The sequence below is a fragment of the Echiichthys vipera genome (genome assembly GCF_963691815.1).
Source record: "Echiichthys vipera genome assembly, chromosome: 13".
Taxonomy (NCBI): Eukaryota; Metazoa; Chordata; class Actinopteri; order Perciformes; family Trachinidae; genus Echiichthys; species Echiichthys vipera.
Window position 1 is genome coordinate 19751237 of NC_139838.1, and position 139291 is coordinate 19890527.

General features: G+C 40.3%; 11 protein-coding genes and 1 long non-coding RNA gene across 13 annotated transcripts in view; 8 read left to right on the forward strand and 4 right to left on the reverse strand.

Annotated features, from left to right (window-relative positions):
- Positions 1 to 12603, forward strand: part of akap9 (A kinase (PRKA) anchor protein 9) — a 66640-nt gene extending 54037 nt beyond the window's left edge. Inside the window, exons 31-55 of the mRNA XM_083925454.1 lie at positions 202 to 288; positions 728 to 1756; positions 1938 to 2078; positions 2163 to 2207; positions 2291 to 2431; positions 3174 to 3218; positions 3367 to 4206; positions 4581 to 4638; positions 5215 to 5336; positions 5603 to 5791; positions 5880 to 6047; positions 6792 to 6897; positions 7031 to 7226; positions 7344 to 7494; positions 7718 to 8041; positions 8181 to 8480; positions 8608 to 8819; positions 9057 to 9162; positions 9410 to 9607; positions 9813 to 10016; positions 10138 to 10370; positions 10501 to 10589; positions 10675 to 10816; positions 11336 to 11466; positions 12093 to 12603. Coding sequence (XP_083781580.1) covers positions 202 to 288; positions 728 to 1756; positions 1938 to 2078; positions 2163 to 2207; positions 2291 to 2431; positions 3174 to 3218; positions 3367 to 4206; positions 4581 to 4638; positions 5215 to 5336; positions 5603 to 5791; positions 5880 to 6047; positions 6792 to 6897; positions 7031 to 7226; positions 7344 to 7494; positions 7718 to 8041; positions 8181 to 8480; positions 8608 to 8819; positions 9057 to 9162; positions 9410 to 9607; positions 9813 to 10016; positions 10138 to 10370; positions 10501 to 10589; positions 10675 to 10816; positions 11336 to 11466; positions 12093 to 12136 — 5301 coding nt within the window. The 3' untranslated portion in view covers positions 12137 to 12603. The remainder of the gene's footprint in view (positions 1 to 201; positions 289 to 727; positions 1757 to 1937; positions 2079 to 2162; positions 2208 to 2290; positions 2432 to 3173; positions 3219 to 3366; positions 4207 to 4580; positions 4639 to 5214; positions 5337 to 5602; positions 5792 to 5879; positions 6048 to 6791; positions 6898 to 7030; positions 7227 to 7343; positions 7495 to 7717; positions 8042 to 8180; positions 8481 to 8607; positions 8820 to 9056; positions 9163 to 9409; positions 9608 to 9812; positions 10017 to 10137; positions 10371 to 10500; positions 10590 to 10674; positions 10817 to 11335; positions 11467 to 12092) is intronic.
- A 1091-nt stretch (positions 12604 to 13694) lies between these two features.
- On the reverse strand, positions 13695 to 18692 carry cyp51 (cytochrome P450, family 51). The gene is made up of 10 exons (XM_083925843.1): positions 18530 to 18692; positions 18341 to 18439; positions 17432 to 17608; positions 16899 to 17025; positions 16423 to 16597; positions 16087 to 16206; positions 15418 to 15613; positions 14575 to 14670; positions 14301 to 14469; positions 13695 to 14097 (listed from the first exon to the last, which is right to left on the reverse strand). Exons 1-10 carry the CDS (start codon positions 18689 to 18691, stop codon positions 13919 to 13921), a joined length of 1500 nt encoding a protein of 499 aa, XP_083781969.1. The 5' UTR covers position 18692; the 3' UTR covers positions 13695 to 13918.
- A 1274-nt stretch (positions 18693 to 19966) lies between these two features.
- Positions 19967 to 27015, reverse strand: krit1 (KRIT1 ankyrin repeat containing). Its single transcript, XM_083925036.1, has 17 exons — positions 26849 to 27015; positions 25170 to 25339; positions 24754 to 24910; positions 24486 to 24578; positions 24278 to 24407; positions 23948 to 24191; positions 23643 to 23758; positions 23332 to 23475; positions 23081 to 23237; positions 22547 to 22654; positions 22211 to 22367; positions 21827 to 21978; positions 21567 to 21733; positions 21369 to 21456; positions 21053 to 21259; positions 20324 to 20440; positions 19967 to 20186 (listed from the first exon to the last, which is right to left on the reverse strand). The coding sequence occupies exons 2-17, from the start codon at positions 25269 to 25271 to the stop codon at positions 20097 to 20099; spliced, it is 2229 nt and encodes a 742-aa protein (XP_083781162.1). The 5' UTR covers positions 25272 to 25339; positions 26849 to 27015; the 3' UTR covers positions 19967 to 20096.
- Positions 27016 to 28228: 1213 nt separating this feature from the next.
- On the reverse strand, positions 28229 to 30819 carry rpz2 (rapunzel 2). The gene is made up of 2 exons (XM_083925554.1): positions 30751 to 30819; positions 28229 to 29488 (listed from the first exon to the last, which is right to left on the reverse strand). Exon 2 carries the CDS (start codon positions 29440 to 29442, stop codon positions 28756 to 28758), a length of 687 nt encoding a protein of 228 aa, XP_083781680.1. The 5' UTR covers positions 29443 to 29488; positions 30751 to 30819; the 3' UTR covers positions 28229 to 28755.
- Positions 30403 to 31379, forward strand: LOC310955621. Its single transcript, XR_014593449.1, has 3 exons — positions 30403 to 30466; positions 31005 to 31082; positions 31265 to 31379. It is a non-coding gene; the product is annotated as an uncharacterized lncRNA (long non-coding RNA).
- Positions 31380 to 34124: 2745 nt separating this feature from the next.
- Positions 34125 to 36774, forward strand: LOC310956007 (1-phosphatidylinositol phosphodiesterase). Its single transcript, XM_083926091.1, has 4 exons — positions 34125 to 34217; positions 34639 to 34744; positions 35431 to 36001; positions 36309 to 36774. Exons 2-4 carry the CDS (start codon positions 34674 to 34676, stop codon positions 36672 to 36674), a joined length of 1008 nt encoding a protein of 335 aa, XP_083782217.1. The 5' UTR covers positions 34125 to 34217; positions 34639 to 34673; the 3' UTR covers positions 36675 to 36774.
- Positions 36775 to 38554: 1780 nt separating this feature from the next.
- Positions 38555 to 40924, forward strand: LOC310955557 (transmembrane protein 272-like). The gene is made up of 5 exons (XM_083925453.1): positions 38555 to 38675; positions 38764 to 38826; positions 38927 to 38977; positions 39113 to 39304; positions 40255 to 40924. Exons 2-5 carry the CDS (start codon positions 38766 to 38768, stop codon positions 40515 to 40517), a joined length of 567 nt encoding a protein of 188 aa, XP_083781579.1. The 5' UTR covers positions 38555 to 38675; positions 38764 to 38765; the 3' UTR covers positions 40518 to 40924.
- A 732-nt stretch (positions 40925 to 41656) lies between these two features.
- mrpl9 (mitochondrial ribosomal protein L9) lies at positions 41657 to 45299 on the forward strand. The gene is made up of 7 exons (XM_083925103.1): positions 41657 to 41848; positions 42937 to 43096; positions 43206 to 43330; positions 43415 to 43468; positions 43616 to 43717; positions 43834 to 43917; positions 44501 to 45299. The coding sequence occupies exons 1-7, from the start codon at positions 41771 to 41773 to the stop codon at positions 45224 to 45226; spliced, it is 1329 nt and encodes a 442-aa protein (XP_083781229.1). The 5' UTR covers positions 41657 to 41770; the 3' UTR covers positions 45227 to 45299.
- A 223-nt stretch (positions 45300 to 45522) lies between these two features.
- prcc (proline rich mitotic checkpoint control factor) lies at positions 45523 to 51346 on the reverse strand. The gene is made up of 7 exons (XM_083925312.1): positions 50616 to 51346; positions 50472 to 50531; positions 49474 to 50010; positions 49010 to 49102; positions 48743 to 48889; positions 48176 to 48241; positions 45523 to 47318 (listed from the first exon to the last, which is right to left on the reverse strand). Exons 1-7 carry the CDS (start codon positions 50928 to 50930, stop codon positions 47232 to 47234), a joined length of 1305 nt encoding a protein of 434 aa, XP_083781438.1. The 5' UTR covers positions 50931 to 51346; the 3' UTR covers positions 45523 to 47231.
- A 2630-nt stretch (positions 51347 to 53976) lies between these two features.
- LOC310955251 (hepatoma-derived growth factor-like) lies at positions 53977 to 61155 on the forward strand. The gene is made up of 6 exons (XM_083925050.1): positions 53977 to 54403; positions 56613 to 56689; positions 57328 to 57466; positions 58282 to 58440; positions 58542 to 58724; positions 59418 to 61155. The coding sequence occupies exons 1-6, from the start codon at positions 54317 to 54319 to the stop codon at positions 59436 to 59438; spliced, it is 666 nt and encodes a 221-aa protein (XP_083781176.1). The 5' UTR covers positions 53977 to 54316; the 3' UTR covers positions 59439 to 61155.
- Positions 61156 to 62008: 853 nt separating this feature from the next.
- mrpl24 (mitochondrial ribosomal protein L24) lies at positions 62009 to 67234 on the forward strand. Of its 2 annotated transcripts, none has more exons than XM_083925151.1 (6): positions 62009 to 62057; positions 62277 to 62463; positions 65025 to 65120; positions 65470 to 65573; positions 66077 to 66207; positions 66565 to 67234. In XM_083925151.1, exons 2-6 carry the CDS (start codon positions 62281 to 62283, stop codon positions 66699 to 66701), a joined length of 651 nt encoding a protein of 216 aa, XP_083781277.1. In that variant the 5' UTR covers positions 62009 to 62057; positions 62277 to 62280; the 3' UTR covers positions 66702 to 67234. The 2 variants fall into 2 exon arrangements, with proteins under 2 accessions (XP_083781277.1, XP_083781278.1); XM_083925152.1 differs by having other exon boundaries at positions 62051 to 62070.
- Positions 67235 to 75194: 7960 nt separating this feature from the next.
- On the forward strand, positions 75195 to 97659 carry LOC310955719 (brevican core protein-like). Its single transcript, XM_083925707.1, has 14 exons — positions 75195 to 75373; positions 83154 to 83233; positions 83348 to 83707; positions 84376 to 84550; positions 84706 to 84833; positions 84998 to 85291; positions 85422 to 86273; positions 87184 to 89106; positions 93000 to 93107; positions 93278 to 93436; positions 94919 to 95001; positions 95266 to 95410; positions 95520 to 95702; positions 96902 to 97659. The coding sequence occupies exons 1-14, from the start codon at positions 75354 to 75356 to the stop codon at positions 97021 to 97023; spliced, it is 4632 nt and encodes a 1543-aa protein (XP_083781833.1). The 5' UTR covers positions 75195 to 75353; the 3' UTR covers positions 97024 to 97659.
- Positions 97660 to 139291: the final 41632 nt, after the last annotated feature.

Consider the following 139291-nt stretch of genomic DNA (forward strand, 5'->3'; position numbering starts at 1 on the left):
AAGAAATTTGCTCTAAGTTGTTGATCTTAGTTTGCACATTTTCTCTTATTTTTGCCCGTTATTCTGCCATGTAAAACTCACTGCCGGCACATTTCCTTTTCACTTAATCATTGTACTTTCCACCATGAGGCTGACTCTGAGTGGACTTTCACATGACGTGTTTATTAAAAGCCATCACGTTATAATCTCTGACTTTTAAAGGTGATGGAGGAGAAGGACAGGGAAATAGCACTTCTTAATGAAAAGATCACTAAGCTCCAACACACGGAAACAGCCTCTGATAACAAGGTAACGCATGATGCGTATATGAAATAGAATAAAAGTCTATTTCGAATACGCATAGCTCCGTGTAAGTGCATCGGTGTGTGTTTTCTGCATTCGTGTACGCTTTTTTTTTTGTTTGCTCCATTTATTTGTTTTTTGCTGGGTTGTTTTTGCTTGTTTTGTCTCGGTAAGTAGTCCCACAACATCATTGTCTATTGTGAGGTGATCATTTGCTCATATGAGGTGGCTTTACTAAACCTCTGAGTCTCTAAAGAGTTTTTAAAATCTGATCAGTTTCAGAAATTTCAAATACAACTTCTAAAAAAAACAATATTATATTGGGCCCAAAGAAGCTCTCAAAGCACAACAAAGACTCAGAGGTTTATCCAAATAGCGGGATGACTATGGACCCCTCAAATCTGACACTTTCATGAATTAATAATATCTACATGTTTCTCTTTAGGAAATTGATGGGCGGGATGAGCTGATTAAAGACCTGGAGTCCCAGGTGGAGTGCCTGCGGAGCGAACAAGAGCGCTTGAAGAAGAATAGCGAAGAGGAGCTCGACCAACTGAATGCAGTCATAGACAGACTTCAGCAGGAGCTGGCCAATATCGAGCCGAAGCAGCCTACAGAGGAAGATGAGGACATCAAGGCTGAGCCACAGAGCGCCGTATGTGGGCCAAGTAAAGAGGAATATGATGAGATGAAGCAGAGAATGGACATGGCCACCAAAGAGGTCAACACACTCAAAACAGAGCACAGTAAGCTGTTGGAGATATACCTGCGCTTGAAAGAGAGCTCAGAAGCTTTAGCTGAGACAGAGAAACTGGGGAGCTCAGAGGGTGACCTTGAAGATGCTCTCAGAGAGAAAACTGCAGGCTTTGTAGTCATGCAGGCTGAAGTACAAGCTTTAGAGCAGAGCGCAACATCCAGAGTCGAAGAGCTGGACCTCCGTATCCAGGAGCTCGAGGTTGTAGTTGGTGAAAAGGACTCTGAATTAAGCCGCTGTCGCCTTCTTGTGGAGCAAGCACAAAGCTATGCAGATGGTCTCCAACAGAGGGTCTCTAATCTGGAGGAGAATCTGAGGGAGAAACTGGCTGCAGCGCTCGTCAGCCAGGCCACGCTGGAGGCCTTCCAGCAACAGCAGTCACAGGGATCCGAGGAACACCAGGACAAGCAGAGACATGCTGAGCCCCATGTGAAGCCATATGTCTACGATTTTGGTGACTTTGGTATTCCCAAAATGGATTTCAGTGGAATTGGTCAAGCGAGACAAGCTCCCACAGGGAAGGTGGTCCATCTGACCCAGAGGCTTCGGGAGCTCGAGGTGGGACTAAGTGGGATGCAGAAAGACCAGGAGCTCCAGAAGCAGCTGCTCTCCAGCTCTGAAGAGGAGGTGCTGGAGTACGAGAGGAGGCTGTCTGTGCTCATGGATCTGCTCAGCCAGATGAAGACCAGGACACACAAGAGGACATCACCGGCTGTGGGGGTAAGAGTTGCCAACAAGTCAATACCACATCTCTGTGCCGAAAAAAATCTCTCACTGAGCATGTTTTTGAATTATCTCTGTACCCTTATTAATGGACAGCCAGTCATTGTAAACAACTCTCAGGCTGTGTAATGTTGTCCCCTGTCGAACAGCTCTGATAAGTTTGTCTCCTCTTCATCAGACGTCCTCTGCTGATGAGCAGCCGGCTGCTGTGTCAGAGCTTCTTCGGGAGTTGCAGGAGGTCAGAGACGAGGCCTCGGCCGCCAAAGAGCAGCTCAGCAGCTACAAAGAGAGCTCCAGCGCACTTCAAGAGGAGCTCCAAGTATATTACCGCCTATTAGTGTTCGTACATCTTGAGTATTTCAAATGTTTTATGTGACTGACAAACATTTTCTTTTCTCTCTAGGCCAAAACTGTTACAATAGAGAGACTACAACAACAACTTCAAAAGGTAGGCAGAACATTTTGATCCTATGCAGTTTACATTTTTTCTGAACTCTTTTCTTGCCTAATATTGAAACTTTGTCACATTAGGTATCATCTGGAGGCCGTGAAGAGATCAAGGTGTCAGAGCTTCAACAGGAGTTAACGGAGGCTCAAAATGAGGCAGCATCCACCAAAGAGGAGCTGAACAGCTGCAGGGAGAGTTTGGAGAAACTACAGGAACTGCTGCAGGTACAGAGCCGAGCATTTAAAATCTTTACATTTTCATCTGTAGAAACCTCAGTACTGCAAAACAGGTTGTTTTTCCTTTTTTTCTATCAATGTTTTTTGTTTTACACTCAATTTGAAATTGCCATGCTTGTACTACTCCACTGCTCGTTTGTTGTAAAACCTCACCTATACGGAAGTTTATGCAGAAGTTACCGTTACCAAGGTCACAATTCTTTGCAATGGCAACAAACAGTACACATAAAAATGGCCTCCTGACCATCTGCTGTGTTGATTTGAATGGGAATGTCTGTTCACTCTCTTTGCATTTCTATAAATACTACCTGGGTATCTGAATGATAAATGTGTAGCTGAAGCCAGTGGCCCGCTAGCTTAGCAAGAAAACAGGGAAACCAGACAAATGTACACCTTTATTTGCGGATATAACATGTTAATAAATGAGCTTACTGGTGTCTGGATTTTGTTACCTTCAGACAGAGACAAGTTAGCTGTTGCCAAACTTTGTGCTAAGCGTGTTGGCTAGCTTTATATTTAACAGACAGGTATGAGAATGGTTTCGGTCTTCTAGTCTACTTTGCCGCCAGAAAACGGATAACTGTGTTTTCCAAAATGTTGAACCATTCCTTTAATTGTGTCAACTCTTGTTTCATCTTAACTGAAGTCAAATATTAGTTCACTTATCATATAAATATGTGTACATTTTTATTCATACACATTTTAATTGCACACAATTGTGTTTTCAAAGGAGCGGGAAATGACCATTGCTCACCTTAAAGGAGAACTTTTTAAAGTAAGTCAGAATTGTTTTAATTTTTCTGCATTGAAACATGATGTACAGTATGATCAGTAGATTCACATTTCTTTTAAATGGCGTTTTATTCATTTGTGATACTTGGCTGTATGTGTATTATTTGACCTCCTGCCCTATCCTCCTCAAGGTACAAGCTGAAGAAGACCGAGCCAACGTTACTGAGCTTGTCCAGGAGCTCAAAAGCGATGCAGCTTCCACCAAAGAAGAGCTCAACAGCTGCAGGCAGCATAATGAGAAACTTCAGGAGGACCTCCAAGTCCGTGATGTTTCCATTTCTAAACTCAAAGAGGAGCTCCAGGGGATGAGAAAGAATGTGGATACCACCAAAGAGGAGGTCAACAGCTACAGGCAGCACAATGAGAAACTACAAAACGAACTCCACGTCCGTGAAGTTTCCATTTCTAAGCTCAAAGAGGAGCTCCAGGAAGTACGAACAGCCTTGATGAAGACAGCTGATTCTGGCCCTCCATCTCCTTCGCCCTCTCCGTCCCCCTCTCCATCTCCTCAGCCTCTCTCCTCTGCTTCGTCCTCCTCCACCACCCAGCCTAAAAGAAAAGGAGTAAAACAGCCAGCTGGTAGAGGAAGCAGTGCCAAAGATAAACCGTCACTCTCCAGGAAAAACTCTGCCACCTCCAGCCAGGCCTCCAACAGATCTCACAGCGCTCGGCTAAACAGCAGCCCAGAGGAGCAACATGTGGCGGTCGCACACTCGTTCACGCAGACCGAACCACTCCAAATGTCCGACCTCATCCCGGAAAGCGAGTCTGCGACCAAAGATGAGGTGGAAGAGGTGATCGGAGAGTTCCAGGAGAAGATTGTACAGATGCAGGAGCTCCACGCCGCAGAGATCCTGGACATGGAGGCTCGCCACATTTCAGAGAGTGAGAGCCTTCGGAGGGAAACGCAGAAGCTGGAGGACGAGTGTAAGGCCCTCAAGGCGGTCGTTGACAAGCTGCGCTCCACAGAGGTGAGGGCAGCTTTACCTACTAATTATACACTATGTAATAATCAACCGTTTAAACAGTTGGTAACAAAAACATCAAAATATATCTAATTTCTTACAACAGGAAATGATGCACTACATGTGATGCTGGATGTCAATTTAACTGCAACTTTGGACAGATTTTGCTAATTAAAGAAGCTGAAACCAAGAAGTTTTTTGTCATTTGATTAAAGGCTTAAAGATTAAGCAATCATAAAAAATAGTTGGTTATTAATTTTCTGTCAAACAACTACATTTATGAATTGTTTCAGCTCTGTTTGCATTTGCATGAAATGTTCCGTAGTTGAGTGTTTTGAAGGCGTAAAATGAGGATCTGAATCATGTTTAATCTTTTCTAGGCTCCTTCATCCAGACAAGACCGTCCTGCATCACAGTTTAAAGATGGCTACACGAGTGGTAAGAAACAACACATTGATGCAGCACAATCTCCCCTAAAGGACGACTCCTCTGTTTACATTAGTGCTTAAGTGTTTTAAGTCTGTTTTGTTAGTATCATAATCACCCCATATTTCCACCAACACCGCGAAACACAAAGATATTCAATGTATATTGATTTGCCATAGATAAGACCTAAAGAAAAATTGACAGTGATTAAAGTTTCTTCATGTTTTCAGGTTTTGCTTCAATAAACAATTTACAGACAAAAACAACAGTCCTGAGAGGATCGTCTGCTCAGCTATTCTTATTCCTGCCTCACTCTGTTTCTTCCCAAAGCTTAAAATAGTTTCATGGCAGCTAGTTTTCATTTCACACATTTGCATTAGCATTGGTAATAATTCCAATGCTTTGCTTCATTTAATTGTCAAATTCCCTACATAGCGACAATTACAGCAAATTTTACTTATTTTTCGTAGAAAGTTACTGAGTTCAGCTTTAAGACTGACTTTGAAAAGAGCATGATCTATCCCTTAAGTACATATGAATGTTGTTGTTCCCCATTTTTGTTTCAAGCAAATGTTTGTCCTCTTGCAGACAGCAGCTCAGACTACAGCCAGCGGACTGGGTTTGACTTCCCGAGCTTGCAGCAGGAGTTTAGGACGACTCCGGAGGGCGCCAGGAGAGAGACTGATGATCCACTGCCTGACCGGATCAAGGTACCACCTTCACTATTTAGTGTTTTAAGTGTTGTCCTAGAGTTCAACAATATATGATCACAATTTAATTATTGTTGTGATTAAAATGTCTTAAATGCTGAATTACAATGATTTGAGACACAGTGTGTTTAAGTTGTTGGTTGTTCCAGTTGTGTGAGGTGCAAGGAGACCATATTGTCTGTGACCTTAAGAGAAATTATGTACTTGTTGCTGTACGTTTAAGCATTTCTTCCAGCAACATTTCTTTGTGGTGTTTGTGTATGTAGACGTTGCTCCGTGAGGTGCACCAAGAGGGCATGCAGGTGCTCTCTCTGTCAGAGCTCCCTCTCACTGAAGGCGAGCCGGGCAGCCAGCTCAACATTCCTGGCTGGGTGAAGGAAAGAGATGCTTTACTGGGGACTGTGGAGTCCCTCAAAGGCCTCATCACCCAGTTGCAGACACACAGAGAAACACAGGTAGAGGAAACCTGCCCAAGAGTCTTCACACAACACTGTTGTATGTGTGTGTTTGTGTCTTTATCTATGTGTCTCTGACTTGCTGCAGACGCCAGGCGGTGTGGACTGGCGCGGGGAGCTGCTGGATGCAGTGCGGCAGGTGTTTATGAGGGAGCGCAGCGTGTTGAAGAGCGCCCTCTACAGCCAGTTGGACCTGCTGGACACCAGCGATGCCATCATCCACCTCAATCAGCTGGAGCGCAGACTCGCTGAACAGGTCAGAAATATGAAATTAATCTCTAATGTAGCACTGAATACACTCCCAATTAATATTAGTCATGTGGTGTTCAGTAGTTGAGGGTTAAGACCATTTTAAATGCACAGTAGCTGGAAAAAAAATACATTTTCGTGCAGTAGGATCAAAGGATCATTTATCATTTATTTATGATTGTTTTAAACCCACACAGCACAGACCATAAAGCATTTATAATAATGATGTCAAAACAGTCAGTTTCCTCTTCTATTAACCCTAAAAGCAATTAATTAAAGGTTTATTTATATGACACTTTTCAAAACAAAAGTAACAAAATGCTTCATAATAAAGGCATTAAATATCAAAGAAGCAGTAGTAGTATTAAAATACTAATTTCAATTTAATTGGATAATTGCATCGTAAGTAAGTAAACTATTTTAGGGGCAAAGACAGCAAACACTCGGCCTCCGTTCACTCTGAGTCAAGCACTGATAACTTTTTGTTTTATTTTTTTCTTTTATTGTAATTAATTATTGAAGCCGGTTAATTGTATTTTCTGCACACAGCCATTTTCACCACACAAAAGTAGTTTGATTTTATTATTAAGTCCAGTCTTTGCTTTTGAACCCTTCTCAATGATTGATTCAACATTATTTAAATCTCAGAAGACAAAGATCTGCACATTATTGGACAGAAACAACCCTCTCTTTGATTGTCTTTGTGCCCGTCTGTAACCAAATACACGTTGTATTTGTGATTCTGCTCCAGGACGCCCAGCACAGAGAGGCCATGGGTTCACTCCACACTGCGGACAGGTCCAGTCTTATCTCTGAGATTCATCAGCTCCGTGGTCAACTACAGCAGCTTCATCAAGGTGAACCAGTTTAAACGTGTAACTCTGGAGATGTTCTTCAAACACTTTCAGATTTCTCATTAGTGCAATGTGTTCATATGCTTTAAGTGGAAAGACGTCCTGCTATTGATGTTTTCTCATTGTTGTCCCTCAGGTGCCCAAACTGCTGTCACACAGGGTGTTGAACGTAGCGTGAATGAGCAGAGGGAAGTAGGAAGAGCTGATGGAGCAGCAGAGGCCGACAGGCTGCTGGTGGAGGAGCTGAAGGGTGAACTGTCCCAGACTAAACTGGAGCTGGAGACGACGCTCAAGGCTCAGCACAAACACCTCAAAGAGCTGGACACACTCAGGTTAGTCATGGTGTTTGTGTGACGTGTGTCCCATGAGAACAGACACTTTAACCTTTGCATCAGCTTGCTGTTTAATTTAATTAATTTAATTGATTGATTGATTATCTCTGTCAACAGGGCAGAGATATCACAGAAGGCTGTTGAGGTGGACGCACTGAACGACCAGCTGACAGAGGAGCGAAAGAGAAGCAGAGATCTTCAGTGGGCCACGGAGAAGGAGAAGTGTCGAACTGGGAGAAACGAGGAGAGTAAACAAGAAGAACTGGAGGTAAGAGCCTTTAGGCAGGTGCCTTTTGTACGTTGGAGGTTTTGTAGCCTGACTTTAAAAGCCCAATCAGGGAATGTAACAATATAATTTAGCCCCCCCGAAAAAAAGCACTACAATTTTCACTTTTTCCCTTCTGCTAGTGATATTTTACAACCTCAACTTTCCCTTTCTTATGTTATACTGTATAAGTCATTCTAAAAGTCTATTTCCATTTTCCTCTAAGGACCTGACCCTCACTCTGGAGGAGCAGAAGAGCCGTGTCGCCCAGCTGACCCTGACCCTGGAACAGGAGCGGCAGGCCTCCTCTCAGCTCTCCCAGCAGGCCGAACAGGAGCGTCTCAGCCTCCACAGACGCCTCCAGGAGCTCCAAGTCCAGCTGGAGACACAGCGAGCAAAGGCCCTGGAGATGAGCACTGCGCTGGGCAGAGAGCGGGAGCTGCGCACAGGCGTGTCCTCAGACGGCGGTGCTTCCAGTGAGCAGCGGGTCGGGGAGGAAGGGAGTCTGCTGGAAAGACTGCAGAGGGAGCTGGATGACAAACATGCACAGGTGTGATGTTTTCGAATGAATTTGCTCCAACTGGGGGACCAGAAGTATAAATGTTGATTGCATTGTTTACAGTGTTCATTCTAAAATATTTGTAAAAAACATCTTAAGTCTGTATTTGTCCTCATTATTTCTCCTCCAGGTGGTGCTTCTTCTCAGTCAGGTGGAGGCCCAGAAGCTGGAGGTGGTACGAAAAGAGGAGGAGCTGACTTTGGGGAGTCAGAGGTCGAGACGGGATCAGGAGGCGCTGCTGGAGGCTCGGGCGCAACTGGAGAGGCTGGAAGAACGAATGTCTGGGGCCCAAGATCAGCTGGAGAGAGAGATGGAGAGGAGGAAGAGTCTAGAAGAAGAGAAGGAGAGACTTGAGGAGAGGCTGAACCAGTTAGGAGAGCAGAGAGGAGGGAGGGAGGGGAGCAGACCTCTGCAGGCTGAAGGCCACAGTGTGAGTATTAACACACTGTGGCCTTCACACACTCTTGATAAATCCTGACTGTTTAGTATTTTTTTAATGGTGCTTTTTTTTAAGTTTCATGTAAAATATTAAAGCTGCGTTGTTGTTTTCTCAACAGCAGGCTATGTGGCAAAGCGAGCCCACCGACCGCACCAAAGATTGGGTGTTCCAGCAGAAAAGTGGAAATACGTCCCCCCACCTGCAGGCCTCTCCAACAGGTCCCACCAGCGGACCACACCACGGCCCGTGGCGCACAGTCGACAAGATCCTGGGCAAACTGCACCTCATTTCCTCCAAGATCCGGGGCATGGCAAACAAGACTACTGGCAGGTAATTAAAACTCGCTGAAATCAATGTTTTTATATAAACGACCGTTCAAGTTTGCCATTTAAGAAGATAAAATTTACAGCTTGTTCTGCTGCCCCCAAGTGGCCAAAACATTTGTTATTGCAGGTTTAACTTCTGTAAGCTGTAACCATTTATCCATGAATGCACCAGGATATGCAGGACTTGTCTAAAATAGCCGAATGGAAATCAACTCATTATCATTTGTACTTGTGTGCGCAGGCTGACTGCAGAGGTCGACAGTGAAGAGTTATCCTGGGTGCAGTCCAATGTTGATGAGGTCATCACTATGCTGCAGCAATCCCCCGGTCTACCCTCCGTCCCCGAGGTCAGGAACTGTTGGGTTTTTTTGTGATGGTTTCACTTGATGGATTTTATGCTTGAGTTAAGTTTTAATAGATTATATACAGATGAAAAAAAACATAATTGAGAAACTGTTTAATTCATCTACTCTTGGTCGAATGTTGGTCAAAAGAAGAATGCTCATTTCACTGATGAGCTCAGATCAAGTTTCTGTAATCTGTTGAGCTCCTTAGATGACCATACATGGTTGTGACTGCTTGTTGTGTTTCCAGCAGAGTGTTTCCCTGCTGGCAGGAGGCTCCTCCAGCTCCTCCAACTCCCTGACGGAGCGTCTGCTGAGGCAGAACGCTGAGCTGACGGGTTTCGTCAGCCGTCTAACCGAAGAGAAGAACGATCTGAGGAACCACACGCTTCGCTTGGAAGAAGAGCTCCGACGCTACCGGCAGTCTGGACTGGGATCAGGCGACAGTGTGAGTGCACGACAGGAAACGCCACTGAAAGAGAGGAAACTGAAATCAATGTTATTTTGCACCAGAGATGTGAAAGCCAAAACTTAGAGATTATAAGATGCTTGAAGCGCCTCACATGTGAAAAGCTGTTTTCAGCTTTTCGTGTCTTGTCATATCATGCAGAAGACTCTAAGACTAAATTCCATTGTTTCATTTCGTTCTGCAGCTCAGCAGCAGGAGAGGGGTGTCAAAGGCAGACTCTGCAGGATTGATACTTTCCCAGGAGCGAGAGGCTTGGACGAGAGAAAAGATCCGCCTGGAGAAAGCTTTACTTCTGGCCCAGACCCAGGTGGCCCGACTCCGGGGGGAGATCAGGACCGACGCCCTGCGAGAGATAACTGGACCGGAGGCTGACAATGCTGCACTGAAGGTCAGCCCAAAACAGCTAATAAGCCACTGTAATTTAAGGAGTTTGTTGTCAGTGTAAAGCAAATCCAAGCACGGACGCTCTGTGCAGTTTTGTCACTTTTCTGCTTTCCTTCCTCCTCCAGAGGATGTACGGGAAGTACTTGAGGTCAGAAAGCTTCCGCAAAGCACTGATCTACCAGAAAAAGTATCTGCTGTTACTGCTGGGCGGCTTCCAGGAGTGTGAGGAAGCCACGCTGTCGCTGCTATCCAGGATGGGTGGGAGGCCGTCCCTCCCCAGCCTGGAGTCATTCAGCCAGCGCCGCCGGGGGCTGATGCGCTTCCGCTCTGCCGTCCGAGTCTCTATCGCCCTCTCCAGGTAAGCAGTCGGAGCTGTGTGTCGAAGGGTTATTTTGACCATCCAAAACTACGCCCAACAGATGTATGTGAAGTTATAGAGAATACAACTTTGATTTCATGAAAACATAACGTACACATTTTCTTCTCAGAATGCGTTTCCTCGTGAAGCGATGGCACAAGGCGACGGGGATGAACTCCTCTTGCAGCATCAACAAGAACGGAGCAGGACAGATATTAGGTAACGAGGACACATCAGGTTGTGTGGCTTCTACATGTTAGACAGTATATTTTAGAAGTGACTTTTTTTTATTCCTCCCTCTCAGGTACAGAGCCGAGAGACTCATCGTATCTTCACCCGGGCAGCGTGGAGATGTACAGAGGAAGTGGAGCAGGAGGAGTCACCGGGGGCAGGGGGCGAAGTGGACGGGAATCCCCCAGATCGGCCATCTCCTCCTCACAGCACAGGTGCAACATCAAAGGGGCTACAGCTAATAATTACTGTTATTATTATCAGTTAACCTAACTACTGCCTGTGGATCTGAAACTCACAGAATCAGCGACATCTTTTAAATCAAAACTGATCTTTTAAAAGTCTTCATTTTATTTTTTATATGTTTTTAATGTTCTTAACATAACTTAACTTTGGGGTGTTTTGTTGTCATTTTAATTAATATTGTTGTGAATGTCTGATTTTATGTCTTTGTAGCCCTGAAAAGGTTTTAACCATGTAAAGCACTTAGTGACTTCATCTTGTTTGAAAGTGCTGAAATTAAGTTTATTATTATTATTACTATCTAGATTATTAGGTCTATGGAAGTCCAAAGAAATAATGATCATAACAAAATAGCCGCCCACGTGTCTTAACATCTAAATATTAAGTTCATATTCATTTTTATTTTTTCTTATTTTTTAGTCTTTTTAAGTCTTAGTCAAAAGGTTACTTACCAAAAGGTTTATATCTGCTGATGTCTGTTGTTTGTGCAGGTTGCACTCGTCTGGAGACCACGGCGCCCTCACCTGTTCCCACCTGCAGAGCTACGACCCCGACAGAGCGCTCACTGACTACATCTCCAGACTGGAGGCACTGCAGAGGAGGCTGGGGAGTGTGACATCAGGTGCACCTTTATTACACTTCATTAAGAAATGAACCGTAAAAATAAAGTTTTTACTAATAGCAACGCCACCGCCAATTGAATGAAAAAGAAAGCAAACATGTTTTTATTCAAATATTATTACATTTTTTATTAGATATTATTTATTTTTTGTTTTTCTCCGGGAAGAACACATGTGTAGACTATTCTGTTCCTAAATTACTGTGCAGGGGACTGGTTTGCATAAAATGTAACTTTTATCATTCTTTCTAGTTGTTGTGGTTTGTAAACTCCATAATATGGAAATCCATTTCTGCCAGTGAGAGAAAAAATAAGATGAAAAGTCATTATTATAAGACATAAAGTAGAAATTATAAGTTAAAAAGTAATAATTAGGAGACAAAAAGTAGAAATTGAGTAAAAAATACATAATTCTGAGACAAAAAGTAGAAATAATGAGTTAAAAAGTCATAATTATGAGACAAAGAGTTGAAATCATAAGAAGAAAGTGAAAAAAATCCAAATCATCTATGACTTCAGTTTTTATTCTGATTAGTATTTATTATTTTAATTATTTGTTTTTTGTTGTAAATGGACTTCCATATGATGAAGTCATTTTAAAACGGACTTCCCTCTGATTTCCTCCTCAGGTGCTTCGTCATACGCTCAGTTGCACTTCGGCTTGAGGAGGTAGACGCTGTCAAGTGACTTTGGCTCGAAGAAACTCAGTTGCCTTTCCTCGTGCTGAGCGCTCTGCTGTTTTCTATCTTGCTGGTGTGGACTGTATCTCTTCATGTGGACCAAAACACATTTTTTTATTCGTGTACGACATGTCGTATTCCGGCTTCTTGTCGCCAGCACTTGAAAAACAGCTACGTTTGTAAATGAATCTGCCTCTGTGTTGTGGATGAACTACAATCATGTATATTTGTCTGATGCTAATTTAAGACCTTGTGATTAATTTATATGTTTGTGTCGTACGGGTGGAGCGTTGTGTAGAGAATGTTTGGGTTCATCGTTTAAGGAGGCTGCTGCTGGATATTCTACACTACACTGTGTTTTGTTTAGGCCAGACGGACTACAGAGGACATTTGTAGAGAACGTATTTTTGTAAAGCGTAGGAGCTTTGAATTTTCTGGGTATTTTGTCAAAAACTGAAATAAAGAGGACTACAATATTTGAAAGAATTGTGTTTTTCATTCCCGTTGACGAAGAAGGTGACGAGCATTGCTGTAGCAAAGCGTAGTTCTTTAATAGATTACAGGTGTTGACAGTGTGTGGGACATGATTTTGGAAAGTTTCTTTATTGAAAGAAGGAATTATTACGTTTTTTTGTTCTTGGACAGAATCAAAAAACACCAAAAAAGGACTAAATCAACCAAAACATGTCATGATAAGCACAATATTTCTGCAATGAGAAGACACTTTACAGTGTGAACACAGCCGGTGTACTGAAACATTCCTCTTTTCATTTCTCAGTTTGTGCATCCTCAATTCCTTTCCTCGCCTCCTCTCCTCACGTCTTAGTCGAGCAGAGGAGGCGAGGAAGAGACACAAACGTGCATTGAACAAAATGAGACATCTGTTCTCTGTGGCCGTCATTGTGGTACAACTGCCATGTTTTGTATATTCCAGCTATCTTTTATACATCACAGGTGCCGAAAAGACACTTTCCAGCGGGCCCCCTGGCTCCTCTGGACAGAGGTGAGAGGAGGCGAGGGGGCACAAAATAGAGCCCATTGTATCTTGCTTTTCACTCAACGGTAGTCGGTGCTTGTTAACTCAAAGAGGAAAGTTTCGAATTATCTAAAGTACAGGTTAAAAAAACACTTTATTCAAAGTTTAGTTGACAGCAATAAATGCTCTTATCCTCAAACATGGGATGATGTGGATTGCATTGATCTGCCGACCTCACTTTCTTTTGTTTGAAAGATTATTCTTTCTTTGGGGGTAAAATGATCTGTGACAGTGGCAACGTCCCAACGGCTGTTTCATAATTCAGACTGTGCACAAAGGAGCTCCCAGCTATTTACAGTGGGTACTTTAAAGGTGTTTAATGCAACAAAGGTCATAATTTCACTGGATAGACGCTGAGAAAACCCTCCACCCATCCAAGTCTGGACTTGAGACTAAAGTAAGACCCTCTGCTTGGTTTTAAGAGTTATTCACTGGAATAAATGTTTCTAGTGTTCATCAGATGTTCCCCCTCCATCAAGGCACCGTGTTTAAGAATTCACATTGTGAATATTAGCATCTGTGTTCAAGTCAGAGTCATACAGTCGGTGTAACTACCTCTGGAAACACAAGTTTAAAACAAACAAACATGTATTGCTGCTGACATTAAGGGGAATAGAACGGCTGAAAGGAAAGAGCAGAGCGCGTTCATCTAAATGTTCCCAAAGTCCCAGAAAGTCCGAGCTTCACTTCACACACTCCGGATGTTCGACTGTTTCCTCCGTTGTGTTCTTTCCGCCTCTCACTGGTTTCTCTTCTTGTATCTGATGACGGGGTTGTGCGGCGTGTGAATCATTGTGGTGTAGTTGATTGTGGGGAAATATCCGTCCACCAGGTCAAAGTCGTACATGCGCAGTAAAGTGGACCAGATGGTTTTGATCTGGACGTAGGCGAAGTTCTCCCCGATGCAGCGATGGCGACCTATAGAGCGGACAACAGAGGTACAGTTCTGATTTGTTTTTTTTAAAATCTACAGCTTAGTTTTAAGTAAGTTGAAATATGTTCATTTTAGCAGACTTTTTGTTGATTTCGATACATTATTGGCCTGTTTGTTATGTCAATTATTAACAAATAAAACTTCTTTAAAGAGAGGCTATATATTTACAAAATGTAAATGTGCTTACCGGCTCCGAACGGCACATAGGCGAACTTCTCCCCTGCAGCAGGGTTGTCGTTGAGGTAGCGGTCAGGGTTGAACTCCATCCTCTCCGCCCAGGTGTCCTGCAGACGGTGGTTCACAGTCGGGGAGACGCAGACCTGGTGGCCCACAGGGATGGTGTATCCTGCTGCAGTCTGAGAGGAGACAGGAGGAAAAAACTGTTTTCACGCTGCCCTGCGAAATTCAGCATTAAAATAAAAAGAGGAAGCTGATGTCGAACACTAGCCAGGGGTTCCTACCTGAGGAGAGCGAGCCATCCGCATCATGGTCATGATGGGCGGGCGGAGGCGCAGGGTCTCCTTCAAACAGCGCTCCAACAAGTTCAGATCTTTCAGCTGAAGAAGACAGTAGGAAAATATTAGGATTATTAATATTGGGATTAACCCCAGGGGAACCATCACTGACTCCAACAGGAGAAAATATCTGAAGAAAAGCTGTAATTTTAAGTAGTAAAAAATAACTGATGCAAAAAATTATCTTAATCAAAACTGTGATCTATATTCCGAGCTGCAGTGTTACAGACTACAGTTAAGGGAACGGCAGTCGTCTGTAAACTGTATCTTAAACCGAGTAAATCACAAATTTAAATGTTTGTTATAGCTCACCACAGACATATGTCTGTGTAAATGTTTAACCAGATGAAAACTTTTTTTACAGAACACATAATGCAGAAAACGAAGCTTGGGTTGATTTAGAAATGGTGTCATTACGCAGTTTGACCAGCGGAGCGTGGTCAGTAATTAACATACAGTACTGAGGTTAATCTACATTTTCTGAGTTCATTTCTATCATTTTTTGACAATATAATACATTGTTTTGTATAATGCATCATCATTTTAAATATACTTTCATGAAAGTGATTTACTTTAGAACAGCAGCCTTCAGTCTCTTTTCTCTCCAGCTCACCATATCGGCAACTGGAGGAGGAGGAGCACCTCCTAGTGTTTTGTCGTAATTGTGACTTATCTTATTCATTTATTAATTCATTGCAAATGTCAGGATACGTTACTGTAAAAATGTTAATAGCTTTGGTTGTTGTGATAATTACGGCCGATAGAGTCACACTGTGGGACGAGCCTCACCTGATCGAAGTCGAGCGGAGGCAGGTCTTCTCCGCACGCGGCCTTCTGCTCGGCGTAGCAGCGCTCCTGCAGAGCTTTGTCTCTGGCCATGAAGAAACCCATCCAGGCGCTGGTGGTGGAGGACGTGTGCTGCCCCGCCAGGAGGAGACCAATCAGCATCCCCGCAATCTCGTTGTCATTCAGGGGTTGTCCGTTTCTGAAGGGGAAACAGAGTCATTTAGAGCTGAAGAAGAAGAGTTTTCTACAGACACCTGTTCAGACTTATTGGTGATTTTTATTTCATGACACGTAACATTTGGATATCACAACATAAACTGTGTCCTTCACACCTGATCACATTATAATGTGGTTATGATGTGAGGTGTATTGACTTTTACTGTTTTCTAATGAGAACCATGGGGTTCAGAGGGTTTTTGGTTCATTTAAGGATCCCAAGCTCCTCTTAAATCTTAGAAAATTCTACTAACATGCATCTTGCAAAGGAGTCATAGTGGACAAGATAGACGATTAAAATGTTTTATTTCATCTTAAGAAAGTCTTTGGAGATACATAATAAGATGCCTGGAAGTATCTCATGATCCATTTAAATGTGATCCAGCAGCACGAGCTGTGAACTGAAACCATGCCGTCATCTGTTTTTTTTGTCCTTGCACGTCGACGCTCTCTTACTTGTATGTGGCATCGATGAGCGTCTGCAGGATGTCGTCCACTTTCTCTCCAGACTGTCTGCGCTTCTGAATCACCTTGTAGAAGATGTTCTTAATCTCTGTGTGAGCTCTGTCTCTTTTCCTAAGAAAAAAAAAAGGTAAAGTTATATTTGTGTTATTATTTTTACGAGTACAGTTTATACATTATCATCTGAGGTATCCGTTTTATGTATGGTTGTCTTCTTTGAATTAGTTTCCCAGTATTTTTTAGGTCTTTTCTTCTATCGTCATAATGCTAGCGCTCGAGTTTCTTTCTTTCCACAGATGTGTGTGTCCTGAGCTGCTCCGGCAGTCCCACCTGAAGCTGGGCAGAGGCAGCCAGCCGGGAAGGAGCCAGGCGGCGTGGCTGAATCCTCCGTCCAGGTCGGCGTAGAGCTGGGCCACCCGCTCATTCAGCATGCTGCGGATCTCCTTCCCGTGAAGGCAGCTGCTGGCCGTCAGGATGATGAGTTCAGACAGAGCCTCAAACAGGTCTGAAAGAGACAAAAAGGTCATTCAGTGAGAACAAGAAACAGCAACAATCCAAAGAAATGAGACAATTTTCCACCAAAAACTAGTGATTTCTTATCATGCAATCATTTTTAATGGGTAATGCATTAAGGTTGTACTGTTATGGACTCAATATCAGGCTGCACGACACATTGTAACTGTTCAGTGACGAACTTTACAAACTCCACAAACTGGAAGACGGATTCAGAGTAAATTATGTCACTAGTTAGTTTTCTAATATTATATATATCACGTGTTAATCGGGTGATTTGTGAAGGATCTTACTACTCTCGCCGCTGTCTCCCCATCTCTGAAAATACTCGATGGTCTCTGCCTCGATGATTTTCACGTGTTCCTTGAAATGAGCGATGTTCAGTCCGGTTTTCAACATCTTCTTCTGTTCCAGAAAGATCTGCAACATATAAAAAGAAAGCATGCATTAGAGATGTGATACAGTGGGTCATTCACAGCATTTATCAACGTCTTTCACTGATTTGACTTCTTTCTTCCTGATAAATTCCTAATTATATTTTGTCTTTTATGTCCTTAATATTGTACATTTTCTATTTATTTCCTGTTTATCCCGCATATTGCACATTATGTCCCTTACATTGCATATTTTCAATCTTTTGTTTTCTACTTGTTTTGCACTTTTTAGAATTGATTTATTGTATATATTACTTTTTTACTTTCTTATTGCACCTTGGGTCCGAGAGAAACGTAATTTCGATTCCTCTGTGTGTCTGGCACATTTTGCAGGAATGGACAATAAAGATGACGTTGACTTTAACTGTGATTCACAGTTAAGGTGGACTCACAGGGTTCGGCACATCGTAGGCTACTCCTTTGCCAAACACCGGAGTGGTGAGTCTGGAGTAGACGTCCTCTGCATTCAGGTCCTCATTCTTGCTGTTGAACATCAGTGTGGCTGCGTCGCTGCCCAGCAGGTAGGTGAACGTACTCCCGACCATGGTGAAACTGAACACAGGGCCGTACTGTGGGGGGAATATTGCAAGACAATTAATGTACAATTCATGTTTAATTTCATCTTTTCAGGCATCTAAGACTTATTCAAATTCCTTTTTTATTTGATTTTATTAGTAAACTATGCAGCCTACATACGACTGGTGTCACAACGGTCCTTTTTTAGGAATCAAACCATGTAAAAGTTGAACCACGGTGAAAAGGTCATGTGCGTACGTGGGTGAATTACTGTGTGAGAGGTGAAATAAGACGGAGACAAGGATTTGTTTCTTTGGATAAGTGCAAACTGTAACACAGGGCTGCAACTAAACAATATTTGAATTACCAATTTACCTGCCTAGGTGTTTATTTCATTAGTTTATGCATTTTGGGGTTTGTATATTGTTTAAAGCATAGCATTTCTAAATCTCATTTTGACATATTCACATTTTGTCTGACAAACCGTCCAGAAGCTAAAGATATTTAGTTCAATATCACATAAAGATATTCCTTTGTTAGTCCCACGAAGGGGAAGTTTCCATAGCAGCAGCAAAGTAGAAAGCAAACATAAAAGAAGCATCAATAAGAAACAATAAATTCTAGATAAATATAGAAAAATATGGACATTATAAACAAGGGGAAGTATAAAATATAAGAATAACAGGATCAATGTTTCTACAAACCTAGGCACAGAGAAAAACCCTGCCAATAGTCTCATTTTTTAAAAACTGCAACAGTATTTTTGTTTTTCTAATTGTACTTACCTTTTCATAAGCCTTTTCAAGGAATTCAATCGGGCTTTTCCCAAAGGCGATGGCATGACCCAGGAAGGGGACGCTGGAGGGGATGTATGGAGGGTGTTTCTGCAGAAGACAGAACATAATGAAAGTTACAGCTGAATGCAAACTGACAAAATAGATACAATGCAATTTCTTTCTAGTCTTTTAACTCACCAGATCACCGTCAGAGGACTGTTTGAGCAGCAGCTTGGAAAAGTACCCCACCGTGAGCGTGATGAAAGAAGCAGCCAGCACCACGGAGGTCAGGTTGTCGCTCATTTTCCCCACCGTGTCCCCGAGCAGCTTACTGCTCATTTCATAAAAATGGACAGACATTTTTAACCTCCTTTCCCCTCAAAACAACTGGAGGAAGTCCGCTTTGTGATAAGGAAGATAAACGCCCAAGTATTTAAAGTTTCTACTGCTGATACATGTCCAGTTCATCTGATGCTCATGTTCAGGGACCGTTGATATTTCCCCAACGTCTCTACCTGTCAATACTCGTCCAGCCCCCGCCTGACCAACCGAGGCTTCCTATTGGCTACTGACCGCGTGTCCGTCAAGAAGCCGCCGCTGTGATTGGCTGCCGGTACCTGAACCCATGTCTGCCTATATGACGTCACACAGCACGACGAAGATGGTGTGCGCCATCGATTGATCGGTAAATATGTAATTAATCTCGTTTTATTTGACTTTAAACTTTTTCCTTTGCCCTAAAAATAAATAAAACTGTATAATATTACCCCTTTTTTTCTCTCTCTCTCTGTATTGAATTCTACATGCTCAAAATAAATGAATAAATACAAAAAGTTAGTTAGCATAGCACTTTGCTCTCAACGAGGGTGTATAGGTGCTTAACAATGGCTAATTAGAAAAGCAAAATTTACATTTTCTCAACAAACTTATAAATACACTTAAGTTAAACATTCTTACATGTTATAAAGCAGTAAACTAATATTGTTATAATGCTAACGACCCTGAAAAAGCTACATTATATGGAGAGGGAGCTTAGCAAACAAGTGTGCATAATCATTTTTATTTTTTTATGACATGAGCTTTTAATAATTAATTCTACTTTGATATTAAGTTTTAATAGGGAATATTTCATTGGTAGGCATATGGGCCACATACGCATTATATTATATAGGCCTACTATATACAGTATATGCACATCATGTTTTTTATGGCATAGCTACATGGTCATAAATTGATTATGTATTTCTAGAGTATCTTGCTTATTACTGCTATTAGCACAGCGACTTTTAATAATATTAAAAGACAGGTAAAATTAATTTATCAAGCAGATACTTTTCTACTATCCTGAAGGTTTTCAGTCTAAAGCCATAAGTCGTGCAGAGGACTTACAGTGACTTTGTGTAATAATAATTATAACTTCCATCAGTTTAAAGTTTTGCCTCAACAGGTAATGTTACATTTTTCCATCTGCCTAATATTCCAAAAGGTAATCATTTCATTTTGTAAATAAAAGATAATGTGGTTCTAAGTGTTCAACACAAACTCCCAGCACATCCTCCTTCATACATCAGTCGGTTTATTAAAACAAAACCCTAAATAAACATATTTACATTCACTCAAAATACACAATGTGAGGTTGTGAAAGATATTGTTAAGCATAATATACAAAATGAGGCATTTGTGGAGAGGCCGACTTTGCTCTTCCTCCGGAGTTATAGCAGTCAAATGAGATGGCTATGGCAGCTGTGGTTTCTTCAAAGGGTTTTCAGCCGTAAGCGTATTTGTCTGTTACACTTTTATCACTTGGTGTCATCTGTCCACTCAGCTTCATCAAAAGCTTCACAATAAGGCCAGCCTGTATGCAAATAACACACATAAAGAGAGACAGTATTCATGTTTTAACTTCTTTTTAACATCATGTCATGATTATTATTTAAAAAAAACAACTTTGAACCCTTTGAATAGTTTTGGAAACGTCCTTGCAGCAGTCACCTGTTTTGTGTGCACAATGAAGTTCATTTTATTGTCACCGCTGTGAATCTGGAAGTACTGGTCCGCGTGTCCAAGCTGCCACATGAATGTGCCGTACTCTAAACTGATGAGAAGGACCTGGAGGTGCCGACATTTAAACAAATGATCATACTGAGCACACACAAAAAGAGAGACATCACACCGAATGTTCAATTAAAACACAAAAACAAAGAAAACCCTGTACGCATTATTCTTAAAAAATAAACTAAGCCAACAAGTTCTGTGGTTTAAATTTAATAAACATCAGACAACAGCCATAAATACAGATATTCCAACGCAAAAATGTAATTTCAGTTGTAAATAACTCATCCAAATGTAAGTTAGCACTCAGATTTTTTACAGATTGTTAAGTGTAACCCTTTTAAATTCACTTTTCCCTTTTGCCCTTTCGAAGCCTCAAAGTTGAAAAAAATCATCTTATTCCACACATTGACATAATCATATAGATATCAGCTTATAAATAAAATTATGCTAAGATAATACTAATCAAAATGTTTTAAATTAAGTTAATATTGTAGAGGATTTGTGCTTCCTCCTGAATAAGGACTAAGCAGAGAACATTTTAGTTTTCACTTCCTACAAAAGCACAAAACACCTTTTAAAACAGCTTGGGCAGTAAAATTACAGGTACCATTTGGAGCATTTCGTGCATCACAGAAGTTAAAAACATAAAATAAAATATGGTGATACCTTGGTCTCCATGTTCATGAGGTGCAGCCCCTTCGTGTTGACCCCGACGTATACGCGGATGACTTTGTGGTTGCTGGCGCTGGCCTTGGTGTAGACCTGGCCCGTGAAGAAGGCCGCTCCGTAGGTCGGGATGTCCCAGCAGTTCTGCAGGAACAGTCGCTGCAGGTGGTGCATCTCTTTACTCACCCCATCACTGGTGCTCAGGGCCTGTCAGTCAGAGAGAGAGAGCGAGAGAGAGAGAACAAACGGTCCATTAAGCCAGCAGCGGGATTTCATTTAAAGAGGAATTTGTACAATAAAAAACTTCCAGGCGTACTTTGTATTCATGCAGGATCCTGTTGGTCCAGTGGTACGCTTTGCTTTTCACTTTGGATATCGGTACGATTGATTTCAGGTTTTCCTCACTATTAAGAACAAAAATGCAAATGTCAAGCTTTTTACTTCGTAGTTCTAAAATTTGGCACACTACTGTGGTGCAATGTGTATTTAAATATGATTTGAAACGGTGTTTTACTTGAGGAACCCTTGCTTATGCTTCTTGCTCTCATAGCTGCCGTAGATGATCTGCAGGAGGAGGCTCGCCAGTGTGATCAGCTTGCTGTCCGCAGCGGGAAAGAAGCCCTTCAGGAGGCAGTGACGGGCCTCGTCGAATAGAATGAGGATAGCCAGAGGATCCTCCACCTGGAATAAAGCAGCGAGGAGCAGAGTGAGGACTACGAGGACACGCGTCATGTTGGCTGTAAACCAGTAGCTTCTTGTACAAATGCAAGTGACCTTTTTCTCAACTTCGATAGGCAGCCGCACGTCCCTGCGGAGGAAGAGCTGAGGCGTTTCCCTTTGAGGATCCAGCACCGTCAGGTCCGTCACAATCTCCGTCCAGATCCGCAGGTGCTGCAGGGGCTTGTGGTACGGCTTCAGCTGCAGGTCTGACACACAAAATGCACAACAATGTTACTGCAAACTTCTTTTTTTGAAATGATAACATGCTAAATAAAAGCCAGTTATTGTACACATGATGTTGAGAAATTCTGAAGGTGAAAGATCCAAAGATCTCTGTATTGCATTTAATCTTTTAATATTATAATATTTTATGAATCAAAAAGCAACATAGAACGTTGATTAAACTTTTCTGATATAAAAAAGGTTTGATGAACTCACGCAGGTTCTCGGAGCAGATCCAGATGGTAAAGTACTGCTGGGTGTCCTGAGAGAGACGCATGCCTTCCATGATCTGCTGCACGGTCGTGTTGTTGCCGTGTTTCAGCTCCACGGAGCGATATGAGCCGTCCATGCGGTAGATACGCACCTTCTCATACTGTCAAAACACAAACATGCGTACAAACTATAAACAAAACCGAGTAAGGCAGCTTAGTCCTTTGTTATTAATAATTTAGTTCATTTTTAAAAAAAATCTGCAGGAGTTCTCATACTATGCTTGGGAAGACAGCAGTTTGCGAAACAAATACAGTGATTGGTGTCTGTTGTGTGACTCACTGGTTTGCTGCTGGTTTGCTGCAGAAGCTTCACCGTCTCCTCCCATTCGTTCTGTTTGTTCTCCTCACACACCTGAAGAGGGGATCTCTTCTGCTGGTCCTCTATTTGCTGTTGGTGGGAAAGTCAATATCAGTATTTACAGGTTATTGTCTTCCACTAAAATTGTATTGTGAGATGAGATGTAGTGCATCCTAATACATAAATGCTTTGTGTAAACTGGCAATAGAAAGCAACATCTACATCCATCACATTTACAGTATTATCAATAAATATTATCAATAAATAGTATAATGAACATTAAATAATTTGAAACAACAAATTAGTCAGTGTAGTGTTTCCCCTATAACTGTACAATAAATAAAACATTTATAACACTTTACTGATATCACAAGTCAAAAAGTGTATACATTGTCCCTAATGGAAAGTAGTGCATGTTGCTGCAGTAGTGACATCAACATCATCCATTGCAGCTTTGGGGTAAATAAAGAAGAAGACAGCCAAATGTAAAGACAACGCCAACATCCCGTTTCCTACCCGGTCGATCTCCGGGTGTTGCAGCAATAGTTGCACGATCTCTGCGTGGCCTCCTCTGGCTGCAAAGTGCAGTGGGGAGCTGAGCTGGCCGTTAAGCAAGTTTGGATTACAGTTACCCTTCTCCAATAACAGCTTGGTCGCCTCGACTTTACCGTGCCTGGATGGAACCAAACAAAAATGTAACCTCAACTAATTATTAATCATACTAAACCGACAAAGAATCCAAGAAAATAAGAGATCTGGATACTCACCAGCAGGCGTAGTGAATGGGAGCCCAGTGGTCGCTGTCCAGCTGCTTGACAGAGAAACCGCTATCCAGAAGCTTAGACAGCAGCTCCGTGTCTCCTTCACAGGCACTGCGGTGGAGGGGGAAGTCGTCCACCCACTGGCGCTCCCTGAAGAGAATTTTGACATCATTTTAAAGGCATTTTTTAAACTGCATGATCTAAGTGTAAGGGAGGAGTCATGATCATTTTTTAACAAACCCATCACACTCAGAGACAAGTCTGGAAAGAGAAGAAATGACACACAAAGATCGGTTCATATAAGAATAAGCCCTTACTTGTCTTCTGCCACACAGTTAGGACCGTGTTGCCACTTCTCCCTCTTGGGGATCTGGATCTTGGAGTAGTCGGGCACTCCGAGCCCAAAGTACGGGTTGATGATAACTTTGTCCACCTTCAAACAGGAAAAAACAAAGATGAGGATGATTTAGATCCCATTGCAAAGACAATCACATTTTACAAGTTTACATCATAAACAAAAGGACATTTGTGTCTTTTAGAAAACCAATCTCGCCTATGTAAAATACATGAAATGCGTGCATTCCCCGTCCACAAGTATCTTCTGGTACAAAAAAAGTCTCACCCGGTTTGTGTACTGCAGATCGGACCCGTAGAGCGGGTTGAGGATGCACATATCTGCCTTCTCCAGCGACATCATCTTGCTCTTGATCTCCAGAGCAGTGTATCCCATGTGCAGACCCTCGTCATTCAGTTTGCCCTCGCTGCTGTAAGCCGGGTTGCTGACATTGGTCTTCACCCGCTCGACGGGTGCTGGTCTGAACAGAGCAGGGATGGCGTGAGGCACAGTGTGCTGCTCTGCTAACCATCTGTAGAAGAAAAGAGGCAAAGTTAAAGCTTGGTGTGCACAGAAGCCTACTCTGAGAAAGACTATGTTTTTTAAATATAACCTCACTTGTCTAAAGCCAGAAGCATCTTGGCGGTGATGGAGCAGAAGTGGGCGCTGGTCTCGCTGCACACCCGCATGATGTCCTGGAAGCAGTAGAAGTTTGGGCTCCCGGCGCTGTAGACGGGCTTGCTGTTGTCTGTTCAGAGGGCTTTATTAACATACTGTGTGTAAACTATTTGTTTTTAGAAGATAAGATTCTTTGATTGTTGCTCACCTTTAACACTGACCGGCACAACAAAAAGTGAGGCCTCTTTTCCTTCATTGTCTCCATCGAGGGGGAATTTCTTCATATGCACCACACGCTTTCCTGAAACACAAAGTTGTGTTTCACAGAGGTAAACAATCGTAGAGGTCCTCTCAAAAGACTATAAAGAGTCAACTATTCCTTCACTTTAAAGAGTCAAAAAAGTTTAAAAAGTTGTGATACTATATGCACGTTTTAAAATTAGATATATTCACAAGCACTTATGTCCCACACTCACCTATGAAGCCTTGGTTATTGGATATCGGTCTGATTGTTTCGTCAACATAATCCAATATGGATTTGGATTTGTCTCCTGCAGCTTGGATCTTTGTCGCCAGGAGAACTTTCTTTCTTTTCTTCTCCTTCCCCTCCAAAGGCACTTCAATCAGAAGGATCTTTAAAAGAACAAGCATGGAAACTGGGTTTAAACAAAATGGACTGGATTGGTGATTAAATGGCTGGGTAAACACCTGTTTAGACGTCATTGGCTGTTGGGATTCTTTCTTTCATAATCTGGGTTTAGAAATAATAATTAGTGGAAAATAATCGTATTGTCCGACCGTACAGTGACTACACACTTCCTTATTTGATTTCATATAACATAATATAATAATATAACAAGGCGAGCAGGTGATCTGACGTCAGCACAGTTACCTCATAGGCTTTGGCTCTGTACTCCTTTGAGCTCAGACTGACTTGACTCTTTGGGCGAATGACGGCAACAAACACATCCTCCGGCCTGTCCTCGTTGCCCATACTGCTGACTCTTCCTCAGTCTCGACGAAACGCTCTACACAAAGGCCAAATGCTGTGGAGAGGCATCCCTGCAACCAGAACATCATAGGGGGAATAAATGTTATCGCATTGTTGAGATTAATAACTTCATGCTTATAAGACTGATGTCTAGCTTGTTTACATAAAGGTTAAGGCTGGACTATTCTTCTGACAAATCAAAACTCACAATAAGTAAATACCAGGAATGGGATGATACTTTTGGAACGTCTTTTCATGTTTATACAATATTTAGGCTGATTACGATTCAATTAATCAATAAAATTATACAATGAATCTGCGATCATTGAAAATCGATTTGTCTTTTAACTCATAATCTTTTTTTAATCTAAGAAAAAAGGACGAAATTGCTGCTATTCTTGACATTACATAGACAAAATATCTGTTTATTAACTGAGAAAATAGCCGTTGGATTAATCAATAAGGAAATCATTTCTAGTGGCAGCCCTAATTTAAAATAGGACTGCGAGTAAATACAAATATGTAATGTCTCATTTCCTCTAAAGGGTCAATTAACTTAAGAAAACTGCATCACTGAATTGTAATTCAACTTTTAAAAACCAGAACAGAAGACGTTTGAGGTCTTTTTTTTTTTCAAATACAATACATTATATTTATTACTTTTTATGCAAAACACAACCAACTGTGATACGTGATATTGTAAAATAAAGTAAAGGCACCTGAGATAGCTTTTGAGTGTGGTTATATATACTGTACATATAACATATACACATATACATATATGTATGTACATGTAGCAACTTAGAATTATGCATTCTGCAGCTCTGGCAATATGGAGGACTACACATAACATAACATTAGTTCATAAAAGGTCTCAATAAATAAATAAATAAATGCAGAAATGAATCAATTAAATAATTTATAAATAAATGTATGAATAAATACTACCTCATAATATATGGACACACAAATAAATAATGTAGGTGAACAAAAATATAGAAATAAAAAGGCATTTATTTACTCATTTATTGATTTATTTTGCTTTAATTTATACATTTCTCCGTGCATTTATTTATGAGTCCATTCATTTCAAATGTTTGTATTCCTGTATTTGTCTACACATTTATAAATACATGTATTTATTTATTCATTAATTTCAGATTGTTGTACTCCTTTATTTATCTACACATTTATAAATACATTTCTTTATTTAATGAAACTTCAGTCATGTTTAGTCCTCCATGGCCCAGGTTTGACCCGCTCTTCAAAGACGCAGGTTGGATGTAAGTGTTGTACATAAATCAATAAAGAAAGTAACATTATTACTAAAGTCAGACATCAACTTGTTGAGTTCAGAGGGAGGTCACGCCCCGGAAACCCAACTCTGTTGTCTTTAAACAGTTATTATTACACAAACTGTATCAAACACTTTATTTAAGACTACACCCGGAGCTGCCGGATTAAACACAGTTGATATGCCGCATTAATGATCAAACTTTCCGGGCTGAATCGGCAGCTGTAGCCGGGGTGCTACACTCATCATCACCGCTTTTTCCGCTCGTTGAGCAGATGAAACTTACCGAAAGCGACGTGACTTTTCCCTCAAACAGACCGATCTCAGCTTCGCTCGGCTCTCAGGTAGTTTCATCAGGGTGGATTTAGCCGTCCGGGGCCGGGAGACAGCTCCGGGTGAACTTGCAGAGCATATATTTGGGGTGCAGCGTCTCAGGCCTGCAACTTTGGGGCAGACACCAACACAGGACTCGCGTTACGTTTACTGACAGCGGCTCCGCTCGGAAAACAGAGGACTCTGGCGGTGAGGGGGACTCAGTGCCGCAGTATTGAATATTATTCACATACTTGCCAAATTCCTTTAAAATAAGAGCGGTTTTGTCAAATTCATTTTAGAAATTTAAAGTATGTAATTACAGTTACATTATATATTTAATAATTTGCTGTTTTTATGGTGAGGGCCTCTTTTTTTTCGTAGTTTGGTAGGCTACAATTCGGAAAAAAGGGGGAAACATGCTATCTTGGCTCTGTTTGCCAGTTAAAATCCGCCTATTACCACCTTTAAAGCTCACTTTCTGTTTTTTACCTGTGTAAAAATAGTGTTATAATGTACAATTTATTATTTTAAAATGTTTTATGTGCTGGACTACTTCCTAACTGTAAACTGTTGCCAGGCAACCAGCACTGCCCTATTAGCCCGAGGCTAAGGGAGATATTAGCATTCCCACTGGCACATTCCCCAAGTTAGCCTCAAGTTTACAGGGGTCATCCTCTGAAAACCGACTTAACCCAGGGCTAAATTGCAAATGTTAAGTCAACAATGGTATTCTGTAATTTTAACTTGAGTTATGTGCACTTCTACTAGCCCTCGGTTAAGTATTTACTAGTAAAAGTGCAGTACAGGCTTAGGTTAACCCTGGGTTAACAACGTGAGTGAGTTAGCCCAAGGGACTAAGATAATGCAGTATGAAAAATTAACTAATGATGATCTTCTCTTTAAAAAGTAAATTGTCATTTACATTTCAGTTGATGTACAGATTAAACCAAATGAAATATAACATTATAATTAGTGAGGCGTTTGTTGGTAGATTTTGTTGCCATTGGACAGAGCCAAGCTAGCTCGTTTGCAGGGGGTCATCCCCATGTTCCCCGGTTGTTTAAGCCTCTGCCTTCACTGATTTAACTTAATTTTGATTTATTTTTTATAATTTTATGTTCCCCGGTCACATACAAAGCAGGGAACATACCTGTAGGTACGCTCCCATTTACGATCTTTCTGCTATGCTAACCTAATCTGCATTTTCCCCAGGTTATACCCTCTTAAACATGCTGAATTTCATTACATAGTGTTAGACAGCATAAAGACACAATTTTGCTGTTGAATTATGTTGACAGACATCTTTCTATCACTATAATACTCAACAATGAAGGGAAGCAATGGAATCAAACTGTTTTAATGAGTTTATTGTTTATCTGGTATCTTGAAAGTGGTCTCTGTTTTATGCAGAGTTAGGTATATTCAACAGTGCTGTTTTTTGAGTGTGTTGTACAGATAAAGTATTTATCCAGCGCTATGCCCCTATACACAACCTTATTCCAAATTTGACTAACTAGTACAACATGGCTTTTCATAGATTGTTGGTTGTGGTGTGGATGAAAGGGATTACACAAATTTAGTACAACTATATCCACTAATATGTACATTTTGAGGAACAGATTGTATCGTATAAAACTTCAGCATATATTGGCATGGACACAAAGCAACTGAAACATATAGTGGTCTCTTTGAAATAAAAAATAACATACATATCGATATGTAACTAAAATGCTGCGATAAGAATATCAGGAGCAGCTCAAATGCACAAATAAAGCATGGCTTTGGTTTCATTTAAATGTATATATTATAACATATTTTGTCTTGTTTCATTGGTCCACAGCTTGTTCCTGGGTATCCTCCCTCTTTGCTGGTCCATGTTCAGGATGGCGTTTCTTTACACTGACTGAGCACCTCCTGCATCTTCTCCTGAATGTCCAGCACCCTCTTGGCCCACTTCTCCCGCACCTCGTCTTCGTCGTCCTCTGTAACAGCTGTGTAGGCCATGAGGGCAATGAGGCCCATGTGGAACAGGTGGGTGATGTGTGAACAGCGGCGCTCCATGATCTCACGGTTGCCGTCGCAGTTGTCCAGGTACACCTTCAGCAGGGGTCTTCCAAACAGCAGTTTAGTACCCATCACGCCGCGGTAGTACACGTCCAGGCTCATGTCACTCTTGTCTCTCTCATAAATCTTCTCAAAGGTTTCCATGTGGCGCTGGGTGTTGTCTGGATCTTTCTTCACCTGTGCCACCATGTTGTTGAAGGCAGTGTACTGGTGCTTGATGTACTCCTCATACTTGCCATAGGTTTCGTTCACCTCGTCGATGCGGATCCTCCTCAGGCATTGTTGGTTCTTTTCGGAGATGCTCTCCAATTTGGTGTGGAGCGGCTGGAATTCCTTGTCTAGAGCATGGCCCTCCTCCTGTATCAGGCCCTTGCGAGCTACCCCAACCAGGGAGGAGACTATGCCAAAGATGGGGTCGATGGAGGAGGCGAAGGAGGACACCTTCTCCACGCAGCACAGCACCTTGGCTGCAGTTTTCTTGATCTTCTGTGCATCAGCCATCAATGCTACTTTTCTTCTGCCACGTTAAAGTTCACACAAAGTGAGTCTGGAGAGATAATAAAAAAGCACCAATATATTTAAAAACATATCCAAACATGTATAGCTTTAAAACTGAATCCGTACTTTTCACGGTAGCTTCAGCTTCTGACCACATTTTAAAGCTTTACCTAGAGGGTCGCTCACAGGGGGTCTCTAAAGCTTCTTCTTGCTTTACCCTAAATATTAAGCTCATGGCTGACTCTCAGGTTGCTGCAGCCCACATGTCACCAGCTGCTGTAGGAACGCCATATTGTAGAAGGTGTCATCTTACAGACTTAAGTTACTGGCAACAGGTCACAATGACGGCTCATGTTGTCTGCAGTGATACAAAGCGTTCCAACGTGTGAGCAGAGGAGGAAACTAGGGCTCAAAGTGATGAATATTTTCATGATTGATTAATCTGTCAATTACTTTCTCATTTATTTTATTAATTGTTTGTTCTGTCAGAAAGTAGTAAAACCTAAGTTTGCATTAAAATGCTTATTTTAACAGTCTAACAAACAAATATATTTATTTTAATATCATAGACACTTGAGATGCTGGTGCCAGTTGAGTTTTGGCATTATAGCTTTAAAAAACCTGATAAATTAATCTATTATCAAAACAGTTGCCCGTTAATGTTTTGTTTATTAATTAATCAAATAATTGATGTGGCACTATAAATCTAATTGAAATTAAATTCATTGTTGCAGCTAAAGAAGAAAGTTGTTTTTGTTCTTCCATAGTGTCAGACTTAATAAATACATTTTAAATGAAACAAGGATTTTGTTTTGGGAAATCATTTTACAACATATTGTTTATTATAAAGCACTTAAATACAGTATCACAGATCTAGTTTCTGAGACCGCAAACCCAAATCCATCTGTATGCATCTTACACATAGTTTTGACATTAATCATCCTTCTCAATGTTGTCCTGCAGGAAAAATAAGTCAAGGAAAACAGTGGGTGTGTCTTCATAGTAACAAGACTGGGATTAACAGATGGTAATGTATCATAACCTTCAATGTATCCTCTTTATCATTTCAAATAACCTCCAGTTGCTGTGCGGCACCTTTAACTTTAACTCAAAACATGTTTCTTTGTTTGTTTTATAGCTTGTTTTTCTCATTTCCTGATTCCCAACCCCACACACACACACATGAATCCACCATCTTTTACTTCCTTCATGTTACATTTAATCGTCCTAGCTGACTCAGCTGTCCCGCACAGTTTAAACATCCTTCAGATCATAGATTAGAAAGCACTGAGACGACAGATGTTTACTCACCAGAGATAAAACTGTTGGAACCACTCTGTCTACTGGAGCCGTATGACTTTCCTTTCCACCATTTTCCTCCCTTGTCAAATAAGGACAGCCCCTTCCTGCCAAATAAGGGAGTTAACACGAGGAAGTGACTCATGCATGCCCTGTGGTGATTGGATGAGGGGAGTTTCCTCAAATGCAATGCGGCTGCAAGCCCCAACCACAACACATGCAGTGAATGACAGGGTATCCTTTTCATTCTGTTGTTATAATTACAGGTCCCCACACCTTCCAAACCAGTACAGACGACCAGAAACCATAGAAGTGACAATGGAAACAGGATGACTTTATGTCATGTGAGTGTCAATGAAAAGGCTCTGAAGACTTTATTATATACACTATACTACCTCAACTGACAAAGTGCCTACAATTTGCCTCTCATTCACACATTCACATATTCCTTGAGACTAAAATATGTAAACAGGATATAAAATATAATAAAAGTTGTGTTTAAAAATGTTTCCTCCTTTTCTTACAGGTATGCAGACTGATACTGAAAGGGATACAATGAAATTCAAAAGAAGTATCAAGAGCTGGTTTTTCTGGAGGCGCATGTGTGTGTGTGTGAGAGAGAGAGAGAGAGTGTGTGTGTGTGTGTGTGTGTGAGAGAGAGAGAGAGAGAGAGAGTGTGTGTGTGTGTGTGTGTGTGTGTGTGTGTGTGTGTGTGTGAGAGAGAGAGAGTGTGTGTGTGTGTGTGTGTGTGTGAGAGAGTGTGTGTGTGTGTGTGAGAGAGAGAGAGAGAGAGTGTGTGTGTGTGTGAGAGAGAGAGTGTTTGTGTGTGTGTGAGAGAGAGAGTGTGTGTGTGTGTGTTTCTGAGTATCGTATAGTTACAGAAACAAAATACTGACCCATTTTTAATTCAGATATCTACCTTTGTATCAGACTAAAACCTCCTTAAAACTCTTACATTTGTATTACAACAACAAAACTATTACCCTAATTTAAATCTTAACATTATACAACTGTTTAATAACCAATTATTTTGCACAAACATGTCAGCCCTCGTGTAACAGGAGTGCTCTTGAGCGTAGATTCTGTTCTTACCTATAAGAACAAATCCCAAATCAGAAACATTGGTGAATGTCAGAATCTATGTGGCAAAAAAGAGTGAGTTTTAAGAATCAGTGTTGATACACCAGCCAAAATAATGTGGTAATGAAAATGAGCATGGCTTTTGTGACAAACTGCACTATACACACGATTATGTATGATTTGCTGATTGCTTGATTTATTGGTGATCAGCTGACAGTATGGATTTTATTTGCCAACAAACGCGGATATCATCATCATCCTTAATAACAGCTCTGCAGGCTGTGACTGTGGCAGACAAGGCAAGTGAATTCATACAGTACATTTCATGCACAAAGAACATTTTCAGTGCTTTGCTTGTTTAAAACCTTTTGTACTAATAAAAGATGTTACTTTAGTGCTATCTAGTGGTGGTATAAAGCATTACCGTGCCTCCTCCTCAGCTTCCTGCGCAGCAAGGCCCCTTACCTTAAAATATCATATTATGTCATTTGAGGCTTTAAGAAAAAACAATAATTAAATGAATTAATGTCAAATGAATTAACAGTAAACTGGATACAGTTACTGACAACAGGATAGTGGATAGTGTATCATTAACTTCAAGCACAGAAACGTTTTCTTCCATTAGCTTTACTGTATATTTTAATAGAAATAAATGTAAGCATAAAAGTCAAAGAGCGTGATTTGTTCCCAGTGTTCACCTGGATTTACCTGGCCTGATTATTTAAGAAAAACTGCAGGAATTGTGAATGTACACGGTGGATATACAATCTGTATTGACAGCTAACCCAATATTATTCAACAGGACAAGGACAAGTCTGTTATGTAATATTTGACTTCCCGCGTCGTGATATGAGACGAAACGAGAAAACATCTGCAGACCTTTCCATGTTCATTCACACACACACACACACACAAACACACACACATACACAAACCACTCAAACCTCTTTTGTGAGCTTTTTCTCTGTATTGTGCAACAAACGTTTAATAGGCTATATCACAACAACACAACTGCAGAAACCATTCAAAATCACAAACTGATGTTCTACAAGTCATGATTTTTAGTAGTGTTTGCATTTGTACCATTGTGATGTATCAAACATTTGCTGCAGAATGAAGAGACATTTTTGTGGAACACTGCAACTTTTTTACAATTTTATAAAATACGGTTTATAGTAGATTTGATACAATGGCATGGTTGCTTTTAGTAATTACTGATCTTGCAGCGTCTAGTTTCTAAAAAGACATATGTCTGGAGAGCAGCTGTGTCTTCTTTAGAGTCCAATTGAAGTGCAAGTTCATCACTTTGATGTTGTTTCACACCTTTCTCAGTTTATTCTTTGTCTGATAGTAATGATTCACGATGATGCTGCTGGATGACGTGTAAAATGTCCTTGAGATATTCAGAAGATGAAAAATACAAACTACTTGATACAATTGTGAACCAACTGAAACTGTACGCAAACTTCAAGACTTACTATTTTAACAGCTTTACAGAATTCAATATGTCCATCCACCTTGTTGGCTATTTGATATTCTCAGTAATTCCCTATTTTCTCCCTATAATTTAAATAAAACTGGGGACAACCTCAATGAGCCAGAGAAAAATTCAAATACGGCTACATTATTTTAGTAGTTTATTGGTAACATGGCACGTTGTATGCAGAAATGTTTGTGTAGACCTTTGTGTTGAGAAGTTGTCTTTACAATTCTTACTTTTGAACGGATACACATCTTATCTATACTGTTAGAAATACTATTTCTGGAGCTTTTACTAACTGATAAGAAACGCTGTGGGAAAATATTCACCTGTAGTTTATGCACAAAGCCAAACCCCGCTGTAACTAAAACAAGTTATTTTTCTTAGGGATTATCAGGTCACTCCACTGAGCATATTACACTTTGTGTTTTCAGTTCGCCTGTACACACTGAACTGTTTTATATTAAAATCTTAAACTTGGTACTATGGAAAAATGTTTGCGTAGGTGGGCTTAAAAAAACGTCAAACAGCCCGTTTTTTTTCATCCACTCCCTTGACTTTTAGGATTTTTTTAATGCGTTTCTGAACCTCAATAAACGAGGGACGTGATCAGATGAATACCCCTCACACACACATGCACACACACACTCCTCTCGTCCCACCCCTCCTCTGTAACGTAGAGCTCAGCTGGTATTTCCTATAATAACATCCCTCATCGACACACTGACTCGGTCATTTTGCCTCTGACCCCCTCTGCTCCTCTCTCTCTCTCTCTCTTTCTCTCTCTCTCTCTATCTCTCTCTCTCTCTCTCTCTGTCTCTTTCTGTACCCAGGCACCCGGACCGGACTGAGGACCAACACCTTCTGGTTTCAGGTCTGAGCTGGAGTGGACGAGAGCAGCACATCAACACATCAGCAGGTTTGACACAGCAGCGGTGGACGGTTTGGTTCCTTTTTGGGATTAGAAAGGTTTAAGCCTACCATTGAAATGGCCTGGAGGGGTGAGCTGAGGTCGACCTCAGCTCGGACCGGGATCGAATTGTTTCCACTGTTTGCTTGGTTTTAATATTGGCTGACATTCTTTCATGAAGGGAAAGTGTTTTTCTTTTTAAATAATAGTAATAATAATAGGCAGGTGCATGGTAGCCAGAAAGAGAAATAGAGTTTAGGGGAAATATAGTTTTATGATCATCTAATCTGTTTTATTCTGATTTTTTTTATTTTAAATCTGATTTAGGTTCATTATTGCTCTCATTGTTCTGTTGACCAGTTTAGCAATCCATTATTAATAGATACATTATTATTGAACTGCCTAATTACTTGATCATCTCATTTGCCAGTTTGTTATTCACGTTACGTCAGAACTGATCAATCAATGATGGGCGGCATCAGAGGAGGTCCAGTGAAAATGCAGAAGTTGTTAATTGAGCTGATGGCGCTGGTGGGGTGAGTAAACTGAATTATTGATAACACATTGTTCTAAGTTCAATTTAATATAACTTTATTTATACCGAAGGATGTTTTTTGCAGCTACTTATTACTCAAGTCAACAAATCCCCACACAATGAACATGAGAAATAAGAAAAAAACACTTTTAATTACAAAGATAAAACAATCAAAGGCTATAAGCTTAAATGATATGTAAATGACATTGATACATACATATAAAATACATGCATTTTTAAAACTTCGATGTACAAAAACACAATAAATATGAATAATTTAAAGGATGGATAGCGGTGGTAATAAAAGGACTTGGAATGATTTTTTCGTATTAATTTCGTTTACTGGCAGTTAGAGCAACGTGTGCCTCAGATTGATAATGAACAATTTAACAAACTGAGTACAAATGTGTTAATTTGCATTCCAATTTTACATTCTATATGACATATTTTATTTATATATACGTTTATATTTTATTATTATTATTTATTGTTACTCAAGTAACTATTAACAAATATAAGAGGTATATTTCATTATTATATTTTATTATTAGGAAATATAACAGAAAATTCAAACTGTGACTGCTTAGATTTGGAATTTTGCTCTCATAAATCTTTTTAAAAAAACATAGATATTTTGTCACCATTAAGAAAAATCTCTTGTGAAAAACAATCTCTGTTATGTTTTAGAGTCATCGGTTTGAGCTACGGTGCCGTTCAGAGACCTGATTATGATGACACACCCAACCCGGAGTTCCTCAGCCCGTCTTGGATGGCCAGCATCCCCGATGATCAGCCGCTGTCTGAGGTCACCATCCCTGGGACCCACAACACCATGGCCCTGTACGGCGGCGTGTATGCGGAGTGCCAGAGCTGGAGCCTGGCCTCCCAGCTTCGAGCTGGCGTCCGCTTCCTAGACGTCCGTGTCCGTCATGTCAAGGGGAACCTCACCATCCATCACGGGGTGTCCTATCAGCGGGCGCACTTTGGCCACGTGCTGGAGGGTGTGGCTGACTTCCTTCGAGAGTATCCGAGTGAGACGGTGTTGATGCGGCTGAAGGAGGAGTTCAGTGAGACGTATGACATCTATGGTGCTGTGGTAGACTACATCCATCGTTACGCCCACTGGGACCTGCTGTATCACAGCCGGCTCGTGCCGACCATGGCAGAGGCCCGAGGGAAACTCATTGTCCTGCAAGACTTTTCTGGGCCAGACTTGGGGATGCGTTATGGTTCCCTGGACATAGCTGATGACTGGAGGGTATGAAACATTCAAAACACACACATCAAAACCAACTTTAGTCCACAACAAAGGGAGAAGATAAAAATGAAGTAGAGAACGTTGCTAGATGTTCCAGGGGAGCTAAGAGTAGTATGCTTGAGGTTGAGGTGTATGTATGGGTCAAAGGGTAGGATCGAAAGAACTGTGCCACATACAAGGGTATCAAACCCTGACAAACAGGACCAAAACAAATGGTTGTAGGTGCCCGCATCATAAGCAAATTCCTAAAAATGTCTAGTAATTGTCATGAATGCTTTTGAGTTATTAAAGTCCCCATTCCCTGAAGGTTCCCACACTTCTGCATGTGGAGGAGAAGTGGCAGAGCGTCTACCAGCACCTGGAGGCTGCACCTGCAGGAAACAAGGCCCAGATATTTCTCACCTACAGCAGCGGAGCCGGTGTGTTCGCGTACCCCAGAGCCGTCTCTCAGCGCGTCAATGCACAACTGTATGACTACCTGAGGGCTAAGACAGACCTGAACCAGCGCCTTGGAATCATATGCATGGACTTCCCTGGTGCTCCTATTATTCAAATGATCATTGATTTCCAACTGAAAGAGTTCATAGAGAGGAGACAGGTCCAGGCAAGTTTGAAAAATACAATTTCTTCACTGAGAAAGAAGATGATCAAACATTTTACCATGAATGTCTGATGTCAAGATGTCTGTACAATAAACGAGGCATCACTATGGAGACCAAATACAGCAGTTGTAGGTCGGATTCAATAGTTGTAACTTTACTACTCTACTGTATTGAACATGATCTAAATTGTACCTCGGATGAAACTTTTCCTTGTGTCACTCACCAAAGATACTGGAAACAAAATAAATGTTGCATAAAAATAAATCAGACATGGCAACGGGAAGTTTTGTGCAGTGAAAAGTGCTAAAGTGTGTTGTAATTTCTGTTTTGGTATATCTTATGAATCATTAATCAGGTCATGTGGTAACTGTGATAAAAATAAGCTGAATGGAAAAATAATAAGCTGATACAGATGAACTTGCAGAGATAACTGCCAGGTTTTGTGTTGCTATCAAGCCCCCACCACAGCGACTTCCTGGTTGATCCAATAGGAAGTGCCAAAAACTTCAGTTCTCTGAGTGTCCAGTAGGAGTAGTTTGCATTATAGAGCAGTTTCTCATTGACCCCCATGTTATACAGGCAGTTTTTCACAGCATAATTAAGCCTGTTTAAGGCCTGGTACATAAAAACATTCTAGTCTGCATGTTTAGGTCATATCTCCATGACAACACTGAGGGCGGTGAATTCCTTTGTATCAGGCTAGTTTTTATTGTATTGTAGGTTAAAGTTTATGAATAATTAGGGCCTCTGCCTCTTGACCGACAGCTAGCCTCTGTCCCTCACTTCTCCGCGGAGGTATACGTCAGCCAGATGGACGTCTCTCCCTCCCCCCAACGTCACATCAATGTCCTTTTTTGGTAAGAGGAAATGAGGCGGAGTCAAAGTCTGACAAGATGGCGACTCCCACAGGCGGGGGTGAATGGATCAAGTTGAGAGAACGGACCTTGACGGAGAGGCTACGTCCATTTTTTTATACAGTCTATGGTCTCTATCAGTAGTAATCATATGCAAATTTTCAGGTGGAGTTTCTACGAGAACATGGTAACATGCTTTAGTGTTAAAAAAGAAAATTCTCATACTGTCTGAAAACCATCTGCTGCACCATCCCTGCAGCTGAGGAATGACTTTAACGGCACTTTCTACCTATAATTAGTATAGTTGTCACAGCCGTACAGAAGTTCTGAACATGAGCTGTGTGTATCTCTTTTTAAAAACATTTTTTTTGCATTTTACTCAATGTTTTAATATTCTGCAAATGATATACATTAAAGGGAGCTCTTCTTATTATCTGAACTCTCAGCTAACGCGTTGCATTGTGGAAAATGTAGAGTTGCTTTTGGAAAGAATCTAGAAATTGAACATTGGCCACCTCAGCTACTCTACCTGTTCCTTCTGAAGACTTGATCAGTAATTCTTACTCTGGATTTTACAAGCTAACCATTCTGCCAACTATTTTAAAAATCCAGCACTCTGTTGTGTCAAAGTAAAAGACAGTTCTTAGGAAACATTTGAATATTATACATTATTCAAATAATGCTAACATGTTCAGTTTTTATTTTTGGCAAATTTAATATGTATTTTAACCAGCCATGATCACCATTTTTACTGTCCAGCTGCTCTCCAGAAAATATGAAATGACAAAATGTGCGATGAACGTGCACCCTGTGTATTTGCCACCACACTGATGAGAGCTGATGATACAGCCTTTTATGTCTGTGTACCTGCACCATGCCATCCCATTAAGGTTTTTTGGCCAATGAATTTTTCAAAATCTAAAAATTCAGAAAAGTGTGGTTTGCAGTAGAACTAGAACACCACGAGACTGGTTTGTGACTTAAAACACACTTTGCAGATATAGTTTGTATCAGATGACAGATTTTATCATTATTTCCTCCTGGTTAAACGCAGAGAGCATTGCGAAACAATTGATGAAACGCTTTGGCTTGTTACAGTGTGTCTTAACATCCTGCCAAAACAGCAAAGGATGAAATGACCACCAACTCATGCACAGTTCAGTGAAGACTTTAAGAAGAAAAATAGGCTTTAAAGCGTCTCCATTCAGAGCTGGACAGGTACAGTAAAACACTGCTGCTTCAGCTCCACTTCCTGTAGATGTTGATGTATGTAACTGTGACAAGACTCTTACTTTCTTTACTGCAGATATGAATCCGGCTCCACATGAAGAAGCCAGGCCTCGCAGTGCCTTGCTGATTTCAACACTTGGTCAGGAGTATTTTCTCTGTCATTTCTTCTTTTCTTCTGCCTTATTGTATGTGTTACTGGTTTACCAATCCTTGACCCTCGCCCTCTTCTCTTCTCGTAGTTGTGATCAATTTCATTTGGTGGATGGTCATGATTGCAGCCATTGGTTTGGGTGGGTTAACTTCTCTTTGATCAGGGACAAATGTTTGTAATTTTTGACAGAAAGCAAAGCAGCATATTTTGGAGACTTTTTTATGAGCCCATGATCATTTTAACCTTTTTCCGGTTCTGGACACCTGCTTCATAGGGGCCACACATCTGAGCAGTTGTCCTGTACAGCCCAACATCCCCATTTACCTGATAGTGCTGGGATCGATCAGCCTCTTCTCTCTGTCTCTGACCTACATCAGGACCGGCCAGAGCGATGGCATGAGCGCCATTGTGTGCACTTGCTGCACGGCCATTTTTCACCTCTTCAGTTTCGCCTGGTTCATTGCAGGTGAGAAGATATGTCACAGAGATGTTATGTTTGGATAAATCTCTCTAGATTCTACTTTCTTGCATGAAATCAGGCAATCGGGTAAAGTAACAAAGTAAAAAAGTTCTACATTTCATCCTACTCTATTCTTATACTTCACTACTATTCAAAAACACTACAATGCTCAGTTTAAGGCCACATTATTGTTCTCATCCTGTCTGTCTGAAACGCTCAATTTTCACACCTGTCTCTTTAAGACCCCCTCCTGAAAATGCCCAGTCTGCTCTGATTGGTCAGTGTTTCTGGGTCTTCATCTGCGCTCTCAGGATCTCTAAAACATGATTGCATCCAGGGAATGACTATAACGACACTGTAGTGACACTTTCTACCATTATACAATATATTTTCGGCATCACAACCGTACAGAAGTCCTGACGGCTCGTTTTAAGACAGTTTCTGAATACTGCTGTGTGCATTTCTCTGTGGATTGAGTGTTTTGATACTTTGACAGTATGTTTAAAGCACCTCAACCTGCTTTATTATCAAAAAAGACATGGAAATCTCCCTTTTTACAATATGGGTAAAGTTAAAGTTAAACAACAACAACAAAGAAAACCTCCTTAAGACTTTTAATGGAAGTGGTATTGGTTGTCTTAAAATACATCTGAGGCACTCTGATAGTCAGTTAAAAATCCTTTACTAATTCATGGAAACCAGCATACCCTGATGAAGACCTAAACATGTTGCTGAATCCGGATTGGGGCATGGAAGTATGTAACATCACCTTTTTTTCTCACAGCTACTTTAGACAAACAGATGTCTCACATATTAAATACCTAGACATGTTTATGTTCACGCTGGGCCCCATCACTCATAGTAAACAGCTGATGCAGAAAATATGTTTTCAGAGCCTTCAAGTTCAGTTTAGTGTTAGTTTTAACTCTCAATTGAATTGAAATGTCCCCCCGTAGGCAATATCTGGATTTATCCTATATACCCTCCCAGCTACACACCTGGAACGTCTCGATACTGCCAGAGGACAACCTACCAGTTTGCCTTCGTTGTCACCACCCTGGTGTGGGTCGCCACGATTCTCATGTTTATCTGTGGATGTTGCTTCGCTCTGGTCACCTGCTGTGGGACTGTAATTGCAGGACGCAGATTGATACCCAACCGCTATACTTTCTATGGTGCAACAAGTGATTTTCAAGAACCCACTGCTGGTGATGTGTGATTTAAAGGTTTGTTCATGTCTTCATGGGTTTAAAACTTTTCCTAAACTGTGACAGTAGTTAAAGGTACCTTACTTCACTTGAAACTTAATTAATATTTTTGCAACATTTCAATGTGTAGGTCTTCTGTTAAAGCACACAAGGTGCTGAGCTGCGCATGACACAGCTTTTTTCAACTTAATTCAACACGAGTCATGCTCCACAGGGTTTGTCGTTAAATTTAAGAACAGCACCGTCACATCACATGCTTCCTGTTGACACCAAAATCAAGCAGATAACATTTGAGCCGGTAGAAGAGAAGTAGCAGCTAATATTGATTCAGCACTGAGATAGAGAATACATTGCTTTTATATTCTACTCTGCTATGTGTGTATTAGATCTTTTTTTCTGCAGTGGATTATATTTATTTGACTGCATCATATGATATTATTACAATAAATTGTACAGTATTGCTTTAAAATAAAACTATCCTGTTTAAAATTTTTGTTGGTGTAAAAATCATACTGTATTTCACATCACTGGTGTTTTTCAATCATTAAGAAATCTTTTTAGTAGTCCCGCCTATTTTTATTATTATTATTATTATTATTTTGGCAGTTTTCCAAGCCTTTATAATACAGGACAGACAGTAAATGGGGTGAGAGAGAGAGGGGCCGCAGGTTGGAGTCAAATCTGCAGCCGCATCAATTTACGATACAATTGTAAACATTAAGTTATATATTATATTAAGTTTTATTTGTACTTAATATGTTTACATTAGGAAGGCAAGGCATATTTATTTATATGGTGCATTTCATACCAAGGCAACTCAATGTGCTTTTCATAAAGATAAAACATGTGTTAAAAAATAGTATAAAAACAAACAAAATAACACAGTTAAAAGCAGCAGCAAAGATAATTATAAATTATTTAATAAAAGTTATTAAAAAGAGCTCAGTTTTTTAACCTGGATATAAAGACGATTCAGAAACAATTAAAAACAAACCAACAAATATTAAAGATTCAAAAGATCTTTTTTTCAAGGTGATGACTTTTAATTCAGGCTTTTTGTGGGACTCCTATTTCAGCTTTCGGGGTCCTTTTACGTCACAGACTCAACCGACGTCAGTTAGCCTTTAGCTCACATGCATGCAGCGGTTATTTGACCGGCGACCGAGGAGTGATTTAACGGTGGAGGTGTCTGATTGTGACCGCCCTGGTCTTATTTACCACTCCTCAGGCGTTTTATCGAAGCGGTGAATCAAAGTTAACAAAGATGTGGAGCTCAGGCCGCCGTGTCCTTCAGGGTCTGTTCACCCAGCCGGTCAGGAGCTTCTCTCGGAGCCCCGTTCAGGTCAGTGTCTGCACTTCAACACGGTAACGACAATCTGACAGCGTTTAAAACGGCTTTAACCCTGGACCCCCGGTGTGAAACGGGCTAAACAGCTGCCTGTAATGTGCAGGTCATTGCTTATAATAGCTAGCTAGCTTGTTCTCATGTTGGTGAATTGGATGGATCCATGTTATATCACTTAACTTGCGTTTAAATTATATTAATTTCCGTTAATTTCGCTTGTAAGGATGTAGCGGAACTACGTCACCAGTCGGAAAGTTTTTGGCTAAACTATCAAACTTTCTGTTAAACCTACGAATATAAATGATGGTGTAATGTTTTAAAGTTAATTTAATGGTGTTAAACCTAAGTCTAACTTCCTATCTTTGTAACCATATATAGTTTTAACGGCATAATGTATAGTTATGTGTTCAAGAGTGGTCAAAAAGACGCTAACACCGGTGAGTTAGCCGTGTGCTCCTGTCGGAAACAGAGGACACTACAAACACTGGGAGCTGCTGGTCGTCCACATTAACATCAATGTTGTCAAAACATCCTGGACCATACTTCAGTCCTTCACAATAAAGTTACATTCTTTAACAGCTACAACATACACCGTAAAGTCTTCTTAATTTCAATCGTATATATATTCTTGAACTCTCATTTTGTTTGCATTGATTGTTACCCCACATCTTGTATATTACACACATCCTCTAACGTTATACAACTCTAAATAGTCACATTGTACATATTTGGTATAATATCTTACAAAAAGCTTTAAGAAGCCACATTGATCTTTTATTTGCATGGCTGATATTTGGCTGATCTCATAATTATATTCCACTTAATGGTCTTAAACAAAAAAGTGTAGTCTAAAGGTGGGCATGTCTGAAACTCCACTTTTTCGCACCTACCTTTGCAATAAGTCTCTTATAAATGACATGTCCAACTGGCGGCGGTCAGTGGGAAAGACCTACTGGTCCGCCTTTATTAACATCCTGGAGAGCCATAACATAAAAAATAACAAATCCACACACTTAACACAAAGTTGAGTTTTGTAAAGGCCACAAGACAGTAGACAAAAAAGTTTGTGCTTGATGTTTCCACAGAATACAGTGGTGTTGGAGCGCTGGTGGGAGGTGCCCTTATCTAAAGTAGGCAGGCCGCCGAGGCTTCACCCTCGAAGACACAGAATCTACAAGTTGGTTGAAGACACCAAACAGAATCCAACGCCGAAGATGGAGCTCATCCTGACTCAGACAGTACCCAGTGAGTATCTATAATGCTCTCAACAGGTCACATAAGTGGCAGAAAACAATGTATTTCAGTATTTTCCAATGAAACTCTTAATATTGTTCAAATAACTTTGCTCCTACAGAGCTCGGCGGGCGAGGAGACACCGTGTTCGTGAAAAAGTGTGTTGGCAGAAATAGGCTGCTGCCCAACGGCCTCGCAGTTTATCCATCACCGGAGAACAAACAGATGTTTGCGGAGGAGTTAAGAGTGTGTAATTCATTTTAATACTGTCGTTTAATCACCTCATGTATTCGATAGCAATGTATAACTATGAATCATTGTGGCAAACAGATTTTACGTGAGGGGAAGCTGGAGGACAGAATCCAAACGCGCACTGGACTCCTGGTGAGTTTGTTTCCAGATTGTCTTGAATACTTAGGTCCTGTGCTGGAGTCACAGTTTTTAAGAGACGAAAGGAACAACAGATGAACGACTGTCAGGTTTTTAACAAAGGTTTCCTTATGTTTTGTTTTGTTTTTTTATTTTTTACAGACAGTAGAGCTCCTTAAACGCACTAAGTTGAAAATAAACAAAATGCCCTCGGATGAGTTCCAGCTCACTAAAGAGTTCGTCTGCAGACAGTTTCAAAAGAAGGTATCGTCTCTGTCTACTTATCCACATTTTCTAACTTTTTGGACTTTTAAGTAAGTGCTTCTGCTCATCGTCAAAGTAATCGTTTCATTGTTTTATTCAATAAAACTTTTGTTCAGATGAGAATTATCGTGCCACCTCATGCCCTGAATTTCCCATTTGAGTCAGTCAAGGACGAAGGTGACTACTGGTGTGAAGTTACGGTAAGAAACTAAAAATGTTAAAAGTGAAGAGAATTTATTTTTTTTACATACATGAATACTGGATGTTGACAGAAAAATAAACATTAAAGGTAAAAGAGGTACACCACCTACTGTAAATTAAGAATTACAATATGCTATTTCCACCAATAATTATGAAAGGGAGCTACTCTCTCAAAGCCAGAAACAAGAGAAGACGACAGACTTGTGATGTCATCAGGAATGAAGTCTTGAGCTTATTTTGTCTGTTTTCTTATTTTATACCCAAATAAGCTTTATTCTATTCTAGCTCTGAAGCTGAAAATGTACCCATATAATCAGAGCATTCCTCCGGGTGCTCTGTGTCATTTTGACATCTTTCCCAATTCATTATCTATGGATTAGTCTCACACTTTATACCTGATGACGTCACAAAAGTTTTAGCACTCTAGTTTTTGGATTTTAGCAAGAGTTGTTCATGTTTTTTTTTAGACCATAGGAATAACGTGTATGAATTACTAAAAACTGACATACTTAAGTTAATCTTTAAGGCTGTTATTCTAACAAAGACCAGGCTGCTTACTTTTCATATTTTTGTATCGTCCAGGTTAATGGATTAGACACGGTTCGCGTCCCCATCTCACTGGTGCCTTATGAAGGGAAGCAGTTGAAAGCACAAAGGGAGCAGCTGCAGGAGACCGCAGCTATATCAGAATCTGCCGCTGAGGAGGTAGCTGCGGTGGAGGCGGTGTCTGCTGCCGCTGAGGAGGTAGCTGCGGTGGAGGCGGTGTCTGCTGCCGCTGAGGAGGTAGCTGCGGTGGAGGCGGTGTCTGCTGCCACTGAGGAGGTAGCTGCTGTAGAGGCGGTGTCTGCTGCCGCTGAGGAGGTAGCTGCGGTGGAGGCAGTGTCTGCTGCCGCTGAGGAGGTAGCTGCGGTGGAGGCTGTGTCTGCTGCCGCTGAGGAGGTAGCTGCTGTAGAGGCGGTGTCTGCTGCCACTGAGAAGGTAGCTGCTGTAGAGGCGGTGTCTGCTTCCGCTGAGGAGGTAGCTGCGGTGGAGGCAGTGTCTGCTGCCGCTGAGGAGGTAGCTGCGGTGGAGGCGGTGTCTGCTGCCGCTGAGGAGGTAGCTTCTGTGGAGGCGGTGTCTGCTGCCGCTGAGGAAGAAGCTGCGGTGAAGGCGGTGTCTGACGCTGCAGTGGAAGCTGAAGCAGGTAAAGACTCTGAGCGTCAAGTTAGTGAAACTGCAGCCTCAGCAGCCGAAGAAGAAACAGCAGCAAGTACACAGAAGAGTAAGGACACAACAGCACCACCAAATGACAGCTCAAAGAAAGATTAAGACTCCAAATGATGATGTGCATAAACTCCAATAGATATTGTTTACCTATAATACACAATATACATGTATGAAAGCCTTTGTCTGTCATTATTAAATCATTTAAATGGTGTGATCTTTAGTGTATTACATTGTTATCTTACCATATGCATATCATCGTGGTAAAAGACAAACCCAAAACTATCCCGTCCATTCAGAGGTATGGAGCCATGAAAGGAGAATATTTATTAATCTTAACTGCACAACACAAATAATCAGAATCAGAAATACTTTAATAATCCCAGGGAGAAAATGTCTTAACAAAAGTATAGAGGGAAGGAAAAAGATTTTCCCCAGCAATGCCGTCAACATGTAAATCACTGAATTTGAAATGTCAGTGACTAATTCTGCTGAGGTCAAAAATGTTTTTGTCTTAGAGACAGAGACAGATATGTTATTAACCAAGGAGTGCTGTGAGTGTCTTGGTAATTTTATCTCATCCAAACACTCTCTGCACTGTTCAGTAGGTGTCGAGGAAAAGAAAAAGCTAACACGCAAAAGTAACATTTAGTTGAAGCTCTATAACTTATATTTGTGTCTCTAAGACGTGTGAGGATATGTATTCAGACGGTCACCTACTTGCTTTGGGCTGTTTGGCCGATACCAGATGTGTAAATATGCTCTCCAGGCAGTATCTACCACAACTGAAGATATTCTTGGACTGCTTGTATATTTCTGCAAAACATCAGCCAGTTTTGAGACAGATCCATCTGTTGGTACAGTAATGACGACTACAGACCAAGACAGTTTGCATATGGAGCGCTCTAATAAATCCATGTGTAAGGAAATAGAGTGCATGAGGAAGCAACCTGGCACGTTTACATTTATAGTCCATTTTCTGCTTGGAAAAACAAACAAAAGGATCACTCGCTTGTTGAAGGAGGAAACTGTTGGAGCCCAAGTAAGTCAGAGCTTCAGGTAAAAGACTTATTTGCAGGATGTAAACGATTAAAACGCTCTACATCAAACTAAGAAGGAAAACAGAAATCTGCAATTTTCTCCAAAACTGGAGAGATTGGCCGTATTTTGTTTCCCCACATTAGTTTATTCTGACTGCAGAATCTTCCTCTCTACTGCAGCGGTAGAGAGAAATAGTTACAGCCTCCTCAACCATCTCAAATAAGACATAGACTTGAAAAGAGTGACATCGCCATTTAGGTGGTAGGGGCTTAATGTGTTTCCTCACTTCCATTCGCACACTTTTAAAAAACAAAACTTGAGGTAAAGTTCCTGCTTGGTGTTAAAATCTGATCATTTTCTGGCCTGATGGCAGCTGAAGAACCAGCTCAAAGTGAAATACACGTTTGGTTCTCTGGCAATTCGTTGGTGTAAAACATCTTTAGAACAGATGTAGACGCAGTTATGCTGCTTCACAACTTTTAAAGCAAAAACATGAAGTAGATAAAAGGAAATGCAGAAGAAATCATAGCAACATGGTCAACTTTTAAATCTTTAATCATGAGCAGCTGCAGCATATGTATTCCAACATCTTTTTTTTTTTTTACAAAGTTGTTGATTAAACGTTTAAATATGTAATGCGACACAGCTTTCTACTGACTTTGGTTAATTGCCAGAGAACCAAACCTGTGTTGTAGACTCATCTGTTTTTATCACTTAAAAAAAAGAAGTGATACATAAACGTTTGCTGTATGAACAAGACGCATTACAAAGGAAAACATTTATAATGGCCACTTGAGGGTTGCATTATATACTGTATATAAAGTAAGTTTAACGGCTGTGGCTGGATTTTTAGTACAGACGTAACACCATAGGAAACGGTTGACCAGAAGAACTACTGCATAATAATGATTCAACACAAATACAGGAGAAAGGGCAGGAGGGAAAATGTGTATTCAAGTGTGTAGAGTTTCTTCCAAACACAAGTTTCCCTATTGGGATTTCTGGAAAGCTCTACTCTACTTTCTGATGCAGGGTTTCCAAATGCCACCCAGAGTCCACAGTATGACATTTAGAAACCGTATTTGGCCTGTGTCTGCCGGCGGGTTAGCTTGTTGTCTGCCCAGTTATTCTTCAGCTCCAACTCGCGTTCCTTTGCCTGTGAAAGAAGAAAATCAAGTCAAATTTCTGAAGAGAAATAAAAAGAAAGTCTTTGGGCCGAATTTGTGTTGATTCAATTTCAAGATCTACAATTTTAAAATGCTTGTGAACAGCATGAGATGTGTACACAGTCTAATTATGGGGGTCAGACTACCTGAGTGAGAACACAGACAGACAACTACAACCTCTGAATACCAACCAGCTTTACAATATAAATAAATCCCCACCCTTTTCACCCACTTTGAATACCATCTGGTGTGTGTGCACAAATAAAACACCCAAAATGATTGTAAAGCCAATTATTACCAACGTTAAACGACAATCTAAAGGCAATCTATTTTTTTTAGCTTGTTTCAATGCCCTGTGTAGGCTCGTCATCTTGCAGCATACTGTATAAACGCAGGCATACAGTAGTTAACACAACACTAGATGTTTGCTTTGTACAAACAAGCATGGCAGCCAACAACCTAGAGCTGAATGTGTGCAGACATGTCAGACCAGCAGTGCAGACTCTTGGTATGTAGGTACAGAAACCCTGATTCACACCCTGCTCTGTATAACCTTCAAAACCAACAGGAAAATAATGTACACATTTCTAATTTTGCCATGTCGCTTTAACAGAGGCATATAAGTTCTTCCCTTAGCTACAACATATGCTGTTTGTTTTTAGTTGCATGGATACATTTCTCCTCTCCCCTTTGGTATCAAAATAACTATAATGTTGTATTTAAAGGACTACACTGACTTCTGGGTCTCCACAGACGTCCCATGCAGACCCTCGCAAATATGAAGAGGTGACAGAGTTCACATTGCAAAAATATGGCAGGAATAATTTGGGCTTTAGCAGAAACTCACCTGGTGAATGAGATATGTTATCTGATGCTTGCGTCGCTGTTGTCCTGTAGGCCCTTCTCCTTTTTTCTGCAGAAGTGAAGCAGATGATACAGTAAGTAAAATGTGTTCTAGTACATGTGTCGTCATTGTGGCATTTGTGCCCTGACTTTTTTATGCCGTTTGACTTGCACAAAATCATTTTTCTAACAGCCCTGCAAGTATCAAGCTCATCTGCCAGTTTTAATGTGGTGTAAACCTTGAAAGTCAGATTACCAAAGCCAATTCCTTCTTTGTGAGTGTTCACGTTAGAGAAATCCAAATCCTGTCTGATGAATCAGGTCATAAAATATTTTGAGTGTTCACCACATCAAACATTTTATGGCTGTGGGGCTGTAGGTGCTCCCAGGCTCAACGGAGTGTAAATCAACAGTGAGAAAGAAAGCGAACAACAGCCCTAAACTTTCCAAAAGCTGAACAAAAAAACTAAACAAAACAGAACATTAACTTCAGCCCAACATTACACCCAACCCTGTCAATTCTGGGCCTTTAATGCAAAACCCCACAGAGGTAGAGACACAGCCAGGTCACCTTGCTGAAGGATTGACGTGTCTGCTTCTCTTCTGTCATGTTCTTGGTCATCCACTGCTGGTTGCCGCTCAGCTGGTCGTCCCCTTTAATCTCCAGAAACTTCACCTCCTCTTTGCCCCTGTTCCGTTTCCCTTGCAGCCGCATGAACTGAAGCACGGGAAGGAAACGCTCACATCAATTAAACAACGCTTTAAACCTGCAGCTGCAAAAATTATCAAGTATTAACCTATTTCTAAAGTATGACAGAAGATGTAGCAAACATCTTACCGCTTCATCGTCAAACATGGCAGAGTTGCCGGGCTCTTCAGCCTCCGCCGATCCAGCGCCAGGGTCTTGGTAGTACGGCTCGTTGTAATATCCCTGTCAAAAGGAGAAAATGTTTGGGATGTCACTTAAATTCATGTTCAGGTTTATACCTCTTAAATGTCTGGATGAATATGAAAGACCTGAGGCTATAAAGTAAGTGGCTCTGCAGCCTCTTTGTATATTCATGAAGGTATTATTCATGGTTTTCAAGGTGCCCTTCTAGTATTTGAGTGTGTCACATTAGCTTCTATAATGCCTCAATCATTCATGGAGTGAAGGTTTCCTGATGTTTCCATGATTGCACCCAAATCGTATTTTGAACTGGGTTGGTCTTTCTCAACTTATACTTAAATACTCTAGTTAATGTAATTACCCAAATACATTTAAATATAGTCAGTGTTAGATACTTTATGTGTCATGATTACCTGAGGGAGAGTGTCTGGGCCTGCCATAGGCTGTTGATACTGAGGGTATTGACCTCCCCATGAACCAGCTCCATCATGGTTCCCCCCAAAGTCGAGGGGGGCATCTGACTGACCCGGCTCATCTGTAGCTGTAGGTGCTGGTGCAGGTGCAGGTATGGGTGCAAGTGCCGGTGCAGGTGCAGGTTCAGGTGCAAGAGGTTCTGCAAGGGCTCCTGGCTCAGGGTCTAAGTTTGGGATAACCGTAGGGAGAGGCTGGGAGCTCTCACCCAGAGAAAAGTAGTTCTGTGGTGTTATGTCCTCCTCGTTATCCTGGTCGTCAGCCGCTATCTGTCTAGCCAGCTGCAGGGCGGCTGACTTCGCTGCTGCTTTGATGGCAGAGGGAGACGCGCTGGAGCCGAGCAGACCCTGCGCAGGCGTTCCAGGCTTGGGTCCTTTGGGTTCTTGGCGCTTGGTGAGTGTATGAGGAATCAGGAGTCGATCCATCTCCTTCACTGACAGGTTTTTAGGTTGTGGTAGAAGGGAGGAAAGGCCTGAACCCTGGAAGAGGCAAGAGATATGGATGGAAAGGTACATCCATTTAGTTTGATACTGTTTGTATAGTATGTAAATGGATGAAATAATATATTCCGTCATATTTGGTTTATTTTGATGTATTTTTAGCCTTACTGAAAAAGGGAGGTGGCAGAATCTAAGCTGGCATGAGAACCATACACGGCTCTGTCAAAAACTAGAGTAAATGCAACATTTTCTTGCTGCTAATTAAACTCCAGTGGGGTTTTTTGGTGTACACAATCCTATATTGTGATAATGAGAAGCTCACATATGGCCGCTGAATTATCTGCCATATAGAGATGAGTTAGCATTTTACTGTCATCTGTTGGGTCTCCAAGATGAACATGAAAACAGGTTAATGTGTTCACCTTCAATAAAACAAACTGGAGTAAAAGCAACAGTCCAGGTGACTACAAGTGTAACTGCATAGTGTGAGTTGTTCTTACCTGAGGTTGTAGTTTCTTCTTTGCTGGTTCAACAACAACATCATCATCATCAGAGTCTGACTGTGAGAAACATAGATGAATAACAATCAGATAACACACCACAGGAGCTGCATTATGTAAAAGCAAATAAGTCTCAGTACTCACATCCCGCCTCTGTATCTGTGGCACAGTGATCTTGACGGGCTCTGTTCGCTTCCTCGGCTTAGGCAGAGTAGAAAATAATCCTCCTTTGGCTGGATGAGGATCTGGGTCATCGTTTGACTTGGTGTCCCCTGCTGAACGGGCCGATTTTGTCTCCCTTCTTGCTCCACCGTGTTCTCCTGACGACCCTGGAGCCTTTTTAGGAGCAGGCAGGAGTGAGAAGAGCCCTCCTGTGCTCACTTTGCTGCCCGGTGCTGCAGAAGTGGAGGTTTCTTCTGAGTCACTGTCATCACTGCTGCCATAGGCGACTAAAGACATGTTTGCTGATGTTATTAAAGATTATTAATCTGCAGGAACTCGTGGACATGGATGACCACTTCCCCTTGGATTTGATCTCAAGAAGCCGTACTCACACTTCCCGACGATCTTACTTCAACTAAAGGTATGATAATGTTTGACAATTATAGTCACAAAGATAATGCCATAGAAAACACAGCAGGTCAACAGAGGGCCTCACAGTGATCTCATTAAATGAAAGGACTGCCCCAACTTCACGTTAGCTAGGCCGCCGCAGAAAACGATATTAACCAACCGGCCGTTTCCTGCTCCTTCAAACTAGATTCGTCTCAGATCTGCTGCTGTATATAATACGACATCGGTTGATGCTGTAGCTGTGATTCACAGCACAAAACAGAGCTTTTTTTAGTCCTTAGACTCCATCAAAACATTCGCCTCGATCGCTCATGATTGAAGAAAACGACTACTGCGCATCCTTCTGCGCAGCTTTCTTCTTCTTCTTCGTCTGTTAGTTTTCAGTTGGTAAACAACCTAACGCCCCCAGCGGACCGAGGGTGTACACTTCAATCTGCAATATCTGAAATAAATCCATTTTATTGATTAATTTGGTGATTAGAGCCGTTATAGTAACATTGAGGGCTTATTTTGTTTTGTGGGTTTTTATCAAACAGGATCGATTTTAAATTATACAATTAAAAACGTATACATGATGCGTTTTTCCAGTATTTAGACTCAATGTGTTTCAATGTTACTGCGTTTAGGCCAACAAAAGCATAGCTTAATAAAGACTTCAGCATTTGTGCCCTATTTTTTTCTCCAAAATGTCTTTATTGAATTTTTGCAGACAGAAAGAAAGGTACAACAGTTGCATACTGGACCAGAGCGTCTGCTTTAAAGTAGAAAACAAAAAATCCCAACATGAATCCCATTATCCCTCCAAACAACCCATGTCAGACGTAGTCACAGTAAATAACTAGGTCATTAACTAACATCTAACATAAGTAAATAATGAGAAAGGTACAATGAGACAAAATAGATAATAAAAACTGTAGGAAATAGTAAAAGTAAAGTATTAAAGAAAGAAAAAGAAAGAAAAAAAGGGGGGGGGGTGTCTCTCCTTCCAAGTATTAGAAAGTAAGACTATTACTAATAAGAGCCAGCAGTGGGTCCCAAGTTTTGTGTAATTCAGTCAAAGATCCCCTCTGTGAGAACCTTAACTTCTCCAACTTTAGTCATTGGGAAATTCCACGTATCCAACTGTTGTGAGTCGGTGGAGAAACATGTTTCCATTTAAGGAGAATGTTACGTCTGGCGAGCAGCATGGTAAAGGCCACGACACGTTGTGTAGTAATGGGCAGATTTTTAGACGGAGGGAGCCCAAAAAGAGCTGGTTCTAAATTTGTGTTGAGAGCCTGTTTGAGGATTTTAAATATTTTGGACCAAAGTTCAAAAAGCTTCGGGCACGTCCAGAACATGTGTGCACGGTCGACTGGGGACTGCTTACAGCGGTTACAAGCATCACTGTGACTAGGGTATATCTTAGCCAATTATTTGTGCCCTGTTTTATTCCTGTCAGTAGGAAGAAGGCTTTGAAGCCCTCTTTAGACCTTCATGTCAGAAAATAAAATTCACAGAAAGGATCACTGAAGAGTTCCCTGAATAAATAAAACATGAATGCAGTTTGTCCAAGGGTGGTGAGGGGTGTGTAAGGGGAACTCCTGACCTCAATATTTATAAAATTCTGGCTACAGCCCTGTTGGTGATCCATTTCTATCTCCTACAACTGTAATAACAAATTCAAAGTATTAAGGATTACAAATAATGTGCAAAGCTTGGTTACAAAAAGGCCCGTGAATGTTCTCATTTGTCCAGGTCATCTTGGTTATCCAAGTCCAGTTGCTTTTGACTGAAATTGCTTTGGGGACTTGGTTACAATATGTTCAGAGAAACAAAACAAGAGAAATAATAGTGACCATCTAACTCACTTCCTTGGTTAGCTTCCATGTGCAAAAATATCCCAAACTCATCTCTTATCTCTCCTTTTTGACTTCATTGTCCATTGACGATGTACGTCACAAGGTGTATCACAAATGTGTGTTTCTCACAAGTGTTAGACAAGGTATGCTTACAACTTTGTGGGGACAGTTTGAGGAAGGCCCTTTGCTGTTTCAAAATGACTGTACTCAAATGAAGGTCTGTAAAGAAATGGTTTTGTGTCTGGTGTGGAGGAACTTAACAGGCCTGCACAGAGCCCTGATCTAAACCCATCAAACACCTTTGGGATGACTTTGGACCAGAGACTTCAAGCCAGGCTAAAGTGCCGAGTATAAGCTCGCCAATCCCTGCGGCCAGGTCTCACAAAATCAGAGGAGTGGAGGCTGTTGAAGTAGTATATGAATGCCCATGGTTTGAGATTGAGGAGTCCAATAATCACATATGGGTCAAATGTTTGGGTTTCCACAAAGCTACTTTTGGCTGATTTGAAATGCATGAAAATTGGGATTTAAAATGTTTTGTGACATATAGATCATAATTAGGCCAATATGCATGGTAATAACAACCTTTCCTGATAAATTATTACTATAATTGGGAGACATGTTTAGCCACAGCCTTGTCCTAATAAATTGGCATTTTGTTTGGAAATATGCACCTCTAAATCACAATAGTAGCCCCCATTGAGGGCATATCTTGAGGGTCTTTGTGCCAAATAGTTTTCCAATACATTCATTATTTTAGTTTATTTCGTACCTCGCATATTCATAAATGTTAGGGAAAGTGACTCTTTACATGGACCCTATTTGCCTTGGGCCTCCTTGCAGATTAAAATAACCCTACTCCATTTTACATTACTTTTTTTTTTTTTTTTACATTTTACATTTTCAAGCTAACATCTTAGATCTTACATCTTCCCTATACATAAGTGCTGTTCTTTTTATTTATTTTACATGAGAAATGGCCTATGCCTGCAGTGTGGGGGTTTTGGTCGACAGGGGGCGCTAACTGCGCAGCTTCATCAGGTACTTGGGGGCGCGTCTGCAAAGTGGGCAGCGGTTTTCAATTTCAAACCCAAACAGTACGAGGGACGAGCCAGACAGAGGTTATCTAGATAAAGCTAAAACTAAACGCTTACATATTTTAGCCGTAGAATTTGTAACGGTATTAAAAACATAAACCAGAACGGAGTCGTTACCACCGGCCGTGGTTACAATTCACACGATCCGCGAGTGAGAGCAAAAAGTCGCCCGCCGCGTCTTCGCTCCAGTTTTTCCGCGCCTGGTTAATTTGGATGACAACCCGACGCTTGGCTTGTTTGCAGCAGGTGCTGACCAATCCGGACACGGTACCACATTAAACTACTATTGTGTTTTAATCCATACACCGTTAAAGGAGACATTTCTGCAGCGAACATGCCGAGGTCCAACAGGCAAAAAGAATACAAACCTGGAGATCTTGTATTTGCTAAAATGAAGGGATATCCACACTGGCCTGCGAGGGTAAGCATCGGACATTAATCTCTTCTTTCCGTTTTAAGATTTGCTGTTCACTTCAGTCCATTTGGCTCTCTGCGCATATCACTTGTTTACCTGCGAGGCCTAGCTGTAGCGTTAGCTCGTATGGGTTAGCCACGTTAGCTGTTAGCTATCGTTGCCCAGCATCCACACATTGCAAGCTAACTGTAGACAGTTGCACATTTCTCTCGGGTGAGTCATCATGTAGACAAGACAACTCATAACTCCACTCGTCTCACTAAATATGAATGCTGTTGCTAGCTGCTCTCTGCAAACCAACGCTGCTTTTCATGTGCCGCTACCGACTCCCAGGGGGGCCTGTTGCTATGCTAACGTTAACTGTTGGAAATAGACGTTAATAGAACGTTACTAACGTTGCAAGTAACGGCCGTGTCATACAGAACGTTAACGTTCCAAGTTAACGGTCGTTTCATAGAAAACGCCAACGTTCCACGTTAACGGTCGTGTCATATAGAACGTTAACGTTCCAAGTTAACGGTCGGTTCATAGGAAACGTTAACGTCTGTCCAGTTACAAACATTATCTCAACATTGACGTCGGGTTATCCGAGGACTCAAACACCACACCACGTTTTATCTCAGCTAAGTTACATGATGAATGAGTTTTAAGCCGGTTCCCTTTAATAACTGTTGCATTACACACTGCACATGGCTGATTGTGTATGCTTTGATACTTTGTAAACACCTCTCCCACACTTGTTGCGAATAGTAAGTGTGTATCCTTGTAATGTTAGAAATACTTCCATTATGTTAAAATCTGGTCATGGTTAATAATAAAAAAAATGGTGGCATAAAAGATGTAATGTCCTAGCCAGGTCCATAAACACAGCAGCCTAATATTGCACTCAGTGTTTCCTAATCATTCAGCATTGGAGAAAATGTTTATTAGGTAACATTTCCTCTCAAACGCAGCCTCACTCAAAGCTGTGCTCTTATGCTTATCAAACAAAACAATGTTGATAAAAATAACCTAAACAGGTTAGCACTTTATGCTGCACTAGAGCCAAATATATAATGGATCCACACTGAAACAAAAACATGTATTCCCCAACCACAACTGGCCCGAAAAGTCGAAAGGAAACCCTGGACTGCAGTTTAGTTCAGTTTCTGTTTCATATGTAGCCATAATACATTTCAATGATGGAACAAGCCATACGAAAACTCTCTTTTGGTTTATCGAGAGTGCCTCCAAATAAAAACACATGGATCTTTACCATCACCTGAAATAGTTAAGCTAATGTCAGTATTGATCTGTGCCTCTCTTCCCTCCTTATCCTCGGTCTTATCACCCATGCCCCTTGTCAGCAGGCTACAGGCTCTGCCCCACCTATCCTGAAACAGTGGCCCTATCTGCCAAAAGGCAGTTTGCAACGGACACTATGACTTCCTGTGCCTCTGTGTCTTGCTGTGCTCTTTTTACAAACATAAAGAACTAGAGACCATCTTGAGATCTTTAACCTTAGCTGTGCTTGTTTCTACTATTCTGCTGTATTCACTGCCAGAACATATAAGTCATATTCACATTACTATAGATATTATTATAGTTACTGGAAGTGTGTCTGTCTCTGTCTTTGTGTCTGTCTTTGTCTCTCTCTGTCCATCTGTCCTTCTTTTCTCTCTTTCTCCTTTTCTTCCTCCCCAACCGGTCAAGACAGATGTCCGTCCTCCACAGAGCTGGGTCTGTCCGACGTTCCTGCCTGTTATAGGGAAGGTTTTCAACGCCACCGTACTCTACGGGGGAATTGTTGGGTCTATGTAAATCATAAATAAGTCATAGAGTAATGGTCCATACCTAGTCTGTAAAGTGTCCTGAGATAACTTTTGTTATGATTTGGCACTATAAATAAAATTGAATTGAATTGAATAGAAGGGGGGCGTAAATTTGGAGAGCCTACTCCTGGCCCCCTTTTTCAGATCACACCCATTTTTAACCCCAGCCTTCATTTCTCAACTTCACACCTGTAAAGTAAAATGTTGTTTTTGCAACATTATTCGTAACACTTGTGACCGTCATTTGTATGACATTGATCCAGTGGTCCTCTGTTTGTCACGTCAGTATTTGAATCTACTTTTGGCTTTGTGTTTTTTCTTTATCATCATTTCCCTAAAGACTTGCATTGATTTTTGATTTTTTTTAGCATCCTGTCTAAAAAAGCAGTGTTCTTAATTCACAGATTGACGAGTTACCTGAAGGAGCTGTGAAGTCCCCGTCAAACAAGTACCAGGTGTTCTTCTTTGGGACGCATGAGACGTGAGTAATGTGTATTACTGTTGTCAGATGAAGTGGAGCCTAAATGATGGCAGTAACATAAAATGTAGGATTTTAGGGGGTTTATTGGCAGAAATGGAATATTATATTAATAGGTATGTTTTCTTACCTGAAAATAAGAATGGTGAGTTTTCGTTACCTTAGAATGAGCCATTTACATCTAGCTTACTTGAGAGTCTTCTTCCAAGAAGTCTGCCATGTTGCACCAGCATGTTTCTACAGTAGCCCCGAACGGACAAACACAGGTTCGAGAAAGGGCCATTCTCATTTTCACACTGGCCACAGATGAAATGCAGTCTGCAACCTCACCTCTAGATGCCACTAAATCCTAAACACTGGACCATCAAGAATTGACGAAAATGAAAACAAACATCCCTCATGAACTTATTTTTGTCCAGCGGAGATGATTATAATAATTCTATATTACAATAATTAATCTTGAGCTACTTGATAAAGTCAATTTGCAAAAAAGTTGTGTTGTAATTTGTGTATAATCAGCAAATCTACTTGTGTTGCAGAATACATCTTTGACAATCACCCATCTTAAATTGATGTGCTTGAGTGGATGGGTGTACAGATTTAGAAAACTCACTGAGTTTTGTTATGTTGGACCAACACAGGGCGTTCCTGGGGGCCAAGGATTTGTGCCTGTACGATGAAAATAAGGAGAAGTTTGGAAAAGCAAACAAGAGGAAAGGCTTCGCTGAGGGACTCTGGGAGATCGAGAACAACCCCACCGTCACGCACGAAGGCTACGAGGTGTGTGTATTTCTAGGATGGAGGCCAGGCGTGTTTAGTTGTTCTGTTAGAAATCTACATTATGTTGGTGCCCCATTAAATGTCCTTTTATAGAATCCAATATCCAAAAAATGGTAGCAACAGATAAAGCGATATAGGTCCAAATATGGCAAGTTCTCTCCATGAAACAACCAAATGTTTTAGTGTACTCCTGTGTGTATTCAATAGATAACAAATGCATAACATTTGAGTATTGTGTATGGGTATTTTCTAATTTCTAAGAACACTAGTGCAAAATATAAATTCAAAATATTTCACATCAGATTTTCTGAAAAATTTTAGTTAGTATGTGCTTATCATCAGTTGAGATGACGTACTTCTGCATCACGATACAGTATCTCAAATTAGATTTCATCATTATGCGATTCCATTGAAAAACTTTTCGAATTATTGCCCAGGCCAGTATCACGCTGCCTCTTCACACACGCATTGGCCTGAGGGTGAAACTGTCACGGATTAGAGCAAAGAATCCTGCTGGTTGCTGAAAACTGCATCAAATACAGAGCGTGATGCTTTTTCTGTTGCCTTGTTTGGAAAGAGATGACCTCAAGATGTAAGCACAGAGATTCAAATGCAGGGCAATATTATGTTGAGATGCTTTTCTTAAAAGCAACACAACTAATCTTGCATTAAGAGTGTGTGATGAAATGAGTTTGACCAGCAAGCAAAAAAAAACAATTAATTCAAGACAACATTTAGACTCTGGTGTGTGCGCTCTTTGAGGGTCGAACTCCAGGCTTGGTTAACTCTTCTTCACTATCAATCTCTGCCTGTAGTCATCGAAGAAGGACAACGCTTCTGAAGGGGCTGGGGATACCGGAAGTACAGAGAAAGCAGATGCCGAGGGTAGCAGTGATGAGGATGAAGGGGCCCTGGTCATCGACGAGAAGAACGAGAGGGGAGGAACTAAGCGAAAAGCAGAGGAGTCCACAGATGTGAGTCTTTGAATCGGTCGTGCACAGTCCAAGGAGAGAGCCTTATAATCAGTTCAAAGTTGAGCTTCCTGTCTCTGATGCTTCCTCAAACCTTTTGTCAGGCATCACTCAAGCGGCCGAAGGATACAGACGCAGAAGGTGATCCTAAAGTAGACAAGTCTAACGCGGAGGCCAAGCTCAACGATGTGGCTGGACCCAAGGCAACTGCTCCCTCCCCACAGAGCGAGTCAAAAGCAGAGGCCCAGGAAAACGCTCCAGCAGGAGGCAAGCTAACAGCAGATAAGGTGAGACGCTCGCCTCATTAGTACTTTTCACCCAGGAAACATCAAATTATGAGGACTTTATGTAGGCTTAAAGGACCGTGCTGGTGTTTTTGCATTTGTAAAATATTCTGCGGTAATGTTATGTATATACTTTGGAAGTGTAACTCTGGCGAAATTTGACCCAACGGTCCTTTACAGCATGAATATATGTAAAATAAGCCATCGAGACCAAGTTTTTTGGGTGATCACCTATTAACAGAGAAATCCCGGAGAGTCGCTATCAGCCAGACATGAGTAGCTTGGGACAGAGCGCTGAACACATCCACAAAGGCTTTTTTAACCACTAATATTGCTCAAAATGGCACCCAACCTCTGCAGTAGCCTGAAAACAGTCCCTACACATAAAACGAAGCACCAACAGCAAAATAGTGTTTGACAATGTGACAACCCTTAGCAGCTGGCTACGTCCATATTGAGAGGCAGTTCATACAAGTCGATTACCGAATGCACCAGAGTTCAGTTCTGTTGAGGTTCAATAGAACTGATCGGTGATCGACTTGTATGGACTACCTCTCAATATGGATGTAGCCGGCTTTTGGCAGTTACACTTTAAAGACCATGCAAAAAATATGTGATAAAATTGTATGTTTGTTTCACGTCAGAGACCCAAAGTGCAATGATTCCTCTAACTGCTCTCCACTGTTCTCCCCGCAGCCTGTTACAGACAGCGCTTAACGCCAACTCAGAAGAAAAACCAAGAACCTTTGATGCTTTTCTCTGGAATTTAAGCATCAACACGATTACTCACAGGATGGCAGATTTCCGCTGTTTAATTAGTAGGAGAATTTTAAAAACCCAAGTGTTTGTATTGAGAGACAAACAAATCCTCATTTGCCATTTTTGGGATATCATATATCCCAGAAACAAAACGTTTGCTAATCTGATTTCAAACAATTGAACTGAGCACTTTAGGGCTCATTTATAAATGGGATTTTGGTGTGTATATATTTTTTATTTCTAAGTGCAATTACATAATTACAAAGACTGAATGCTAGGTGTCAAAAAAAACAACATTTTTTCAGTTTAGAGTGAATCAACACTGAATATATAATAAGTAAAAAAGGATTTAAACCACACAAAAATGAATAAATACTCCCATTTGATTGTTTTAAAAGGTAGATATTGTACAGGAATAAGAACACATTTTCAACCATGCTCTCAGCTTTAGTTCATAAAATAAGTGTTTTACTTCTCTTGTTTTCAGCTAGCTTATCAGCCTCATCTTAAATCATATATTCAGCCATTGGATTCATGAAGAGTTGCACTTTCAGACTTTTTTTCTCTCCCCCCCCCGCCCCTTTAATCATTGTCTAGTTCACTGTATAATGTTTGTATAATGTTTTTATGGTTTTGTTGCTTTGGTGTAGTGGATGCTTCATTGCAGGTGACCAAATTACATGATTCATTTCACCAGATTGAATATGTAAAGCCCATTTAAAAAGAATTATTGTAGGATTAAACCCCTCTGTAGCTTTGAGATGGCGATTATTTGAGGCAGAAAGACATTCCTGAATGTTGTTGTGTCCGAGCGAGGTCTTCAATCTTGGTGGAGGAGGAGCGGTGGCGTTTGACGGGTGTAAAAGATATTTATCGCCACTTTTTTCCGAAGAAATTATCTGAAAAACCTTTTCCATACCATCAACTCAACTATTAAAATTTCTTATGAAATGCACGTTAATGCTGCCATTGCTTGATACTTTATGTAATTGGGAAAAACACTTAATTGCATTCAGTAATTGGTTGTACCAAATAGTTTCTTTTTTGAATGTATTGCTGTCATTGTTGATGCCAACATGTGATCGACACAAATTGTGATTTTTGAAAGGAAATTAAATGAGAAGGATCTACAGAGTGAACCATCTGTAAAACTTTGTGTCCAACCCTCTTAACTGGAATATGAGTCTGTTTCACTTTAATGGTCTCTTTATTTTGGCAGTGAAACAAAGTTGTGATGTTTTAAAGTCGATGTTTATTTTAATTATTATTTGTTTAAACATGTTCAAAATCTGGTGCTTGTTCATTTCCACTGTAGGTAACTTTGAAGGTTCAAGTGTTTTTGTAATGCTGGACCTGCTCACCATGTTACTTGGATGTCATCGCTTTAGTGTTCTTTCCTGTATTTAGCAACATGAGCCCACAAGTTATCAAATTGTCAACCTAAGGGAAATCTCAGCTTTTAGAAGTGAAAACAACCCTGACTGCTGTGCCTAAAACGGCTTTTACCCACCTCTAACATACCACTGATTTCCGCCTATAAAATGGTCAAAGCCAAGTCCGAGGGTATAATTTGGCATTAAGGTGTAATTCTTGTTTAAGCTTTCTCTTTAACTTTTGGAAGCTGTCATTCATCTTAATCTGCTGCTTAGTTTACTGTTGTAGTCGCCAGAACATTTAATAAACATGTTGATTACAAAAAACTTGTTTTTGTCATTTATATCCAGTAAATCATCCTTTCTTATTGCAAATTATAAAGGTTCTCAGTCTGCAAAGCAACTCAAACAACTAGGTCTTAGTCATTGAGTTCTTTTTAAATCAACAGGCTTGTCTGCAGTTCTTTTTTTATTTCTTTAAAGGTCCTATATTGTAAAAGGGAGATTTCTGTGTATTTTTATTATAAAGAAAGTGGATTTGCTATATTAATACTATGGTAGTACTAATATGCTCAATCAATATAGAAATGAACGCAGTCTGTATTCAGACACTGCCTTTAAACGGGCCGTCAGGACTTCGATGCGACTGTGATGTCACAACTACACTCACCAGCCACTTTTCTAGGTGCACCTGTCCAACTGCTCGTTAAAGCAAATTCACAGTCACTGCATTTGTTTATTTATATGAAATACAGTAGGCTATAGTAGCCTAGCTAGCAAGTCAGTTTAACTGAGTTTTGCACAATGAATGTCATAGCCTAATAGCCCACTGCAATATTTTCAATGAACTCCAATTCCAAAACAATTTTCTTCTTGGAGATATCTTACTTTGTCTGTGTAAATCGTTTCAAATATTCTCATTGTTTTTTTAATTTTGAAAATGTAATTATGTAGGCTTCTAATGAACTACACTGAAGTGCACAGCTAAAGAAGTGCACAGCTAAAGTAGTGCCCAGCCAAAGTACAGTCAAGGTCATCCTGCCCTCAGTGAGCTGCATCATTTCAGCTGTCTAACGGCAGATGCATTAGTTGGCCACTGCGCATGCGTATACCCAGGCCTGACCTCCTGTCCACTAGGAGGCGCTGCAGGGCCCGCTGCAGCTTGTTAGTATCAGTGCTACATGTGACATTGACACAACAGAGGGTAAGATCCTTATGTATGTTATGCTTTAATCGTTGTTTTCTTATAACAATGCGTTGAAAAGACAGTCAGCAGTAGTCTTATTTAAGATTTAAGTGTGTTTGAAAAGATAGTGGCATTTGTTTAGCCTTTGTGACCCAACGTTTATAATAGCTTATCCGCTAACGTTAGCATAGCTTGTGTTGTCATGGGAGACTATTTTGATTAATTTTGTCCCTGCAGCGCAATGAGGCTGACCGCCCTCCTGTCGATGGCAGCCAGGGTGTTTGTCCCCAAAGATTACCGCTACGGCACCAACAGACCGTGGACACAGGCCGCGAAGAGGCTGAACCCTCCGGGGAAGAGGAGGAGAAAGTTGTATGTGGAGCCGATAGCATCAGAGGACTGGACCGTGCTCAAAGGGGACACGGTGAGTCACTCGCCCCAAGACCCAACCAGTCACCACTGACAAGTTGCAACAAAAAAATGTCTGTGCTTGTCTCAGTTCGCTTAATATGTTGAAACAGATTATACGCAACATTCATTACACATAAACAGCAGCAACAAAGTAAGATATTCATTTATTAGTCCATCAAAGGGGATATTTCCTAATTTCAGCAGCAAAGTAGATAACAAGCATACAGTGCCTATAGAAAGTCATGATACACTTTTGAAATAGTTACTTTTTTGTTTTACAGCTTGAAATGTTTTTGTCACATTTTGCCTTACAACATTCAAGTTAAATAGTTTTTTTTTAAAATATCTGCAAACTAATAAAAGTTAAAAACTAGAGTTGCAAAGTTGGAAAAGTGACGAGTCCCCAGATGTAATACACTGTGGAGGCTTCTTTTGCTTTAATCACAGCCATCAGTCTGTTTGGGTTTGTCTCTTCCAGCTTTGTGCACCTAGATTGGTGAATATTTCCCTGTTTGCAGAACTGTTTGAGTTCAGTCAAATTCTGTGGTGAGCGGTGATAGACTACACTCTTCAAGTCCATCCACAGATGTTCTGTAGGATTCAGGTCAGGGCTCTGACTAGGCCTCTCTAGGACATTCACCTTCCTGTCCTTTAGCCACTGTTGTTTTTATGGCGGTGTGTTTTGGGTTGTTGTCATGCTGGAAGGTGAACCACCTGCCCATTTTCAAGTGTCTAACAGAGGGCTGCAGGTTTTCCTAAAGAATTCGGGTGAACTTGGTAGCATCCATGTTCCGGAGCCCACAACATGATGCTGCCACCACCAGGCTTCACTGTAGGTATGGTGCGTTTTGGGTGGTGTGCTGTGTTTGGTTTCCGCCAAACATAGCACCTGGAGTTCAGGCCAAAAAGTTCAATTTTGGACTCATCTGACCATAAAACCTTTTTCCACATGGCATCAGAATCTTCAATATATATATATTTTTGACTCAGTGTGACATTTTTTCAGAAGAGGCTTCTTTCTTGCCACTCAGCCATACATGTAGAACGTGTGAAATTATTGTCACATGCACAGATCGACCAACCTCTGCCATAAGGACTCTTTCAAGGTCACCATAGGCTTCTTGGTAGCTTCCCTGATCAATCTTTTCCTGGCTCGGTCATCCAGTTTGGAGGGGCGGCCCGATCTAGGGAAGATCTGGGTGGAGCCATATGCCTATGAACGGTACTCAGACGGACAGTTAAAGCCTTTGAAATCTTTTTATCTCTGTCTCCTAAGTTGTGCCTATCCACAGCTTTATCCCGTAGCTATTTTGAAAGTATCTTTCCAACAATGGTGAATTCTTTGTGTTACCACTACCAGGAGAGGTATCCTCAAAGAACAGCTGATTTTATTCAAAATCGCCGCAATTGATGTCAGGTGGAGGCCAATTAATCTGGAAGGTGATAGGTTATAACTGAGAATGTTTATAATGGTTAATCTAAAGGGACTCGTCACTTTTCCAACACTGCTTTTCAAGTTTTTCATTCTTTATTAATTCTCAGAAATTTTGAAGAAAAAAAAAATTCAGTTGAATGTTGTAAGGCAAAAATGTGTAGCTGGGGAAATATGTTTTTATATATCATCATTTCAGGCTGTAAAACCAAAAGTGACTATTTCAAAAGGGTACAATGACTTTGTAAGGGCACTGTAGAAGAAGCATCAATAAGAAACAATACATTGTAACAAGCAATACAAACAAGGGAATTGGAAACTATGAAAAAAATAGAAATAGAAAATATGAACAATATAAATACAGGAAAATATAACATGTAAGAATAGTAGGAACAATATATACAATCATTTTCAAAGTACCTGTATGACAGATCTTTTCATTGGCTTAGAGAGACTTTTGCTAATTTCTATGGAAAAAGACACAAATCAAGAACTCACTGTCATAAATTCTCCTTATAATTAAACATCCATGGTGTGTTAACATACCAGTCCTTTTCTGAGGTTGTTTGTTTTTTTTACATAAGAAGTATACATTTTTTTCTGGACATTGGAAACACAACTGATTAATGCTTTTTCCACACCACATGTTAAAAACAATACACTATCCGCATTTGATAGTATTGAAAGTACCCGTGCTATAAAAAGCTGTGTGTTGTATGTGTTCAGTGACTTTTTCTGTACCAACACTGTGTGCAGGATGTTATTAAAAATACATTATCCTATTTTGTGTGCCAAGGACTTTGTTTCATTTTGCTGTGATATCAAAATTATATATTATTTTATCCTTTATGTATTAATCATACGTATTGAGTATTGTTTTTTTATACTAGTATTATATCGATGGTTATTATTCTGGTATTGTGACAACCTTACAACTGAAGCTGCAATGATGTAACTCCAAGTATTTTGATGTAGCCACTTCGGTGCTATTGTCATAAAAAATTATAAGTAATGCATGAGGATTACTCCAAGACAATCTCATGGATGAGAATCAACATTTTTGACAAAACTAACTGGTAGATGTAATACGGTAATGTTTGTACAACACAGTCTTACATATCTGCTTTTCATTTGATCCTTAGGTCGAGATCCTTTCAGGGAAGGACCAAGGAAAGCAAGGGAAAGTGATCCAAGTCTTCAGACACAGAAACTGGGTTATACTGGAGGGCCTGAACACAGTAAGGAACTACTGAGATCTGTTTCCCAGAGGAAACTGGAAGCTTTTTTAGCATCAGTATAATTGACAGTGCTTTTGGGAGGATACAAAGTTGTCTCTTACTGTTCTTTCTCGACTGCTCTGATGCTTCAGTATGCATGTAAATAATTCTGACTACAGATATGACCTGTTAATCATCTCATTTCAATTAAAGTGTTCATGTTGATTACTAATGAATGAATGAATGAATGAATGTTGATTACTGCTGTAGCAGTGTCATACATTGTGTATTTATTTTTTTGCTCCACCAGATGGAGACAGATGTCAAGTAGAACTTTAAGGTCAAATAGAAGTATTGTTTTCTGTCTTAGCATCACAGGTATATAGGAAAATCTGACTCTTACCGTGGGAACTATATTGTCAGTGAGGCTCCCATCCTGCTTCGTGATGTCGCCCTCGTTGACCCCTCGGACAGGTACAATAAACCTTGATACTTGCACATGGTCAGGGCCTTAACACTACCTGAACAGCAGATTAGCAGTCAAAATAAGTCATAGTCCTTTTTCTATTGTTATCTGCAGTTATCTGAAGTTAAAGCTCTAATTCCTGGTTTTATTCTGAATCAATGTTAATTTGAAAAAAGTGTGACCAGCAGAAAAAAATATGATACGGTGACGTTTTATCTTAAATCAGTCTGTTTGGGAGACTATAGAAGAAGCATTAGCAAAGAATATAATCTGTGTAAACACATTTTAAACGACGTGTAACGTTATTGTTACTTGGGGGGTTGTGTATGACGTCACTGTGCATCTGTAACGTTGTGTGGTTTTTCCGTTACACTGCCATCAAGATAGATGCCCTGTAATAACAGTCTTCTAACTACTTTAAAGGATATAATGAAAACTAGTCCAGCGTTATTTACTGTAGATAATTGTAAACGATCAGAATAATTCTGACATGCTGATATTGATCTTCCAGGAAGGCCACTGATGTGGAGTGGAAATTCACAGAGGAGGGTGAGAGAGTCAGAGTGTCTGTCAGGACGGGTCGAATCATCACGAAGCCTATTGTAGAGCGACGAGATGGCATCATACCAGAGCAGTGGAAAGGTGAGTGGGGTTTTTTTTTTTTATTGGACAGGGGTTCTTCTCAGTAACCAGTTTATTCCATGTGTCAGCACATAAAAAGTCTGTTATTCATTTTTCCACAATATGCAGACTTAAATTAGATGTCTAAGTGACGGAGTTTGATTGTTTTATAGTGGAAGAAACACATGGAAAGTGTTAACCTTTACCAACGCTGAACAATTACTTAATTGTTCTCCCTAAAGTCTGGGGTATGCTTGAAAAGAGTTAGTTTGTATGACGGGTCGTCCGACCACATCTGAAGGCACTGCTCAATTTTTCTTGTGCTTTTCAAGTTGTATATATCTTTGCATGTGACTGTTTTTCTTTATGCTATTACAGATGGTCCAAAAGACACCAGTCCAGATGACACTTTAGAAAAAACCCACATGCCTTCTTTAAAAACCCTGGAGGAGGAGGTCATGGAGAAAATGGGCATCCAGGAGAACAGAAGGCACCAAAGGTCCTACTGGTACTGACCAGAGAAACCAGAGACACTCACTGCGCTATCTAGTTTTCACAGGGACTCTGAAGACGCTGTGTTTTGGTGGGAGTCGATGTTAAAAAGAGGCTATGAGGACGACATGAGTAAGGCTTAGGGACTATAAAATCTGGTGCAACATTTATGTAATTGAGGAAATTACAGCTTTGTAAAACTATGAGAAGGTGAAACGGTCCTGCTACTTCAGTGTTTCCTGAATGGATTCAATTGTTCTCTATTTACAGCGGTATCACAGTTTAAATTGTGTTCATCGCTTTGTAATTTTGAATAAATGTCACACGTAAACTAATTAAGTAGCTTGTATTTTACTGTATACTAGGGGTACAACTAACGATTATCCCATTGTTGATCGATCTGTTGATTGATTTCTCGATTAATCGATTAGTTGTTTGGTCAGAAAATGTTTTTTTGACATGTAGATCAGTGTTTCCGAAAGCCCAAGATGATGTCTTCCAATGTCTTGTTTTTGTCTTCAACTCAAATATATTCAGTTTACTTTCATAGGAGGAAATAAACCTGAACATATTCACATTTAAGAAGCTTGAATCAGAGAATTTTGACCATTATTTCTTTAAAAAAATGACTCAAAACGTTAATCAATTCTAAAAATGGTTGACGAATGATTTAATAATTGAGAACTAATGGATATTTGATTAATCGTTGCAGCTCTACTGTACACTGGAAGTTCTCTCCATATTTCAGTTGAGGAACTTGATATTCTCAAACGATAATAGTGTTCAATTTAAAGGTTTGGCTTCAATATATCAGCATCAACAAGCAGGCATTTGGGAAGAGAAAATGAAATGTTGTCAAGGGTGTAGACCTCTGCCAAGGCCATGCCCTATCTCGCATAGTAAACAGAATAATTTGTGTATACGGCCCGTGATTCGGATCCGCTCTGAAATGCAGTGGATTCTTCCTTGGCTCATGCAACACCACAAACGCAACTTCCACAAAGCAAATCAAGAAAACAACCTCCTTGGCGGATAAGAAACTTCTAAAAGAAGCATTTTGGCTATAATGACAATGTAGAGTAGGTTTGGATTAGAGCCATCATTAGGAGAACAGCAGCGACTGCACAGTGGCTTCTGTCTCACTGTAAATCACTTGACATTTAGTGTTGTAGAACGCCTCATACGTGCTGCACAGTACAGTCTGCATGATTATAAAAAGTAAACCTATTCTTGGTATTGGCGGGGTTGACGATGATAATGGTTTCAGCCTGTTTGGATAATTCATAAGGCTGAAAATAGTCATATTATTTTACAAAAGCCCAGACGTGCTGCTTTCCAAAACTCTAACCCTTTCGACAAATGAGTCTCTCTTTCCAACGTGTCTGGGAAACAGTGTGCAGAAGGAAATGGTTTGGGAGGAGACTGCACAGACTGGGTAGTTTCAACAAAGTTCTCACTCACCTCATTTGACTTTTTATACACTGGCGCTGCGGGATATTCCTGTGACGTGTTACAGTCTTTGAGTCAGGTTTGCAAGGATGACCTCACATAGGAAGTCACATGAATTTATGATCCAAGTTCTTGTATGATATATATGAACTAACAAAACTTGTTAAAGTTAAAAAGCAAAATCACTTTATTAATGCAAGATTTCAGTTTAACCGTTTTTGTCACTGGGAGCATAACCTACCTACCGTATTTGGTGATTAGTTGCTGTTAAAATGTTCTTTAAATTCTTTTAATTACAGGTACATCTTCAAAAGTTTGTTGCATAACTCCCCTATCAGTGACCTGTAAAACAAAACTCCTGCATACACATCACCCATGTGTACGGTAGCATAAATAGTGAGGGTTTAACTTAAGGATTAATGTGTTAAAAAGACATGATTTTGGAAATCTGTTAAGTATAGTTGTAGTGACATAAAAGACCGTTAGACCATTATGTACGGAGATGAAATCATAAGTGAGCAATTAAATGAAAGTGTCAAATCAGAAATATTTCACTAGCTTATTTTATTTTTTGAGTGATTGGTCAAACATGTCGATTGGTACGGAAGCTGAGAACCGCCATGCTGACAATTATTTTTTTATTTTCTCAAAACGTAATAGTATTAAAGTTAAAGTAATACAAAGAAACAAGTTTTATTTTCTCAAGATAACGAAATAAATAACTTGATAACCTCACAAAAAAAAATAATATTTGCAAGCTCGTTTGTTCTCGGCTCATGAACTCTGTTTTGTAAAATCCTGGCTATAAAGCCTTTTTCAAATTGTGTTTAAGTGATCTTAAATTAGCTCTTTGTAGTTATATCCAGTTTTATATGTATCTACCAAAGGGAAGCCCAGTCTTCTTTAAGCTGCACATTTATCTGTGATATATGAGGGAGGTGGTGACATATGTTTTCCCTCGCTGGTTAACCACGAGTACCGATTACTGAAAAACCAGGTTTGCCAGATCTCCTGCTGTAGAAGCAACTAACTTGGTTGCCAGGTACACAAAAAAAATGATGTGTCACAAAGAAAAAAAACTGCGTCAAAGGATGACTGTAGCTCTCCAAACCCTAATTTCTGGTCAGTGCAGTAACATCATGCAGAAAGCATGGCAAGTCGTTGGTTTGGCCGCTGAGTGGATGAGTGCAGCAGTTTTCCCAGACTGGTCCCTCCTGAACCAGTTTGCCTCTTTGCCACTTTGCATCCAAGAGGGAATAAAAACAGCCAGTCAGCGGAAAACAGGGTTTTGAGGTTTTAAATTTTATGGGAGGAAAAATGATTCAAAGGCTGGTCATCTTTCCTGTCATTGCATGAGTATTGATTCCAGTCTAGGACTACAGCAAGGTAAAGTGTGACCATGGTGAAGTGGAAGCTTTGTTTTGCTTCATTTGTCTTTAGTTTTTCCATTTTCTCACACAAAGCACACTTTAACGACCGTCTTAACTTTTGCAGGGTCGAAAGAGTTTTGACAATGCTCGTCTTGTCTTCTCTACTCTGTGGTGGTTGACAGCAGTTCTGGTAACCCAGTTAAATGAAACCGCGCAGCATGACTTAAGCAGAATTAAGAATACATAAAAAGTAAACTGCAGGCTGTTCTCTGTATTTTAGCTGAGTCATGTTGAGCCACGTGAACTAATGAATCCCACCTGGTGGTGTGCAGGAGGTTGCACGTGTCACACACTAGAGTCACACACTATGTAGATTTATTTCACAGAAGTGCTCATAGATACTTTGCACTATCTCTGTCTTTATATGATTAGTGGTTGCAGGTTTTCTCTATAGATTTTGAACATAAAACAATGGATTCATGAACTCCCCACTGCCTTACACGAGGTACGATCTTGCAGAAAGATATGTGATCGCTCAGATATCTCCAGAACATCTGAACACACTTTAAAACTAAATTTGAGTGTTGCTCTTGACTCACTTGATGATCTAAGCTCAGCTACAATATAATGATAGTGTCTAATTATAGGCTGGTTGTTTGAAGGCTGCTGGAAAATGTAGCGTTAGCTTATATGCAGGACTGAGGCATGGCCTGCATGCATGTGTGACTATGTTTGGTCTAATTTAGCTGTTCTCAGTGGATTCTTGTATATGACCTCAAAATGTTGCAGTAGGAGCTGAAAAGGAAGGTACAACGCTGCTCTTACATTTGACATCAATCCCCTCATGCAGACTTGATTTATAGGTTTAATGTTAAGTTGAATTAATTCATTTCATTTGTGGACCTGTAGTTCACAGAAATATTCCATTCATAGCATATATTATATAGGGTATTGCATAAGACTATATTTATAAATGCATATGTATATTCAAAATCTTACTCAAGTAAAATAACTGAAACTAGTAAAAGTATGCAGATATAATATCATTGTGCAGACTGGCTCCTGTCAGTCATACTATTAGTAATGCATAGAAGCATTTTATTATTGTAGGTGGTCATTTTAACAACTGGTATAAGTTTATATTTTTTAAAGTAGTTATATGATAAAATATCTGTAAAAAAGTACTCAATTTCCCTCAGAAATGAAGTTTAATGTAGTAGAAGTAACGTTATGTACCTCTGAACTGAACTGAACTCGCATCACATGGTCCATTTAGCATCATTCTGGAGCTTTTTCAATCACATCACATGATCTGCTACAGCAGATGGGGTTTGCCCAGTTGTCTTGAAATTGCAGATGCTATTTTTTTTCCTGAGCTCTCTAATGACTTCTCTTCCATGTTGGTCGAAAGTGAGACGATGTAACTTTGGCTGAAGCATCGGCCACAAGACATAATTACAGGATGACGGCACGTACAGTTTCCTTTCCTTAACATTCTCCAGTCAGTCGCTGTAAAGACATCGTAGGTGACCTGCCTGAGCCGAACTGTTGAAGCACAAGTGGAGACGCAGCCAACTGACGTGGAAATGCCATTTACACAGAAAGGTCTAACACTTGTCGACATTAGCCGGCGTAACATTCTTGTCATACCAGACAAGTAAGGTTGTGTTGAACTGAGCAAGAATGTGTTTTTATAGAAAGCAGTCGCTATTTAAAAAATCATTCATGATGTTATCAAGGTAAGTAAGTACTTTGTGAATACAGAAAAAAACTGCACCTCCCATGACAATTTACGAGTGCAGCAGTGTGGTCAGCATCACTAAAATTCCCAAAGCCTCTTTTCTTTGCTTCTTTTTCTTCCAATTTGTAGTTAATCAAAGTTCATCTCCACTTTCTAAAAACTTCTAGAGCGTTCAGTAGGGGAAGAGAATGATATCTCTACTCAATGGTGTAGAAGTTTTAACAGTTTTAATAAACTCTTCTATCCATTTCTCAAAATGACCTTGCAAATTTCCCTGGTTTTAACTTATATTTTTTAAATGCAGACCTTATAGTCTGTGTAATGTCATGAATAATATATGAGCTGTGTTTACCACTGGAGTGTCTCTGTCCTGTTATTACAGACATGTCTGAAGAAACCGCGGACCCTTGACTGCTCTTAACCACAAACCATACATTTTAAGCACCAATATTGGATTTCTTTTTAAAAAAACGTCTGTCCTTATCCGAACATATGAAGAGAGCCACATGACATAATGTTGAGAAAAACCTCTTTCACACACAGGTCCCGGTAAATTACTGGGATAACCTTTTTAGGCACCACTAGTGATTTTCACTATTCACACAGATGCACTACACAGATGTACCGTATGTGTACCCAGTGGAAGTTATTATTTTTAGGAAAATGGTGGATGAAGAGCTGTTTGCAAACAAAAGAACTGCTTGTTATTTTAAAAAAAATATCCAAGAAAGCACTGGCTTAAATGCTAAACTGTAAACAAGTCGCAGATTCAAATGTGTCATCAGCGGAGTCTTGCGAGTGGTTTGCTCGCTCGGAAGGTCACACGTCTTTGGTCAGATAGACGTAACCCTTTAAGTACCTGTACCTACAATGTTACTGCTTTCTTTCACAACACGGCCGTACCAGCATTTTCCCTGAAATGTTTCTAGAGCTGTTTATCAATCTGCGTTCTTCTCTGTACTTGTGTTCTCGTTGTGAAAGGTCATTAATCGCAGCTCAACTACTGTTCCAATTCAATAGTTTGCATCTGGTTAAGTACAGTCCAAATGCCTGGATGTGACTTGCTCCGCCCATTTGGATGCATCTAAGGTGACTTGTGTGGACTTCGAACAGACAAGTATCCCAGAATGCATTGCACATTACTTCGTCCTCCTGTCCTCCGGAGTCAAACTTGCCAAGTCTGAACTTTTAAGTTCACAAGTCCGAACTTGGAATACTTGGTGTTGAGAAAAAGGCTTAGGTCTTAAGGGGGGAAATTGGCGATACAGATTTCCCTTAATATTGATTCATTCAATCATGACCACATGCAGGAAGGAACACTTCAGGGATAGACTGCATGCGTGAAAGTGGCTAAAGGCCTTTCCTTTGCATTTTTAGTTATTAGCATTGTTACATATGGAACGAGGTTTCACTTTGGCTCTCTTTCATTTCCCAAAGCAACAGTGGATTATATCTTCACTCAAAAACAGCAGTTGAGAAAATAATTTCACCACAAGGTGCATTTAGTGGCTGATCATCACAAGATCCTTGTCGGCAGGTTATTCTCTTCTTTTCCCCGCTCTCCTTAGCTCAAAGGTCGGATGTCAGGAGCAGCGGTGAAGAGAGCCCCCTCTTTCTATGATTGATCAAGTTCCTGTTTTGAGGAAGGCTTTCATTTTCATTTTACCACCCTGCTGTTGAAGGCAAGTGACAGCAGAGAGGATGATGCCTTACAGGGAGCATACCTGCTGACTCGACTCAGTCTGGGTCAGTGTCAGTCATAGCTGGAACACAGAACACACCGCTGAGCTTTGTCGGCTCTCTGAGCTTTAACATTTTCTTCCCAGACAGTCCTGCTGGTATCTGGGTGTCAGATTCCTCAGTTGTGAAGCACCAACCCCTGCTGTCGAGCCACAGGACGACCTTTACAAAGCTTCATTCACCCTGTAGTTAGAAGGCACAGGTACACAATTACCTTGACCGTATTCATCTTACATACAGTATATACAGGTGGCAAGGTATGGTAGTCAGCCAAGAAGATCCCTGACAATACACTGTGTGACACTCATATTGGGCACAGGTTCAGCTCGACTATAAATCTGACGGAGACTGAGATGAGACCCTGGTCGGTGTCGCTCTTTTCCCTCTGATGACAGCACCAAAGTTGGCACCTGCTCCGGAGCTTCCAACAAAGTGCTTGTCTGGACAGCGTGACTGCTTAACAGATGGCAGGGTTTGAATTTCTCTCTCGAGCTCATTCTGTAAACTATTTCCATCACTTTTTGTTTGTACAAACAAATGCAACATCGTGAACGTCCTCCAGGAGAGACGCAAAATGTGCATCGTCGCACAGTGGTCCTCGAGGCAGTGGCCGCGGGTTTGACTCTGACCTCTGCCTTTGCTGCATGTCTCCCCCTCTCACCCCATTTCCCGTCTGTGCTATCTAATAAAAGGCTTGAAAGTGTGCATTGTTGTGCATTGTTACCCTAACGTCTTAGATGCCACGCTTTTCATCCTGCCTTCAGCTTTGTCTTGAAGATGGCACGATGCATAATGCACAGAGAAAAACTTGGGTTGGACGGGGCAGAGTCCTCTATTGTTCTGATTTTAAAGACCCACTTTGCACCACAACATGCATTATCGTACTCATCCTGCCACCTGCACTTATGACCCTCGACCCGACTAGTCTACACAAGATTCATGGCCCAATCCGAAACCGCAAATGCTACAATAATCACACCCTGTTCAAATAATTAAATTAGTTACCATGTTTAAAGTGATCATTTTGGGCCATTTCATGCATGTGAAAGTAAGATAAGATATTTTAAAACGATGGTAATTCAGGAAATACCGTGTAACTTCACCCCTGGTGTGAGCCTAACTCCGCCCACTGCATCATTTTGGCGTGTGCAGTACCTCTTTAAATTATTATAATTTTTTACTTATTCTCATACTATTCAGCATAACAACTCTCATATTCCAGGTAGAGCAAAACACAGAGCAGACACAAAAAGTAATAATAAAACAAATGTATAAGTTTTATGAAGTTCATTGTAGAACATTTTATGAATAGTTTCATGAAAGGTTTGTTTGTTTCCCCTCCATCTTTGACAACTGAATTTGTAGCAGCAAATGCTATCAATAATATGCTTTAAAAGATAAATTGTACGTTTTATTGCATATTGCATATTACATTCATGTACACACATCAATTTTATGGTCAACTGCCCCAAAACACCCCCCAAAGACTCTGGGGTGGGCCCTTTTTTTTCTCAGGGGCCTCATGCAGATTAATCCAGCCCATGGACAGGACCACAAACACCACTGCTCTCTTGCTTTTCAACAGCACCTCCGTAAACATTTAAGCTCACCGATAATTAGCAACAGCTTAAAAGATGATCATGCGATGTGTGTATAAAAATAGACTTCTATTTTCTATTTATTTGTTGTTGTTTTTTTTTTATTGCTTATCTCTGATGGATTGAAGGTCTAAATCGGGACCTTCTGCAATGAGTTAATGGGTCTCAAGTCCAATGCTGGTGTCAAACACATCCTTTATCTGCTGGATGTTGCAAACTGCTGATGGTACAAAGTTCTTTAAGGTGATTTAAGAAGACCAATATTCCACTTAACTGGTGCAGGTGATACTGTCAGCTCCCTCCTCCTCCTCCTCCTCCTCCTCCTCCACTAAAGGTGACTGTGCTGCAATATACCTGCAGCATCAGCAGCTTCGTATTGCTGCTGCGCTGACTCCAAATGACGCTCAATTTATTGTCGTTCGCCTGCTGGAAAAAAAATCTCTTTTCATTTCATAGCCTATAACATCAGTTATTTAAGATGTCATCCCTCCCAGTCCCCTCTGACAGGCATGCGCCATCTCCATCCTGATGGTTGGGTGAAAAAGTGGGCAGTTCAGGATTTCATGTCTGGCTTCACTTTCTCTCAACTCCCTCCTTTCCTCACCAAACCTCGGAGTCGGTCGGACAGCAGTCCCAACTCCCCTCATACCTGCGCAGCGCATCCGAAGCGGCTTCCCTCTCCCCCACAACCGGACAGTCGCACTGCAGCAAGCTGAGCAGAGCTGACGGGAAATACTTTTTACCGCCGAGAAGTCAATCCATCCTGCATCAGCTGAAATGCTGCTGAGAAGAAGCCGGTATGGTTGTTTTTTCCCCTGTTTGGGCTGTTGTGTTAATCATATAGTTGATGCGGTCTAACTTCCTTTAAATGTATAATGACATTTAAAATGATGGTGCCATTTAAGAAAATGACCGTCTTTACCAGTTAATTGCTTTACAGTTGCTGTCCTCAGAGGAGGTCCTGAAATTGTGGCCATTTCCCTCCAGAAAAATGTCATTTTGTGGAACTGACGCACTTAAGTGCAACTTTCTTCTTTGCACATCATGCACCCCCCACTGAAGAGCATGTAGCTGGGGGGCACTGCCTCTCCCACCTCCTCCTCATCAGTCCCTGTGATTATTATGTGAGGGGCTGTAAGGATTTGTCACACAGGTGACCATGAAAATGTGCATTGAAATAAATGAAAAACTGCGACAGCATTTACTAACTGTCCTCTGCATTTATAGAAAGCATCACCACTGCAGGACTTACTTTATTTTATTTAAATGCTATTTTCTCTGGGAGTAAAGCATGAAATCTGCTGAATTTAAGCTCTGAAATGTTTTTCCTGTGTCCTGAGGGGGACAAAAGCTCTTTGTCTTGAGTGCACATTTCTGTCCATTGTCTCCACCTCAGGGTTCAGGAAGACTCCATTAATGGACAGGTAGAGATATGGTAAAAGAGAGATAGCACACTATTAAGGACGGCCTTTTATATGATAGTCCAGTGGCTTTCACAGCACTGATTCGGTTCTCTTGTCCTTTCTGAATCAAAATGTTCACAAAATGTCATTTAAAACCATTAAAATTTCAATTAGGTGTCTAGTGTTGATACTAAACATCAAGTAACGAGAGCAGATGCTCTGTAAAGTCTCTCAATTTTATGTTGGCCTTATTAACACTGAATATAGTCGGAAAGAGAAGATCTAGAAACTATTAGAGCTTTGAAATGCAGTTATAAATTGGCTGAAGGTGTGTTAGGACCCCTAACAGTTCTTGCGGAGGATGATGGGCACTAATTTTTGATTAGGAGAAATTAATTATCCCGGTTTCAGGTTTCAGAATAGCTGGCCACATCTCTCATTTTTTTCAGTCACTCAATAAATTAAAAAAGTGAAAGCTAAATGGAAATTCAGGCTTGTAAACGTGAGTTAGGTCAGCACAGTAGAACTGTTGTCTCCAAAGGTGTACACAGCACAATAACGTATTGTATGTATTTGAAGCTGACATTGTAGTTTATAAGAATACATTTTATGTTGTGTCCCCAAATGAGGATACAGATTATAGGGGAGAGCGGGGACAGTTAGAGCAAGTTAGAAAGTAACTGTGCCATTCACCCTGCTCATACTCAGCCACACCTTCTTCACTTTTAACCCCAAAGAGACCTGAATATTCCTCACATTTTATTCACAGACAGCATCTAAGTTAATATTTGGCCTTATGGCATTTGCCTCCTGAATTCCCAGGTAGGGATTGTTGAAATAGTGTTGGGAGCTGGGTTTGCACAGCTTAGTTTGTTTCACAGCAAAGGGTATAGTAACCATAGTAGCACCTGGATGGTGCCTTTTTAAATGCATGTGCGTGTTCATAATTAACCTGGAATCCGAAGTTAAATTAAAATTTGAATGACTGGGGGACGTCTGCAAGCTCCAGTTTCATGTTTTCGTTCACCATGCACTTCGCTCTGTTCTCTAGCCATCGATCCACACAGCTGCGATCATGGGGGTGCGGGCTAGGCCTGCCTGCCGCTGCCTGCTCTGCTACTCTTACCGACTCTCACTCGCTGGCTGCTACTGTGCACCCATGTTGCGCTCGTGTGAGCCGAGCCGGAGGCTAAACGTTCCGGGGGAACTCTTTAGAAATTGTTTGCAGGCAAAACTATTTTCATAACTGTTCAAGTAGTCTCCGAGTAGTGTCGACCTATGTGTCGAAACAAAGGTGTCAGAAGTGACCCCACTCCCCCCTACCTGTTATATTAGATTGTAATGTAATGTAATGTAATAGAAACTGGAATCAGACCATTTATCTCATTATAAATAATTAGTTAATCATCATAGAATAAATGCTGTAGTCATTAATGTGATAAATAGTTCGGTTAAAGTCCTCAAGCCAGCAGACACCTATGGATCTGTGGGACCACAAAGCAGATTTTGAATCATTGATGGCTGGTGTAGGAAGAGTTGACCGAAAAGTAAATGGTTCTTGATAGGAAAACGCATTTTAATAATTTATTTATTGCTCCCATTCTACTCAGTTTATGGTTTTGCATGGTTGGCAGGCTGTGGTCAGTCCATGGATTTGCTGAATCAGGTCTGAGATCAGGTGTTTGTTTGATCCTTCCACTCGTTCCCAGGCATACTGGGTGGTGAATTATGTGGTGTGTGGCTTTTCCAAATGAGTCATCTTTTTGGAAGACAGACAGTCAGTTTATTTCAGATGTCTGCACGGTTTGGGAGGTGGGATGAGCCTTTGAGTGAGTGCAGCTCATCGGATGTATGAAGGCGTTACGTTTGATGTTCAGAGAGTCAGAGGAGTGGTGTTGAGTGAACGGTTCCTCTGAGGTCAGACAGGAGCAACTTACTTTGCGTATACTTTGAGTATAAAATGACCAGTGCTGCGGTACAATAATCCAGTCGACAGGAGAAAAAACGTTGGCATTTGTATGTTTCTGCAAACCACAGATATGTTGCATCTTCCTTTACTCATTTGAGGCTGATAGTTTGAGGCTTGTTATACCATGTTACCTGATATTCGGAGTACTTGCTGTCAGTTGAAAGTCAGGTGCGAGTTAGATGCTAGACGGTGACAAAAACGTTTCATATCAACGTTTCTGTGGTTTGCGGAAACATACAATGGCAACATTTTATTTCTGGTGCACAGGCTGAGATACATGGGGGGAGATGGCTGTGCAACATCATCATCCTGTCAAATACTCCAAGAGATTTAAAGACTGCACCTCACATAACTGGTGACCAGGTGAATGTCATCAGCATACATGAGTTTCTGGGATCTGGTCATCGGTGCTTCATTTCTTCAGAGGTCAGTTAGAAGAGGAGCGGGAAGAGATCTTGTGTCAGATACGTGACAGTTATATGTAAATTAGGTGCCTTCTTGAAGAAAGTTCTACCTTTGTTTTTAGTAATTATGTTGCACTTCATTCCTATTTGTATGTTGGAGGAATAAAGCTGCTACGCTCATGTGGTAGGCAGAAAGTTACGCCCCTTTCTCACTGGACAGAAAACACACTTTTGTCTGGCTTTTATCTTTAGTGGGAACTTTTACAATCTGCATTCTTTCCCAGGACAAATGACTCTGCAGTAGTCCAGGTATTTATCAGCTCCAGCTCCGATCGGCAGTGATGGAAACATGACACCTGTTTGGTAGCGCTAATTCTTGTCCCTTTTTTCAGTGCTATGCTATGTTGATAACTTCTGTGACTTTTCCCCTCAGCCACAAATTCTGTCTGTCTCCGCCCAAGCAGCACTTGGACGTTTTTCCAAATTGGTCTGCACTGAGTTTAATCGAGAGACTGAATAAGTAACAGATATAAAAAGGAAGTAACCACTGTAACATTCTCAGTAGCCTCCATGCTGTTTACTTTGTTTTCCAGCGCGTTCATGACGTTGAACATGACACAAAAAAACGAAAGGCATACTTGTCTACTGGCATGGGAAAGGAGTTTATCGCCTATTTTTAGTGTGTTTCCCTGCGTTTAAGAAACCCACATATACATGCTTATTTTGGTGAAAAAGCGTTATTATACAGAGTGAATTTCTACCTTTTAAAAGCCAATAATCCGAATTACAGTGCATTTGAGGAGTTCCCTTCTGTATTTTATCATCATTACTGCCAAAGCCAGTCCCAGCTCAGCGCTACACAGAGCTTACATCAGTCAAACCGGTGTCTCGGTATGTCTGACCTGGATTAACTGAGATCAGGAGTCATTTTCCTGCTCGTTGGTGGAGACAGAGTTTGCCTGAGTTGACCTTGGTGCAGAGTACTGCAGAGACCACCCACAAGATGTAGTGAGCACGCTTTAGTAATCCGTGTAGCACTGACAGGACTGTCATCATCTGATTTCATGTTTCCTGCTCCCTATTATTTATAACATTTCAATTTACAGTCGACAGCGGTAAAGATATGTAGTAGGCTTAATGTGGTTTTGACTGATGTCAGTCTTCTTTTGCTTACTTGTGTGTTTCTGCAGGAGGAGACTGGATTAGTTCTGCTTGTGAATAATGCATTGGCTGCAGTTTCTAGACCTGTAAATGCAGTGGGTGGCATTGATTATTTAGCTTGACTTGTCTTCATTGTTGTTCTCATTAAAACGAGCAGAGCTGCAGAGTGCCTGGTGACTTTGTGATCCTTAAAAAGTTGCAAAAGAATCAGCGGCAACCAGGATTTTCTCCTCTGTCATCAATCTGAATGCACAAACTCATACACAAGCCCACTCTCACAGCAGTGATACCATTTGAAACAGTGTCTTAATGTGGCGTTTTGTACAAAGCCTGCTCCAGAATGATTCTTAGTGGTTAAAAACTTCCTTTTTCTATCCTTGAAAAGAAGCGAGAGAAAGGAGAGAGAAAAAGCAAGCAAGTGTGCCAGCCCCCGTCCTTTAATTTTCCTCCGAGGCTTTTTGTTAGGGAGTCAGCCTGAAGTGAAAGCACAGTGTGCAGCTGTCCTCCTGGCCCACTGCTCGCTTTTTGTGAGACGTTTTCTCCTCAAGAATACTAATAGTGATACCAGCACTGTGGAGTCCACCCAGCTGGCTGAGGAAACAGACAACAATTATTCTGCCGTCAAAGAAAGCCATTTAATCTGACACAAGTTAGTGAGCTGTGGTTGTGCCGTTGTGTGTGATGTACAGATGCAGAAAAGCTTGTTTGACTTTTGGCTCATTTCTGTGGTTCTGATGTTGGTAATATTATTTTTTTCTTCTTTTACTAGAAACTTTACCACCTGGAGCACATTTATACTATGTGCTATACTATATGTGTTTTGAGGATTGAATGGTGTAGGAGTGAGAATGCCATTTTAAGGCTCACACACACACACACACACATACACACACACAGACAGACAAACTCATACACACACACACGCACACACACACACACACACACACGCACACACACACATTCAAACACACACACAAACACACACATACACACACACACACACACACACACACACACACACACACACACACACACACACACACACACCTCTTCTGTGCTTAGCTCTTTTCAACATTTTTCCATCAAGAGAGTGATTTAGGAGCTTTATATTTGTTCAGTTTTGTTGTGTCATGGAATCAGCAACAGTCAAACAATCGGGGACTTATTTAAGAGTTAAAGAGTTTCTATGTCCTAACAGTCGCTCACTTAAGTACTTCTGCTTTTCAGAAGGAAATATTGATCTGTTAACTCCATTACATTTATACACATACATTACTACATCACAGCTGCAGCAACAAGTGACTTTTCAGATTGCGATTTGAAAAGCCGAACAAATGATCCCCTTTATCAAATAAAAAAAAACTTAAAATATATAAAGTAGTTATAATTAGCTCCACATCAACCACCTACAACATGGAAGTACTTCTTACATGTTAATGCATACAAAGTGCTGAAGGGATGATGTATTGTTGTAGGCCGACCTGGAAGTTAGCGTCGTCCTGGTTCCCCCGACCAAAAGCCATCGGGATTAGAAAATAAGCTCTGTGGAGAACAAAAGTTTTTATACACACACCTTTTTTTTCAGCGAGACCATCTTCACAGTTGAACACCACTTTTATGTTTTTTAAGCGTAAATTACCAGAAGTAAAAAGCTAACATTAGGATACAAACAGACTACACCTCCCATTAGGCTTCCAACTGATTTCACTTGATGACGTGATGATGTTTGTTCATTTAGCCACTGATTAGCAACCGCCTTTCAAAGCTGTAAGTTGGGTATTTACTGATGTGTTTTATGTTGTAGAAGAAAACGTAAAAATCTTTTAAGCTTGTGATAACCACAGACCTTTTTTTATGGAATAGCTCACAAAACTCTTTGACTTCAAGACGAGGGGAGTGGAAGTGTAAAACGCTAACTAATTTCCAGGTTTTAGGAAATTCCTGCAACGCTCTATGATCCAATAATATATGATGTAACTCTGGCAGTCACTCTGCACATTGAGCACTTTTACTTGTGATACAATGAGTGCATTTTGTTGCACTTTCACTTAAGTGTCATAAAATAGTGAAAACTACCCCTCCCAATCTCGTAAAACTCAAGTTAACATCTTCATGTGTCTTGTTTTGTCCATCTTACAGTCCAAAATGCAAATACTGTATATTCAGTTTGTCATAATTTAGCAAGAAAACCTGCAAATATTCACATTTGAAAAGTTGAAACATTTCTTTTCTTTTTTTTTGCTGGCAATATTTTCATAGCTTTCAACAGAAATGTAAAGTAAAAGTAACTTGGAGCCAGAGCTTCATATTTTAATGATGAATAAACATTTGCAGCTTCTTCATGGCCATCTCTGGAGGTTGTGTGAGGTCACTGTGAGCATCCTGCCATGCCTGCTTGGTTAATAACAGGCCCAGACTGGTGACGGAGCGCTGGCAGGATGCCGCTGGGCTGAGAGACGCCGTGTCATTAGCTCCCGGAGGTGATGAATAGCTTGTGGTGGGGAGTCTGTGCTCCCAGCTTCCCTTTGAAAACCAGAGAAGTTGCTCTTTCATACTTCACAGTTGAGCTTTGAGATACGTTTTTTTTTCCTGTATCTTATCGGACTTAGGTGTACACAAGTTATTGTAATTTTCTCCAAATGTACAATACATACACTCAGCTGTCAGTTGATTTGGAGGCTGTAGTCTCTGTTGCATTTAGTTGCATTATGCTGAGAGGTGTGTTTGACATTATCTCATAAGATGTGTCGGCTTGTTCTATTTTTAGGGTGCCTTTTTAGTATCTTGACAAGGACAAATAGATGGAAATCAGACTTTTAGACTAATTTTGGCTTGTTCACAGTTTTTTTTCTTTCTTTTTGTTTTTTACTGTTGATCAATGAGAATTGTCCCTGTCAAATATACTAATAAACTCCATTTATATCAGCAAGAGTAGCCTAAATATAAAACAACTTTTAGTGTAATTCTAATGCTACTTTCTATCTTTAACCAGTTTCTACATTACAAGTATAAGCTTTAATTTTATTTTCCAGCACTTTAGTTCAGACTGAGTATCTGTGTCTACATACAGGTTAACAGATCTTCTGTAGAGTCTAGAGATTTAGTAATATCTACTCCTAAAGGCAAATTTTATAGTATATGTGCTTTATGTTTTATGGCCCTTTTTACAGCCCACGTAAAGCTTTAGTTGTTGTTTTTTTATAACGTAATAGTGGTGCAATTCATCCTAAATTAGTATTCCATAATGATATCAAATGCAAATAATAAATGGCTATTTCTAAAAGTCAGAGTGTAACTTTGGATCTGAAACTGGGGATCAATACATGTGCAAAGCTAAAACCACAGTAGGTGGATGCTGTAGTGAAAGTAGCATAACGGTGTGCAGGCTGTGACCTTTTAATATAACAACTAAATCAGTTGCATGAGCTCAGTGGAGCTGAATCAGCACAATACATTACGTTCAGTATTAGAGACCGTTCTGCCCATTAAAGGTTAAACATGTGTGAAATTGGAAACCGAAGGAGAAATATTGCGTCATTTTTGTTTCTACAGGAATGCTTTATTAATCTTTATGTGTCGTATTTTATCAAATGGTTATAATAATAATATAATCTTGGGTTTTTCCTCTTCTTCTCCATAGACATGTCCAAATACTTCCACTTCTCATTGCAGTCTGCCGCCTCACTCTGGCCTTTCCCACACAAACTCCATCTGCATTTGGTACGTCTGCACTCCGTTGTCTCTTACTTTCAGAATTTATTCACACTCAGTTATAAGCAAATGATACAAAAGTGCATTTAAAAGTAAGTTCTTTGCGCTCTCTTTTTTCTGCAGATGATGTCCAACAGCTCCAGGTGAACATCCCTCACTCAGGTCCAGTTTCCGCCCCACTGGGCAGCTCCATCTCCATCCCATGCTTGGTGTCCCTGTCCCCTTCCTCCCCTGTAGCACCGCGGGTCAAATGGACTGTGGTGTCCGGTGGCGTGGAGACGCAGATCTTGGTGGCGCGGGGTCAAAGGGTGAAGGTCAACGAGGCGTACCGAGACCGCGCTGCCTGGCTCAACTACACTTCCTCCCCTGATGATCTGTCACTGTGGTTAGGAGATTTACGCTCCAGTGACTCGGGTCACTATCGCTGCGAGGTGCAGCAGGGCCTGGAGGACGCCAGCGACCTTGTACAACTCAAGGTCAAAGGTAACAAAATGAAAGACGTAGATCATCACTGACGCTTTGAAAAGATTTAGATGAATATAAAGGTGATAGTGTCATGAACTGTACAGGGATACAGCACAGAGAGACTGGACCCACATGTAGACACGGACACGGGATAAAAGTACAAACAAACGTTTAATATAAACGACAAACAAAACGTTAAACACTACAGGGTAACAGGAATATTAGGGACTAGATGGTCGAGAAAAACAGGAACGAGGAAACGATAGACGATCAGGGAACAGGACGAGGAACAACAACGATTAATACAATTAACAATGAGGTGCGCAAAAACCACAAACGAGTAACGGGAGCCAATCCGGGGGAAATAGTTTACCAAGGGAAGGATAACAACGGTCCGGCGCTGCATGCCTGTCAGCTCTGGGTTTAAGTACTCCTTCAGGTGATTAGTGTAACAGGCTGCAGCTGGGGGGGAACACGCCTACCGGACCTGGACGTCAAAACACAAGAGGGAGAGAGGAGGGCACTGACAGGACCACCTCTTGACAGATATTGTGTAGAAACAAAGATATTATCTTGTGCTTTGTGATATTTTACTGGTAATTCACGTTGTTCATTGAGAGTTTTTGTACAATCTAAATACGAATGTGGGCTTATGTGTGTGTTTATGTGCCTGTTTCTGTATTTAGGTGTTGTATTCCACTACAGAGATGCTTTGGGCCGCTATGCGTTTTCCTTCAATCAGGCCCAGAAGGCTTGTGAGGCAATCGGGGCACAAATAGCGACTCCTGACCAGCTGCTGGCAGCTTATTATGACGGCTACGAGCAGTGTGATGCAGGCTGGCTGGCAGACCAGTCTGTCAGGTATCTCATCACCATTTTGTTTAATGAAAATATTCTCAAACTTTTATTCAAATTTCCTCATTTGTTTGGTATCTTTGGAAAGTACAAGGTCGCCCTGATAAATTAAGGTTGAATTTATAACGTTTAAGGACTTCTGATTGTTTCCATTCTTGCAGGTACCCAATCCAAGTACCCCGTGAAGGTTGTTATGGAGACATGGATGGTCAACCAGGAGTGAGAAACTATGGGACAATGGATCCAGACGATCTATATGATGTCTACTGTTATGTGGAGGAAACTGACGGTATGAATTATAATCCTTGTTTCTAACACCAAAGCCTGACCCATGCTAGATATTTTAGGTATATTCTTATTCTGAGAGATAAACTAAAATAACAATATATCAGCCATTATTTATTCAAACAAAATGTGAGAGATGTAAAAATGTAAAATGTTTTGGGTTCGTAGGGGAGGTGTTTCATGACTCCAGCCCACAGCATTTGTCATTTGATGAAGCGCAGTCATACTGCAGAGCAGCAGGAGCCAGGCTGGCTACAACAGCACAGCTGTACTTGGCATGGAGTGAAGGTCTGGACCATTGCAGCCCTGGCTGGCTGTCGGATGGCAGTGTTCGCTTCCCCATCACAACACCTAGAGAGCGCTGTGGAGGGCCTCAGCCAGGCGTGAAAACCCTCTACCGCTTTAGCAACCAAACTGGCTTTCCAGAGCCATCCAGCCTTCATGACGTGTATTGTTTCAAAGGCGAGTATTTTGTTTCTAGAAAAGTTAACCATACAATTGGATCAAAGTTACCTGTAAGAAATGCATTGGATACACAGACCTATTTGTGTTTTTTATATTTCTTAAATCTAGACTTATCTGTTCTCTGCAGATAATAGAAATACTCCCACTGACTCTCCCATGGACTACATGGCCACAGAGCCTGAGGACATTGGACAAGATGTTGTTATTCTAATGGAAACAGACAAAGAGCTGCAACTGAACCAACCTGCAGAACAGGTGGAGCTCAAAGCTCAAAGGGTGCTCGAATCTTTTCCTCTATTCTCCAACTCTTCCACTGTGGAAACCCTGGTTGATATGCACCCAACAGACACCACAGAAGAGTCTCTTCTCAACACCACACCTACGTTGGAACTCCGCCAGGCATTGAATGAAACTTCATCTCCCACTATTCAGCATCAGCATCCTACAGCACTGATTAACAGCACTATCAGCACCACAGGAACCTACGATTCCCCAGAAAACATTACAGCATTACTGCCCAATGAGACGGATTCCCACAGCAACTTGAACTTCACCTTTCACCAGTCTGAGCCTGAAAGCACTACAGCATTTCCTGAATCATCGTATGAACCTCGCACATATAACCAGACAGTAACAGACACACATCCCGAAGAGAATACATCTGAGAGGCCAAAGGATTCCCAAGAAATACAAGAGACCAAATTGCATTTTGACATATCCCAAACCAATTACAGCGAGACAGACAGCAACCATACTCAAGACGAGAGTCTCTGGGAGGTGACGTCTATGACCCTTGACCCTGTGGTTCAGGTGAATTTGGAGGAGGGAGCCGTAGAAGATCCTTTGCAGGTGTTCCTCTCTACTCAGGCCTCAAAAGAAGAAGGAGAACTTACACAACCAGCTCAAACTACAAAATCTTCCATCAAGGAGCTAACGTCATTGTGGGCCCATCTGGACGGGTCTGGAGATATTGCTCAAGGTATGTCAAGCATATATTTGACATTCTAAGCCTTACAAAAGAAAAGATATCAATATTTTGGATGAGCCATTTGACATTTCAGGAAATAAGCTAATTTGCATTCTTGCTGAGAGTTAAATGAGAAGGTTGATACCACTTTTGTGTCTGTAGTACAGTAAATATGACGCTAAAACCATCACCCATGGGTTTCAGAAGAGCTGTTGTGATGCTCAGTGTAGGTGACGTGTGGATGGAGCTGAGGCGGCCACGCCCTAAGTAGTGAATACCTTTAAGCCCTAATATAAGTTAAACAGGCAAGTTATATAAAAAATCACCTCTGTACAATTATCATGTACAGGCAAATAAGCCAACACAGTTTTTATACCGGGCTGTAAACATGTGTTTTATGCTGTAGAGTTGGGCACTTGGGTCAGTGGTGTCTCAAAATGACATGTTGTAACCCGTATGTTTAATCCGCAGGAAAATGAAGTGTAACAACAACATATTGCGGTGTGTCCGGGGGTTTATGCAGCGGACTATTTCTTGGCTGGGAAAAGTGACTTCTGGGAGTCTTGTCGTCACTGAGAGGTTGCTAGGAAACCAACAGACACTTACTGCACCTGACCAAGAAATAGTCTAGCACAACTCTCCCTTCAACTACATCTTTTTACACTTGTACAGATTAAACAAACCGGATATGGTCTTTATTAGTGAGCTTTTGAGGTGTTGGAAAGCGGATAAAGTCTGTCTAGCTGTTTCTCCCTGTTTTCAGTCTTCATGGTAAGCTAAGCTAACTGGCTACTGGCTGTAGCTTCATATTAACAGAAATGAGAGTGGCAAGGAAGCAAATATAGCTATTTCCCAAAAGGTCGAACACTTCTTTTAATAGATGAACTTACAGCTCTAAAATTGTGTCTTCTTTTTTTTCTAGAAAATGACCTTGACGTCGAAGCAGTCCCCGCAACAGATTCTTCAACTTCCAGCTTCACCAGTCACCCGTCACTTTCTGCTTCAGCTAGCAGTGCGCCTACTGAGCCTCAGACTGCACTACCCGATTCAACCCTCTCAACTGGGTCACGCCATCCTGACAAACTGGGCTTGGATATCATCTCCACAGCAACACAGTTGTGGGAGTCTTCCATCTCTAGACAAGAGGGAAGTACAAGCTTTGAAATTGAAGACACTCTGGAAACTGAAAAAAACCAGCCGACCCCGACAAAGTCTGAAGACAACCTCATTTCTAGAGTAAGTGTAGCTACCACTGAGTCTCCGGAAGGGTTGAACACCTCCCAGCTTCCTACGAATTCCTCCACAGCGCGGTATCAAACATCCGATTACAGAGTGTATTTTGAAACTGAAACCACTGGTTATGAAGAGGCAAGTGGACAGGAAGTTGTTACAGTTACTGCATCTCTTGCAGAGGAAGTTAAACTTACCCCAACCCTTGAAGAAGAAACTGAAGTTTTCTCAACTCTTGAAGAAAAAGCTCAAGAAGAAGAAGCTAAGATTGCCCCAATCCTTGAAAAGGAAGTTGATATTACCCCAGCCCTTGCTCTTGAAGAAGAAACTAGCTTTGGCCCAACCCTTGCCCTTGAAGAAGAAGTTAACGTTTCCCCAACCCTTGAAGAAGAGGCTAGCATTGCCCTAACCTCTGAAGAAGATGCGAATGTTGCCCCAACCCTTGCCCTTGAAGAAGAAACTAGCGTTGAACCAACCCTTGCCCTTGAAGAAGAAGAAGAAGAAGATAATATTGCCTCAGTCCTCAACAAAGAAGTTAACGTTGCCCCAACCCTTGAAGAACAGGCTAGCATTGCCCTAACCTCTGAAGAGGAAGCTAATGTTGCTTCAGTCCTTGAAGAAGAAGCCAACTTTGACTCAACCCTTGTAGAAGGAGCTAGCATTGCCCCAACCTTAGATGAAGAAGCTAGTGTTGCCCCAACCCTATATGAAGAAGCTAGTGTTGCCCCAACCCTATATGAAGAAGCTAGCATTGATCCAACCCTTGAAGAAGAAGCTGACATTTCACCAACCTTAGATGAAGAAGCTAGGATTGCCCAAACTCTTGATGAAGAAGCTAGTGTTGCCCAAACCTTAGATGAAGAAGCTAGTGTTGCACCAACTGTTGAAGAAGAAACTAACATTGCTCCAACCCTTGAAGAAGAAGCTAGTATTGCTCCCACCCTTGAAGATGAAGCTAACATTGCTCCAACTCTTGATGAAGAAGCTAGTGTTGCCCCAACCTTAGATGAAGAAGCTAGTGTTGCACCAACTCTTGAAGAAGAAGCTAACATTGCTCTAACCCTTGAAGAAGAAGCTAATGTTGCTCCAACCCTTGAAGATGAAGCTAACATTTCTCCAACTCTTGATGAAGAAGCTAGTATTGCTCCAAGTCTTGAAGAAGAAGCTAGCATTGCCCCAACCTCTGAGGAGGACTTTACTGTCTTTCCTCTCGATTCACAAACATCTAAGTGGGCTCTGCTGACCACCACAACTGGACCCCAAGAGTCTCTGAATGATCTAGAGTACAGCAGAAAAAACTACTCCATCATCTCCACTGAAGCTCCAGATTCCTCCTCGAGTACAAAACCCACTGCTGCTACCGCAAAGACGACGGCCACGACTACCACCACGACTACCACCACGACCACCACCCATTGGTCCAGACGCACCTGGAGCCCGACTACCTCAACACCAAATGTTTTCCACAAGACGGCTAAGCCTCGGAAGGTGACAGCCTTCATACCGCCAGTGGATCAAGGTCTGGTGGATGTTGAGTTTAGTCTCACCCAGCCGCCCACCCTGCTTATCTTGCCCAATGAGAGAGCCGCTGTAGGCGGTGCAGGGAAAGCTTCAGGTAATGTCACTCTCATCATCCTAACGGTCCTCCTCTTGCTACGCGACGCAATGACACACTAAAATCCCTGATCTATCCTCAACTTGCCTTTGCTCCATTTTCTGTAAAACGCCTCCCCTCCTTTTTCAAACAACTTCCCGCGTCCTTTCACTTGTTGTCACAGAAAGCCCACTCACCCTTCTGACTCCTTCCGTTTCTCCTTAAAACACTCCTCACTTCTCCCCTTGTGACCCACACCTCCCCTTCGAGATACTCACACTGGGACAGCTCCCATTTGACATTTGTCAACAGCCCAGTCCTGTTTTGCATGATGTTTTCTTCCTCATCCAAAGATTGACTTCTGTGAAGTACTGTAATATACTAGTGTGTTTATGAATGAGTGTTTCAGTACTTCTTCTACAGTACAATGATTTTCTGCAAGAGTGATGGTGATAGCGTTGGTAAACCTTTTCTCAGTATCTTGATCAGTGGATTTTACGTGCAAATAATTCATCTCTGCACCAAACAAGTGCACCTTTTACTCTTCATCACTTTCTTCATGCTACAGCTCACAGTCTTTTATCTGGAAATAACTTGATAAAGAGACAAAATATTTCTCTGTTATGTAACAGCAAACAATGCAATAGCAGTAAACTTTTAGATTGAATCCATAACTTCACATCAAGTGTTAAAAACCTGTTCTCTTTCCTTAGATTTCTAAACTTCTATTGTTATTTCAGCCAAAAGCACAGGGTGTTATTATGTGTATAAGCACAAATATTTTTCAATGTTGAGTTGCTGTAAGAGGTAGCATTCAGCAGTATGTTTTTTAATCTCTTAATAGGTCATTAATGTTTCATACTCAAGTCATGTCTTATTGTTTAATCATGATTTGTACATTATTGTGTTTTTAGGTATAAGAATGATAAAAACAACCAATCTATGTTTGTTTCTCGTCTCATCATCAGTTGATAAATCTGTTATTTTGTTTTCCTTCAGTCTCAAACATTTACATTTATTTGTAAAAAGTTTGGTTTGTTCCTATAACTACTAAAAACGGCAGCTGCGGAGAGTGTTGTATTGTATGGAAGGCAATTTTTGCCAAGAAAATCTTTTTTTTTAAAAAGTTTACAAACGGCTTCACACTTGTGTAGGCACGCTCCCGCCATGCAGCCTACCCGTTGCAAGTTTCTGTTTGTTCACTGGGGAGGCATGCAAACAAACTTTTCTTCAAGAATTCAAGGTAACACAGGGCTCAACTTTACATTATAGTGCATAAGGTAACAGAACAGAACTTAAAATAAAATAGAATAAATTTAATTGTCCCAGAGGGGATATTTGTCTTGGGCACAGTCTGTTGCTTCACATAAAACATCTTAAAACATAGGGGACATTTGACAGTGCAGAGTGCAAATGTGCTACAGTGCGTGTGTATTTATAACTGTTGCACTAAGATTAAGCATTAGAGTTCAGCAGCTTGATTGAGGTTGGAACAAACGATAGCTCCAGGCGAAAATGATGCACAAACAAAAGAATGTCCCTGCGATGTATTTCCATCCATCTTAACAGATGTTTTCAGTGTTCTGCGTCATAAAACAGTCTTTCTCTTTACCGGTAATTCTGTCTTAAACGTTACTGCCAGCCTTTTTTTTGTGGTAATAGTTGACACTCCCTGTGCAACAGCTTCACTCAGCACATTTGCATTGACATTTAGGACATGGTGTCTAGAAATGATGCACAAATTAACACTATTTACAAAGAAAGGACAGAGGAGGAAACATGTTTTAAAAAGATAATATACATTTGTATTACTGGATTTACAGTAGCAGCTGATACAACATGTGCGGGTGATTTATAGTTTCATTTAATGGGGGTCAATTTATTGTACCGTGTTCTACATGGTGATTATGCTCACACAAACTCAAGACTACTAACAAGCTCCAGTCAATCTCAGGTTGCAGTTACAGTTTAGTTTGCTGTTGTTACATATCACTATGTATGAACATTTTGAAGCCACTAGTCAAGTTAATGAAAACAACAAGACAAGGATTCACATACATATTCATTTATTGAGACTTTGAGCTTTTTTTCAGACAGAGACATTTTTTAAAATGCTCAAAAGCTTCTTTTTTTTTTACATTAAATCTTATCTTAAGCGCCTCCATAAAGCCTTAATTTTGTGAGCAGTGTTGATTATACAGTATATTGGACTATTCATGGTGACAATAGGCTGGAGACTCAGCAGTTTAGGACAGAAAGTTTAAGCCACCAAATTAAAATTATTAATCATGCACAGGCAATTTATTTTCCTGTGCTGTTTGTGGAAGTCCTGCAGACCTTTTGCAGAAACAGCTTAGAATTGAACCAGGTCCTTGTTACTGTGCAGACAAAAAAAAAGAGTCAAAGTAGAGATGTAGTAGAGATGTCAACATGGGTCACAGCACAAGGTTTATTTTTTTATGCTTGACCCCAGTTGTGTTTTTTTTTCGTAAATGAATGATGGTTTAACTTTGAGTGCATATGATCCTCATTTGACTCGTGTAAAACAGTAATTACATTACACACACACACACACACACACCGCACACACACAAAGTGACCCAAAGAGAAGTATGTGCAGCATAATGACAGACACCACAGAGCTCTTGTTTATAGGGTGTCAAAGGAAGCAAATAAACCAAATCCACTTGTAAAATGTTTAATTTCAGTTTGGACACACATGCCCTCCATTTTGCCGCTTTTTACAAATTTAGAAAATTGACCTGAAACTCTAACCCTTCTTTCTTTAACTATAAGCTTTTTGTTTGGTAACAACTACCTTTTGACAGGGACACTTTGCTTCAATCTAGCATTAATGTGGGAACAAAGTTTTAAGGGAAATTACATGATGTGACTATTATTTATCTTATATTCCCCTCATTACTGAACTCCTCTAAATAATCAGCAGTTTTTTTCCTCAACGAACTTTACAAATTGTGAAAAAGATCCTGTGCGAGCATTTTTTTTAAAGTGTAGAAGAAAAGATGCATGTGTGAAACAAATGTACGGAGATTATTTGAGTGACAGATGTTAATTACAGGATGAGACAGTTGAACCACCATTTTTGTCAGGAAGAAGCCAACAGCAGTGTCTTTATCACTATTGTTTAAATATATCTTCCTTAACATGTTTGACGTATTGTAACATAATGAGCAAAACAAACAGTACTGTGTGCTTTAGTAGAGCAGCTATCAAAACAAATCACAACAATGTCTGCTGATTATGTGTAACTGTGTCTTTGGATTTGGAGTTTTTTGAGCGTAATGTTTTGGCACGTTCAACCTAACAAACAAAATAGAATTACTTGTAATGTACTCGTGTAAATACAGCTTCAAATTCCTGCAACTCAAACCCAGACTTTGTGGACGGAGTAGGCTCTATAGAACCTGATTATAAGGGGAAGATGGTTTATTGTTTGGGTGAACTGTCCCTTTAGGGCTTTTTTATCATCCAGTCACAAAGGCTGATTGTATTTGGCATGAGTAAGCCTCCGACATAAACAAATATCATTTGAAGGGTTCATTATTAATAAAGAGTGAATGCAGAAGAAGACGGAAAAAAGAAGTTGCACCAAAGAAGACAGAAGAGGACTTGAGTTTGACGTCCTGTGACTAAAGTCTGTTCTCTGCTGCCATCTGTTGGCTGGTGCTTCAACGCATCCTTTATCCTACCTATCTCTGGTATATGTGCATATTTGCAATAACGCCTCCTCAAACTTTAATCTTTATTTTTCGAATCTTTTGACGAAGCAAATCCTTCAAATACATGCAAAAATGTAACTTTGCATGATAAACAATAACATACACAGACTGCGCTGTGCTCTCATGTAGTTTCAGCTGCAGAATAACCTGAAGTGGGCCTCTGTTTCATTTCAGATGTCTGTGTGGACGACCCATGTCTCAACGGAGGCACCTGTACTGACCGAGACGGGCAGATTCAGTGTCTCTGTTTGCCAACATACGGAGGAGACTTCTGTCAGACTGGTACGCTCTCTGCTTCTTTGCAGTGGAACTAGTTTCTGTCATGTCTGGCAAAGAAATTGGGAAGCTGGTAGCTGTTTCATAGTGAATAAGGAGATTTGACACAATTATATCTGCAGCATAAAACCTGTAAAGACTGCTTGCTTGTCCTGTCTCCACTGTGATGTTTTCAGACCTGGAGCGATGTGAACCGGGATGGGATAAGTTCCACGGTTTCTGCTACCGTCACTTCAGCCAGCGTCTGAGCTGGGAGGTCGCAGAGCAGCACTGTCGCATGCAGGGAGCTCATCTGGTGTCTATCATAACCCCTGAGGAACAGAGCTACATCAACGGTTTGACCGCTCTCCCTCATGCCTCCATGGTTGAAAAAGTGCGCTAAAGTGCCCTCAATAGTGGCGCAACGAGAGGAAGCCCCTTATTGGCTGGCCTTTACACATGCGAAAAATAATTGGGTGCCCTCTAGGATGCCCTTTCATATAATATATATCAGGATGATGTGCCCTCTAGAACAAGAAAATTCGATAACGGGCCTTGAAGTGTAATTCCAGGCAAAATCATCCCATTTCCCAGTTTTTCGGCACTCACATACATCAAATAAGCCATTAGGAATGTTTTTTCTGTGCAACGACTATTAACGGAGAAATCCAGGAGAGTCGCTAACAGCTGTCCGTGGCTAACTGGATTAGCTCGGGGGCAGTACGGGGAAGGCATTAAAACAGCTTTTTAACCACTAATACTGCTCAAAATAACACCAAACCTCTGCAGCAGCATGAGAAGAGTCCCTACACATAAAAAAAGCACCTTCCTTTTGGATTGACTTTGGTAATCGACTTGAATGGACTTCACTAGGAGAGCAGCTGGTACAGGGACCAGTTGGTAAGTCTTTAAAACACTCTTTTAATAAACTCCGGGTTCACTAACTACGTTGTTGCTGCTTTGTTTTATGTGTAGGGACTCTTCTCATGCTACTGAAGGGGTTTGGTGTTATTTTGAGCAGTATTAGTGGTTAAAAAAAGCTGTTTTAATGCCTTCCCCCCACTGCCCCGAGCTAATCCGTGTTAGCCACGTCCGGCTGTTAGCGACTCTGCTGGATTTCTCCATCTTGATGGTTTATTTGATGTATGTAAAGGCCAAAAAAGACCATGGGATGATTTTGCGCCAGAATTACACTTTAATGAGTGCCTTTCCAGTGCCCTTCTGCCTGTCTGGTACCTCCATGGTTGAAAAAGTGTTGCTAAAGTGCCCTCTATAGAGTGGTGAAAATGAGAGAAAGAGCCTTATTGGCTGCCCTTTACACATGAAAAAAATGATTGAGTGCCCTCTAGGGTGGCGCTTTTACAATAAATGATGTGCCCTCTGGAGTAAGAATATGGCAAACTGAAAAAAACATGTGGTTGTGGTTAGGTAATGAGGTGCAGACGTTCCTCTCTTTGGTAGCAGACGAACGGGGAACGCGAAAGAGGCTTTGCTTTCATGTGCTACAGCTACATCGAGTGGTACTAAAAATCTGCAATGAATAATGAAGCAAAAATTGGATTAAGAGTATGAGCTTAACCGTAGTGGAAAAGCGATATAGAGTATAGATACTATACTAATCTTAATCAAGGAGGAGGACTATTTCATCATACATGATGCATCATAGCTTTTTGCGCGCTGCTTAGGCCTCAGGTTGTGAAGAATTCCCCTTTTTATTTTTCGCCCCTGCTCTTCAAACAGTCTGAGTCCGCCACTGGTTTGTCCTTTGTCCCTATGAGTGATTTATTTACTTATTTTGTATTGATGACTTATTATAATTGACATATTCTTCTCACCAGACAACTACAAAGAATACCAGTGGACCGGTTTGAATGACAAGACCATTGAGGACGATTTCCGCTGGACTGATGGAAACCCTCTGGTGAGAAATATCAGAAAGCACTAGTGTGACTGAGCTCATATTAAAGAAATATATAAAGTTAAATATGTGTTTCCTGTTCGTCTTTATATTTCCACATTCATCTTCATATTCTGTTAGAGATTTACTATTTTCATGTGATACTCCTGACTCAACCTTGAGAAATAGGGAAAGACGTGTAAAGAAAACTGGTTACTTCTCCATGTTCTTATTATTATTTCCTTACATGCCAATTACAAACACACTCACCCATGTCTCCTCATGCAGCTGTATGAGAACTGGTACAGAGGGCAGCCAGACAGCTATTTCCTGTCTGGTGAAGACTGTGTAGTGATGGTGTGGCACGATGACGGACGCTGGAGTGACGTACCCTGCAACTATCACCTGGCATACACCTGCAAGAAAGGCACCTGTGAGTAATAGGAATTAGAAGTTTGTAGCTCCTCATTAATGGTTTCAACTCCCTCATGTGGTTGTTTTGGGCCGCTGCACCCTCACACACCAAGATCCTCTCCCAACAGCCTCATGTGGTCCACCACCCAAGGTCCGAAACGCCTCCATCTTTGGGAGAGCTCGACAGAGATACGAGACCAACGCAGTTGTGCGTTACCACTGCGCCGAGGGGTTCCAGCAGAGACGAACTCCTCTGATCAGGTGTCTGTCTGGAGGCAGGTGGGAGAGGCCCCAGGTCCTGTGCATCCCTGGTAAGATAAGAATCTATATTTCTTTATAAAACCTTCATGAAATTCATCAAAATGTTAAATAATAATAATAATAATAATAATAATAATAATAATAATAATAATAATAATAATAATACTACGTTCTACTGTAAAGCTCTTTTCATTGTTAAAAAGCAATCCCAAAATCTATATTTCTTTAAAAAACATGCATGAGGTATAATAATAATAATATATATTAGGTATAACAATAATAATAATGATAAAAAGGATGATAATGATAATCATAATCATAATAATAATAATTTTCTTTTGTGCTACAGAGTAAAACAAGATTTTAAACAGGTGTAAAACAGTAGAATAAAAACACAAAGTTCAGGAGAACCCTTTTTAAAAAAAATGAATTAATTTTTATTTAGTGTCCTTCCTGTTCTCTATGTGAGACATGAAGTGATACAGTGACCGTGAAGCTGTCACACAGAGTAAGTCATTTCATCCTTTTAGTATTGAAACAGTCTGGCGTCTCAGCTCCACTTATGTATAAGACTATTTCATGGACATCAGTGAGCAACAGACATTTCCTTTCATTTCTATGCATATGGACACTAACTGTTCCTTTTGACTCAATTCAACACGTCCTGTAGCCATTAATAGTCGAGCATTTTACATTTTCAATTTATATCTGTATGTGACAAATAATATTTGAATTTTGAGCATATTAAAGTTGTGAGAAGAACAGCCGGTATTCAGAAACCGGGTCTTTAACCGAGTTTTCAGGACTTCTGTACAGTTGTGATGTCACAACTATAGTATATATAGGTAGAAAGTGCAAAATGATAGACAGACAGAATGAGAAAAATGTTTCTTTTGAGATGAAAGCATGTAAACCTGTTGTAGAAACCCAAAATATAAGTATGAACCTAAAAATAAGCTTAATATGGGACCTTTAATCTGCAGCTATAATTAGTGCCCAGTAAATTAACTGTATTTACTCCTGTTTGAGTTACTAAAAACTACAATGCAGAGCTACTTTAGAAATTTCTCATCTCATCTTCAACCGCTTATCCGGGGTCGGGTCGCGGGGGCAGCACTTTAGAAATCTGAAAATATATATTTGTAACCACTAGTGGGCTGAGTGTCACAGACTGAGTTGGTAATTCTGAAAGTACTGAGAGACAGAAGAAGAATAACTCTTGAACGTTGCTTCTTGAATGACCTTTCAGAAGCCGGAGGTCCAACCCAACACCCTGAAGTGACGTCACAGACAAACAGCGACTCTGCCGCCACTGAGGACGAGTTTGAAATCACTAAAAAGACGCTGCAGTTCTGGGACATCAAGTTTTAAAAGTCAGCCATGCTTTCCTTCCTTGTCTTCCTTTCTTAAATTCTGCTGTTGTAACATGACAAGGTGCAAAGAATGAAATGCTTTTACCAATGAACACTCGAACAGGACAAAATGAACCACAGACGCATAAAGACACAAACTGAAGCCTCCTCACGAGAAGAGAAGCCTGAGTGAACCACAGCCTTCGTTTCCTTTCAAAGGAGCTAAACATTCCTACTTTTTCATGTCCTTTAGAATATTTTTGCAGTGTTTGGTTTCAAGTAGGGATTAGCGACGAAAAGAAGAATGAAAAAAAATACAAATACAGTAAATGTGTGAACTCAAGTCTACATGACAGTAAGAACGGTTCTCTTTGTGGTTGTTGTTTTGTCAGGAACCTTTTTATAAAATGGTGCTAATGTCTTTAAAACCTTTGTCTCCAACAGAGAGCCACGGGGTTTTCCTCCAAAGCACAACGTCAATCTTAACAAATAGTCAATAAGTACTGTACATATATCCGTCTTCTCACCTGGGATTGTTGCTGTCTGCATTCTTCTGAGAGAAACCTTTGATTTCCAGCAGACGCAGTTTTGTTCGTCAGCTTTATGTTGTAATAAAGTTTTTGTAGAACAGAGCAAAGAATAAACCGTTCTCTTATTTTACCCTTTAGCACTGTGTGTGGGCTTCCTTTCATGATCGTAGTTTTCTTACTCCGAGAAGGTTTTGAATGCTTGAATACTTGTATTTTTTCATTGTGGTATTGCTACTTTATAAACAATCTGAGTGCGTCTGCCACCACTGCATGATGTTCAATAATTAATTAATTCATTAATTAAAGTATAACTTCACTGAGCCTAACTCGACCCACTGCGTTATTTTTAAAAAATGCAACAGAGCAAACCTCTTTAAGGATTGACCCATTCAAAAGCAAACAAAGAAAAGCCAGTAAAGAGAATAAAGAGAATTTAGAAACGGACAAACTAACAGCAACTGTGTTCCTCTAAACCATGGGTGTCAAAGTCAAGGCCCGAGGGCCAGATCTGGCCCGTGAATGAATGATCTTGGCCCCCGGGATGATATTTGATTAGTATTAGAACCGGCCCGCGCGCCACAGCCGCCTGCTGGTGTTTTTCACGCACCGAAACTACAGTACCCACAATGCGGTATCCCGCAAACTATATTGGATCATTCATTTAATTATGTAATAAAATACGGTACACTGTGTTAGGTCTTGGTTCAGTAGGTTATATGCAATAATTTTAATATGTTTTAATAGACATTGAACCAGTCCGGCCCTCGGCTTGTAGCAAATTAGTTTTTTTGGCCCTCTGATGTATTTGACTTTGACATCCCTACTCTAAACAGTAGAAATGTCGGTGAGCTTTGTTATCGCTTTCTAACCACAAAAAGTGCAGGAGTAGATGAAGTTGTATGGTTATTGTTGTGTGGTTATTGTTGTTGTTGTAGCTGTCATGTCTAACCCAAGGTGGTGGGTAAGGATGTTTGTTTGGTTATATGTACGTCTTAAGGAGTCTGTGAATTGATGACATGCTCTACTGTTGTTATCTGTTGTGTGTATTTTTCAGTATGTTTTTATTCTCGTAGTCTCTTGTGGGCGTGTTAACATCTTGCCAAAGGACTACAGTTGAAAATTTCCCTGCTGGCTAACACCGGCACATTTACAGAAATGTTGTGCACTGTCCTTTAAATAAATAAATGAAATGAAAGTGATATAGATATGATATATTCTGATATTTCTATATCCCTGATATAGAAAATAATATGTCAGTAAGTTTGTTTTCTAACTGCTTCATCAATTGATATATATTATTTAATTTAGGCCTATTGTTCACATTTGTAAACATAAACATCCTAAATGTGTCCCAGTGTATTTCCTGTTACAGTGTATGTGAATGACATCAGCTGACCGGAAGTTAACTAGGACCCAGGTTGTTGCCTAGCAATAGAAATAACAGGTCTATAGGCTAGGCAGCAGCAGCAGTAACAGCAACAACAACAACAACAACAACAACAACAACAACAACAACAACAACGCAATTAAGGTCAGGTGACAAACGTGATTGTGCGCATGTGCGGCTCAAAGGCAGCAGAAACGTTGCGTCACAGTTTCGTCACTCAGGCCGGAAAACTTGAGGAAGTTTGAGGGAAAAACAAGAGAAACTGAAAGTAAGTATTTGTGTTTGTAAACGTGTGTGTGTGTGGAAGGTAAAGTTGTCAAGTTAAACCCTTCAGTGATGAGGAAGAGAAGCAGGTGAACCTTTGAACACAGGTGTGTGTGCTAACTACCTGCTGCAGGTGACTTCCTGAAATGGGTCTCAAAAACATGACGCTGCGGGTGTCTTAACTTCCCTCAGTAGTTTATTTTATCACACAAATATTATATAAGATATTAAATATGCAAAAAATGCTCACGGAGGCATGGTTGTCACTGCATGTAATTAATTGACATGTTATTCTGTTGTTAAATCTTCTGCCACCAGATGGCACCATTGCCCCGTGATTTGTTGGAACTGAAGGAAACTAATGGCAAAATGTCAGGGAACAAGTGTTTGATATCACAAGCTGAACCCATACACAAATATTTTGACCGCCACCATGTTAACAGTAGAAAGGCTGCAACAAACAGAGCTGCGACCAAGAATGGTTGCTTTGTGAGATGCACAAACACTTTAGGATTAAATTTAGGAGGATACACCGTTAATGTATGTTTTAAATGAACCCAATCACATTTATTATAGCCTTCAATTACATTTTTTAATTACATTTTATTTATAGCCTCAAATCATGGCAGAATTTACACTTATATATGGGGCAGGTCTAGATCACACTATAATTTTCAGAGACCCAACAGTTACCCCATGAGCGTGCATGTGGCGAGGAAAAACTTCCTTTGGACAGGCAGGAACCTTGAACAGACCCTGGCTCTAGGTGGGCGGCCATCAGCCTGTGCAAGTAGCCAACACTTTCCTCTACACACTTCCTGAAAGTATCTTCACTCACTTGAATGTGCTGTTATTCTCTGTTGTTTAAGATGCAACTAATACAGTATAGAAGCTTTTTTTTTTAACTAGATTTAAAAATGTTGGTGAAGAAAATGAACGAGACCGTTTGCAGAAGATCCCTCAGGTTACACAACCTACTCTGTGATACTTTAGATACTTTGATAGATGAATGCCTGTTTGATTCATTGCAAGCAGATGGCCAAATAAGTTACCTTTAGTCTACAGTAAGCTCGTATTTTGTTGTTATCCACTTCAATTCCTTTAATTTCTAACTATGACATCATAAATGCATTTCTGTATGAATTAAAAAAAAGCTTTCTAACAACTTTTTTGGGTAATTAAATTAAAGTCTTACTAAACCGGTGACATCGTGTATTAGATGCACGTCTCTTATCGTGTGCAGCCCATGTAAGCCTTCGTTCTAAATGAATGTGATCAAACATGTGACGAAATTAAACCATCCACTTTTTTAAAAATTTGCTGTAAATTGAACATTTTTACAGTTTGGGATTGTAGTCCGACTAAACAACTTAAAGACATCCCTTTGGGCTCTGCACCCAACTACGTTTTTAACCCTGAAATAAATGTTTGGTGCAGACAAAATACTCAAGTAGCAAAATGACAGCTTATAATTACTGGTACTTGTTGAAGTCCTGCATAAATAAAAGTGTTTGCATCAAAATGTACTTAAAACTGCTCATTGTGACTCAGACTCAGACTGATCCACTTCAGAAAAATGTTTAGAATTGGATTATAATTATTGATGCGTTAATGCATACTTAATATACTTTAAAACTGCAGATTATTTTAATTACTTATGCTGCTGAGGAGCTTGTCTATTATGTATATAATGCATCATACAATCAGCAAATTACCTACTTATTAAGATTAACAAATACATGTATTAGAATAGAAGTATAAAGCAGCAGAAAATGGAAATACTCAATTTAAAAGGGCAACAAGCACCTCAAAATTGCACTGAAGTGTACTTAAGTAAATGTTCTTTCCATCACTGGTTTAGTGTAATATTGTCATCACTCAATTGTAACTTTAGGATCGGTATAAGACACAGACTTTCTTCAACATTAAATATTCTGTATCCGTGCTTGTCTTTATGCAGAATTCAAAACCATATATAAGAACAGCTTTTAGATAAATGGAAAGCGCTTTTCCTTCCCAGCAATGTGCCATTGAGCAAGGCATTTACCCCGAAACAGATCCAGATTAGTGCTGCTCAGTGGCTAAAAATACAGGACTATAGTTGCTCCGGGCAGCTCCCCGGTGTGCAGTATATGTGCCACCTTTCTTCCTTCTGGTGCAGCTCAATTAAAAACACATTATCGGACTTGATCAGAGGGTAAAGTTGAATTCATAAAGCCGGACGGATGTTCGGGGAGGTGTTGGAGCAGGACTGCCGTTCTCAGGTCTTCAATAGCGTCACGCAGCTCGGCCTGAATGCAGAGGGTTGCTGTCCGTCCCCTTCGACATAGAGCCAACAACACAGCTCCAGATGGGAGTGTATTGTGGCCTGTGACCCCGAGGTCACGGGGTCAGAGCACAGTGAACAGAGGCCAGTCGTTAAGGACTCCTCATGGAGTTCCTCTTTCTTCCAAAGGACGCGTGGCTCGCTAATTGAGTGCCCACCTCCCAAAACCCCAAGTGCGAGGCCCTTGACACCCAAAAATGACCGCTGCTGTGAACTGCAGGGGGAGGAGGGAGGAGAGTTGACTTGTATATAATTATTTTAGCTGTGTTTGCTGGAGCTGCAACTTGTAATTTTATGGATTATTTTATTGGTTATATGTAAGATTTGTAGATAATTTTTTTAGTTTATAAAATGTCAAGTTGATAAGTTAATCATTCATTTGAGACTAGGCCTGGAACTGTAGAAACATTTTATTTTCAATAAATTTCACTTTTTTAATTAATCATTATTCAAAAAATAGTACAAACCTAAATATATACCATTTAAAATGACATAAAACAGAGAAAAGCAGCAAATCATCACATTTGAGAAGCTGTAAGAGAATATTTGGTATTTTAGCTTGAGCTTAATTCTTCATTTATCAAAATTTTACGTTCATTTTTTTGTGAAAACGTGTCAACGTTTGTCTAAATATATCAAAATGATGCTTTCCCACCTAAAACAAGGTAGTGAAATTCAGTTTTTCTTACTCAAAAACCACATTTTTTATGAGTGGCACAGTTTCATTTGATGTGAGGTGATTTCCAGAGGAAACAATGTTTGAATGAACATATCGGTAATAATGGGACAACAGTGCAAAACTTCACAAGATGTGTTAGTCTGCATAATGAAAAGACAGAAGGGTGAGGAGAAGTTGAAAAGGCGTGCCAAGTTGGCTGGGAACCTCCGCAGTAAGCGTTACCCACAACCCTTCACCCCTCCGGCACCGCTCACTGGGACACAAACAACCTTTGTGGCTTCCCTCTCGCTCGTGATTTGGATAAATGCAGAGTGTTTCTGTGTTTTTGGAGTCTGAGCTTCCTTCGTGTGTGTGTGTGTGTGTGTGTGTGTGTGTGTGTGTGTGTGTGTGTGTGTGTGTGTGTGTGTGTGTGTGTGTGTGTGTGTGTGTGTGTGTGTGTGTGTGTGTGTGTGTGTGTGTGTGTGTGTGTGTGTGTGTGTGTGTGTGTGTGTGTGTGTGTGTGTGTGTGTGTGTGTGTGTGTGTGTGTGTGCGTTGCTGTTCATTAGAACTATATTTTTAAAGAAATTCTCAGGAACTTGACTGGAAAATGTGGTGCTTTGATCAAAATGTCCAAATCCAGTTGAAATTATTACAATAAACTGCACAACATTTCCTTTAAAACCATCTAAATTTATCTCCAAACCATCTGCTGACCATTAATGAAAGAAAAAGCTTCTTTACTTGTTCATTAAATTCTTCACACAAACAATCAAAAACCAAAAACAAGTAGAATACACAACAAATCCTGATGTAGTGCGGGTGCTGCATTGCTATAATCACTTGAAGAATGATATTTTACACTTTTACAAATGATGATTTATCAGCAAGTGTTTTTCTTATAATGCTTTTTATTAAGGATCTTCACACTATTATTAAACAAGTGTGACCTCTAACTACTACAGTTATATTGATTGATTGTTGGGCTCTAGATCCTTAATTTTGTAAAAAAAAGAAAGATACATAGTAAACCATTTAATGATTTATTCCTTTTTATTAAGTTTGGGGCATCTGAAACCACTTTGGTGGAAAATTCAAAGTGTGCAGCCACACGGTGCTCAGGTTTGATCTTTATCTCGTTCTTCTTGCAGAAAACAATGAAGAGTTACAGCTTTCTGTTAAACTGGGGACATACTGCAGGTAACTAATAGATGCCACCATGAAACAGTCGAATACTTACATTCAATTCCGAGTTTTCTGGTATCATATGTTTAAATATGCAAATGAGTCATTATCTCATTAAATATGTGAGGATTTGCATAAATTTCCATCACAGAAATGTAAACATTGGATAAAGCCAGGTTCAGAATAATTGTTTCATTTTGTTCATATATTGGAGTCAAAAGGTTTGGGATATCTCTTTTATCACTCCATAAATCAGAAAATACATGCATAAAAAATAACGATTTTCAACATGTTTTTAGGAATAAAATGCTCTATAAATCAGGCTATGAATGACATTAACAGAACCCCCAGTACAACCTTCAGAATATAGATGGAAGTAAAACTGTAACGTTTGGTGCATAAATGCTACTGAAATGGAGATTTTTCAGGCCTCGAAAGACACGTGTTGTAGAATAACAAGTTTTGTAAGATGGTACGGACAAACATAGTATTTAAATGACAGATATCACCATGGCACTACTCACATTAAGACAACAATTATTTGTATTATCTAATGCTAACTATTGGCGAATTCAGGAGAAAGCTACAGACGCAAATAGACAAAGTGTTAATTAAACACCTAAATGTGTATTGTGGATGTTTTCTTTCCACTAGTCTTAAAGGTTGTAAAATAAGGCATGTTGGGAAGCAAAAATGGCCCAGTGCATGAAAAAACAGTGTTTTTGTCTGCAGTGTCTCGCATTAATCAGACCAATTTACAGTGAGCATGGAACATTTCATTCTCCCCACTTACTGGACCATAAAACCATCCCACAATACCAAATGCCTCATGTTATTGTGATTGTAATTACGTTCTCGAATGCAGATGATTGTATCAGTTTCATGCACACACTGATTATACGTTGTGTGTAAAACGTGAGTGTATGTGGAAGCTGCAGCAGCTGGATGCAGCTGTATCAGTTTCTCAGCGTGATAAAAAAGTGTGGGCTGCCTGCAGCTCAGCGTCTCAGCTTTCAGATCAGCTCCACTGATATAATGGCTTCTTTAATCCGAGCCAATTAGAGCCACAGGGCACGGGGAGTGGCAGTTTTCACACTGCACCAATTTGCGCTGGGGGTGGGAGGACTGATTGACAGGCAGCCGTGTGAAAACAGAGAGACAAATAGGTTATAATTTGAACCCGTGGAGAGGCAATATGGAGGACGCAGCCTGCATGGGAAAGTATTTGTGGGAGTTTTCTGACTTCAAAAACCATCATTCAGGAGCGTTTGATCGAGCCGAATAAGATAATGAGATAAAACATGCACAGTTTCTTGGTAGCTTTTCAAAATGTTGAATACAAACAATTGATCTTATTAGTCGCACAATGTCCATGTGTTTTTAATATAGTGGTTCTGAATCTTTCTGCCATGTGATGCCTTGAAACAAAAGCAGCGGCCACATGGAAATGTTTATCAGCTGTACGCAATGCAACAAAGAGTGTTTGTGTTTTAAATGGTTTCATATAAATATATTTTACAGTTATGATGAAGACATAAAACTGATTTCACAAACACAAATGCCCAAAAATGAACCAATTTTTTTGTGTAGCAGAAATTATTTTTGTCTGATTTTGTTTGATCTCACTCCTTTTGATATGTAATAATTAATTAAATAGGTGACAAGATAATGCAGACTTTCTTGTCATTACTTTTGTAGTAACCGCTAAAAATACAATTAAAGGTCTTTAAAGATGAAAGTTGGAGTAGAAAGAAAAACCTATAAACTACTCTACTTTAATCTATGAAGCAAAGCATCATAATTATAACAATTCATCTGAAAAAACTAAAAAAAAATGGCAAAAAATCAGCTTCAGGTTGAAAATCTTTGGTCACAGGAGGTGATTTGAGGAAGATTTAAGCATCTCGATGCTGCTGTCAGACTCTCTGTCCCTGCAGTGCGGCGACGCTCCAGCTGGGGGCGCTCTGAGCTGAAGTTGTACAGAACAAAATGACTGCATGGGAATAACCTCCTTTTCAATATTCAGCTTCTGTTTCCGTCGGCATGATGGGAACATGTGGGAAACTCCTGAGTGTTTTGTGTCATTCATGTTTCTGTGAGGCCGTTTGTTCTCACAGCTGTTCTCTCTGACCACTGATTAGTCATCCAAGGTGTGTGTGTGTGTATAATGTCACTATACACACACACGAATGCCACATCTGAGCCCAACGTCAGTGTTAAGATGGCGATACATTATCCAAAATGTATTATGCAGTGGACAGCGAAGAGCTGACAGGAAATGAGGGGAGAGGGAGATGTGATCGATTAAACCTGCGATTACACGATCAGCATCTTAAACTCCAGGACACACTGTGCTTTGTTAGTATTAAGGTTTCATTACTTTTCCACTCTACAGTCTTTGGACACTACACTGAAATTCACTTGTCTGTAAAATTGAACGTGAGGATCCACAGGACTCGCTGTAATACAGGCTTTTAAAAACACTTTGAAAGGAATTTGCAGTTAAGGCAATCACGTTCCCTTAATAACTACAGTGGTAAATACAATAAGAAGAACAGGACACTTTTTTGGTGCAGTGCCAGCGGTGGAGGTAGTCTACAGATCCTTTTTGTTGCAATACCAGGATGTTAATATACAAAATAACAAAGTTCTCCTTACTTCAGTAAAAGAAGATAAAGCATTATCTGCTAATTGTACTGAAAGTACCCAAAGTAAACGGCCCCTGTGGGAATTATATGATGATATATAATATTTATGGATGCTAATGCATTTATCTGTACGCAGTATCTATAGCAGGTCGAGGTGGAGCAAAATGTAACTATCTTCAACGTAACCTCATATCGGTTTGTATGATATCTCTTTTTGTGCGTTATCTTAAGAACGTCCAGCAACACGAGGGTTCGGTGGGCCTGCGCCAGTGCAGAACCTGTTTCTGCAACATTTAAACACATTTCTACAGCACATTTAAACCAAGATGAGCTGACCGCAGAGGCTTACAAACCTATAATAAAAACACAAACAATCATGCATTAACAGAGAGGTTGAGATAAGATGTATGAACTGATAAACAGCTATTATAACATTATGAAAGGCCTGATGGTGGTACCAACTTAATTACATCCAAAAGCCAAAGAAAAGAGGTGGTTATGAACTGTGCTTTAAGTGACTCAGTAGAGGAGGCAGATCTGTGGCGGGGCAGTTAGTTCCACAGACTGGGGCCAGCAACCGACAAGGAACGGTTGCCCCTGAACTTCTGCCAATAACTTGGTTAGGTTGAGGTGAAAATTGTGGTTTGGCTCAATATAAGTATGTTGGTTATGTAACTTACATAAGAGTTGAGTATCTTGTTTATGTTAAAAAAAAAAGTAAAATAAGTCGCTGTGATGTTTGGTTTCACATGGGACATGGACAGCGGTGTTTGTTTGACTCATCCTTCCACCTCGACCTCCTCGCTAGAGGCTGCCCTGCACGTCCTGGCTCACAACTACATGGGTTATATACAAATTAAATAGTGCATTACTTTACGTAGCCATAAGTCCGAACAGTGAACGCGAACAGCTTGATATTTTACACATTGTTGGGTAGTTAAATCTATAACAATGATATTTTATACGATTTTCTAAGATATATTAACATGTAAAACCTTAATTTGTAAAGTAACTAGTAGCTCCAAATGTCAGACTAATGTAGGGGCACAAAATGGAAATAAAGTATTGTCTTCAGCACAGTAAATGAGTAAAAGTACTTTCCAGCACTGTTTATAATGCGGCACATTAACTCAAATATATAACATTACTTAAGATGTATTGAAAAACACATTTTGACAAATATTCTCAAGTTTTCTCCAGGGCTGTGGCGGCTTCTGGTGACATGTCGTATGCAGTCGGTTGATCATAATATTCTCTCCCATTTCATTCATTTTTTACGTCATTTTTTTCAAGGACATCCACCAGTTTTAAACCTTTGGCATCCCAAAGTCATTAATATCCACCAGTTACGCAGACATGTCCATCAAATGTGAGATTGGGACACATTTTAAACAACGTTATAATCATCTCCTCCATGTTGCTTTTATGCTTCTCCGAAAAATTAACATGTGAAAGCCCCCAGTTCCTGTGAACTTATTTGACCTCTGACCTCTCCTCTGTGTCTCGCAGACAACAAATGGCTGCAGCTGCGACGAAGGTTTCCCAGTCGGTTCTCACCCACAGACCCCAGTTCAGATTGACTGGGCCATGTCTGCTCACAGGCAACAATGAGTGAGTAAGAAGAAGTGATTATTATAAGTGGTTCTGACTTGTTTTGACCAATAATGACTTATTGAGACACATTCTTCGTGCTCTTATACACTTCACATTGTTGGAACATAGTGGAGGCTAGACGAGTGTGAGCAGACACACACATGCATGCACAGTGCAGATTAACGCCAAATATAAGCTCTGCAGATATTTCTGGAAAGCAGTCATGTGGTATTTGATCACCTGCAGAGGGTGCTGTGTAGAAATGAGAACAAATATGACAACAAATGAAGAATGTGAGAGGTTCAGTTGAACCCAGCCCGTCATGTTAGGCTGCAGGGAGAGAAGGTTAACATTAGAGACATTTCTTCGTCTCTCCCCTAAAGTATTCTCACTGCTGATGGATGAACAGTTGAATCTGTTGCCTAACATTCAAATTATTCACCATCTTAATGTAACATGTCCTCCTGAATTATGATAATCGTCCTATTTAAATGACATACAGTACTCTAACCTCTAAGATTATTGTAGGTCAATAATATGTGTTCCCTGCAACAGGAGGTCGAAAATATGGCTGTTAGTTCAACATCATGGAGTCTTATTTAGTTGTTGAAACAGAAAAGGAATTTTTAGGATTATTAACCTTCTACAAGTTTTTTGGTTTGTGACCCCTAAAGACAAAGGGATGTGTGTTCACGACCTCTCTTCACTGGTTTGAATGTAATACTGGTTAAATAAAGAGTGATTTTGACCTCGTATTATACAGTATATGAATAATTTATCAGAAATTCTAAGTCGTCTGACGCTCAGATTTTATCGACTAATCGATTCGTTGATTTAATCGACAGATCTGTAAAACTACCATTACCAGAGATGTGCTCATAAGTTTCTTGGCAAAAGGTTGATCAACGTGAAAAAAGCATAAGAAGACTGAATGACTACATCCTTACATTCATCAAGTATCTAGTAATCTACAAGAAAAATAGGCAAATATTAGAGGAAAGTCAGACAAAATGTAGATAATTGAATGTATGCTCTGCTTTCCTGGTCTGTTAAACTATATGAGATTCTCGATCTCCAAAGTGTTGTTTCGTTCAGAGTTTGTTTCAGGATAGATTTTTTGGATCATTTTGTGACCGTACAATATTAATTTAGCAATTCTTACCTTTTTAAATACAAGGTCTCAGATTAACGTTTTGGTAAACTGAAGAAATATGTGGTGTAAATATGTTTCAACTGGCCCACCCCCCTTATCTGTGAAGCACCACTTCTCTGTAAATCTTCTTTGAACCTTACCTCCACCTTTTTTCTTTTTAATACTAGGTCGATCTACTCCGACAACGTGCCGCCACATTCTTGCAGACTCTCTTTGGGTTTAGCCTGAAATTCATATCTGGGGTACCTGTTATGGCCTGGCTCTGAGACCAAAGCAAAACATTTAATCAAAGGTAATTTTAACCAAATGTAGCAAAAATGTCATATTTCACAAAGAAGGAAAACATGCTGCCAGGTAAACGAGAACAATGCAGAAGGAACTGTACAGAAAAGCAAAGTAACCAAGCAACAGACGACCAGGATGGGGCGGGTTTTAAGCAACCTGGAGCCAGAGGTCAGCTGCACACACACACACACAAACACACACACACACACACACACACACACACACACACACACACACACACACACACACACACACACACACACACACACACACACACACACACACACACACACACACACACCAGCCAGCCTCAGCACATACCTTACCAGTGCTGTTGTAATCGAGCTGGGTGGTGAGCTAGATAAAGTAAGCGTGACCACAGCGATGGAGGACAGCGGGAGTCAACCGAAGAAATGCGATGCATTTATCGATGGTCATACATTGCATGCAGACACCAGTGTGAGAGTTTGTGTTATTGTTGTTTCAGACACCTGACTGCATTTATTTTATTTTACACCGTAGACATTTACAGGCATCTGCCGAACGGCGAGTGCTAATTTTGAACCGTGCTTAAATGTAGACTTTTATACATGAGCTATGCCCCCCTGCTGCATATGCATGCACTGTGGAGTACAGACAGGGTTTTTTGTTCGAGTTAAAAATCAAATCTGTAGAAAGTAACACCTGAAACACGCAGGAATCTTCTTCGGTGGCCCCAAAGCTTTCAACGGTTTCACAGATTTAGCTGATTGTGTTTATCTGTTTTCTTTTTATGGATATTTTTTTTACACTCCATCCTGGCAGAGAAGCACAAAACACCTCAAACACGTTCACACGATTACACAAACACACGCATGTGCCAGACAGACACATTCCTGCGCAGCCGAGACTCAGACACGCAAACAACACGGGTACACACTTTCTCACAGCACCACCCAGACACACACACACCCACAGTGTGATGCAGACAGTTTGAAGGGCCTCATCTCGCCTGCCTTTCTTTGCCTGTCTGGTCCGTCTGACCCTGCCTTTTTATACGTCTAATTAAGTAGTCAGACCCTCCAGCGTGCCATGACATACTCATGGCTGATTTCTGGCCATGTTTTGTGCCTGTGTCTTCGTCTGGACGGATCGGTTTTATATCGAAATCTACAAGATATTGTTTTCCCTTTTGAGCCCGCTGCCCCCACTGTCAATCGTCTGAGGGAGTTGAGGGATCATTCACTAAATGGTCAATAGCACACTCTAGACTATTGTTTGTGGGAAACCAGTGAGTGGATGACTTTTAGACAGAGGAAGAAATTTCAAACAATGTTCATTTGCGTAAAGAGGTCCAACTGAGCATTCCCATGCATGATCTCTGTCACGAGTTTATGAGCTGAACGATAAGTGGAGGAAAAACCGGTGTAGTCAGACTGTAGTATTTTTGTAGAAGTCTATGCATATTTTAATTTTTTTTAATAAGCTGTCTAGTTGGCATGTGTGTTCGTCCGTGCACACGTGTGGGGAAATAAATTTCCACGGCTCGCTGGGGATGGACGACACACTTCGTCCTCCAGCCTGTCCCCTCGACCCCTTCTGACTGAGTCACGACCTCTGAGCTCTCATCAAAAAGGAGGCCAAGAGGTTAAACTCGGCAAACCAGTAGGTCAACAACCTCTTTATCCGGTTTTATCTGATGCTTTGGAAACCTGAAACAAACTGAAAGTTATAGATTGTATAGAATTACTAATAACTTCTGCTGAACACGACATTTTAAGTGTTTAGTATTTCTCATGTGTTAACGGAGTGTTGAAAAATAAAAAAGTACAGTTATGCAATTTCCATTTTATGCTACTTTATATTTCACAGTTCAGAGTTTTTACCCCACTGTATTTATTTGACAGCTTCACACATATAATAATCTAATGCATCGTTAGAGATTAAAACAGTGGTTTCCAACCTTTTTGGCTTATGGCCCCTCACAAAAAGCAGTGTTTAGTTGGCGCTTCTTGCCACATTTCACATATCCATCTATCGCCCTGCTGGCCAAAAAGACCCACTAGCATCTTGCTTTTATTTCTATTTGGAAAAGTTACAATCAGCATTAATTCCTGGCACAAATATCTCTATGGTAGTCCTGGGTACTTATCAGCTCCAGCTGCAATCATCACTGATCGAAACCTGGGTGGAGACGTTCTTTTTCGCCCCGTTTCCTGCATGATGCAATGACTTGTGCTGCTTACCGTTAAAAAACCTGAGTTTTAAAACGAGACTGAATAAGTAACAGATAAAAAAGGAGTAACAAAACCTGCTCTCTAGTGTTCACAACCCCTGTTTTCCATGATGTGAAACGTGAGGTGTCTATCGCTTATTTTTAGCAGGTTTTCCCACGTTTAAAAAAACCCTGCATCTACACTCTAATATTGGTAGAAAGGGGTGCGTTGTTAGCAGTTTCCCCAAAGACAGATTTCCCCTCTTTACTTCTCCAATGGCTTCATTTAAATTACAGAACTGCTCGAACAGTAAGAGAAATAAAGTCGCTCCACTTTGAGCAGCTACTACTGTAAAATGCTTCTTACACGTTTATTCATCAGGATTACTAATCTAACAATGTCATACAGAATAATGTATCAGTCATAAGGGATATTTTAAGAACACTTGACTGATGATACTGCTGTACATTTACTTGAATTTGATTTTAAATGCAGTACTTTAAAGGAGCATTTCTACATTATGGTGCTTAAACTTAAGTAAAGGACTTGAGTACTTCTTCTGCCCATCTTAGCAATAGTTAATGGTATTGGATCAGGAGGGTGTGAGTCTATAGGAACTAACCAGCGGGATGCTGCAGATGTCTTTATGAGAAATCCCAGCGGCCTGCAAGGACACACCACAACAATCAAAGGGATCAAAGGTCAAGCAACTTGTGGATTTAAAAGGCCATCAAAGAGGGTCACACAGAGCATCGCACGCACACACACACACACACACTCACACAATTGTGTGTAGAGAGGTGGTGAATCAGGGAGGAAGTGACCATTGTCCGTCTGCCCTGAGGTCAGATCTCTTCATGTCACACTTAATTTCTGACCTTTAACAAGCCGAGGACCGTAATTTATTCAGTCTTTTTAAGCTGTTTGTTTTTCATACAATGTAACCTCAACATACACAATACAACATGCACTGTACAGCGTAGATAAATACCAAGAACAGTGGTCACCTATGTGTTTTTAATTTCAGAGTATTTAAAGAGAATTTGATCCCAACTTTATGGCAATTGCCCGGCATGTTCACTTGTATTTTTAACACTGGATATTTGTGTTTGCTCCACGCTGTAATCAGGGTATCGTTTGAAGCTGTTGTGTTGATACAATATCCATGTTATGGTAGCAACAGCAAATTTATTTTTATTCTTTTTATTCTAAGAATTATGAGCAACTTTATCTATATCCCTCCTTAAACCCCCTCTTTTCATTTAACAGGGAGTAAATGATAAATCCTGTTCAAATATAAACATCTTGACAGTCATTTTATAATAATTAAATAAAATGTAGTCTAAATGGTAAAGTTATAACTTAAAAAATACATTATATAAGAAAGCAAAAACTTACATTTCCTCAGTATTTTTTTCACATCAGACTAAATGAGTTCAGATCTTTTACAAACCACAAATAACTTGACTGAGAAGTGAAGAAGAGACATTGTCACTTCTGCTTAGTACTTTTGATTATACAGTGTCTGAGGTTAGTTACATAGTACATCATGTGCCAACTCTCAGTGCTGGATAGATGCATAATACTACCGTTACAGTACCATTACAGTCGGTATCAAAAAGGTTAAATGCAGTCCTTATTCCCATATATCCAATAAATGTGAAAGTTACTTTAAAAGGTTACTTACTTTCTCTCCATCTGCACTGTTTTAGTAAAATAACCTCCATTTATGGCGATCTCTTCAGAGTGACTGAAAAACCAGAAGGCAGAACATTTTAGTTTAAAAACCAAGCTGTAAAATAACCTGTTATGGATGTTTGACCAATGCAACTGTACTTTTGGTGTCTTGTATACTCTGTCTTCCATGTGCATGACGCAAAATCAATCAACCATATACTAGACTGTGTGAAGTTTAGATCTTTTAAGTATTTCTTCAGTATTTAATGGACTTTTGTTTGAAGCCATTGATCCTCTGAGTGATATTCTTTTTTGCTTTAAGCTGCGTTTCTTTTCCTTATGTGTCAGTAAATGTTCTAACTTTGGTTTTTGGACTGTGGGTTGGACAAAATAAGCAATTCAAGATGGTAAAGCTGCAGGAAACTCTTGCAGGCTGTTTTCACTATTTATTTATTTTTATATTTTATAAAATAAAATATCTAAAAATTGAGAGAAGAATCATCTGATTAATCAAGGTTGAAAACAGTTGTTAGTCGCAGCCCTAGTTTTGTATTAATGTCAGTCGTGTCGATAAAAATTTGACCTTCACACTTCAGATTTACAAAACAAGATGAAGCACAATTTGTGACCACCTTTCAACTTGTGAACTTTCTCATTTTTGGCCACAAATGTGTCTCTTCTCTCAGTTTTCATCTCAGCTGAGTCTTCTGTGAGTTTCACCAGTAACGGGTAGATTTAAGCAGAGGTGGGGCAGTTGGAGACAAAGTTCAAGTCAGATGGGATTCTTTCAGAGACATTTCTCCTTCATCACCTCATCGTGCAGACGAGGATTTGCTGTTGAACTTGAACCCAGTTCCCTCACACAGTCTGATTTCACAGTTGCAGCCTTGAGCCCCCCAGCACCTCCCCCGTCCTCTACCCCACCCCCCCACCCCCCTCAGCACCGTGCTCGTCTTTGTGAGGCTGTCTTCCTTGACTTTCCGCATCCCCCGTCTGGCCCTCTGCAACCTCTCTCCATCTCTGCCCCCTCCCCTCCCGCGCAGCCATTCTTCATTTCGGGGTCGGGGGGCTCCAGGAGACGGCCCACGGGGACTCGCAATACAGAATGCTAATCAGGCCCTCGGCGGCACTTCCCACGATTTTCCTCCCAGACATGAGCTTTTGTTTTGTTATTGATTCCATTATAATCAGACGGTTCCCGTAACTTTCCTGCTGTCTGGAGGCCGCTCTGCAGCGCTGACTGCAGCAGTGGGCCTACCTGTCATATGGCCCTCCTCACATTCACTCAGGATTTATGTTTTTAGTAAAACAATACAAATTATCATGTTTACAAGATCTGCAGTGGTGCTTGTGTTTGCATAATTTAAAATTTACAACAAAGGCCCCAGAGTGAAATGAGAAATGTTTATGTTGTTTATCCTGTTGGAAATAGACTCAATCTCACGAGAAAGCTATAGGCTTCTGCAACCGACAACTTACGGTAGGATTTGTACGGCTGATACTAATACTGTGTCTCCCAGGTAATCGGATCTATTCCACATGCAGTTTGCAAACACTGTTTACTTTTATTTATTTAACCTTTATTAATACAGGAGGTTAGTTGAGCATACATGCTTTTTTACGGTAATGTCAGGTGCATGAAGGCCTTCTTTGATGGATCAGTTCTAGAAACATATACACTTTGTTCCAGCAATTTACTTTTAAGGCAATCTTTCTTTCCTAAGAGAAATAACAAAGCTGATATTTGTCCACTCTGATGATTGTTCAGAAGTACCAACTGACTGTTCAGCCTGTTCTCATTCAGGGTTCATGCACAAAAGTTTGTGTGTACTCCGTTTATTAATTTAGTGTGTTTTCCATGTATTAAATTGAAGTGCCATAGTATAACACAGCTGATCTCTCAGTAGGGTGGAAGGTCCTGGTGGATGGGACCAAAAACACAAGACTTTCATAAGGTGGAGTAGTGTTCCTGTTTAACCACAGCATTTCTTCTAATCCAAACCACATAAGGGTAGCTTTGTTGCCTAAACCCAATTGTCACCTTTTTGTTTTCGAAACGTAACCATTACGATCCACTTCCAGTCGTCATTTCCCACATTAAATAGAACGTCACATTTCATAAAATATCATATTTAGATATCTTTATCAGAATTTTTGTGCATTACTTTTTGTACGATAACCTACGGACCTGTTGATAAGAATATGTTGAACTATAAGGCTTTTAAATTGAAACTTACTGAATCAATTTACTCAATTTATCCTCAACCGGCTCAATGTATCCTCATACAACAGACGGTTCATTGTATGAACTGAAAGCGTTGCAGATGTTTTTACACCTTATCTTTCTAATGTCCATGACCCTTTATAAAACAAAAAATTCATATATTTCAGTCTTGTGCATGAGAATAATTGTGCATTAAGTATGTTTTGATGACTTTGCGCCTGCAGAGCAGAACCTGTTTAACACAACTAATTGGTTGGGCAAATGGGACATGAACGACGGTCTCCTGGTTTGTGACTCATCCATCCACCTCGACTCCTCCCCGAACGGACTTTGCCGCACTTTATACTACCACATCTGACTTCCTCCCCTGCTTTATTAATCCCTCTTGGAGGAATTCAATTTTTCACTCTGTTATGTGATAACAGGAAATACACACACATGCATTAGAGAAATGACAGAGTGAGGGGGCTGCCTATGGGCAGTCGCTCCAGTTAGGGGTTCGGTGCCTTGCGCCGGTTGCCCTAGCTACCATCCCACAAGTCCCTGTGGACTGAGCTACTGCCTCTCCAGAAGATATTTGACCAAAAGAAATGCTAAAATGAAGAGTTGTAAGAAAACTCAAATTAAACTGCCAAGCTACATTTTGTGTTTGTTCTGTCAATTTTGGACACCTTCAAATACAAAAATATATAAAACAACAAACAAAACAGTCATCAAACTAACTTTACGACCCTTTATAAAACAAAAAATTCATATATTTCGGTCTTGTGCATAAGGGTAATTGTGCATTACGTATGTTTTGATGACAACAGCTTACTCTGAACAATTCATATCGGCCGTGTCACACCTGAAACAAAATGCTTAGAAACAGTTTCCCTCGAGACCTCTGACCGCGGAGCGTTTGTGAGCTGAGCGAGGAACTCGTCCTCACAGATGTTTCCAGAAGCAGCACGCAGGACGGCAGCAGCTGGATCCACTGGCTTGAGCCTCCTTAAGAGCAGCTGTGCCACGCTGTCCCAGATGCAAAACAACATCCAGATGTACCTCAGATTTCCCTCTGCAAGTGTGCATCGCGTGTAAACATTGATCAGTGATTGTGTTTAGTGTTCATATGAGCGGGTTATTCTATGTTTACTGCTGGAGCGTTTCCAACTCCGGACGGACGTTTCTAATGAGGAGTTTACATACCTGTACAGTTATAGTATATTAAATTAAGTAGTGTATAACCATGGGTGCTCGTCCCTTCAGTATGTACAGCATGTACAGTTGTCCCCCCAATAAAATCTTTATTCTGCTGAACAACTAACGCAACTCATAGTTGCACTAATGCCTCCGGTAAAGTAGGGGGCAGTATGTAATCTTAAAAGCAACAGTTTAAATCTGACACAACACTTTGTGAAGACTAAGCGATGTAGAGGTGCCGCTTCGATAGATGAAATAAACCCAGCAAAAGCCGCAAATTAAAGCAATTGAGAGAGAAAGAAACATAAAGGCAGAATGCGGGAAATTAAGCATTTGATGCTCAAAATTTTCTTGAGATGGACCCCAGACCCACCGCTTAAATAAAACCAAATGGATCGAGCTCATATTCAAACACGTTAAAAGGAATTTAATCACTGCCTTACCATCGAGTAAAGCAATGTGCTAACGGACTGAACTGGATGACACCCATGAGAGAAAGCTTGTAACTGACCTCTTTGATAAATACGTGATTTTAAAAAACCTAATAGAAATAGAGTTGAGTTGTTTTTAAAGCACACAGCTTGATGATAATGGGAACAAATCCACATCACATGTTAGGTTTGTGAGGAACTTCATTTTACAGTCTGTGTTCTGCTGTGTGTAAATCTGTGTTTCTGTGTACTGGCTGTGAAAACAAATCTCCCTCTGGGACAATAATTAATCCATAAATGAAGCTCTGTGCAGGACAATTATTTTCTGTGCGTCTTCTGTTGCAAAGTGGCAGCCGCGGTTTATTTCTTTTAAATTGTTGCACTCAGTGTGGATGTTTACATGATTTAGGGACTAAACCGGAACAGAAAGGCTCAGATATCCTGGTGAGTACTTTTTGTTACCTGCCTTCCACAGTAACGATGTCAAATGAACTATTTAAAATGTCCCATACTTACTAATTTAAAATGAATCTTTCATGTATTTACACAGCCAACTGGCAAAATGTGCATGCCTTCTTTTCTGCTTATTTAACATCAGTAAAAGGAGGATGTACTGTGATTTTACATTTTTACAATGGATAACTTTTCGAACCTTTAACGCACAAACATTGGAAATCCACACATGTATTGTCTCATTGTAAACATTAGTACTTTTATTGATTTTAAATTGACTGCAGTAGAAACATAGTTGCATAGTACATATCAAGCACATTAACAGCAGCTTGTGTGCAAATCCTGCTTAGAAGAATAATTGATTATATCATAATGAATTGTGAAATACTGAGTATTCAAACTATATACAATCTATTGCACAGTTTCACAAGTTCTGCACATTACATCAAAACAAAATCATTCAAGAATTTACATTAGATTGTCAGGAGCTGATTAAAAAAATGAAATGTGGAATAAATCCAGATTTTAGTCTCTTTAGACTGACACACAATCACTGATTAAATCAATGGAAAGAAAAACGTTTCTACTCATACCTTCCAACAAAACACACTCAAACAACACAAACAACAGCACACACACTGCACCTGTGCTCATATAGTGCATATTAGTAAAACATCACAATTATCACATGGAAACCCGTACATTTAGCTGCTAATGTGCAAACTTAACAATATAATTGATGTGCAAACGCAAATAGTGCAAACTTAACAAAACCTCCTACTCATTTCTTTTGCATAGAAAATAAACATATTGATTGAACAACATGCTTCCTGCAGCCCTCTAGATTAAATGTTTACAAGAAGGAATAAAAATACAATTAAGACATGATATACGGTATATACACAAAATAAAAGAAAATATGTACATAATAGGTGGCTGTAAGAGCCTTATAAGACCTAAGAGCTGATTTAACTACCAAAAAATTATGTTCCGGTCAAACAGCCATTAAAATGGAAATGTACCAAACACTCCAATATTAGATGAATGGGATGAGATGTGAAAAATATACTGCATGCATCTAAAACCTGTCAGATCATCTGAATGATTGCTATACAATTCATTGTTGATGGATCAAAACCATAGAACATTTGTTAATATTTCACCAGAAAAATCATTTCAAATGTTTCAAGTGATCCAGTCACAGATTGTCAACAATTTGATTGAAACATCCAAAGTTTTACACGAGACAAAAAGATAAGTAAGAAAAAATAAATGTAAATTCTAAGAATCTAAGTCTCATCTAAAGGAGAATATGTTGTTAAACTAATGAACAATACTAACAAGTACAAACTATTTTTATCAAAAAAGTATAATCTCAAAGGACTGAATTACTGCGTGTGTGATCGAGAGAGTGATCTCAGCTCTGACCTACATGAAAATCTAGTGCAGATGTTTCCTGAACAGCTGTGCAGAGTCGTTCCCAAGAACGCAGTGTACAACAAACACACACACGGATCGCTTTGCCGTCATGATGGCCAATTGTCCGTTTTGTCCATTTGTATCAACAGCGTCTGTCTTCTTGTTTGTTCCTGTCACCGTTCAGATAAAGACGTTGAAAACAGTCTCTTTTGTATCCATCTCCACTTCTAAGACCGTTTCAACTGTCCACTGTCCGATTGACAGGAAATGGCTGCTTTTACACAATCTGTGTGATTCCTCCAATATATTAGCAGTTAATGTTGTAGTCCTGTGTGAACCTAACATGGCTGGACTCCATCACAGTCCAAAAGAGCAGAGAGGCAAAGATGATTCCCAACTCCAGACTGATCAGAAACCTTAAAAAGAAGAGACAAAGGAGGCGTTAAAAACAGCCCTTCAGTAAAGCACAAGATAAAGCACAACCACCTTCATCTACAAGACCAAAAACATGCAACGCTGCAAAAAATAGATTCATTATAATATCATAAATGCCCTGATGAGATGCTTGTATATATGGAGCAAGAGAATAAACATTTGTGTATGCATTTTTAATACTGCATTTTATTTCTTTTTATTGTGTTGGTGAACCAGTTGGCTCAAATCCCTACAATGCCCCAGTTGCTCTGATTTTACTGTGTTCAACTTTACGGCATTAACAGTACAGTACAGGATGACTATAAAAGATGTAGATCCCAGGAGACCACCTCATTAAATACGGCTCAAAAGTACTGCATCTGCACATGCAGTTGATCAACCAACACACGTGTCCTGCATGACGCACTTATCTGATATCACTGAGGGACGAGCGCTCTTTTTGGACAAAGACAAAGCATTTTTCTCTAATTATTTTTCATACTTAGAAGCTCCCAAAGATGTTAAATATTTTGAATGATTGCAGCCAGATTTTGGGTAGCTGATCGAACATTTGTAGGACTCTGAGCTCAGCCGTGCAAGATGTTTCTGTTTTACTGTTTACTGTCTGACTGGACGTTACTGTAAGCTCCTGTTCACTGCCCATAGATGGATAGATTAATAACAGAGGGAACAAACTACAAACAAACACACACACACACACACACACACACACACACACACACACACACACACACACACACACACAACCCAGACAGATGAGATAAAATATGGCCTCCAACCCCCAAAAACACCAAACTCCAAAACAACCATGTCTGTATTTGCCAGTCTAGACACAAGCTGATCTCTGTATCACCATCACACCTCCTCTCCTCTCCTCTCCTCTCTTCTCTCTCCTCTCCTCTCCTCTCCTCTCCTCTTCTCTCTCCTCTCCTCCCTCTCCTCTCCTCTCCTTTCCTCTCTTCTTCTCTCTCCTCTCCTCTCCTCTCCTCTCCTCTCCTCCTCACCCCCACTATCATTGTCTGAGCCACCAAAGTGTTTTTCCCACGCTTTATTTTTCTCCGGCCAGGATGGAGGAGGAGGTGGGGGTAGAGGGGTGGAAAGAGAAAGGGAGTGGGGGGTAAGAACTGATGGGGTTGCCATGGCAACCCCACATTGGCATGCCCCTGATTGGACTATGTGTTGGCTAATTATTCAGTGCATATGCTTAAAAAAAACAATAAAGTAGGACGTATTGAAATGCAGAGCCAAGCATCGCATGGTGTGTGATTAACATATGAGCCCAGCGCTGCTTTTGATGAAAAACACCTCCGTTTCATCGCTTCATGTATAACTTAAGTGCAGTGTTTAATTTTATGTGCATGTTAAATACCTTAGGACATATCTTTAAAATTTCAACTGTAATCCTTTTTTTTTCTCTCTCAAAAATGTTCTATTTTTGTTTGCAAAATGTGAACTTTTAGTCACAAACTTTATATTTTTGTTTGAAAACTATCTAATTTAATTATATTTTTCTATGGTAAGGATGAATTTTCATGAGAGGATCAACACAAAGTTTTTACATTTAAGCTGCCAAGACTAAAACAAAAAAAGAAAAACAAGAGCAGCATGTCAATGGCAGGCCTCTGAACACTGGCACGACAGACAAAGTGTGTGTGTGTGTGTGTGCGTGCGTGTGCGTGTGTGAGTGAGTGAGTGTGTGTGTGAGTGAGTGAGAGAGAAGCCGTAGGGATGGACGGTCTGCTGTGTGAAAGAAACCCGTGGGGTAGGGGTTTGTGTGTGTGAGGAGGGGGGTTACATTAACAATGGCCGACATTGTTTACCAATCTCCTTCGTCCATTAATCAGGACGATCCGGCTCTAATTGGCGTTTTGGTTAAGCTGGTCTCCAGACCCCCGTTCCCTCCACTGGCCTAAATAATGGCGTTATGCCACAAGTGCCGCCACACATTGGGGAGGACAATGTGCCGCTTGTCTGAGGGCCCACGATAGGATCCCCACCCTCTCCTCTTCCCCTCCTTTCTTAGCGCCCCCTGCACCCCCCAAGATAAACCTCACAGAGAAACACAAAGAAGGCCTCTCACTATTGAGATCTCACTGTCGCAGCCTCCCTCTCCTCGTCTGTCTGCCCCCTCTCCTTCTTCCACTCTTCAGTCATTCACTAACTACACTTTTTACTCCCTGAACTCATAGGTCGCTCCCTCGTTTCTTGTGGTCGCGGTAAAGGTTGCAGGTTCAGTGGTCCGGTCATAAAAACCCCTGGACGATCCTACTCACTTTTATTCCCTACTTACAGGACGGCTGTCCTATCAGAAAACTCTAACTTCCATATAGAGGGAGTTTAAATGTTTTATCGTGCTGAAGGTTTGAATGCTTCTCTAAAAGTTAGACATTTCTCAGTCTTGTAAAACCAAAAAAAAGCAGTAAAGCTCTAAAGTAAGACCAGAACAAATGGCATGAAGGTTTTCACCCAACAGCAATAATATGAGAGGAAACTGTACATTTAATATAGGTTATTAATTAAGAGTAATTTCCAGATAAATTTCTTGGAGTGTCAAACCCCTTTAAAACCAATTGGTTAACATCAAAAATGCATATTAATCTTAAAGCTAAAATAAGGCCAGAACATTTGACCTATGTGACACGAGGTTTTCATTCACCAGCAACAAGAAATGATGGTATATTTTTATAGATTATTTAAGTATAATTTCCAGTAAAATGTGTGTTGATGTTCAGAAATGAGTGAGCATAGTGCATCAAATATTCTTCTGTAAGCCAGATAGCAAGTGTACTGCACGTGAGAAAACAAAGTGTGATAACAAGCGGAGATTTATGAAGACCGCCATGTTGCTAATCACGTCTCCTTGTGGATGTCAGGGAGCATGTAGGTGTTTTTTTCTTCCTTCCACGTCATCAAACAAAGCGGTCTTCACACGCCTGCAGCGTAAATATCGTGTGAACGCTCCACACAGGAATAATGCCAGAAGAGCAAAATTATACTCTTTGTAATAAAAAAAAACACCTAATTAAGGTCCCAGAAGATGAGAAGTCGAAAGAGTTTTCAGAGTGACTTGGAAATCCACAAAATGGTCGATCGTCAGCGTCTGCAGCGTGACAACGGGCACGACGAACGCGCCGCAGAAACCGCAGCTGCCCTTAAAAATGCCAGCTTGTCGGCACTCAAAAGCCACCGACTCTGCGGTTTCCTCCTATCTCATCCCTACCCGCATGTCTCTTGGGACGATCTCTACAATTAACACACTGGCAGTAATTAACACTGTCTTGAGGCAACCAATGGCGCGGAAAAGATCACGGCCAACATGAAGTGGGGGAAGGTGCAGCGCTGGCTATCCACGTTCCCCCTTCTTTCAGCTGCCATTTTGTGCCAGTCTTAACACCTAAGATGGTGGCAGGACTGTGACTTGCCGTGTGGGAGAGGAGGACAAACTGGCAAGGGAGGGGTCGGAGACGAGGAGGATTATGGGATCGAGGAGGGAGACTCTTATTTTCATTCTTCTAGTCGGTACATTGCTGAACGTTTACCAAGACACAAGAGAGAGAGATGGAGAGACAGAAAGAGGCATGATTGTCAGATTGGTGCCCTACATGCACCACACAGAGGTGGAATTCTCCCACACATGGACTCACAAAGACACACACACACACACACACATACACACACTCATATGTCAGGGAGGAAGAACAAAGTGTATACAGTGTGGGTGCGAAACAAACAACACCCTGTGATGGTCTGTTTGTGTAAAAAAACGTGTAATTTACATGTGCTTAATATACGCCGCACACATACGAACGCACATGTGCCCATGCATGAACACACACACACACACACACACACACACACACACACACAAACAACCAACACAGCCGTTCTCATGGTATGGTCTGCCCCTGAGCATGCAAATGACATTCATTATGCAAATGCATACAAATCAGAACCAACCATCTGAGAATCCAAGCTGGGAAAAAAACGAAAAGAATAAAATTAAATGAATGAGGGGAAGGAGGGGGGGGGGCTTAGAAAAGAAAGAAGCATGTTGGGACATGTGCAGGGGTAAAGTACAGTGTCACTTTAAGGTGCAAAAAGTGATCAACAAAAAAATACCGTTTCTAACCTATTCTTTTCTCCATCACAAAAGTTTAAAGACAAAAAAATGGATCAATCTTGCTTGCGTATAAGAAATTAAGCTGCAGGCATTAGCAGTGTATAAGGAGATGAATGAATGGGAAGCAGGATTTAGGATTTTCAAGTAAATTATATATTTTCATCGTTTAAATCCACACACTGTTCTTTAACGTGTTAATACCATCACTATCAATAAGCATCTCTGTCTATCTACTGTCATATCCACCTCATGTATATAATACGTTTCAATAAATACATATATATTTATATCTAAATATTATATATTAAAGCGGATTCTGATTCTGAGAAGTTCCAGTCGTTATATAAAAAAATTCTTACAGCCTTGTTTTCACTGATTTAAGGTACCTTTCCAGATGGATGCACAGTGCTTCGTCACACTACGGACAGTTGAGCATTGATGGAGTTTAAGAGGTTTTAGTGATTTTGTGCCTCTTTTTCTTTTATTCATATTAGTTCAGTGTCTATGCTTTAATGATGGGAGATGGGATAAAGCACTCACCATCTTTCCTCCCTGCCTTTGTTGTGCCCCACTGATGTCATACTGTTGACTTGTTTGAGACAAAGCCCATTGAGTTATTTTAGCAGAAGAGGCAGAAAATCAACTGCAGAAGAGCATCAACTGGAGAGGAGATGCTCCTAATGATGGCAAAGTGCCGCTAATTTCCTCTCGAGGTGTTCTTTGTTTAGTTTCACCTCTCTCACCGACGCTGCTGCTTTAGGACATGCTCTCTAAAACCGCAGGAGAGCTGCGTGCACATTTTCACCCTGTTATGAATCATCCAAACCCTGAAACTCACAAAACATAGAGGAGATGTGTTTTTATTCAGTGTAAAAAAAGAAGCTCCTCGGTCTCAACCATGTGTAGTTAATGTCTCATCTAACGACTACAACTATAGGACAACAAACAGATCCTCCTAAAGCAAAAAATAAAAAAGATTCAGGCAAGAAAAACTGCTACGACCAAAATTTAGCCATTTATCTGGCATTGATAAAAAGGCAAAATAAAGGCTAATTAGGAACAGATTGGGGCTGAATTCTTACACAAAGTGTAATTAGACAAAAAAAATTGAGTGTGTGATAAGCAGGCTTTTATGTATGTATGTTTGTGTGTGTGTGTGTGTGCGTGCGTGCGTGTTACAGAGTGAGAGGGAGGAACAGAGAAAAGAGGGAGAGAAGCAAAAGATGTGAAACCTTTAGGATTTTCTCTTAAAAGCAAATCAGTGTTTTTGTTTTTTAAGGGCATTTTTCTTACGTAGCTGTAGCTCACACAAGCTCACTTCTTCATTCTTCACTTATTTGTACTGTGCAGTGATAACAGTTTTTTCAGAAACAAAAACCACCAAACCGACCAAGTGACAACTTTGTTTCTTAAGTGTCCTCACACACAAAAACTAATTTGATTTGATCTGTGATCAATCGAGAGGAGAGAGAGGCCTCTAATATAAAAACAGAAGGTTTAAAGAAAACCACGAAAAGACGGGATACAAGAAGGTGAAGGCCATAAATCTCTGAGGCGCCGTGTACGGACAATAAACCAACTGAGTGTTAAGTGTTGCAGTGCTTGCAAGTCATTTCACAGGTTACCTCTCTACAGTTATAGATGAGAGGGAAATGTTTGTCAATCACACTGACTTTTATATGTTTTTCATATACTGTCTCCTGTAACATGTAAATGCCCCGGTTGTGAGATCAATAAAGTGTATCTTATCTGTGTGCAGTGTCTTATTTGGCTTCACAGTTTGGTGCTCCAACCAAGTTGAATATAAGGCTGGAGCGTGTATACGTTAGCTGCCCTACAGCCTGTTGTTTAGCAGAAAAGCTTCAGCCCTGCGTGGTCACTCAGAAGAGGTTTGAAGTCCCAGTCAAATTTATTTCCATAGCCTTGTACTTTGTTAATTTGATTCATTTCCCCCAGAAGCGAGATGCTTTGAAAGGATTAATCACAAAAATAATGGGGTGTAATTTATAGAAAGGGCCGTTTTAGTTAATTTAAAGAGGTGGAGGCGACAATATTCCCTCCTAAATCTGTAACCACACTACTGGTTAGAATATTTCTGTGTACAGAATCAGGTCACCACTAAAGATTCTCTGTTTTCCAGGAGATAAAAGTACATTTTGAATGTAAAAATACCAGATTATTTTGTCATTTTCTCCTATTTATCCTTCAATATGAGATGTAATATATATTGTTTTGTATTTCAGTTTGACTAAGAGGTTAAATGTTGAGTTGTATCTCTTATGACCCCTTGATTGACAGTGTGTGCTGTAGCGTGGTTTGAAATGAGCTGGCCTGAGGAAACATTCACGCATACACCATCTTGTCACGCTCTGTACCCCCACCACTGCAGGATACCGTTTACAACAACCAGTTGTATGATCCATTTTGTAAAAATCTATCACAAAATAAATATTCACATTACATCCTCTATGAGAGACCCAACACCCCTTCCCTACCCCTTTTTTTTATAAAGTCACCGCTTATGTAACATAGCATCATACCTTCACGTCATCGGTTGGCTAAGTCCATCGTCGGAGCCCGTTCCTGCTTCTTTTTGTGTGTGTTTTTTTTTTTTCTTTCATATTTAGTTTTCTTCCTCCTTGCAGGCGTGTAATGGGATTCTTGTTACTTTCGGTTATCTAGCTTTATGAAGAATGTACATCACTCATACAGCTAGATAACCAAAGATAACAGACAACCCCTCAGGCCTGCGGACACAGCTCCTCTTCAGAATCACACTCACACACACACACAACCTCCAACACACCTGTAAGGACAAACAATGACAGAGATAAATGCTTAAACTCACCAAAACAAAACTTTCCTCTGTTTTGCACAGAGGTGGAAATAATGACAATACCATAGTCATAAATCTAGAGTGTTAACGCAGATGATTTATCACATGGTGTTAAAAATGCCTCAGTGAAATGAGATGAAAAACAAGCATGACTAAAGATTCACAAGGGATACTGCTGGGAGAACACATTTTCCAAGCTATTAAGTGTCTTTTATATGACTGAAATGTGAATGGGCTCTTATAGGAATTCAAAACAAAGCATTAAAGCCGACTATCCACTGAACTAAAGACAACAACAATAAAGATCTTTATGAGGGGCATCAGAAGCTCGGGATGAAATGGCACTGAGGGGAATAATTTACACAAATAGTCCTGTAAAGAAAATATTACAACGTGACAGAATGAAAAGAGGAAATCCCTTGAAAATTTAACACATGAACTCATTTTAGTGGAGGTAAATACTCAATTACTATATAAAGGTGAGGTATTCAGTCAGGTTTAATGTACACACACGTTATTTGCCCTTTAACCATGTAGGCCACTTAACGTTCAGAATTATTTTGCTGTTTTTTTTTGCATCTTAAAATACTTTTCGATTATCATCCTGAGCATTATTCAACTATTAACATTAACGTTCACATCCTCATAATCATCCCTGCTCATACTTTTTAAGAACAGTAAAAATATATAAATGAATATTGCTTAGAAAGACATGACTCATATTTTTTACCTAACTGCAAAAAACGTATTATATTAGAAAATATAATTAAGTAAATGGATATATATGTGGATATGATTTTATGATAAGTTTATTTGCATTAATTACTTTTACATTATGAAGCCATGTTTTAAGACACTGCCCTATGTATCACATGTGTATTTAAAGTATTAAATATAATAAGATAATTTTAGTTTCATTGGAGTTGAGTAGGACAATCATATATATATTTATATTTGGACATTATTTCCATAAAAGGCTTACATAATTATCTGATAATGCTAAAATATTAACGCAACTAAAGCCAAAATGACGCGTTTATCTCTATCTCTCTAAAATGTTATTCATATAAATACATATTTTCCACACACTGCTTTTTTAATGGAAATTGGCGTGAGAGGGGAGTGACGTCACTGGCATCGCTGGCTTTCAATTAATGCAGTGAGGTGTGATGCCTAATTAACACATACACACACACACACACACTCACACACGCCATTATGGAGAGATGTTCTCTCTTGCAGCATCGTGAAAATAGGCCACTGCCTCCGTCCACAAATCAAAAACACACAGTCTCTAAAAACGCAGGCAAACGCATCATAGGCCTACATGCTTAACATGTTGTTCTTTTACAACTGCTCTGCGAAAGGGCTCAGAGAGGCATGAATTATGTGCACCAGGCTTTGGATTTTTGCCCCCAAAAAACAAAAAATCCATTAGTGGAGATCACTTTGCTGTTTTACGTCTACAGGCCGTGACACACACACACACACACACACACACACACGTTTAACACGAACTTAAACGTTCACACTCACAAATGATGACTCGGAGTCCCCTTAAGCCTATTCTCGTTTAATAATGTTTTTATTGCCTCTTATACCGTAGTTTTAAAGCTTACTGCCTTTGAATGTTAGATTTGAGATTAAATATCTTTTCTGTGTGTATCTGTTGAGCATGCTTCATACGACTGCCCTTTAACCTATAGATAAATATACATAATATATATATATATATATATATATATATATATATATATATATATATATATATATATAGTTGTATTGGATTGTATCGATTTTTTAAGAAAGCTAAAATCACACTTTACTTTGCAAATTGCATGAAATTTGAGTCAGATGTCTGCTAGGTTGCAATGGACAACATAACTGTTTATGTCATGACGCATGAGTATTTTGCCGTCCTCCTGAATTTAGTAAACATGAGAATTATATTGCACGACTGTATTAATTTCTTTATAGTTGTTTTTGTGTTATTCGGACTGTAAATTAACCGCTCAATGAGACGAAATGCACCTAATTCAAACATTTGTCTCTTTTAATTGATAGCCTGTCCTGGATGAAAGCAACGCATAGACCAATTTAGCAGAGAAAGCCTAGTTCTTCATCAGGCTGCATTAAGAAAGAAAAACACATTAGGTACTGTTTGTCCAAACGGACCTTTGGCACCGCCGCTGACCCTCCAGCTCCTGTATGCGGAGAAACTGTAATTTCTCTGCAGCTTTCGTTCAACTCGGCAGTAATACGGTGAATCATGTTCTACTTTAATAGATTGTCAGAACCATGAAAGGCTGCTGTAAATGCTGCAAAATCTGAGCGGAACAGTCGCGTCCACAAAAAAAGGATCCCGAAAGGATTTTAAAATGATTTCCAGGAGTAATCAATTAGTTCCACCACAGCGTGTGCGTGTGCGTGTGTGCGTGCGTGTGTGTGTGCGTGTGTGTGTGTGCGTGTATGTGTGTGTGTGTGTGTGTGTGTGTGTGTGTGTGTGTGTGTGTGTAATAGATAAAGATGTACAATAGCCTGTATGGATTTTCCCAATTTTCTCGAAGTGCGCTGACATGGTGCATAAAGAGTGATGAATGTAAATCTGTGAATCAACTGACAACAGTGAGGTCATTCATATTCACCTGGAAGTTGGAGTTGGAGGAAGCTCTCATCTTCATGTCTGGTGCTTTTGTGTGCAACTTTCTGGGAGGGAGAAAAGACAGAATGACTTGAGGATATAGTTGGGAAAAAGTCCACTATAATAACCCAGAAAGACATCTCTCTCTCTCTCTCTCTCTCTCTCTCTCTCTCTCTCTCTCTCTCTCTCTCTCTCTCTCTCCCCCTCACCCCTCTCCCTCTCTCTCTCTCTGAATATCCCTGGAAAACACCCTACGTGGGAAAACTGCCTACTAGGTCACAGAAAGCCCCAAACTAGTCCAGTTGTGTTGCTCAGCAGTGTCCCTGACTCTGCAGCAGAGAGAGTGAGGCTCCAGAGATGATGATGATGCTGCTGCAGACAGCGGCCCATCGTCAAATGACCACATGTCACAGCCTCACATTAGCCTACATGTCTTCTTCTAACTTGGGATCCATTCGTGGCTTTATGGAGGAATTGAACGGGCGAGATCAATCAGCAGATAATTTATTCTAAAGCCTGGATTCACCTGTTCGGTCTGAGTGCAGAGTCACGGTTACTGTTCCTGATAAAGCCCCTTTTCATATCTTCATTTTGGCCTTACCCTGCACGAGAGAGTTGTTCAGGGCCTCGGTGATGAATCAAAATACAATAAATCGCAATTTCACGTGAAATCTTCCCTTTTCATCACTTTGATTATAGATAAAGTAAAAATATATTAAACTTTATCAGGGTTTCCCCATTGTCAGCTGCACTTTGGCGCAGCAATCCTGAATGAATCCCCTACACACGTATATTCAATACTATAGACAATGTTATGTAATAATTATAGAAATAAACCTTATACACGCATGAGAGGGAGGTATTATACCCACTCACACAGATTAAGCAGGCCTTATGTAAGAGCTACATATGCTGGCACATAATCCCAGGCTGCAGGAAACCGCGCGCTGCTGGGTTCATGTACAATAATCACCTTTTTTTTTACATGCTCTCCCCCTCTTTAGCCTTTTCAGTGCGTGATGTGTTGACAGCGAACAGGCCCAACACACAGCACTGAAGGGTTGCACCGCCCGAGGCCACTGACACCGCCACAGGCCGGCGTTATATAGAGCCATGCGCCATTATAATTGCACCTCAGTGAACTCTTCAATGAGATGTTTTAAATGGCTAAATGAGCGACATGATTTTTGAACTAAACCATGGAAATGGTGCAACAGGAACCTCTCTGCTGGCTAATATCAACAGAGCGTATACGGCTGATCCGGGGTCAGCATCACTGACGATTCAAAAATCTACATGTCTTTACTTTATTGGTATCAAAGACACTAAATACAATTTTCCCAAAGCTTAACTTAAAGTTGAAGAAGAAAAAAAATCATCAGTGTAGTATTTCCATCTCTTAAAGGTTTGCAAATTATCATTCATTTGTATAATATTAACATTTATACTATTAAAGATGAGTGAAAACTAATCAAAAGGCTTTGTGTGAGACAGGAGATCAGCAGAGGAGAGGCCACAAAACTCAGTGCTGAAATTTCGGACTGGCTTCACTCCCCCATGGTCAGATCACTGCCCTTTGAGATGCTGTAGTATCCAGTGCCAAACAAAAGTGGCATGCAGCCACAAGTGTAACTACACGTTTGTGCTGCTGCCACCAGATGATGCTCAGCCTTCAGATGCTGCTGCGCATCGTTCATACAGACCTTGAACTGGTCTGAAAACAGAACAAGCCTCACTGGAAGAACATGCAGATTTAGTCTGAAGCATCTGCTCGGCCTGTACGTCCTCACTTTCTTCACAACAGGGTTAAACACATGATACAGTCAGTGTGTTGCAGCCTAAACGCGCCTGAGCTCGCCACACAGAGGCTGAACCCTCTCCTGCAGCCTGTTTGTTTAAACTCACACTCGTGCAATAAAATCACTCATAATACAAAACACGGCTCTTACTGTTTGCTCCTCAGATGCAGCAGGGTGGGTTGCACTCGGCTTGGATGTGCTCCTGGTAACCTGCGGTCCCTCCGGACGTGCGGCGTGCTGGGAGCCAAATGAGCGCGTTCATCAGCAGCGTATTGAGCTTTGTGGCGACGGCGCATCGTGACGTCCCGCCGGCCCCGTCCATTTTATTAATCTAACGGGTCCTCTTGTTCCTTTCCGCGCACATCGTCACAGGGCTGTCTTCCACATCCACAGCCCCCGTCCTCCCCTCACCAAACAGGGGAGTTGGGGCTGTCCGCCTGGATGGCTACATCTCCACCACTGTTGTCTCCAAATGGTTTAACATCTCATTTGTCCTCAATCATATACGCTGTCCAAGACCCACCCCCTCGTGAGTCAGTGAGGTAACACTGTTTCCACCCTCTGAGATTTTTTGATATTATGCAAGACAGCCGATGTAATTATAATAAGGACCTATGGCAGCGTCTCTCACGCCCCCCAACAGACGCATGCAGAAGTGCATGGGGGCACCATCATTCATTCATCCACCAAACATCACTTAAATTCCTATGGGGGGGTGTGTGTGTGCTTCATCTGCATGGTTTTATCATCATATCCTAGTAATATCCATATATACACTATATATACTGTGTGTGTGTGTGTGTGTGTGTGTGTGTGTGTGTGTGTGTGTGTGTGTGTGTGTGTGTGTGTGTGTGTGTGTGTGTGTGTGTGTGTGTGTGTGTGTGTGTGTGTGTGTGTGTGTGTGTGTGTGTGTGTGTGTGTGTGTGTGTGTGTTATAAATCACATTTCTATACCTGGAAACGCACTCATATTCCTAAACCTAGTGTGCTGATTAAAGTATTTAAGTGCTTCTCAGCGTCATGGACATCATAGTACCTGACCACTTTTGGCTATTTTCAATGGAAAGCCTCTTCAAGCCAATCATTTCTGAGGTTATATTTGCTCTTTATACCTTTTTAAATTTGAGTGTATACTACTGGGATCTAGTCACAAATGCAATGTATACTTTTACTTCACTTTTACACCAGAACATGTCATTTTCAGATGGGTAAATGTAAAGAGTCATGTCTTTGTATTTGGCTTCTCACCCAGAATTGACATATCTCAAAGATGCTGCTGTCTGCAGCTGAAACTTGTAGAGACAGACTTGAGAGGCGCTCCGGCTTGGCTAATTATCATGATAATCACACCAGAAATCTTTTGAATCAATGAAAGACGAATCCTCTCAAACGTTATTGTATAAGGTCTGTGTGCGTAGCCTAGACGGTGCTCATAATTTGCATTTAACAACGTTAACTCAGTCACGTTGATCTGTCTAGACCACATCAATGTTTGGAAATGCCTTCACACGCGGATTTTCTTTTTACCAACACAAACTACACTACATTTACTTTTAAATAGCAAATACACCTTTTTGGTATCACGTTATAACAATACACATGTTATAGTTTTAGCCTGACTAATGGCTTCATCAATGGTTAATAAAGCATCATGGATCAGTTATCAATCATTAATAAGAGCACATTTGATTAAAGCATGTGACCACTTACCTGCCAGTCAAAGAGGATCTGCATCCATTTATTAACAACCTGTTAAGCATTTATTAGCAACCTTCATGAAAGCATAATTACATTATTAGAGATTATTTCACACCCTGGCTACCTGAAATGTGTTATTAATGGCATACAACTCATTAGGAGTCAGTAAATTATTTATCAACTGTTAATAAAGTCTTTAGCCTGCATAGTTCCTCTGTTGATTGTTGTTTATTGGTAAAGTGTCATCACAAATCTGTCAGATAGTCTCTACTTTCACACCTTTTATGGGTTTAGCTATAAAAACCCAAATCCACTACATCAGAAACAAATTAAAACTTCTTAGTCAGATTTTAAAGGCCTGGAGCTGAGAGTCTCAGTAACCCAGGGAGAACCTCGGGCTCCGGGCTGCAGATATTAATGTACAGTGTAGATCGTTTTCTCTTTGCTGTACATGTGGGAACCAGATCCAGACACGTTTACTGGGCTGTGATGAGATGACTCAAGTTCATTATCAACAGAGATCCTCCACCAACAAGCTCTCTGGGGAGCTACAGCGCACAGAGGCGCGCTCACATCAACACCTGCACGCGCCTCGTTGCCAGGAAACCGTTGGTGCACACTGATGGGCCAAAAACCAACTGGAAAAAAACATGCCCATTTTTAATTTAGGATACTTTTCACTGTAAAAAGTCAGCATTATGATCGTGTTTGTAGTCTACTTGTCAACAGATGAGTTTGCCAAATAGCCTAGTTCACTAGCTGTTGGCTATTTAATGAGTTGAACTGCTGCCTGGTGCTGAAACAGCAACTTCAAAATGCTAATAGACAAGTTAGTTTTAATTATGAAGCCCCAGGTAACAAGTTTCCTTCGCCCTTCAATTCGGATAAAGAAAAACTTCCCAACAAATGGGAGAAACCTCAAGAAGAGCCACAAGAGGGTTTCCTCAACGTAGAAGCCTGAGAATAGACAGAAATACTGGAATTACAAAATAGAGAAGATACGATACCAAAGGCTTTGACAAAAAACTATAAAATAGCACAATTAAGGTATAGACTCAAAGAACTGCAAATATGAAGCTTATATAGTTGATAAATTTAAGGCCAATAGCTGCAGGACGCACAAAGAAGTTAAAACGTTTCAATAATGTGTGAAAACTCCAGGTGTAGAGTAAATACTGTAAAATAGACAATTTAATGTAACATTCATATTGTGTTATTAGGCTAATTCTTATATAGGCATATTAATGTGTAGGCAGCATTGTTGGTTTGGATGGAGATCATTTAAACTACTTTATATTTCTGGACATCACATCGTATTTTATGTGTAATGAGGTAAAAGCTACAATATTGACCCATATGTGGCATAAATAGGTTTATGAGCATTCAATGAATTAATCAATTTACAGTGGAAATACTCAAGTAGCCTAAAGTAGGTTAGAGAACGATACTTCCTTCAGTATTTATAGTTCTGTCCTACAAAGAGAGAAAAATGCTGAATGTTTTCTATGGATGGGGATTACTCTCATATTATTAATATTAAATCAATGCATTTATCACAAGATGAAAGAAAAGTAAGAGTTGTGTTGCCATGATGACGACAGAACAGACAGGGAGGGTTATTTTTCCACTTTACTCGGTTCCTCCAAAGTCATTAAACAACAGCAGCTTGTCCCGTTACGTAGTGTAACGCGTTACACGGGCCGTGAGAAGCAGACAGTCTTTTGCTGGTGGGTCACAGTCTGTCTCAGACCCTCCGACAGCAGTAAACCACCCTCCACCATGCAGCCATTGTTTTACTGCAGTCAGCTCAGACACCGTGCAGGCTTCACTGCGCACACAGACGCGGCACGCACCCGCGACGAAACCGGCTTTTTACGCACGCCGACGAGCCACATCTTAGTACAGTGGATATGTACAGAAACCTCACCTGTTATTACTGTAAATATGAGATGCAATTCTTTGGACTGACCACAAGGATTCAGTGTGTATTTGTGCCCATGCATGCAGGGACTCTGGCACCCTTTCACCCCCACGTCGCGCCAATATTCAAATTGGGCTCCTCTGATTTGAATAGGAGCTTAATGAGACATGGTGGTGTATAATAAATGAAAGTGGGGGTACTTCATGAGATTGGAGGCATGCTGCACATTAGACCAGCCAGAGTTATTTAAAAAATGTTGCATAAATTAGGTTTTCAGTTGAAAAAAAGTCGAATAAAAGCAAGTGACGGTTCCTGAACGGCACAAAATAGGTTGTTTAGAGCGTAGCAGATTTTTTTGCGGGTAAAATACAGTATATTTATTAGTTCCCATATTATCTGACAGCCAAAGTCAACTGGAAACCTCTCCATCACTCTCAGGGGTCAGAAGACTCCTTCGTGTCAGATATGGTGGAGATAATTTGCACAGAGCATAAAGTTACAGGACAGTCAAAGTGAGAAACCGGAGAACTGGCTTCATGTGTAATTAAAACAGCAGGTAACGTCTGGGACACAGAAGTTGGGGGTCTTTATCTGAAAGCTTTTGCACTCAAATGAAATCCTAAATTACATTTTTTTGTAACTGCTTCTGGAAAAGAGTCTTCTCTCATTTCACACCTCAGTGACGTGCTGAACTTAGTGTTTTTCTCTCTTGCTTTAGAGAAGAGTGAGGATTCAGGGTCGACACATCCTGAAGAAAAATCAAAATGTGATTTGTCTTTGCGGCTTTGTTGACTGAAGTGATTGAATATAACTTCAGTTAAACGTCATGAATTAACCTTGAACATCCACACTTCCTCCTCACTATTACCCGAGGTCACATGCATCACATTCTTGTTTATTTAAAAAAAAAAAAAACAACTAAAGAAATACAGTAATCCTCTTGTGATCCATATGATAATAATTTTATATATAAAACAATTTCAGACAAAATAATTCCCTGATGAGAGAAACAAGGTTTTACCAAAGTCTGGAAATGAGTTTGACAAGACCATTTACCATAGATAGATAGATAGATAGATAGATAGATGGATAGATAGATAGATATGTGGATAGATAGATGATAGATAGATAGATAGATAGATAGATAGATAGATAGATGGATAGATAGAAAGATAGATAGATAGATAGATAGATAGATAGATAGATAGATAGATAGATAGATAGATAGATAGATAGATAGATAGATAGATAGATAGATAGATAGATAGATAGATAGATGGATAGATAGATAGATAGATATATAGATAGATAGATAGATAGATAGATGATAGATAGGTAGATAGATAGATAGATAGATAGATATATAGATGATAGATAGATAGATGGATAGATAGATAGATAAAGGGGTAGATAGATAGATAGATAGATAGATAGATAGATAGATAGATAGATAGATAGATAGATAGATGGATAGATAGATACTGTCCAAAATAAACTAAATAAATAAACAATGATTATTGTTTTGTTTTTTAAATTATTTTGATTTATCTGTATTTTTATATAGTTCGGAACTTATGAAACCTTTTGTTTTTTAATTAGTCTGATATATGTTGTATATTTATATTCCATAAACAAAGTCTTAATTTACCTTTGCTTTTCTTTGTCAAGAGTTTAAATGTGGGCACCAACACAGAAACAAAGTGAGATTAAACAGGCTGAATGTAAAGATACCGACGAGGACCAAGATCCTCAACTCTGAGACCAACAGGTGGATTCACTTCAGACTCCACTGGATACGCGTGTAGATAAATACGCAGTTCATCGGCTGCAGGCTTTATTGCACATAAAACGCCGTTCTTAGATAGAAAGGTTTTATACTAAATATGTATTTCTGAATGCACATATAACCTTAAAGCAGATCCTTTCATTTTATTTAAAAATAATGTTTTCCTTTCAGCGAAACAAGTGATCTTCATTCTTCTTTTTTATTTAATTATGTTTATAAACCGCACTTTTCAACAACCGACAGTTTGAAATTAGATGTTTTGTTTCCCTGTTTTTCTAGAATAACGCTGTCCGATTATTCTTTTGATTTTAATTTTGAATCGCTTTGATTTCTCCTCCTTTCATGAAGTTACAACAGAGAAAAAAGATGCCAGAACTTAATCAGGTGCAATTTGCAATTCAAAAACGCTCCATCCTCTTTATTCGCAGTTTTATGGAGGAAATGGGCGATTAATATAGTTCACATTTTCAAATAGGAGTTGCTCAAATATTTGGCTTTATGGGTTTGGATTTTCTTGATTGCACATTAATCATGACAGTCGCCCAGCAGCAGGTGGATGTGACTCACAGAGCTGGGTTTAGCTGTTTAACTGCTCATTTTATGAATTAAAAGAAGAAATATGAAGACACTGTTAGGCCTGTTACACGTGTAGAGCAGCTGCAGTCTTTATCTCGTGCACAGGAGATCAGCAGGTTTGGGGAAATCATAATACTTCCAAAATAAATGTCAAAGCACCATAAAAATCAAACATATTGATCTCTGATGAGGAATCTCAGCCTGCTATTTTGCATGGCATGGTTCAAATGCAGCGCAGGTCCTCTGGGGTGGGCAGCAGCAGATGGCACATCTTCCCTGCGACGTGGTTTCAGATCAGACCGCATATTTATTATCGGGGGTCGACCTTCACCGGATGGTACATACGGTCTGATCTGTTGTGCTCTTCATAAATCATCAGAATTGGTTATTAACAGCTTCTGTAATCAAACAGGTTCAAATCCCTCAGCACACTGCTGCATCATGTGTCAGCTGCCAGGGAAATCACATGGTTGAATGCGGCTTTTACGGAATAAAAGAAAGATAATAATAATATTTAAAAAATCATCATAATAGAAAGAAAACATCAGTTAGATATTTGGCTCCTGATTGTATAAACGAGGTGAAAGTGCTGTGTTTTTTCTGCAGCAGCTGGATGAGATAGACGGGTGCAGGACACAGAGTCACAGCAGGATGCATGTTTCTCTGTTCTCCTGCTGCCATCATGAGGACATTTAGTGCATCACACACGTTATTGTATCCTAACTATCTGCTGCCCCTTCTGGCCAAAGAGCTCACTGTCAAGGCTTCTCTTCTGGACTTAATATTATTTAACTGCTTTTATGCAAACCATAATAACACACGCGCTTCTCTCTTATATGTTGATGAAATGGGTTTAGGGATAGTTTATATTCTGTAATCACAAACTGATTACACATGGTGGGGTTTCAAACCTCTTTCTGACATTTAATAAAATAATAATGAATAATATTTTCAAAAAGTAAATACAACACAGTAATTTAGACTCTTTGCCATCACTGAGGAACATAAAAGAACAGTTTTATGAATGAAAGGGGAAATAATTCACATCATTCAAAGGTCATGTGGCTGAACTGAAGGGATTTATAGAGATACGTCAGTATTTACTCCATATGTTGTCAACTACCTTATAACCGCCTGCAAACCCCACCACCAACAATATACGAATGACTGTCAAAGATGAATACAAGCGGTCTGCATTCAAGTTGAGGAGAGGACGCTTTTCAATAATAATAATAATCTATAATCAAATAACTCTCTAATCTAAAATGTTCTCTCATTAACAAAACAGCATCATGTGATAACATCATCAACGCATTCAGTTAAAATCCCCAAACAAATGCTCTCATACATAATTGTAACATGTTTTATCTAATCCATAATGGTTTTAAAGGAATGCCTGGATTCAGGGAGGTGTTATTGTTATTTTATTTAGGTTTGGTACAAAGCAAAATAATCAAGTAAAATATCACTTGATACATAATATTACAGGCAGGATGTTAAACATGGCACTATAGCAAAGTGTCACATAGAAAGTTGATAGTATGAATGTAAATTATGTTTTTTATTCCGCATGTGAATAATATTAAGGTGTAAAAATGACTTCCTTGTGTTTCTGTCAACATCCCCCATTGATGAAAAAGGAAAATTATATAATTACTGCTTAAAGTTCTCTGGCTCCACAGCTGATTTCAGGCATAGAGTGGTTTTAAATTATAATACTGAATTCAGTACATTGTGCACATTTCCTCCTGGAAAACTTTACAGACTCAAAAACATTTCTTGCTGTAACCCCTGAATAATGATTTAGTTGTCTTGTTATTAACCTTGTGTTATTTTTTATTCATATTCAATACGTTTCTGTGCATTTAACAAAACACAGCTGTTTCATCTCTGAAATTAATTACAAATTACTTATAAGATTTCTTTCTTTGTATGTCTGCAACATATAAAGACAAGCTAGAGATAAAGGCTCAGCGGTAGAGCGGGTGGAAGTGTGCACTGAACCTCACATTTCTCACCTAGACTGTGTGTGTTTGTTTTGAATGATTAGAGGGGCGGGTGTTATGGGTTTTATGGTGACTTCAAGTACAAGACCATTTACCATTGACTGTATGAAATTCCTCCTGAAGGGGATGTTGTTGATTCATTGCAATCCACTTAAATGTAAAGCTACAACCTCGTTGTGGCGCAGGAGGAAAAGTCAAACTGCATCATAGGTTAATCTGGGGACCATGGGTGTCTGAACAAGATCCACTGGCATGACTAAAAATGGTTTGGTCCAAATTGGACTAATTAGTAATTTAAGTAGTAGTTCTGTCAAACTGCTAATTCCATGGTTACTCAATCAATGAATCACCTTATCTGACCCTAAGCGTGATTGGTTGTGCAGCAGTGAAACATCGAAAACACTTGAGCATACAACCAAAAAATTTAACTATTTAAAAAAACAAGTTATGCTCACCTATGAATTACCTTTCATGCTAAACTTATAATTGATTGAGTTCTTTTTTTACTGTATATGTGAGACAAGTTGTCACAAGTTGGCATATTATTTTACTGAATCTAAATATCTTATAGAATCAAGACTGACCCATTTATCGTTACAGAAATATGAATCTCAAAAGTAGGCTACTAGAAAACCTCATGAGTAATAAGAGGGACAAGGAGCTCTCGTCTCCACGATACGAGGTCATAAAAGAGTAACATGATGGCCGGGTGGAGTGTGTGTGGGAGGCAGCGTGGAGTGTGTGTGGGCAGCAGAGTGGGGCAGACCTGCATGGAGAGCACTTTGCCTTTTTTTGTCATTATCACGGCGACTGTAAAGCACATTTCCAGGCATGCAGATGGGATACGATGACCCGCTCCTGA

Bases quoted from the DNA above. Each gene is read 5' to 3' on its own strand.
- cyp51 (XM_083925843.1), bottom strand. From the start codon at position 18,691: ATGTCTGTCCATTTTTATGAAATGAGCAGTAAGCTGCTCGGGGACACG. The intron at 17,026-17,431 runs GTGAGTCCACCT...TATATGTTGCAG, and splicing joins CCTACGATGTGCCGAACCCT to ATCTTTCTGGAACAGAAGAA. The intron at 16,598-16,898 runs GTAAGATCCTTC...TGTCTCTTTCAG, and splicing joins GGGAGACAGCGGCGAGAGTA to ACCTGTTTGAGGCTCTGTCT.
- mrpl24 (XM_083925151.1), top strand. From the start codon at position 62,281: ATGAGGCTGACCGCCCTCCTGTCGATGGCAGCCAGGGTGTTTGTCCCC. The intron at 65,574-66,076 runs GTACAATAAACC...TTGATCTTCCAG, and splicing joins CTCGTTGACCCCTCGGACAG to GAAGGCCACTGATGTGGAGT. The intron at 66,208-66,564 runs GTGAGTGGGGTT...ATGCTATTACAG, and splicing joins CATACCAGAGCAGTGGAAAG to ATGGTCCAAAAGACACCAGT.
- krit1 (XM_083925036.1), bottom strand. From the start codon at position 25,271: ATGGGCAACGAGGACAGGCCGGAGGATGTGTTTGTTGCCGTCATTCGC. The intron at 21,457-21,566 runs GTAAAACACCGT...TGTTCTTAATAG, and splicing joins CATAAGCAAGGGTTCCTCAA to TGAGGAAAACCTGAAATCAA. The intron at 20,187-20,323 runs GTGACTGCTGCA...ATTTGCATACAG, and splicing joins TCATTGTGCACACAAAACAG to GCTGGCCTTATTGTGAAGCT.
- LOC310956007 (XM_083926091.1), top strand. From the start codon at position 34,674: ATGATGGGCGGCATCAGAGGAGGTCCAGTGAAAATGCAGAAGTTGTTA. The intron at 34,745-35,430 runs GTGAGTAAACTG...GTTATGTTTTAG, and splicing joins GAGCTGATGGCGCTGGTGGG to AGTCATCGGTTTGAGCTACG. The intron at 36,002-36,308 runs GTATGAAACATT...CATTCCCTGAAG, and splicing joins ACATAGCTGATGACTGGAGG to GTTCCCACACTTCTGCATGT.
- LOC310955557 (XM_083925453.1), top strand. From the start codon at position 38,766: ATGAATCCGGCTCCACATGAAGAAGCCAGGCCTCGCAGTGCCTTGCTG. The intron at 38,827-38,926 runs GTCAGGAGTATT...CTCTTCTCGTAG, and splicing joins CTTGCTGATTTCAACACTTG to TTGTGATCAATTTCATTTGG. The intron at 38,978-39,112 runs GTGGGTTAACTT...CCTGCTTCATAG, and splicing joins GATTGCAGCCATTGGTTTGG to GGGCCACACATCTGAGCAGT.
- LOC310955719 (XM_083925707.1), top strand. From the start codon at position 75,354: ATGCTGCTGAGAAGAAGCCG. The intron at 83,234-83,347 runs GTACGTCTGCAC...TTTTTTCTGCAG, and splicing joins ACAAACTCCATCTGCATTTG to ATGATGTCCAACAGCTCCAG. The intron at 93,108-93,277 runs GTACGCTCTCTG...TGATGTTTTCAG, and splicing joins AGGAGACTTCTGTCAGACTG to ACCTGGAGCGATGTGAACCG.
- mrpl9 (XM_083925103.1), top strand. From the start codon at position 41,771: ATGTGGAGCTCAGGCCGCCGTGTCCTTCAGGGTCTGTTCACCCAGCCG. The intron at 43,469-43,615 runs GTGAGTTTGTTT...TATTTTTTACAG, and splicing joins AAACGCGCACTGGACTCCTG to ACAGTAGAGCTCCTTAAACG. The intron at 43,718-43,833 runs GTATCGTCTCTG...ACTTTTGTTCAG, and splicing joins GCAGACAGTTTCAAAAGAAG to ATGAGAATTATCGTGCCACC.
- rpz2 (XM_083925554.1), bottom strand. From the start codon at position 29,442: ATGGCTGATGCACAGAAGATCAAGAAAACTGCAGCCAAGGTGCTGTGC.
- LOC310955251 (XM_083925050.1), top strand. From the start codon at position 54,317: ATGCCGAGGTCCAACAGGCAAAAAGAATACAAACCTGGAGATCTTGTA. The intron at 56,690-57,327 runs GTGAGTAATGTG...GGACCAACACAG, and splicing joins TTCTTTGGGACGCATGAGAC to GGCGTTCCTGGGGGCCAAGG. The intron at 58,725-59,417 runs GTGAGACGCTCG...TTCTCCCCGCAG, and splicing joins GCAAGCTAACAGCAGATAAG to CCTGTTACAGACAGCGCTTA.
- prcc (XM_083925312.1), bottom strand. From the start codon at position 50,930: ATGTCTTTAGTCGCCTATGGCAGCAGTGATGACAGTGACTCAGAAGAA. The intron at 50,532-50,615 runs GTGAGTACTGAG...TGTTTCTCACAG, and splicing joins CACAGATACAGAGGCGGGAT to TCAGACTCTGATGATGATGA. The intron at 47,319-48,175 runs GTGAGTTTCTGC...CTTCTTTCACAG, and splicing joins TAACATATCTCATTCACCAG to GCAAAGGAACGCGAGTTGGA.